Source organism: Haemaphysalis longicornis, unplaced genomic scaffold (genome assembly GCF_048455015.1).
Source record: "Haemaphysalis longicornis isolate Haplotype H1 unplaced genomic scaffold, Haemaphysalis longicornis Haplotype H1 scaffold_1, whole genome shotgun sequence".
Taxonomy (NCBI): domain Eukaryota; kingdom Metazoa; phylum Arthropoda; class Arachnida; order Ixodida; family Ixodidae; genus Haemaphysalis; species Haemaphysalis longicornis.
In genome coordinates this window covers 231499577-231637528 of record NW_027526203.1, presented here as the reverse complement: position 1 = coordinate 231637528, position 137952 = coordinate 231499577, and the positions used below count along the sequence as shown (strand labels likewise).

Below are 137952 nucleotides of genomic sequence, written 5' to 3'. Positions count from 1 at the left end.
TGTCTGGTGTAACGGGCAATGTCTACAACTTGTAAAAATTAATTTTGTGGCTATAATGTTTGTGATTATTTTAAAATGCACGTCAACTACTATTTAGAATCGCTGTCTAAATTGGCAGCCATTTTCCTGGTGGATACAGAAAGTGAAAAAGCGCATGTGTAGAGATTTCAGTGCACCTTAAATGTCCCAAATTTGCTAAAGCTAATCCAAAGCCCTCCTTGTGGTGCACTTCATATCCCATGTACAGTTTTGCGTAAAAACAGCTAAAAATTTATGATCAATTTAAACTTATTTTAATGTTTTTAGATGCAAATATTCTCAGTTTAAGCTGCCATATTTAGAGTAAAATATTTTGTAACAATTATATAGCTACCAAAGGTTTACAGAAAAGCTTTTTGCTTTTGGTTGTGCACCTTCTTATCAAAAGAAAAATGTTGTTAAGAAAGGCAGAAGAAACCCAACTATGGAAATTAGCAAACCCTAAAGCTGCGGATAGAATGAATGTTTTGTAGAGAATCTTTTGCTGATTTCAGTTCTAGTCAACTCTAAAAAAGTCTATCGACGTAGAATGCTTACCGTGAGGCACCTCGTAATACTAGCCAAAACTAATGGGCCCTGGCTGTTGGCTTTTCATTTGCAACAGTGACAAATGACCCCACATCCACCGGCAGGGACATAATGCAAGGCACCATGTACAAGCTAGCCTCATGATAAAATAATTTTTTCTGACCAATGGCATTACATTTCAACCATGGGCTTCACCAGGGAACTTGTATGCATTGTTCTGTGATGTTTGCAGTTCTTGTTATTGCTATGTGGGGTCATTTAGTCTAAAGGTATGTTTATAAAACTCCAAATACCACCAAACCTTGCAAGTGCTGTACCATATGAATATTTTTCCGTAAAGCAAAAAGAATAATGCAAACGAAAATAAATGGCTTGGGTACCCAACTTTTATAAGTAGACTATGAGCCGCAGTACGGAGGGAACTATATTAGCCGCATTACGGAGGAAACTATACATTTTGCATTTGGTCTTCCTTGATATTGAACCTTCCTGCTCAGCTCAAGAATAAGGCACTAAACATTGCAGGTCGCTACCTTGATTGGAAGTTTGATGCAATACTAAGAAGCCAAGGGTTTTAAGGTTCAAGGAAGTTTTGTGTGGTTGAAGTGTTGCACACCTAATTGCTTTCACTGCACAGCATGGTTAGGCTCTGCAGTGAATCTCGAAGGATGTGTACTGCAGTTCGGCAAAGTGAACATATAATTGGTTTTTTACGAAGTTTTGGGTAATCAACTACCTCTAAAGTTATAACTGTACTGAGATGTGGCTCCTGACTTTTTAAATTGATGTTTTAACAATCGGTGACACAAGTTCAAGGAAATTATCAGCTGATGTTGAGCTTCAATGGAATGTCTCACAGAACCGAGCTTGGAAAGCACGAATGTTTCATACCATAATCGTGTGTGATATTGTGCAATATGTGGTCTCACACCTGCTGCACCTGTGAACCGAGGATGACGCACCCGTTTTGTACCCCTTTAGGTGGGTGCTTTTGCAGAAGATGCTCCTACAGATTGGGGTGCTAAGTAGCACCCTAGGATACTTTTAGGCGGAAAAGGGTGTTATAAGGCACCTGTCTTCTGGGGTGCTTCACAGAGGGTGCTCCTGCGGCGACAAAATCCAAGCACCCTAAAGGGCGTAAAATATTCAGTTTTTAGGGTGCTCCTGCGGCGACAAGCTGAAGCACCCTTTTGGGCGTAAAAATTTTTGTAGCAACGGGCCATTTGCATGTTCGATCTGTTGGCCCACTCACCCAGCGACACATCCAGAGTGACGACCATGTGGTAACATTCGTAACCGTCAAAGCCGCCCGCAAAGTAGATCAGGCCATCGAGAACGGCAACGCCGTGGTAGGCCCTCGGAAACGTGTTCTAGTGAGGCTTCAGAATCCAGCGACTCGAACGGCAGTTATACGTGAGGAGGTGGTTAGTCGCGCCACCCGTCCAGCCCCCGAACATGAAGAGCACGTCCTTGGGAACGCGCGGCTTGAGCCAGCGCCGCTCAAAAAGGTCCGGTCTGGTCATCCAATACACGTCGTCCACCGGCTCCTGGCTCAGCGTCCGCTTGACAACAAAGAGCACTTCGAGGGCCTGCTCGCTCGCGCGCACCAGAGGGTCACTCTCGACTTCATCCATGTCTGCGCGGCTGCAGAATGCGAACCTTATCAGCGGCAGGAGTCGCGGCAAGTGGCATCGCCTGTCCTCGAAGTTCCCAGCCATCCACTTGAGAATAGCCCCAAAGGCGCACTCAACCTCGTTTGGGGAGTGTAGCTGGTCATTGCACAGCACGCTCCTAAGCTCGTTGGGCGTCAGGGATTCGAACTGAGGGCTGGTGGTCCACACCTTGTCAAAATTTCGAAATATGTAGTGGAAGGCAATGGTAGATAGAAACTTGTACCCTTTGCTGAAAGCCAATTGGTAGGTGCTGATGCAGTTTTCTGGTTCCAAATTTCCTCTGGACGTAGAATTCACTTGAATTTTCCCGCGTTCGCGTAGCGCTCGCTATCTGTTGTCACTTTCTTCAACCACGCGCTTCCCGTAAGAGCCCCGTTATTTATCATAAATGTAAAATAGAAGACGGTCCGTTAAAAAGCGCAAAAGGTTGGGACTTCCTGCTACCCCGCGCCTCCCGTAAGGAGGCCATGTTAGTTATCATAAAACTGTACCGATGAGCATCGTTCATATCTGCCGAGATAGCACTTCCCACGAGGAAGGATACCACTCACCCAGTCAGCCTCCACCGTATGTCCCAACGCATGCAATCTCCTGCCGAATTCAAGTTGTGTTTACAACCTGGCAGTCTTCCTCATATCATATTAAGAGTGCAAGCAAAACAACCTCCCCCTTCTTCGAGCTACTCTTCCCACCCATGAGTTGTGGGAGAACCTGGTGACTAACAGCGATCTGAATGTCCATACAGTTCTTCCTCCAGAGCGAAGGCTCCCCGCTCATCACATGGCTTTCAGAAATTGGGAACCAATCCCACTTCACCGCCTCAATAAAACGATTTTTAACCCACCGACTCACTCGCTCGAGCGCACCATCTTGGTGCAATTTCTTTAGCGAGAGTTGCAGTAAAACACGAGTGCCAGTCGTTTCACATTACCACGACGCGCCTGCGGTTGGAGCCAATGTATTGACAGAAGGCAGGAGCTGCGGAGTGTGTACCACGTCATGATGACGTCACCAATTTTAACAACTAACAAATAATGAACACGTGTTATACCCATTAGTGCCATTGGTATAATGGCCCACCCGGGCATCGCCGGCAGTCTTGGGCAGTACTAGTTACTAGTAACGCGTTAGTGGTAACTAGTTACTTTTTTCAGTAACTTGTAACTGTAACTAGTTACTTTTAAGTTAGAGGAACTTGTAACTGTAACACTGTTACTTTTTTGTGGGGTAACTGTAACGATAAATATCGTTAGTTACTTTATTTCTATAAAAAAATTATCCAGCAGCAACACTCATTAACGACCGTTGTACAGTTTGCGCGTTTCACTTTTTCGGCCTTTCCTCCGCAGAACCTTCGTCTACTTCATCTATGCCAACTCACTCCCTTCTCGTGGGTGAAAAAGATCTGGACTAGAAGTGTTTAGGCGTGCACGTGTGCGTGGTGTTCCACGCGGTCCACTTAAGGCTCGAACTTTCTAAGCTGCAGTATTTTCCTCAGCAGCGCGACATCGCTCTCACCCATACCCAGCGACACGCGCCTAAGCGCATGTGGACGCATGTTGACGCGCCAGAACCATTTTCGGCACATCTGGAGTGCGCTGAACAGGTATACAAAGGCGAACAGGAAAACAAACACCCACAAACGCCGCACAACGCACTGAAACCTCTGAACTTTCGCGGAAGCCTGGAAAACTCCGGTCAGGGCGTCTCTGTCTCGTTGTTTGCAGGGTCATAAAACGCCGCGGGGAGTCTCTCGGCGGCCTCGCGCTCGTCCAGCTCTAAGCGCACTCTACAGTGTTCGACTCACAAGTCGCAGTTGCTTGCGACCATTGTGCGAGACCCCTGGCCGTATTTGGGACCACGCGTTTGGGACCCCTGGTCTAGAGGCTTCATAGAGCTGTCAACAGAGCTCGAACGAGGTCGAGGAAGTAATAAATTTCATGCCCCTCCACACATACGACGACCCCAACAATGGTGGCCCCCGGCTGCCCTCACACCAGCCAGCATCTTGGCCGGCAGACATCTGACCACACTGCCACTGCATGAAGAAATCTTCTTGGAAAGCCTCGCGACTTCGTTTCGAGAGCTGTGGCCGAAACGAAAACAGTAGCTACATCTGCTCCTGAAGGTTGGGTGCAAGGAATACTTGGGCGAGCTTCGTTCGGCCTACGCCTCAAAGCAAACGAAGGGAGGTGTTCCTGGGATCGGCGACGTGATTGCTGTGGAAGGCTGGGATTGTGAAAGCAGTGTTTTCCGGTCGAGACGGCAAAATCCGCCTTTGTGAGGACAGGGGGGAGGAGGAGCAGGGGGAAAACAGTAAAGCGTTCATTTCAGTTTCTATTCCCTTTGGAAATATCTTGTCTCATTCCGGGGATGGGGGTGGCTGGGGGTTGGAGCGGGAGAACGACTCCGAGGGCCCACGGACAAACGTCGCTTCGGCAATGGCTCAAATTGGTCCCCGTCTCCGACCACAAGTACGAAATAAAAAGTTAACGAAGCGCTTTCAAAAACACCTCTACAACCGAAGTACTCCCACGTCCGTTTCCCCTTTCCTCCAAGGGCCTTCCGTCTATCCGCCACCTCCGCCCCCTTTTTCCCATTCTCTCTCACTACGCGGGGCGGTCAAGCGACGGCATTGTAGGCGAAAATAAATTGAGTTGACAGTGAAAGATCCTCCAGCTCGGTATAGTATAAGTTCGGCCTCTCTGATTCCAACTTTGAAAAACAACTAATTCTATGCTACAGTGATGTTTGCAAATAAATTTCTTGCAGTGAGAGTGTAGCAACAAAAAAATAAAGTTCCTTATGATGGATAGCAAAACTTCCGTAATAAAAAAAAATGAGGCGTACACAACGATTGTTGGTTTGGGCATGAGAGTGCATGACTGTAGGTTCCCCTCGTGTAGTCTTTACTAGGTGTAATTTTTAGTATACCTGCATGCCTTCGTGCGTTTTTATCAAATAAGCCAAATCTTTTTAGCTATTACTTAGTTTTATAGAGTAACGGAAAAGTAACGACGTTACTTTTTTGCAGTAACTGTAACTGTAACTAGTTACTGTTGCAAAAATCGTAACTGTAGCTGTAACAGAGTTACTTTTTTGGGTTAGGTAACTGTAACTGCAACACTGTTACTTTTTTTCGGTAACGTGCCCATGACTGATCGCCGGGTACTACCGCTAGTCTTTAATAAAACAGTGGGGCTTTAGTATTGTTGGACCCTTCGTCTCAGTGGACCTTTCATCTCGTTGGACATTTAGAATCGATTGGACCTTCAGACTCGGTGGATCCTTCGTCTCATTGGACATTCAGGCTCGATTGGACCTTTCGTCTCGTTGCAGAAGCGCCAACTACGGGGGGGGGGCAGTGGGGCTCGTGCCCCCCCCCCCCCCCGGACGGCTTTACGGGGGGGGGGCAGAGCCCCCTCCGGCCCCTGCTGAGGATTTTTTTTAAGGGCTTGGCTCGGCTCTGCGCCCGTCGACATCCGACTCTTGGCCGTCCTGTCTGGCAACTTTTGTTCACAATAGGGGTTGGGATCTTGAAAGACAGTTCCGTCCTCCCGATGGGCAGGGGGAAACGCAGGGCCGTGTCGCTTTTCTTCACGGTGAGTTAGACGTGCTCAGTGTGCGGATTGTTGACAACAATGTAGCGCTGCGCTTGGCTATGGTGGCTAGAAGGGTGGCCCTTCTAGCCACCATAGCTTGGCTTCAGCAGCACGCCAGCAAAGCGACATTTGTCGGGACTCGCATAGGTGGGCGCACTCACTCGTGAGTACACTCATTTGTACTCATTTGTACTCAAACTCACGAGTGAGTACGATGATGAGTGAGTACACACACAGATTAAAAAAAGTGAGTGTGATGACGATTGGGTACATGGGTTAGTCCACTACTCGTGAGTACAGAATTATGAGTACACTACTCATGTGTATGAGTGCTCATAAGTACAATACTCATGAGCATGAGTGCTCATGAGTATGAGTACTGGTGGGTATGGTACTTCATGATTACACAGTACTCATGATTACAATACTCATAAATACTGTATTTTCGAGTGCTTGCATTCGTAAGTACAGCAGTGCAAACAAGTTCTATCACAAACTCAAGTCTGGACGCACGTGTACGAGTTTCATACATTTAGCGGTGGCGCTGTGCTGCTTAACTCTCAAGGATGGTAAAATCAGGCAACGAAAACTGCACCTCCCTCCTTTGCCTGTCCTTGTTTGGCGCTGTTAGCGTTTTTCGGCGGTCGCTCGCTAAGGCGTCGCTGTGAAAAGGGAAGAACGAGGGGGTTCGGTACCGGTGGGAAGCGCGGCCACAATTGCTCTGTTTCTACGGCACCTGTTGATTGGAGCCGTTATTTTTGTTTACAAATGCGCGGCCTGGGAACGCGTAGCTGCTTCGCTCCGCTTGCTTCATTCAAATTGTTTTGGGGGAAGCGGTGGGGGCTGCTCGCAATGCATGCACTACGCGCACCGAAGTCGCTCTTTTCCGGTCTTAAGCAGTTTCCATAGATGCATGTCATGCTCTGGAGTCGTTTCGTGAGCGGAACTGCTTATTTAAACAGTCGCAGTTAGTTTACGTGATTTGCGTCGAATTGACTGCATGGTTTGTGTCAACCACATGGTGGTTTCATTAGGCTCCCGTTTTGAAACTTTTTGCTCAGGTTTGGTAGGACTATGTCCTCGTGCTGTCCATTTACAAGTGAGCATATAGCCCCACCGTGCAGGTTGTGGGTTGTTAATCGGACATCATAATGCCCAGTCGAACGCGTGTGACGCCTTGTTTCGCCTCGCACATTTTGTCGAACAGCGCTGGCATCTTGCTGCTGGAGGAGCGTTTTGCTTTCGAATGGCAACCCGATGCGCTGCTTCTCGTTTATGTCACCGTGTAATGATGAAGCTGACGACGACGGTGAATTTCGGTGGTTGTTCTTCCCCTACCTTCAGCTGCTGTTTACTGGCGGGGCGACCACTCCTCGCCAGCAACTTGTGCCGAGTTTCGGCTCGCACTGTGGAAGGCCTCGTGAAAGGGCCGTTTTTTATGATGAACGCCAACGCCAGACTTTGGCTTTTGCCTTTAGCTCGCGTCTTGGAACATCTCGTAAAACATGTTTCTTGCCCGTAACGACGCCACCGCATTTTTTTTATCGATAGCTCTCAGCTTCATCAGCGCTTCTCGAACCAAGAGCTGGAGATTTCCACTGTGAACCAACGCACCAACACGGGAATACAGTGACGTCAGTGCAAGCTATCACGCCTCCGAAAAGCCTGTCTGCAAACTTTGTTGTCGAGGTCACAAAGCACGCCAGAGCAGTTGGGCGGTGCTGTAACGGCTGCCAAGCACCGGCAGCAACTGGGTGCACTGCGGCCGTCGACTGCGAGCGATACCCGCTCCAAGCCTCCAAAACACACACACATACACTGTTGGGACTGGGCCATCCCAGCTCAGTCACTACTGTTGCGACGTTGCCCTGACCAGTCCGCTATCGACGCGGCGCAGACCATAGCGACGAAGTAGCCGAGCTGATGAAGTAGCCGAGCTGAAGCAGCATTTATATACAATATATACAAAGGTAGCAAGAGCGTTACGTGGCTAAGACAAGCGCAATAGCACTTCTCAACTCAGGGCCTTCGATGAGATGCCGCCTCACCACCGCTGCTTCCGGGCTGGTTTTATACCCAGAGGGTTCCGTTGCAGCCGCGTGCAGTTCCAATGCCTCCAGTTGGAGCTATCACTGGCCGCATTATGAATCTGGCGAATGGAGGCGAAGCGACTGCGTCAGCCGAGCCGCCACGACCGGGAAAGGGAAGGCGACTCTGCGGCGGCGTCTCCAGGCGCTACTTGCTGCGTGTCTGCGGGGATTAGTTCGTCCCAGCCATGATTTGGCCCAGCCGTCGCGATGGGAAAGGTAGAGCAGACTCGACAGCGCTTTCCCGCCAAGTCGCGGCACGTCTGACGCGGGCGGTTTGACCTAGGCGCGAATCAACCCCGTCATCGGCACGTCGCCAGGTGCAGCGAATTTGTGTCGGGCGCTCTGGCACAACACACACACGGATACAAAAATGAGTGGTCAAAGTCAGACCCGTTTCGGGAGCTCTTAACGGAAATGAACATAGCAGCGCGTAGCGCCCCTGTCGTGTCCCTTTCTCGTGTCCCTTTCTTTTTACCCCCGAACTGCCCATTAAAAGAAAAACAAATCGACTCGTTTTTTTGTGCTGATGGTTCAGTCATGCAATATTTTTGAATAAATGTGACCAGTAAAACACGTATTCAAAGAAATTTCTACTGGATGCGACAAACCGCTGAAGTTTACGGTTCATATATTTGCGGGACGTCTTATTTGGGGACACCTCGTAGTTAGCCGACACAATGTAAAAGGCCCTCACTGCTGCAGGTGCCCCTTATGATGATGATGATGATGATTAGTGGTAGCCTCTTTGTAGCGGGGTGATGACGTGTCACCTCATAGAACCCCCCCACCGCTTCCTCCCCCCTCCCTTCGCCGCTTCGAGGCGCACTCCAGCTCTGCCCCCCCGGAAAAATAAGAAGTCTACGCCACTGCGTTGGACATTCAGGAACGATTGGACCTATCGTCTCGTTGGATCTTTCGTCTCGCCGATCACGTGACGAATTGAACCTTTCGACTCGTTGGATCTTTCGTCTCGTTGGACATTCAGGCCACAATAGTGTCAAAGTCAAAGCCGCTGCGAATGAAAGCCCAAAATGCGTGCGAGTCAAAGCAGAAGCTCGGGGGCGGGGGGAGTCCAAACCTCCCGCGAGTCACAGTCCAAACTCAGACGACAACCAAGAAATCATTCCCGAGAAAACTTCGCGTTCAACTATTGGCGTTGTTACACGGAGGGGTGCCTGATTTTCTAACTGGTTTTGATGTCAACTTTGGCCGCTGGATTCTGTAGCTAAATGGATAGGAACTCAACAGCGTAAAGGATTCAGTTCGACAGCTAGATTATTTTCATGAAAAAAATTTTAACACAGGAATGCTTCCTTGCATTTTAATGGCACACACTTCACGAAGATACATTTTGCCAGTTCTCTTTGTGAGGAGCAGCTGTTTCTCACAATGTTTTCCAAGGAAATGACAAGAAGAACTGCAACACTGCGCGATGGCATTCAGTTTACCGGCACACAAGCTCATGATCCGCCCTTAATTCCTACTCGATTTCTCCTGTAGAAGTAGTCTGCGTGCTGGAGCTCACGCGCGAAGGCACAAAACCGTCCGGACTGAAGTGCGGGGCTGGGAAAGGGGCCTCGTCATCGGTCTGGACGCCAACATCGTGGAGAGCAAGTCGCATTCTTTCCTTCTCCGCAACGACCTCCACCGCCACCATTCTGGCAAACCGAAGAAGCACATCGTCGTCCTCACCAGCAGAAAGGAACGATGAGTTGGGATAAGCTTCACTCGTAGACGACGCCTCGGGTGCTGCAGGGTCCCGCATGTATTTTGGGGTACTCGTTTCCGCTGGCTGGAAATTCGGTTCGGATTTCTCTCCGCCGAAATCACCGCGTGGCTTCGGTCCGGCGTTTAGAGAGGGTTTCTGAGCGCCTCTTCTCATCTTGGTGCTCCTGCCAGAAACGTTTTCGCTGTCTCCGAGAAGCGGCTTTGCAGGCCTCTGGCCGATCCATACCAACGTAGCGATCCACCGGTTGTCCTCCGCTTGCACAGCGTCGAAGCAGACTTCTTGGTCATCGGCCACTTCCAAAACAAGATTATCAATTCGCTCCTCGTCGCGGTACGTAACCTCGACGGCCGCGCAAGCCGTTAGACCACGGTCGGGTCCAAACTTGATGGTACCTAGTGACTCAGTCACGGGAAAGAAGAATCCCCGCTCTCCGGACAGCTTCTGCTTGCTTTCCCATTCCGACAACAAGGGCCTTGCATTCAATTTATTTCCTTTCTCTGAGGAGTTGAAGGAGGGAGTCGTCTGAATCGACCTTGCCTCCCAGTCACCGCCTCCTACAGGAGACTCGAAGCCAGCTTCGCTGCTCTTGCTCTCATGCAATTTCGCCAGAAGAGAGTCCTGGTCGTCCGACTCATCGTCCGACCAGAAAACTTCTTTGCCAAGCTTATCTTCAAAGTCCATAGTGCCATCGCTGTTGCGGCAGAAGGAAACGGAGGTGGCCTGCCACTTGACCTTATCTGAAGGCTTCTTGCTGGGCTTGGCGCTGAAGCGAACCTTGTCCCCAACGCTGAACAGGTCCGGAAGGTTCTTGATCGCCTTGCCGAGCGACTTGTCTACAATGTCATTGGCATGAAAGAACGCGCGCTCCCTCTGATTTTGGCCAAATTTTATGAAGCCAAACTTTGACTTGACCGTTTCAATCATGCCTAGTTGGTTGACAAGGCACGAAGTGGTGTCGCAATCGCCTCCTCCTCCTCCTCCTCCATCATTTGCGCTCTTGGGCGACAGACGAGGCGATGAAGAGAGCTCAGTCATAGAAGTGCGGACGACGCGGCTGGCTCGGAACCTGGCCTCGCAATCCCTCGGTCCTACCTTGGCGTCGAAGATGACCCACTCGCCCACCTGCAGCCCGGACGATGGCAGACTCGTGTGCTCGCCATTCTCGAAGGACTTGACATCGAAGTAGACGCTGGTCTTGATAGGATCCTCGATCGAGATGAACCCGTACACGCTGAAGATGCGATACACGGTGCCTTTGACATCAGTCAGGCAGGTCCCATCTTTTTCGTCCGTACCACAACCCGTCGTTTTAGCCTCGAAGCTTTCCGCACTTCCGGTGAGCGAGGAAGTCGCGTGGCGGCTTTGGGTCCGCACGTACACCTTGCTGTGCTTGCTGATGGCGAACACATCCGGGAACTTTTGCAAGAAGGCCTTCAGCAACTTGACGGAGCCCCCGTACGCTTCCCTGAGGTCAAATGACAGCTGCGAGAGATGGCCAGTGAGCTCCTGGAGCGCGATGCCCTGGTTAGCCTCTACCCGCTCCTTCAGAAACTTCACCATAGCCTCGCTCGAGTTGCTGCTCCCAGTAGACATGGCTTCCGGGTCGTGCACCGATCGTAGATCAATATGCCCTCGCAACGACCGCGAATCTTCTGAACAGACGTAACAGCACGCAAGGTTGGTTTCTGATCCCACCTGCTGAGAAACTCCGGTCTTATCTCACGCTGGCTGCTCGGTCAGCGACTGCGCACTGCGCCTTCTCTTCTCGCTTCCTTGCTGCTCGGGTACCAGCGCATTCCGCAGCAGGTCCTGGTGGCTTACGTATACGGTTGTAGAGCGTTCCGAGGGCCGGCGGCTCAGTCGCGGAAGGAATAAAGGCACCTCCTGCAGGAAGTGGAGACTCGCTGACCGCTGTTCGACGTTCGGTCACTTCGCGTCCTCCTCTTCGCTCGTGGCGCTCATTCGTTGGTCGGTGCCAAGATGTCAGCGGCGCGTGCCCACTCCGAGGGATTGACCAGGGGAAACAAACAAACAAACGCCACCCCGTTACGAAGGGGAAGCCGCTAAGCATCACCATCATCATCATGTAGCATGTGCTTCTACCAAGAAAGGGCACCACTGTAAGCGACCACTGATTATGTATATATCCCAGACAACACCAAACATCCTAAGGACATCCAAAAAAAGGCCCTAAATCCCATGTCCCAAACAGCACAGCCTATGGGCACCCCTGGGACTTCCGCACTGCTGGGAGTGTCCTAAAAATGTCCACGAATGGCTGTGATTGGGATGTATGCGGAAGCGCATGCGTGCTTTTTGTTGATTCGGTCAGCCCAATGTTTTGTTTTTGTGCATAGATGAATAAAACGCATAGGCGCGTGTAATGCGCGTGAAGGAGGTACAGCCGTAAAGCAAATGCATGGAGGAAGAAAAACTTTTCTTTCCTCCATGAGCAAATGCCTCGCGTACCCGCAGGTAGCGCGTGATTGTTACAGGAAGTGCTTCAGAGAAAGGCTAGTACACTGATTAAACCAACTGAAAACGCTGCTTTTGAGCACGGAAACTTTTTATGGGAGGAAAGAACCGTCCCGCTCAAATGGCCGGCTGCTTGGTTCTGGGTCTGCCTTGCTGCAATTTTATTTCGTATTTATGTACAATATTTCAAACTATAAGTTAAAAACTAAAATTTCTATTTTATTTTAATTATATCTAAAAGTCAGTAGTATTAACTCTATGTATCTAAATACACGTCTGTGAGCTTTTTACGAAACTGATTCAGCCGATTCAGCCATCGCAGTTTTATAAACATGGCCGCCCGCAGATCGAAATGTGCGCTACAGTCATTTTTTTCCTCCATGGCTACAGTGAACTAGAAAGGCTGCGTCTGCTGCAACCCGGGGCTTCCGAGCCGATTCCCCCCGAACTGGCTGCTGCGCCCCACGGAAGTGACGTACGTCAACAAAAAAATTGCATAATTGCATTACATTGCAATTACTTCAATATTATTGCGTATATTTGTGGCAGTGACACACTAATATTACAGTATCAAGATTTATTTTTAGCCTGAGTTTATTGTCTTTTAATATGACGTCACCTAGTCACCTGACGTCATGGACATGCTTTGTAGATGTTTGCATTATATTTTTCTCTGCGAAACTCGAGTTTGTTATTGTGTTTGACACTCGCGTAGAAGAAGTTGTGTAAACAAATCACTTTTTATAGATTTACCACGGGTTTTACGGATGACCTACGGACGAGCGGCACGGAGAAGAGGCCGAATTCCATCGAAGAGCGAATTTTGGCCCCGTATTCGCATACGTACGGGTAGAGTTCACTCTAGTACGGGCTTGTCTGTTCCGAGTTTGTTCCGTTGGCCTATTTCAAATATTCCGGCTTCGCGCGGTGCCGAGGCAAGCAAGAATGTTACGAGCGTCGGCGTTGTGTGGAGTCGCTCACGAGTGGTGCGGTACTGCGCTGTGTTTTCGTTTCATATGAGGTGTTCAGCTCCAAGCCTATGTCACCGCGCTTGTATCTTCTGCAGTAATTCACAGTCTTCAAAGTCCGATGACTATTCGTGGCAGCAACGCGAAGTGCTGGTCAGCGCTTGTGCAATGTTTTCATATCAAATACGTACGTATCAAAACCAAATGTTGCCCCAAAATGTGCAGTAAAGTACGAAGCACCGTGTTGCCTTCAAAACGTGACCGATGTGTGTGGTGCGTCATAGTTTTCCAGAGGTTTGTTTGTGCATCGCCTCCTTTAATAGTTAAAGGAGGCGATGGTTTGTGTGAAGCTGCTGGCGACGCAGTCATCGATGCTATCATCACACTCATTGTTATACACGGTGTTGTGTCGGTATCACAACGCGAGTCAAATACTTTGATACTGCTCCGTACTCGACTTGCAAGTGTCCAGATTCGTATCGCTGCAGGAGTGTATACGTGAATAATCTAGAGCCCCATCAGCTAGCAATGGTGCGTCGCAGTGACAGCGAGTTCTCGTTCGTGCGCTTCAACTTGCCGTGATCTCTGTCGTTACAAGCGTGGCCAAAAAATGCGCCGGATATCTGTCGTGAGTTACTGTGGCATTTTCCGTGTGTGTTGTGTTCGTGTGCTCCAAAATTTACGATGTCGCCAAACGTACGTGATCGTGCCCATCTATGACAGGCTAGGTGATGGGTCAGTGGCTTCAGCAATAACAGATGCTACGTGCTGTGTTGAACTGTTATATCTACATTCTAAGCATACCCTCTAGGTGACTCTGCGCAGTTGTTTCTATTTGCTCTAACCTCAGTTGCCTTGTTCATCTTTTTTGCAGGGTATTTTTATTTACGTGTGCACGCAGCATATTAGTACACACTTACCTGTACATGCCATAGCCCTCTACGTAATCACGTGTGCATGTGCTACTGTTACCCTGCAGTATTTCGTCAGCTACTGTGCATGCTAGCAAAGATTGTTTGCATGTCGTTCTGAACCATTGCTAATAGCCTGAATTCCTTTAGTATTACTAGCATACCTTTTTCTTTCTCACCTGCTGGCTTCGTGTTGCTTTTAAAAGGAATTGACGATTTAACACTTATGTCGAACAAACTTGTAAAAAACAATACACGGGATATACCTGCTAAATTTCTCAATGGCACAAAGCACGTACACTGATCACACAGGCTAAAAGTATGTCTGACGTGCTCCACACTCTTCGTCTGCCCCTCAACGCAGTCATGCTTGACTTTTACCCAACCGGCAAAACCACTTCTGCTCACTGACGAGCCAGGGTCACTGTCACGCCCACTTCACAACATATAGTGAAAGCAGTCTGTTCTGATTTTTACCCAACAAACCAAACCACTTCCACTCACTGACTAGCCATGTAGAGTCACTGTTAATAATTAATCGTTACTAATAATTAAAAAAATCCAGATGTAACTGTAGCGATGGTGAAGGCGGTAGTGAAAGTCCGGGGTGGGCGACTTTGACGGCGCTTGTGGGTTTCAGTGCATTTGGACTAAGAACGGCTCTCACGGGGTGGAAGCCCTAACATCCTTCTGCTCGCAAATCCATAAAATATTTCTCTGTCTCGTTGTTTAATGCAATGCAAAGTTGAGGCCATTGAAAAGCACCATCAGAGAAACATGAGAAAGCGTTGCTTGTGCCTCCGCGGACTGAACCAAGGTGGACCCACTAGGTATATCTGCATCTAAGCACACATTGGGTGCTACTGCGCAGCCGACTGGTACCCGTTGGCAAACCTGCTTCCCACACAACAACACAAACACATGCCTGTTGCATGCGGCCTGTGCGCATTTTGTTTGTCTGCGTGGAATGGAATGGCTGTGCCAGCAGGAAATAATTCATGAAGCACTGCAGGGCAGTGCAACAGTCGCCAGAAAAAATTTCCATCGGCAGACTCGCATACTCGAATGGCAATTGGCAGGCTCCATGGTTCAACACAGTGGTAATTCCAGTGTGCCACCAATGCAACAAGTCTCTCCATAGTATCAGGAGATTCGAATATAGGTTAACAAGGGCGGTGTGACAACTGTCGCCGTGCTGAAAAATGCCACAACAGGGCTGTATTGTGCACAGATTTTTGTTGCCACTCCCATCCCACCTAGTTGTGCCAGCTTCCAAGTTTACCCTGTATCATTTCAAATTAACTGACGTTTGCTGGTGTTTGATTGATAGATGCAAGCACCATTAAAGTGTGTCTGTCATCTTTAGCACTAAAATCATGTTCTCAAGGGGAAACCGAGTTTAACGAGGTTGCGGACATGAAAGCTGGCGGTGCTCATGGGGGTCGTAGCAGAAAAGTTGCAGCATGGCGTCGTGCTGTTTTTGCTATGTTGATGTTATAAAGCGCATGGTATTTATATGGGTCATACGTTTCAAACAAGGCACTAGCTGGAAGTCGTTGCTGTCCCTTCCCTTTGTTACACTTTGTAGTCGTGCTCTTTGTTTGAAAAAATTATTAGAAACTAGCTAGTGTTATTACAATTATAGAACTTATTTTCTGTGAAGGAAATGCTGCCTTGTGCCGGCTAAAGGATACACACTGTTTTGGCTACACACATCATAAGACAAGATAACAATGCAATACTCCACAGAGCCCGTGCACAAGCTGCTGCCTTGCATTGGTCTGACCCACAGAATTGACAGGAAAAGCTCCCCAGGACTGATCCCGAGCAAAGGTTCTGGCTCGCTCATGCCCCTCAACTTCACAGAAGTCAATGAAACCTTGTTACACAGGCTGCGGCTTAAAGTAGCATTGACCTGAAAGTATCTGCACACAATCGGACGCGAGGACAGCCCAGACTGCCTTCTGTGTAAGGCTGTACAGAGACAATTGATCATTTGCATAGTTTTTGACCAAGGTATACTAGTGGGTGAAAAGACCTTGAAGCAGCCTTACTACGCTTGAATGCTTACCCTCTGTCTGAACGAAAGATTTTTGGCACGTGGGCTGACACGAAGAAGCAAGATCGAGCTGTCAAATCGCTGCTTGTCCTGTCAGGACTCTTGGGTCTATGTGGTGAAATTTCAGAAACTGCGGAACTTTTTTTTTATGGTCGGTAAATAAGTTATGCGAATTATGCAGTGATTAGTCTGTTTCTGCGCCCCATACATGCTTTAAGTGTACAAAGTTCATTGGTTGATTTCACTGTCATTTCTCATACTCTCAGTATTCAGTACCTTCCTTGCCCCAGTGGGATTTAAGTAGCAGGCCCAAGTTCAGTTTCTCAGGCTGGCCTCTTCTCCTTTCAAAAATCTTTTACTATCTCTACCTCTCTCTTGCCAGCATGCCAGGTGCTTGTAACGGTTTACTAGGATTCGCAACGGTCACCATACGATAAAAATTTCTAATGACTACTTTCATTGCTGAAGTTCACTGCACTCAGTGTACTAGGGTGTTTGGCACACAATAGTAATTATGACTGCAGACAGCCTACAGTTCTTAAAGCCCACATCGAAATCTTGCCACGGACTCGTTCTTGCCTTCACTTCGATAAGGCTGTCACAAATGGGTTGATCAGCCGAACATGCTGGAAGGGATGTTTTTCTACACTCTGAATTAATGTTTGATCATTGTGCATACATTAAATACATTAAAGCATTTTTGCTGGTTCTTCCTTTTTATCTCTTGACACCCAGTGCAACCAATGGGCTTTACTGGTAAAAGCTGTGGCTTGTCATATATGTGTTTCCAGTTCATAATGGTGCATTCTGCTTGTTGCCAAAGCCAACTGCAGAAAAGTTCTTCAGCCATAATGCAGTGCTGGCGATGGTCTTTTGTGGGCTATAAAAGCAAAATGTACTGGTTGTTGGTCAAATAAAGTGAGCCAATTTTAAATGTTTCTTCCCAATGCCGGATGTGTTTTCTTGGAGGTTGTGTGTTTGCTTAGTCCTTTTGGGAACAGTTGAACATGTATGGCTCATGTGTTGGCCATGAGACTAATCAGCATTTGAAGGTTCATGGGGCAGGTACAACTTGTACAGCTGGTGAGCGAAGGGATATAACTATTACATTTCCGATTTTCTTGCAACATATGTCACTAGCATACAGCAATTAGGATTTATAATTTAGCTGCAGTTCTTTTTTACGACAATACTGCTATTGTGGCCATTATAAAATGAATAATAATTACGACCAGCCGCCATACGTTGCTGGCCGTAATGTGTGCGGCGTCATCAGAAAACATCACGTCATAGTTACTCCCGCCGTTTACCGCTCACATGTGCACGCGTTTTGCGATGAGCGTGCGGCATCAACCTGGCTTGCCCGTGGAGCTCGGAAAAATATCAGGAAAACAGTCACGTACGTCTGCGCCACAAGGATGAGCACAAGACACATCGCAGACGCCCAGCTCGCGAAGCCTGTTCTACCGCGTGCCGACGCATTTCACTTTAGGAGGAATGGGAAAGTCTGCGGACAAAGCAATCCGGGTCAGCCAGTCATGCATGCGGAAGATGGATATGACGATAATTTTAGGGACCTTATAGTATGACGATGACTACTACTGCCACAGTGAGAAGCGACGACGGAACACGTAAATAAACAAATTTCGCAATACGTGGTGGTGTCATTCGGTGCTTCAGGAGGATCTAAAAAGAAAGCCTCCAGCTCGCCTTGCGTCACTTGGTGCAAGTTTCGCCAGTTTTAAAGACGAAGGTGTAACATCAAACGCGAAAACTGACCGTACATATATGTGGCGTCGGCGGGGCCACCGCTATGGACTGGTGTACTTGAACTCATTTCGCCAGAGCAGCAGCCAAATCCTCTCACCACGGCGCTAAACCGGCACCTTGCAGAATGGAACCTTGCTGCCACGTGCTGCCAGCTGCAGGTGCACGTGGCAGCACGTATACGCGTAAACGGATGCGCACACACATATCTGACTGCTGGGGAACTTCAGCGTGATGAGTATCCAGTCTGCTTGTCAGAAAACGAAGGCCTGTATGCTTCTTTCTTTTTGGACAACAAACGTCACATGGTTGGCCGGTTCTTCACTTGCAGTGGTAGGCTGTTGGACAGCTGCTGCTATGACCAGAAGCAACATGCGCTCTACTTACATGACGTTTGTATACAAATTATGTGCAACAACGCTTTTATCAATTTGATGTTCACAGTAGCTGTGGGCACAGTTTATGTGGGAGACTATATTGGCGCTACATTTGCTGCCCTTACCAGCGTGTGATACAGCGCTGTGCTCTCGCTGTTTATTAGTTACCAGCACAATTTTTACAACGGTGTGTGAAGTTGGTGAAATGAAGTACAGTGTATCTCCTGGATTGGTCGGTGCTTCCTGCTTCGGCGTGATTCTTTCCAGGCCATCACTAACAAGGGTGGCGAAGTTGTGCTTGTGCCAGAAGCCAAATTTTTTGACGCTTTAATTGTGATCAGTACTTGTAGCACTGCAGTGTACCTTGTAACTTTGGAAGCTCGGAAAAGTTGGTACAACATGACCAAATATACAGAGTTGTAGGCGCGACGAAAAGAGGCATATTAACACGCGTTTACTCCAAACATCTTTTTGTCACATCTAATATAATTCAGGCCTCTTTTGTCCCAGCTATATGCTGATTTCACTCCCCAAAATAAGGCACCTCCTGGTCTTTTTATGCAAAGAAAGTATGGTGAGGTTTCAAAACATTTCAGGCTGCTGCGCCAAAACTATACGGACAAAAACGCTGGTGTTCAGCGGCGCGTACTACAGTGCACCAGAGTGGAAGATCAAGTGCAGCTGGGCACCAGTAATCTAGACCCAAGAGAACTCTTGTGAAATGAGGGCCTTCAAAGGTATTCCTTCGGCCTATTCTTCTCCCCACAAAAGCCACAGATTCTATGATCTAAATGGGAGCGCAAGCAGCCTTCGTGCAACACTATTCAGACCTTTGCCGGCAGAGTCTTCAGCCAGTGCCCACGTTTGAGGACAGCAGATCAAACCTGATGGCGTGATATGGGGCGCACACACACCTTCCAAAATAAAAAGAAAGAAAGAAGTGCGGTTACAAAAGCCGGCGAATTTAAACGTGCAACACAATCCTCTGAATCCTCCACTCGGAGTGGTTTTGCCTTGCCCGCAGGTGCGCCGTAGATAATACAACACCGAACGACAGGCGATGTACCAAGGAGGAGAGTTATCAGCCTGCGCTTACGGCGCGTACAAAAAGCGCGTGCTTTTCATCGTAAACAATGAAAAGCACAGCCGACCTAAACATGAGTGCCGGCACGGCCGCTTTGCACGGCTCTGGTACTAGTTCGGCGATCAACAACGACGACCAAATCCAAGAAATAATAACAAAAAACAGGTGACGTCACTTCCGTGGGGCGCTCCAGCCAGCCCCGATCGGGCGAGGCTGGAGCACCCCGGGGGAAAGGATCCCCGGGGTGCAGCAGCCTTTGCCAACTAGAAAGTAGCGTATAAGGGGAGGAACGGCTGGAAACGCTGATTGGTTAACAGAAATCAACGCTCAAGAAGGCGATCCGTCTCCCTAGGCGACCCAGGGTGCCTAGGGAACCAAAAAAGGTCCCCAGAAAGGTCCCTGGCCGTACGGCGGCGCCACCGCGCTGCGGCCGCGGCCGACCGGCCGAGCCTGTGTTCTGTGCTGCCGGTTCATTCATTCGGCTCCGGTGCTTGCGGCGGGCGGTTGCACGACGTGCTGCTCGCCGGTGCCCACTTTTTTGGCGCGAAAATTGCTTTGTCATCGCCCGTCGGAACGAAATCCTGGTTCTGCAGGAAACGCGCTACAATTTCAAGGTAGCAGTACATATTCCCGGCAAAAGGGTTTTGCCCCCTTTCTTATTTTTTTTTTTTTTCCAGCTGCAGCAAGTGCACGACGTGCTGCTCGCCAGTGCCCCTTTTTTGGCGCGAAAGCCCATCGGAACGAAATTATGGTTCTGCCGGAAACGCACAACAATCTCAAGGTAAGCAGTACATATTCCCGTCGAAAGGTTTTTCTTTCATGTGTTTTGCCTTTTTTTTTTTTTTCAGCTGCAGCAAAACGTGCCACCCCATGGCACGCCGTGATGGTTTTCGCGCGCTGAGCCTGAGCCGCAAGGACGGAGGTAAAGTAAAGCCTGCGCCGCAGCGATCTGCTAAAAAATGGACGTTGCGCGTGAAGCTGGTGGCCGTTTTCTTTTGTTCTTTTCAAGGTGCAGCACGTGGCGATCCATCGGCGGCCGCAGGGGACCGCAAGAATCCAAAAACCTAGGACGGAGGTAAAGTAAAGCCTGCGCAGCAACGATCTGCTTAAAAATGGACGTTGTGCGTGGACCTGGTGGCGGTGATCTCTTCTTTGCAAGGTGTAGCACGTGGCGTTCCATCGGCGGCCGCAGGGGACCGCAAGAATCTAAAAACCAAGTGCGGAGGTAAAGTAAAGCCTGCGCAGCAACGATCTGCTTAGAAATGGACGTTGTGCGTGGACCTGGTGGCGGTGATCTCTTGTTCTTTGCAAAATGTAGCACGTGGCGTTCCATCGGCGGCCGCAGGGGACCGCAAGAATCTAAAAACGAAGGTAAGGCACGCTCTGCTGCTGCAAACTGACCATGGCATTGTGAACGAAGTTTTTTTTTTTTTTTTTTTTTTTGCGTGGAGTTGGTGGCGGTGATAATTCTTCTTTTCAAGGTATAGCACGTGGCGTTCCCTGAGCAGCCCCAGCAAAGGACCTCAAACCAAGTTAAGCCACACAGCAGCCCGCGCTGCTGGAAACTGTCCTGTGTGTACACAATATTGTTTTTGTTTTATTGCTTTCCTTCCCTTTCAAGGTGCCACCTGGAGTACGGCTATCACCCCAGCAACTGGTATTACGCGCAGCAAAATTCTGGAAAGCAGGCTGAAAACTGGCGATTTAGGCAAAGTGGCACTCTTGTTTGGCGTGGCCACAGAAAATTCTGCCGTGTCGTCGTCCAGCGTGGCAAAATTTGGACCTGAAGAAAATCTGCAACAATTTCAAGCTAGGTAGCAGGCAGCTAAAAGCCGGTGATTTACGTAAAGTGGCATCTCCTTTTGACGCGTTCACAGAGCAAAAATCTGCTTTGTTTTTGTCCGTCAAGTAAAAATAATTGCGTATCACGAGAATTAGCATAATAACAGTCGGAATGAATTTTTGTGTTTGCTTGTTCGGTGTACTTGAGAACAATAAATCTGTCAAGTGCTTATCTGTGGTCTTTCCTTTGTGGTATGATGAGCCCCACTGGGCGTTTATATGTTCCACATATAATTATGACCGTCAAGAGGCAGTTCACCCCCGCAAGGACTTGTGGGCTGCTGCAATGCTTTTTTTTTTTTTTACTAATTTAATTTTATCAACAAACGAGCTATTGCGCTTCCGTTTCTATCCCATGGCCCCCGGCCAGCATGTCGGAAAAATAATACCAGCTGCACTTTATTCTGGCACAGAAGGGTGGCGGCAGGCATGCTGTTATTGTGTGAACTTCATGCTAGCATTATGGCAGAGCTATCAAATGAAACCAGATGCCCCACTGCAATAATGCAATCAGTTGGTGGCTTGCAACTTCACCACTGTGGTGTCCCGAATAGAGCACGAAAACGTAGCTGGCAAGCCCCCCCCCCCCCCCCCCCCCTTTATTTAAATTCTTTTCTTGTTTAATAAGAGGTTTTCATTGAACATGTCGAACCTAAAACATCATCTTGGTGCACAGCCTAGCGGTACTTCAGTCGCAACACGTACCTGATCGTGCAAAGCGCATGCCACACAAGCTCATAGCATGTGGTTGTTACATTGACGACTTAAACACAAATTGTTGGAGTTAATTTAGCCATCTGTGATGAATGCAGAATTGGCAATGTTTCATAGCACTGACATAGAATTTGCAAGCTTCGTGTTATAACGAGTCTTTGGGAAGCTTGCCATTAAATGACCTGCCATCAGATACAAAGATGCATGACTGAATATGCTAATAACTGCAAAGGAGCATTTCTAGCCAAAATGCTTGCATCTGCCCCTATAACCTCACACCTCTTTTTTTGTTGTCATTAGTTTTTAACACTGAGCAGTAGACACCCTCCTTCATGGGTTGTGTTTTCATTCCTGCTGGCACATTGCCAGGCACCGTGCCCCAACAAGGGCAGATTAATGTTATCTTGCACACTCCAAAAAGGCCAACCTGGCACATTTACTGGCTCCACTGTCCAAATGCGATAAGAAGTGAATGCTAAGCATCAATGGAAATTTACCCGCCGCAGTGGCTAAGGCGTTGCGCAGCTGAGCACGAGGTCATGGGTTCGATTCCCGGCCGCCGCCGCCGCTTTTCTGATGGAGGCAAAAAGCAAAAATGCCCGTGTGCACGATATTTCGGCGCACGTTCAAAATCCCCAGGTGGTCAAAATTAATCCGGAGCCCTTCACTACGGCATGCCTCATCGCCTGTGTTGCGTCGGCGCATTAAACCCTTCAATCAATCAAATCAATGAAAATTTTTTGCGGTATCACAAATTGGATTTCTTGAACATTCACGATTGAGCACTGCCTGCTGTTGGATGGTACTTTTAACAAAGATAATGTTGATGCATACTGAAACACAATGCTCCAGTTCTGCTGTAATTATTGAACAAGTAAAAGGAGTTTTGGGTGATACAGAACGCCCAGGCTGACATATCTTGTCACTGACAGTACAGTAGGCTCTCAATAACTTGAAGTCACTTAATTGGAAGTAATGTGCTGGTTCCGGCAATTTTACATGCAATTCAACGGAAGAAATTGCTTGATAATTTGAAGCTAGAACCCATTATATTAGTTAATTGGAAGTTATATTGAATAGAAACATCAAGGTGACTGTCATTTCTCGATAAAAAACCATTTTCAAGTGTCGAAACAGCGCCCTAATTGTTCTCTACTGATGTCGGTGCCATCACAACTAAGGTAGTGCACTGTTGATAAAGCAGCAGGCTAGTTCAGACTCGCGCCAATGTTCACATCTCTTGTGAGGCCCTCAACCTTCTTTGTTTCTCACAGCACTGTGTGAGCAGTTAGGTGAACATTTGAGGCTTTGATTTTAGCGATAAGTCTGCACTATCACGACAACCCATGACATATAAGCTCGACTTCACAACAAAAGTCAAGATTCTGAACGAAATGAAAAAGAGAACGAGTTGCGGACTAATGACAATGCTGTTCAGGTGCATTTTGTTCAATTGAATTGTGGTCCCTGTGGACTTCGTATTATTGGGAGTCAACTGTGCCTTCAAGCATGAAAGCAGTACTGAAGCTGGATGTTTGCTTCTAGGTGTGCTCAGACAATAAAACATACAACATATGCGTTGTAAAACACCTATATACGCTCTTTGACTAGAGCTTCTTGAGTTCAATTATCAAATCAAAACTTTATTTTATAGGAGTGAAAGTGAGGGAACAGGAATTACGAGAAGGCACATTGACTTCTAATTTTTGTTCATGTCACAAGTATGTGATGCTTTCTTCCTCAAGTCATTGAACATGCATTTTATGTGCATTTCTTTTCTTTCTGAATCTTGAACTGTGAGGAGACTTTGTCCATGACTGCTGTCTACGAGAAGGGTCACGCACCCCTTAAGCCATCAATGAATGGCTTTCTTGCTTGGCTCCCTTTCACCGTATAGGGATGAACAAGTACAGAAGTGAAAGGAAATCCAGTTTTGGCCACGTAGACAGGAATCTTCCCATCTGTTTTTCACATCCTTTCAAGTCAATAAAGCTGATTCTGGAACTTCCCCCGTGGAATCGTTTGCCGGTTAAAAAAACAACGTCTTCTCACACAGCTATCGACAGCTGAAACAGTCGAAGAGGCTGAAATGCCTAGTCTCAATGCAGCATGCACAACTTCAGGCTGTTTTTTTCTTTTCTCTTGTGATGCTGAAGCATTTCTGGGTATCGTACTTATCAAAAGGTTAAATTTATGCCTCTGCATCCGCATGTATCTCTTGGTACCAAATCAGAAGGGGGATCATCCCATTCTTTACATGAGTATTGCACTCCACACCGAATGATCTCTGTGCCTCATAAGAGAAGGGTCATGATCTCTCTGCTCATTCTGTTCATCACACTACCGATGAGCAATATCAAGAGAATTCCACTCTTCACATAAGTGAGGAACAAGACGAAGCACCATTGTCTACCACAAAAAGCAAGATCCTGCTCCTCAATTCCTTCCTTGATCATACTAGCAAGGAGTTGGGTAAAATGCAAAGTCCATCATGAGGAGCAGTTCAACTCTTCAATGGTCAGCCTCGAATAACAAGCACAAGGCAAGGAAATGAAGGGATGATATGCACCATGCAACACTGTGCACGGCTCTGTTTTTTCTCCTTTTGTCTGAGTCTTCAGGCTGACTGTCGTAGAATTCAACATGTAACAACTGGCTCAGATTCTTCCTATTTGATGCTGAGAAGGGAATCCCACTCATCACACGATAAATCATTGTTAAACACCACTGTTCACCAAATGAGGGTAGCATCATGATCCTGCTCTTCAATTATGATCCCCAAGTTAATGAGTAGTAGTAGTATACCTCAGACCGACTAAAGATGTTTCTTAACTTCCTGCCTTTTTTTATCCTTTGTATATTACAATTTCTTATCTTTACTACCTAGTTCATCATACAATTGTTATGGCCCAAGACATGGTCCTTCACAAGTGGTTGCAGCTGTGGAACCGCATCATTCACAATAAAAAAAAAAAAACTGACGAAAGTGGAGCAAGTTTAACAGTACAATGAAGGTGCGCAAATGCTGTTTAATTGCCTATTGTGTAAGTGCTGCAACGGTGCCTTCTGTTTGAACTCAAACTGGCTGGAACTTAATTGTAACATCAGTGTTTGGAAATTCTAATGAATATGGGAAATAAAAAATGTAAATATGCTAACAATGCTGGTAAAAAAGTTAGGCTGCTTTGTCTGAGCATGACAATTCCTAAAGCTAATATGTGTAAAATTAATGGGCCAGGTGTTATCCCCCAGCAAAATCTATCTGCTGGGACCATTTAAAACAAAACTAGTTCCAATTTGGACCCACGTCGTTCAGATGCTTGTTTGACCTGGTGCCTGGACTCCCAGACGGAGCCATTTTTAGATGAAAGGAGAGCCGGTGACTCCTAAATAGTTTGGACATCGAATGAACCGAGAACAGGGACAGTTGGTAGCATACAACAACCACCGCTCCCACCGATTTCCAGAAAGTCGGCTTCGCTTCGTGCACGAATGCATCGATCGGAAGCTATCGCTCGCTCATCGCTCGCGACGCTTATAATGTATTAATAATGACACTGTAACTCACCAACCTAGCCTCCCCCCGTCCTCCCTCGTCTTAGCGGTGTGCAATGCAAGCTTTTTATAAATTCAAAAAGCGTCTGGACAGGATGATCGAGTTTGCTTTGTTCAGTTTAAACTTCCTTGACTCATTTTGAAGCTGATGACCTTCATTGGTCGCCGTGCATCGTAATTTCGAGAGATATAAACAGTGTACAGAATACCGCCTTCATTCCTAGCTATTAGGTGAAGAAATAAACTATCGCCTCTGGTACTGGGGGCGCTGAGTAAACACACGTGTTTTAAGCCTAACGCAAAAAAATGAGTAATAACATTTCCGTTTCTGCATACATCCCACCCCAAAGGAGCGTCAAGCGTGCTCTGCACATCGCTTTCCAAGTTTTGAGGTTTCTATGAGCTGACACGACACTTTTCATCAGCATTTCCGACTTTTCGTTAACAAGCACGGAGCGCGCACGTGTTTGCTTTGTATTTTATTCGATTGCCTCCGCAAAATAAGCCCCAGTTCTGCATAATTCTTCTATTTTTGGGGCGAAAGATGAGCCGTACTACCGGCCGCTATTAAAACGTGATAAAAGGGCCAGATGGCAAAACATCAGCATTTCAAAACACCTCAGTTACCAACGTACATGCATGGTTGCGTATATATTCCTTGAAATCATGATACGAGAGTTCGTCCCATGATGCACATCGTGGGGCTCAAGTGCACCAAATACAATTGCAGCAAAAAGAAAGCTCCAAAATCTTCTACTCAGATAAAAATAAAGTGTAAATGCTAAACGGTAAGAGCTAGCTTAAAGATGCATAACTTGCATTCGGCGTTATGTTTGAACATGAGTGGATTAATTAGGAAGTTTCAACTTAAAAAGTGTGCTATATATGCTTCTCGCTAGCTATTTTATAAGCTAATTCAGTTTAAGGCACAATCTGTGTGCTTTGTGGATGTGTACTTGGTTGTTACCTCATCCTGTTTATCCCACTGATGTCAGCAAAATGCGATTCTCTATACATACGAAAAACTATGCAAACAATTTATAGCAAGGAGGACTATATTATAATCCTTGTAAGATAAGTTTGATTAAAAGCACCACGATTCAATTTGCTAATTTACAGACAAGGACAGCTATGTGCAAATGCTGCTGCTCTATGGAGGGAACCACCTGGGTCTCTCACCACAGCAAATCGATCACTGTCACCTATGGATGTGAGTAAAAAAAGTGTAGAGGGGGGAGGCAAACCGAGAGGCACCAAACCCCCTGTGTTACAAAAAAAAAAGACATGTAATAACATAAATTGCTTCCCTCTTCACAGGGAACTGATACAGGTGCTCTGTGCCACGAAAGCTACCAGATTACATTTAAACAATGCTACAGTTATTGCAATATTTTGCTTTTATTTAGAGGTTTACTTATTTAGACACCATTTATTTGAGGTACGTAATACATGAATACATGTTCACGTATGATGACATGCACTATCAGGTAACGCGTATGAAAATGTGACCGCAGTCTTGGGATCAAACTAAGGGAGTTTTATGCGATGAAGCCAGGTACAGGCTATGAGGCATGCCACAGTAAAGTGCTAGAGATATCGCAGTATTGGATGACAACTGTACTGTTGACCATGATGCATTATGCTTTTGCTGAAATAGGTTCGCACTTTTTTGCTGAGTTACTTTCAGTTTCTTTCAGTTAGTCCATTAACTGATCAATCAACCGAACATAAACTCAGGGGTTGACTGCCTTGAACCTATAAGTAAACTGTAGAGTTGATTTTAAGTGAGTTACTTTAACTGAGTTAGAATTGATTTTAAGTGTGTTACTTCACACAGTATTTTTGATCAGTGCACTACGTTCCTTTTGCACAGATGTAAAATATACATTGAGATCATGATCTATGAAGCCAGTCATGGTGAATGTGCTATGAAACTGCAGTCATAAAATATGCCTTATATTTTATTTGCATACATTTCATAGTACGGCTACTCACAGCATCTGTACATATTCCGAGTATGCATTTGCTTGATATAGAAGGCAGAATTTATAATTTGCCTTGTAAAGTCCCTAAGAAAATGGTATGCCGCAGAGTTTCCTTTAAAAATTCTTACAATCTTTTAGGATGGCCATAACCACCATCATGGGGGTATTCTCAATGACAGTAAGACGTTTCTGCAGGGAAGTGTTATTTCTGAAGAATGTAGAAGCATAGCGAAAATAGGAAAACACTAGTGCGACTTTAGACGATACGAAGCTCATAATATTTGTGTAAGTTTCCCTGAAAGATGGCCCTCAGTCAGCCGTGATGAGCTTCCAATTTTTCTCGACAACCTAAACTCTCCTGTGATGCTGCAGTAAAACTATAATTGTGTGACAATTCAGCTTCCACTCATCAGGATATTTCAGACTAAAGCCCCTACTTTGAAGTGAAGCAAATTGCACTTTTCTTCTGGTCAGGCATGAAGAGAACAGTATATATACTCACTCATTTCATATGCAAGTATGAACTGCACTGATCTTCCATTGTTTGCAAAAATGTGATTGCCGTCTTCGGATAAAAAAGCCAAGGTAGTTTTACACGCTGAAACTAGAAATGGCTACAGGGAATGCCATAGTGGATGCTGGGAAATTGCACTCTTCGATGAACTCTACTTCTGACCATGTGTTGATGATCTTTCCTAAAATAGGTTCGTATTTTTGCTGCCAAGGTTTTAAGTTACTTTCACTTAATCCATTTGTCAATAATGCTATACAGTGTTCAAAAGCAAAAAATTCTGTTTGAAGTTTCCCATTTGTGGCACACCATTCTTCAGTTGGATACGTCCAAGGACACCGCAGGTTTTTTGCCAACCAATCAGTTGGTTTGTATTTTTTTTCCCACTCAGGCCAACAGGAAATTGAATAAAAGAATTCTATTTGTTCCCAGGACTTCGCTTAAACACATGTATCACCAGCCATTTATAGCATGGTGCAAACTGAAATGATTAACAGAAGTCAGCACGTTTAGAAGTGGTAGTGCACTGAAAATTGCACTTGATGGGAACAGGATGCGTCTTTCAGTCACAGTCATTTTCAGTGTAGTTTTCTTTTTTGCTTGCAGCATGGCTACATATTCAGTGGTTGCAGGTTTGCATGAAAAGTAAACAGACACAGCTGTCAAAAGATGTGGACACACTTTATTATTGAGGTACACTTTATTATTGAGGGTACATAAGTATTGGGTTCAGACCTTGAAATTTATTTATACTCTAACAAAGAATAACTTTAGGCAGTGCCATCCTCTTGCAGTCTTGCAGGCAGTTCATTGTACCCTTGTTTGCACAACGCCAGCAATCGCAGCATAGGCGTCTCTGCACTCCTTCCCGTCATGCTGCAAACCTGTAATGTTGAAAGGAAACAAAATACAGGGTACCCACAAGTGTTCTGTAATGACAAGCTTATCATTCACTGACAAGGAAACAGCATGGGTTGCTAAGGCATTTTGCTACAAAAGGCACTGAAACAGGGCAGGTTTCATGCAGTACTATTGTGGACCCATAGAGCACCTTCTGTAAGAGAGCTCGGTAGTCGTGTATACGATGCACACCAACGGTGGGATCCATTTGTGTACTTCTTTCCAGACGTGCCAGGCAGACAGGCCGAGAGATAATCGAAGCGTGTAACATTTGAAAACTGGGAGGCGATTGTGTTACATCGCCAGTACTTTGTGACAGAGTTCGCCTTCTTAACCAGTACATGCCGCCAAACACAAGTGCGGCATTGAACTTGATGTTCCTCCTTTATGAAACTCTGTTATCAGTTCGGCAGTGGTCCATAGCTGAAGTATCATGTGTGTCAAGTAAAAGGCTTTACCAGTGTTTGTCATATGAGGGGGGCGGGGGGAGAAGGGCAAGGAAGTACGTTCAAGTGGAATGTGTTCCATCTCTTTTCTTCTGTTGATGCCAATGTTTATGTTTAGTGCACATTCCACAAAAAACTAGTTGCGAATCATCACTCGACTTGTCTGCTTCGTTCGTCCCAGTCTTTTTCGTGCTGTTGTTAAGATGACACATACCAACTCGCCCAGCTCACCCCTCTGGATATGTTACGGTTGGCTATGCTACAGCTAGTAAAATATGAGCAACCACACGTAAAGCCATACGATAAAAAAGCTTTCAAGGTGGGATTTACTGCAATAACTTCTTGTGCAAGAAGTTACTCCGGTAAGCACTCAGAATGATAAAAACCAACTTGATGTGGATAAGCAGAGTCCAATCGTAGTGCTGTTGCAAGGGCAAAAGTTTTTGGCAGCAGGCACACGAAATTGCAGAACCAAGGAGGAGTACATGTACATCTCAGAGCAGCTCACAGGCTTCCGGCAGCACCAGGCTGCGATGAACTCCATTGCCAACGTAATGACAGAGCTAGAGCACACCCAGACTACCAGGCAGGTGGCAGCCCTCGTGCTACTTGATGCAGTGGCATAGCCAGGGGGGGGGGGGGGGGGCTGACCGGGCTTCAGCCCCCCCCCCCCCCCCCCCCCAAATTTTTCTGGCCATCGCCATGCTGCCTGTATCCTGTATGCCTGGTACGTCGCCTGCGAACAAAGCGGCATATTTTTCGAAAGTGCCACTAATGGCACTTTCCACGAAATGCTACGAAAATGCCACGAAAGTGCATGTCTACCCTTCGCATGGAAGGGAGCCAAGTCCGGCCGTGACAAAACGAAGCGCCTGAGGGGTGCGAACCGCTGAGGGATGATTTCGGAGGGGTGCAGCCCCAAAAGCGACGGCGCCTTCGGGTAAGCTCAGCGCACAAGACGCCAAAGGCATGCGTTGTATCCCTTTGTGCGAGACATGCGGCAAGACTGAGTTGTTCTCAGCAGAGGAGATTGACTCGTCCGGGGAAGCATGGAGTGGTCTGCACCACGGTCCGCACTAACTCGCGGCGGAAAAAAAGAGGGACCGCCAGCCATTGATGGTTGAAGACTGGTACAATGCAGGCCCGAAAGGGAACAGACGATCTTTGTATGTTAAGCAGAACAATGTGCAAGCGGCAGTGGCTGATCACGGCCGCTCCCTCTCCTAGAAAGGGGGAGATCAAGTGGCCGTGGGCACACATTCAAGACTCGTGCAAGGTAACTGAAGAATGCGATGGGCTACGTAATGGGTGAAACGTGCAGTTTAGCTGAATGAATGCCGTGCGCGGGCAGAGGGCCTTTGCGATTGAGACACACCGCAAGGTACGCCCCTCTTCCTCGCGTCAGCCCTTCATTCTTCCTTTTTCACGTTTCTGTCGAGGCCCGGAGGGTTTTGTTGGAGTGGGCTCAGATTGCGCGCACTGAGTGTTGTCCCCTTCCGATGGCGATGTTGCGACAGTCAATTTCACCCCCGCGATTAGGCAGATTTGTTGGGCGGTATTCTCCCCTAACCTAGGAAACTGCAAAACAGCGGGTCGACAAAAAGGGCTGCTGCGGCTCCCCGAGCCAGTTCCAGACTTTATCCTAAATGTGAAGGCACGACGGTCACCAGCCCTGCCACAGGCAGACGGCGTCGCGACAGTAACAACGATCAGATGGCCATATTCGACCTCTATCACAACTAAAGCACCTCCGTTGCGTCCACAATCGCTTTTTCCCAGGACGGCGGCTGCCCAGAGCAGTGTATATTCAGGGGCCGGAGTCACAACAGCGATATCGAATAGTAAGTCATTTTCTTCCAGTGACTAATCCTTACATGATCACTGATGTCTTTTGACGATGGAGGTTGCATTGTACGTTAAGTTGTGCGGTGCAGATCAATTATGCATTCTTTGATATTTAAATATTCACTTCGTAATATTTACACGATGCCACAGTACCTTGTGTCTCCGAGCTAAAAAATGTCTATCTTGTTTTATTCCGAATGCAGTATTTGCGTTTGAATTGGTAATTGAAAGCACCCACGGTGGAGCGGATAGGCGACTTTTAATGAGGGAAAATGTAAATTCAACTCCTGTAAAGGCCCAAATATTTTATTATGCACGAAGTTGGAGAGGATTACTCAGAGTGTATCGGGACAGCGTAGCATCAGTACATGAAGAATGAAATATATATTTGTTCTGGCTGCAATCCACTGCTACACCCAATTTTAAAACCATAGCAGTGTGCGCAGCGCAAGTGAAGGACTTTCGTACTGGTGGCAAAGAAGAGAGAGAGAGAGAGAGAGAGAGAAACAACTTTTGCTGAGCCCATTTCAGGTGACGCTCGCAGGCGTCAGACGGGGTGGAACCCTATTCACGAGTCCCATATGAGTCCAATAGCTCCTGGCCCCTGGACGCGAGCTCTTGCTGCGTCGACAGGTCGGGGCTGGACATCAAGATCTCCCATCGCTCGGGTAGGGGGGATGCCTTTCTGGTAGAATTTTCCTTTAACACTTCCTGGCCTTCTTTGAAGTTCTGTGGGCGCAGGACTATCGTTCTTTCAAGGCTCAATCGGTCGTGCATGAAAACAGAATTTCCTAATTAAATAAACGGCCACATACAACAGGCCCTCTCAAGAGCACCAGCACACGTCCGCCAGCCTCCTCCCCTCACGCCCCCCCCCTCCCGCGCACACACACACACACACACACATATGGGTGCGCGCCAATGTGATTCTTCCCGGATCCACAACTGATACATTCTAAAATGTTGCATGAAGCACATTTTGAGCAATCGTCAGCATTTCTTAAGTAACCGAAATAACCAAGGAATTATCACGGTAAACAACTTTGCAATTTTTAGCCAATCTATCCTGTCGTAGCCTGAAACCATGCTTTAGTTTGAACATCACGGTCGCTGTCAACCAAGGAAATAGTTTAACTGCGTCATTACTGTCCGCTTCATGCTAAAGCATGGTAGTCTTTGGTCTTTCTGTATGCGGGGCCATGCCAATACGCATGTTTTCTTGGTGCACTCCGGGAAACAAAATGCTGACTTTTTCGGGCATCGCACCATGCCCGAAGGTCATGCTGGCTCTGCACAGCTGCCCAATCCTCCGTTTTCTGGTGGACCAAGCAGATTTCAAACATAATTTCCATTTCCCGCGTCTGCAACGAAAACTACAAAACTTCTGTGCGCCCTATACATTCCAGAGCCGCCCATGCTCATGAACTGCAAATACTTTTTTTATCGTTTAGCTTTAAAACCGGCAGTGTGTACTCGGCTGAAAAATGACAGCGCACGCGTCAGCTAAAAAGTATGTCCTTTCATTAAAGTTTGAAACCAAAATGGTAGGACCGCATTATAACTCTTTCATCAGATCTCACGACAAAATTCAAAACGTAGCAATATTTTGCTCAGCTTGCACAGAACATGCCTACCCGCAAGAGTATGGTCAGACATCGCCGTATTTGCGTTATTATTTTTTCTTGCTAAATATAAAGTTCGATACAGCATTGAATGGCGAACTTTGCAGGGACTTGCTCTACCTCATCTGGGAGTGGTAACTAAAGGGGGTGGCTGCTCCAGAAAAGGTATAACTTGATAGTACACGCCTTCATGCAGATTATAGGGCATTTATGCACGAAGCATTGAAAACGTGACCGCTAGGAATGCAACTATTTGAGAACACCAAGCTCATTACAGCAGACTCTACATTTGGGTTGTGCAGAAATGTCAACCAGATTCATTATGTTACAAAAGCACAAGCTTCTCCGCCCCGATGAGACTCAAAACAGAAGCGCAAATTTAAACTGACATGACTTAACAAATGCCGATGGCTGAATTATTCCGCTTTGTGTGTGGACTAATATTGCCAGGTTCATGTAATTTTCGCCCTTAACAGCGCTGTTCTTGCGCGTGATAAGATCAAATGATAAGATCAATGAAGGCCCCTCTAAAATCGCGCAATCATGTTCCTTGGCGATGACTTCGGTCGTTGGGCACCAATCATCCAACAAGATCCTGTGCTGTCATAGTGAAATCGCCGCCGGAAAGTGGGCGGGGATTCGCCATTGCTTCAAATGTTTAATTTAATATATCGATAATTCCTTTGAAGTTTGCTGTACGACTGATATCATTGTTATCGAGACAAGGCAGTCTTTTTAATGAACCAAACATGTATTTTATCTTCATAGCCTTTAACCCTTTGAGGGTTTTTGCCGTACGTGTACTGCGGCGGTTTTCCGTCCCGCAAGGTCTTTGCTGTACGGGTACGATTTCGAGCATCCGTTTGAAATTTCGCGCCATATTAACGATGCATGCTCCCTGGGAGGTGCTGCCACCTCCTGGGACTTACAAGAAGTGTTTGAAATTTGATTGTGCTACCTTCTTGCGGTGAAAAACAGAACTCTCTGGCTTCGGCACGTTACGGCGTCTGTACGTGTTAATGCGTTTCGTGGTTTCAGTTTCGCCACGTGATCGCATCGGAGGCGCGCGAAACTTGATTGACGCTCGCTATCAGGGGTGGCGGAAGTTGATTTCAATCTATATTGGCGCTGCTCTTATCTTGTTTATTACCCACGCTCACTAGGTATTCTTGCCCTCCTTGCTTGGAACTGAAGTAACCTAATCGGAGACTCCATTTTGGGGGCGGCGGAAGTTGATTTCTATCTATATTGGCGCTGCTATTAGCTTGTTTATCACCGGCGTGCATGAGTTATTCTCGCTCTCCTCGTTTACTGGGTTGCCTTCGAGTTCTTCAGATGCACGGCAAAGCGGCGATATGGCCCAACGAACTGCCCGCTCTGATGACACCGACCGCGATGACTGTTCTGACTCTGAGTTTACTCCTTTCACCGAGTCTGAATCGGAAGACAGCCTTTCTTCGGAAGAAGACAGCTCATTTTCGGACATGCGCTGTATGTGTGCAGACTTCGATAAGGCACTGTCATAGACCCGTGTTTCAAGGAATACCACACTCTGAAATACTATTGAACATTTTTCAGTTCTAAGTGATGCTGACCCCAAAATACTGTTCCTGATAATTTTTTACCATTTAATCATGACTTTAGACATTTTGTACATTCCAAATCCGCAATAAACTAATTTACCACCAGGGAAAGTTCTTTTCAAAAAAATTCGACCCTCAAAGGGTTAAGGGCGCTTGCAAACTTCCGCGCTTTTTTTTTCTATCAGGGGGGGGGGAGGGGGGGGAATAAAGGGTGCCTTCAACAACCTCCAGCACCCTGTCATCTCCCTGGCCATAAAGGAGGCTGGCATTGCGGACAAGCTGCGGGGCTCCGTCGAGGCGTTCATGACGGGCCTCATGGCACAAAGGCAGGTAGGCAACGCCCTGTCGGTGCCTCAACCAGTGGATGTGGGCACCCTGTAGGGCACAGTCGTCAGCCCCTTACTCTTCAACATGGTCATAGTGGCACTATCAGACGGCCTGCCCAGTAGAAGGGCGCACAGGGTGTACCTGTCTGTGTACGCCGCCGCCGCGGCCCTGTAGGCACTAGGCCCCATGGCGGGCTGCCGAGGCGTCGTTCTGCAGCTGCAGGCACCCCCGGATGCAGTGCGGGCCAAGCTCGCCAATGTCAGCCTGCAGCTGTCGGGCACCGAGATGGAGGCGATGCTTGTTCACTGGGACACCCAGGCCTGCTGCAGGGTCACATGCCTGCAAATTGACAGCGAGCAGCTCAGGTGGAAGACCAGGGTGCGCTACCTGGGGCTCATGCTGGACCACCGAGATGGCTTCTACCAGGCCGCCAAGCAGCTCCGTGCCAGGACCGGATGGCCACCTCGGCTGTGAGTAAGGTGGCCGCCCAAGACTGTGGCTGCTCCCAACAGACAGCCTTTGGCTGTAGGGCTGCTGATGTGTGCGCTGCCGCTGGTCACCTTGCCGAAACCAAATTGGTGGCAGTTGGAGGGTGACTACCGCAAAGGCGCCTGTGCTTGGTTTGGAGCTCACAGTGCCACAAGTCGCTGGCCAAGGCGGGGGTGTGGACAATCAGGATGGCGGTAGATCAGCAGGCCCTGGGCCACATTGACTGGCTGCAGCGCGCCAAAGGGGGAGGCCTCCTCTGCAGTAGCTGCGCATCCACCAGCACTCGTTCATTGCTCCACCACACCACCTCAATTAAGGACTGATGCCACAACCAACGTGCTCCATCGCAAGGAATGAAGGAAACTGGCCTCGAGGTACTTTCCATTGGTTGCCACATTTGATGAGCTCATGGCAAAAATGTGTGCATACCGCGCTGCAAACCACGTGCAGCTTTGGAAGAGAGACACTAGAACTATCACAGGAGTGAAAAAGCGTGATGTAAAGATTGACAGCAAGATGCCCAAGACCCTGAAGTATTACCAGATACTGAGATTTAATTAGGCTCCAACCAATACAATGCAAAAAGGCAAAAAAAGGCAAAAAACCCAACGTTTCGAAGCCGGCTCGGCTTCTTCTTCAGGGGTGACAGTGGCCACGCTGCAGCTGCGTCTTATAGTCTCACATTTGCTGGCCTCGCACAAAGCCCCTCGCTGCGGCACGTAATCCGTGTGTGTACACCGAGGGGAGAGTGCCAAGCGAGCGATTAACATTCCCAGGTGTGCGTTGAATATGCCACGATTCGAGGAAAAGCCGCTTCCTCCAGTTCGTTTCCCTTTCGAGGATGGCCGTTCCGGAGAAGTCAATTTTGTGGTCGGCCACTTCGCAGTGTTCGGCGACTGCGCTGCGGACTCTATTTTGTTTCCGGGCGTCGTTCTTGTGTTGTCTAATCCTCTCCGGCAGGTTTTTGGTCTCACCGATGTACGAGGCGTTGCACCCCGCGCACGGAATGCGGTAGACGACCCCGGGTGCCTTCTCTATTGTCAGCCGGTCTTTGGGGCGGGGGATTAAGCGGCCTATAGTTGTTGAAGGCTTGTGGGCTATGTGTACTCCTACCCCTTTGAAAATGCGGGCCAAGGCCTCGCTTGTTCCTGGGACATACGGCACCGGCACGCGTTTCAGGGGTCCGGCGGTTGAAGTTCTTGGAGAGTTTGTCACCCTCTTCTGCTCTTTGCGGCGGGTCACGGAGTGAATGAACTTTTTCGGGTAGCCGTTTTTCTTGAGGTCCGCAAATACAAGGCTTACTTCTTTCTTACGTTCTGATTCAGACGAACAAATTGCACCAGCTCTGTTAATTAAAGACGACACAACTTAGGCTTTGTGGTTAGCGGGGTGGGCCGAATTAAAATGAAGGTAGCGGCCGGTGTGCGTAGGCTTCCTGTGAACGGAGAACACCAGGCCCCTGCCTCCTCTTGTCACTTGGGCGTCAAGAAAGGGAATGGAGCCGTCTCGTTCACATTCAACCGTGAACTGGATGGCGGGATGAACTGAATTTAGGCGTTTTTTCAGGCTGTCAACTGCGGAGGTCTTCACTATGCAGAAGCAGTCGTCTACATACCGAAGAAAAAGTTTTGGTTTCGGCCGGAAGGAGCTCAAAGCCTTCCCTTCCACGTGTTCCATCGTCAAGTTCGCCATTGTTACAGAGATGGCGGCCCCCATTGCGGTTCCAGTTTGTTGTTTGAAAATTTGTCCATTATGGGAAAAATATGTGCTGGCCAAGCAGAACTCGAGTAGGCGGCATATCTCGTCGGCAGTGAGCGGCGTCCTTTCTTTTAGGGTTGCGTCATTTTCGAGGGCAGTTCGGGCCGCGGATACAGCCAGCGGTACAGGAACACTAGTGAACAATGACACGACGTCGAACGAGACCAGGCTCTCGTCTTCGTCAATGCACACCTGTGACGCAAGTTGCACGAAGTGTCTGGAGTTGCGTACATGAGTCGCGGTCTTCCCGGCGAGGGGGGCGAGGATGCGGTGCAGGAAATTTGAAAGGGCTCGGCACAGGGATGATGTGAAGTCTACGATCGGGCGAAGGGGGGCGCCAGGTTTGTGGATCTTCGGTAATCCGTAGAAACTAGGTGCGGAGCCGTTTCGACAGATCAAGCGAAGGTATAGAATTTTTTGTTCCGAGTGGTTCTTGAAAATCGCCGCGAGTAACTTGTTCAGCTGCGTCTGCGTTTGGTTTGTAGGATCCCTCTTTAACTTCGTATACGCGTCTCCGTCCAAGAGACCCGAAACCTTCAGGTCGTAGTCCTGACGGTCTAACACCACCGTCGAGTTGCCCTTGTCGGCAGGTAGGATGACAATGCTTTCGTCTTTTCGAAGTTCCTGGAGTGCTCGGTTTTCCTCTGCAGTCAAAAAAAAAACGGCTACCCGAAAAAGTTCATTCACTCCGTGACCCGCCGCAAAGAGCAGAAGAGGGTGACAAACTCTCCAAGAACTTCAACCGCCGGACCCCTGAAACGCGTGCCGGTGCCGTATGTCCCAGGAACAAGCGAGGCCTTGGCGCGCATTTTCAAAGGGGTAGGAGTACACATAGCCCACAAGCCTTCGACAACTATAGGCCGCTTAATCCCCCGCCCCAAAGACCGGCTGACAATAGAGAAGGCACCCGGGGTTGTCTACCGCATTCCGTGCGCGGGGTGCAACGCCTCGTACATCGGTGAGACCAAAAACCTGCCGGAGAGGATTAGACAACACAAGAACGACGTCCGGAAACAAAATAGAGTCCGCAGCGCTGTCGCCGAACACTGCGAAGTGGCCGACCACAAAATTTACTTCTCCGGAACGGCCATCCTCGAAAGGGAAACGAACTGGAGGAAGCGGCTTTTCCTCGAATCGTGGCATATTCAACGCACACCTGGGAATGTTAATCACTCGCTTGGCACTCTCCCCTCGGTGTACACACTCGGATTACGTGCCGCAGCGAGGGACTTTGTGCGAGGCCAGCAAATGTGAGACTATAAGACGCAGCTGCAGCGTGGCCACTGTCACCCCTGAAGAAGAAGCCGAGCCGGCTTCGAAACGTCGGGTTTTTTGCCTTTTTGCATTGTATTGGTTGGAGCCTAATTAAATCTCAGTTCAGTAACTTCCCAACCAGACAGAAGTCTGTCGAAATGTTCACTTTCAAGATTACCAGATACGTTAGTGCTGCATCCATGGGGGCATGAAGTTCGTGAGCAGCAATAATGGCCGCGTGCACATAAATTATTGCAAGTCCCTCCTTGAAAACGTTTTTGTTACATTTACCCGCGGTTGCTCATTTCTTGCTAGCCATAACATAGCTAATCTCCAGGCTCAAGCCTTACTAGTTTCACTATGCACATTGCTGTTCGGCTTGCCTGAGCACATTATCACAAAATGCGATGTATGCCTGGCTCCATTGAAACATATAGTTTTATCGCTTGTGCATAAAGCAGCGCAGATCTATCTGTCTTGCTGGTGGAAAAAACATCTCTGTAGACAGCAAACGGGAGCCGACTGAAATTTTAAAAAGGAATTTTCACGGATGCAGGAAGAGTGGGTTCAAAAGAAATTTACTGGCAGGTTGTCATGCGGTCCCAGTCGGCTAACGAGAAACAACTTCCGCGAAAAATTTATACAAGGGATTATCACGGATGCAATGAGAATAGCCACAGCCATATCAAGTTTTGTGCTATGCCAGGCAATTAGGCAAGGCTTGCGAGTTGCTCTTGCCTTATTTTGTAGGAGCCTCGCACTTACCACCTGGTGGATGTACTGTCAGGCAGGCTCTGTGAGTAAAACAACAACAAAAAACATTCCGGCGAAGCCACGAGTAATTGTCTACTGCAACAGGGTTTTCCGAAGGCGCACAAAAATAGAAGCGTGTCATACATTCGCTGTAAGCCCCCGCCGATTAGGTTAAGCTTTTGGATACAGCTTATTTTATTAGGCATCAAACACAGAGTATTTCATGGGAAATACAGGACAATTACATGACCTACATATGTTTCTTTCCAGTCGCAAGTGGTTCACACTTGCGACTGGAGCGGAGAAGCGACGAGATTTCTGCCGCTTTCCTTGTTCGTTTGGTCTCGACCAATTTTTGTCGCCGCGGACAGCAATCGCGTCGCTTCTATCGCTCCAGTCGCAAGTGCGAACGGGCCTTCACACTTGCGCTGCGTAGCCACACCACATCGCAATCTAAACCCATTTTTCGTGATTCACGCCGCCGTTAAAGCATGCACTGCCCATGTCAACACAACATTTCAATCTGCTATCAGGAATTTCACGATAGGCAAGCGCTTAAGCTTATTATATGTGGAATGTTGGAAGCGGTCTCGAAATGATATTAGAAAGTACGCCTTGCTGCTAAGGTTGAGGCTCTGAACAGGGTGGACAAAGGGGGTGATCGTCATTTCCACAGGGACGGTCGTCATTTCAGTGCACACGCGCAACAATACCTGCACACGCCACGCAGGAAAAATATGGAATACAATGCGATCGCTCCACGAACAAATCTGTCGTCAAAACTTGTTTTATCTCCCTTTTTTTTTCCCTGAACACTGAGTTCATGGAAATACGCACGTGGAGCGTGCACCTTCTGCAAAAGAAAAACAACCGGACCCAAAAAGTTCACGTAAAAGGAATGTTTAAAGTAAACAAGAAGGCCAAAATAAAAATAACCGAGCACTAATAACAGAGCACATGGATGCCTCACCTTTTTTACTGCGGGCAGTGGCATCTGCAGTGTGCTGAAACTCAACACACCACACCATGATGAATAACCAGATTCTTCTTGCGTGAAAGCGACGATTGCATCGGTCGAATTTTAAGGTATATGCATGTCTTTAACACATTTTCCCTTCAGTAGCTAACTTCTGCAATCTCAACACAAAGAAGCCCGCTTGAAGATCAAGAGCTTTCCGCCATTTTGGCCAAGCGCGGGGACTAGGCAGACTAGGGAGGCATTCTAGCGCTTTAACAAAGACTAGGGAAAAATTTCTGGGGAGAAACAACAACTAAACAAACAAATCTAGCGCCAAAAAAATAATGACGTCATGCATATTTTAATGACGTCACACACACTGACCAATCAGCGTTTCCAGCCATTTCTCCCCCTATACGGATGTAACTAGAATGTCTTGATCCAGTGGCGCGAACGGGAGCGCTTTGCAGCGTTCGGGCTGAAGCAAAGCGCGTCTACCGCCGCCAGGGGCGCCACTGCGCCTTCTTCGAAAACGGTACCGCGGTTGCACGGGCCGTTCCTTGGGGCGCTCGCCAGCTATTGCCGCTGCCGTTTTTTACTGTGGTACAGTAATTAACCTTTATGGAAGAAAGATGCTCACTTTTGTTGTCCCTGTACTTTTATAAGAACGTTTTGTTGCTTATCAGACCCGTTTGAGCCATCGGGCAACGGCTACAAACAAATCGTCTGCTAGCGGCGCAGACGATACGAGCGGATGTGCGATACGTTGGCGGCGCGCGGTCGGACAAACTCTCCGTCTGTTTATGGCTGAGGCCGGCCTTTCATTTTCTGCGTGTTTTACGTTTCCGTGATGTTCCACAGAAGCAAGAGGTATACATCGTCAGGAATATAGTTATTGCGAGTGCTGTCGAATAGAGGTTGGCCAGGCCGGGTACGCGATGTCAAAACGAAGGACGGACACCTATTGCTTTGCTCCGGGTTGTCACAGTGGTTACCCTGCAGGTGCTCCCAAGGCGTCTTTGTTCGCCGCTCCTTTGGACGATGAACTGTGCAAAAAGTGGGGACAAAATTTGGGAAGACTGGACAAACTCTTGACCATATCTTCAGCCGTTGGTGAGCGCCACTTTGAGCCCGAGTGCTTATTGCGTGATTACATCCACGTAATAAACGGCTGTAAAGTGCGACTTGTACGCGGGAAGCTGTCACTGGCTCCAGGTGCTGTACCTACCATCCTGCCTGACTGTGCTTCGAATTCTGCGCGGAGCATGCACGCGGAAGCCGCAAAGGAAAAGGCGGACAAGAGTTTCAGTTTCGGCAGCCAGCAAGCAAGCTGAAGAGCCGAAAAAGATGAGGTGCACCAGCCACAACACGAGGCTCTCTCTCCGCAGTGCTCATCAAATGAAGTCGCAAGTTCTGTGGAATGATGCTTTCACAATGAGCCATCTTCAAGAAGTCAAGCTTCCTTCAAAGCTCTGGTGCCGGCTAAATTGTGCCGACGATCGAAACGTTCGTTTCGCTATATCGATACGAAAAAAAAAAAAAAAAGCTAGACATTTTCACGAGAAATCTGTGCTCTTCTATCCACATGACGACAAAGTGTCGTCGCAAACATTCTTTTCGTGGTGTGTTATGCGGAAGCGGTGACATATATTCCCTAGCTGTTGCGAACAGTGTGCTGCAAGAATTTATGACAGCAGTTCGGCCTGCAAAGGGGCCATGACGACTAGGAGGTTTAGTGATGTATTACACGTGCTAACACAGAAGCTGCGATCTCAAACGACACATTTGGAGACGCTGCCTTCAGCACTAAGTGCCTGGGGAAAGTTTCCTCTGAAGGTAATTTGTTTATTGCAAACTTTGCTGCTGAGAAAATCAGCCGGGTGCTACTGGACGCGTGAATACTGGGTATAATTTGCTTTTGTAGAGTGAAATTCACAAGTAGGTTCATGCCGGGACTTTATTACAGTAAATATAAAAAGTAAATCCATTCGTAAAGAATTAAACATAGCAGTTGTCCGCCGGCAGCACATCGAACGCGTACGCTCGCATCGATCGTCTGCGCAGGTAGCAGACGACACCAAACAACTCGATTTATAGCCGTTTCCCTACAGCTCAAACGGGCAGATTTGCAACAAAACGTTCCTAGCAAGGTACGGAAATGCCAGACGCGAGTAGCATTTTTTTTTTAAGGGTTAATTACTACCCAACATCGGAACAGCGACAGCCTGCCGCGGCGGCGCCTTTCGAAGATGGCGCAGCAGCGCCACCTGGTGTTTTCTACACAGAAGAGCACGCCCCTTCCTCGCCGTTCGCGCCACTAGATCAATGTGCGCCGTGCTCCCGTGCTGCTGGAACGTCATTTCACAAGGTAACTATTGCAAGTCGTTTATATGTACCACTCAGTGTTTATCCAATGCCCCTCTTGTGTTTTATGCATGATTTCTTGCTCTGTGGTCGAAGGTGGGTGCTCAGTGCGGAAACGGTCGAAAGGCTTCTCCCGGGGTGGCGGGAGAAGTTGCAACGCTTGCTGCACTGTTTCGCGTCGCTCAACTTGTTTTGTACCTCTAGCTGTTGATTATTTTACATGAATTTATTATACAACTAGTGTAGAAGGGCATCACTGCAACAGATGAAAAAAAAAAACGCCGCAGATGCCGGAAAGCCGAGCAAGAACAACTCTAGACAAAGAGGCATTATTGGGCCTAACTAAAACTTTTCGCGTAGCTTAGTTCCTGGTTCTAGGCCTCAATCACCAGTCCCGCGCTACACGGAACAAAATCACTAATTTCTCGCATGTATTTAGATAAAACCACGTCTCGTGTTTTGTCAACGCGTGACACAGTCCAGTGACAGCCCTCGGTACTGACTGCGTTTTTCTCTTTTTCTTTTTTTTCAGAAATGATAAAGCGGCATAGCGCAGGCGTTGTGCGTTATAATTTACGCGTTTAACATTTTTCACTGAGTAGCATGTCAGTGTGTGATGTGCTCAATTTACTCAGCTCGCGTGATCGCCTGCCCTTGTATGTGCTAATGACTGTGCTGCAATCTAAATGTGGCTTGCTGCTGTAACTTTGCGGCCGTTTGTAGATGGGCATGTTGGCGACTACACAACCTCCACAGCAAAGAGAATTCCGGCAAACTATGCAACAAATGGCAACGTGATCTGGGACGCTTTGAATACTCAGATCTGGGCCGCTTTGACGACTGTTTTAAAGAAGGGCGCTGTGGGGGTAGTTGTGCATCATGTTTAAAGGGCTGCGAAGACTGACTTCACAGTGCGGTTACTCTTAAAAAGCCTTAACAATTTTTCATGAGCGGTAAACACAACCTTTCACTCATTTTGTTTGTAATCTTTCTCAAATTGCACGATATGCTCTGAATATAGGTATTGCAGTCAGTCTTTAACTGCCAAGCAGCTATATTTCTTTTTTTTTTTGCCAGTTTCCTGTAATCTCTTGTCGGCAAGCAGACACTCAGAGATGCAGTTAGCAGTTTTTACAGGCAGCTTTAAACCTGGTGGGCATTACCAGAAAACTGCGACTCCCGTGTCTAGTGTCGTCCTTGTTATTGTTACTCTTTTATATTTCATTGTGCTTTGCACCATTGGATCCCAGGGAAGACTAATGTAATGGCGCATTTGACAAACGTTTAATGGTAAATGGCTGCAGTAGCTTGCATGTGTGTGATGCGTTGTGACAACAAGCATGATTGTAAGAGCCAGTTCAAAATCTCTTGACTGAAAATTATTTAGAAAAACTGTTTCATTTACATCTGAAGCAGGTGAAATGTTTGGGCAATCATGGAATGTAAAGGTCATGTCCATGAAACAGAACTAAATAGCAAAATTTCTATCACACATCAAATTTCTTCGCAAAACAACCCGCAAGCTCCTCAAGGTTTCGCGTGGCAGCGGGCTGCTTTAGTGTTGTGAGTTCTGGCCGCGAGGTTTATTTTGACTGTAGCGCAATCACGAGAGCATGTATCAGGAAGGGCATTGTGAGAGATCAGCGAAGCTCAGCTTGTACTCGTAAGCATGCCGTTTTACCCATGGTGTGAAATCACGATGGGTAAATGTTTATCTGTACACTTCGGTAATGCTCGAGTTGTGTTTCCTTACTGGCAGTGTTCAAGCTAGCCGTTGTCTGCACTGTTCGTTGAATTCATTACAAGTTATTTTCTAAATTATGTGCAGGCAGCTTCATGCGCCATGGAAAGCCTCCCCAGCCACAAGGAACTCCAAAGGATAAGAAGACAGCAACACAGTTCATGGGCCATGGAAAGCCTCCCCAGCCACAAGGGACTCCAAAGGATAAGAAGACAGCAACACAGTTCTGACGTGCTGCAGAAAGAGCTGTGGCACACTAGAAAATCCTTGGAGCTCCAATGCAGTGACTGCCAAGGAATGATATGAAAGTCGTTTAATCTGATTTTCTTTTTCTTGATTGCTCATGTATATTTTCCTGACACTAATCTAAACTGTTTTTTTTTTGTGTGTGTGTGGTAAGCTACTACGTGGTAAAAAAACTACGGATTTCAGGGCATCATGCCAGAATACGGTGCATGGCACCAGTACTCCCTCAGGGTGTGGTTGTCCATTTGGATGTTTGTATGGTCTCTGCTGTGAGTCAACTAACACCACATATATGGCTAATGTACTATTACAAAGTGCAGTCTGTCTAGTTTTGAGTGATATCAATATTATTTATCTTAGTGTATGAGAGACAAAGTCAAATTTAAAACTCGAGAAATCTTATTTTGCTTCACTTGCCTCTGTATTTTCGAAGTTATAGAAAGCAATTCAACAGAAATTGGATAGATTGCTATGCATTCATAATACATACCAATTAGTGGCTGCATGATGGAATTCAATTGGTTTCAAAATTTCTTCATATTTCTGCTAAAAAAGTCTAAAAAGGGAAATTCTCTACTTGATATTTACATGACTAGTGAAGAGCAGTGATAGTTTTTGTACATGTTGGCTGTAGACTGATTTTTTTTTGCTGTCAAAATTTGGCTGCATTTATTTGGAATTTTTTAATTGCCAACGTTAAAATGTCGCAATATACATCCTTACACGGTCCCACATTTTCAACGCTAACTCATAAATGCACATATATTTCCACATTTAGACCTCAGTGCGTAAAATGGTAACAAAATGCAGCCAAATTTTAAAGGTAGGAAAATATGCATACAGCCAACACGTGCAAAGTGTTATTTTTCTGCTCTAAGCCGTGTAATGTTACCTGTTCATCAATTTTCTTCTGTTAGCTTTTATTTGCCTTTTAGCAGACAGACAGCAGACACCTATTTGGCTGAGAACAAATTTGTCATCATGTGGCCAATTGGCATGTCTTCTAAGCACACAGCAAATGTCCTCGCTTTGCGTTGAATAATTCTACATAATTCTTTTCGAATGTAGGTACACGTGATCCAAATTTTATTTTATAAGTTTGTTTTTTCATTTGCAGTAGGTTTTAGAACTAGTATTTTATATCAATCAGAACTAGATCAGCTGGCCTTTCGAATGATTTCTATGTGTGTGTGGTGCAAAGCGATGCCTTACGGTAGCCCCGTATTATTCAAAAGTGGCCGCGTGGCCTGAGGGAGTGTGACTGCCACATTAAAGGGCCATGCAGACAAAATACAAGCTTGTTTTCTTCGAAAGATTTGGGGTTTTGTAGTGCCCTTTGCACGTGTCAGGCAGCAAATGGTGCTTTACTCGCCAAGAAATTAATCAGTTCAAGTTAAAACTTTGATTCTCCCGCCAAATCGTGTGTTTTGTGACGTCTGCCATGACATCACAAGGAAGGGTTTTCAAGCTAATTTCAAGTGTGCCGTCCTGCCTGCAGCGGACTGCGGAGCCTTGTTTACCATCAATCCTCTTAAATATCGCCACCATGCTGTCTTCACCTTTGCTTTGTTTTTGACTGTATTTGCACCTGGCTTGGTTTTATTACGTGAAACATGGGGTACGTCTACAATTAGGGTCACGTAAGACAATGTCGCTTACACCGCTCGGCCAGTGTCGTCTGAGACAACCCCAAAGCGCCACAGTGCTGTGCTGCTATAACAAGCATAGTGTGCGCAGTAGTTAACACCAATACGCACTGGTTCTTCTTTTGTAACTTCCATTGTTTCACCCCCCATTCTTACTGCTATAAAATGAATATGCATTACACTTAAGCGAAAATAGGTTATTCTACAAGCTTATAAGCCCTGCCTAACTTGTGTTTGCTTTTGCTGGCCTCAGCCAATCGCACGGCTGTGCGTATGGTGTCATGTGTCCTAGTGTGGGAAGTGAGCTAATGGGTCGCATGGCAATTCCCTTTTTTCCTAATTATGTAGCTTACATTTCAAGGGGCCATGGAGACAGGTCAAGTTTGGTTCCTTCAAAAGATTGCCTCGGTAGAATCAGGTTGACACCACTTTTAACGTAAACTTCACTCAAATAAGCTACATAATTAGGAAAAAAGGGAATGGCCATGCGACCCACTAGCTCATTTACCGCAGCAGAACCTATGATGTCATATGCCGAGCTGTGCGATTGGCTGTGGCCGGCAATCGCAAATTAGGCAGAGTTCATAAGCATGCCCAAAGAGCTATTTTCATTTAAATTTAGGGCACATTCTTTTTATATCGGTAAGAATGGTGGGACAAACAGTGGAAGTTAGGAAAGCACACGTAAACATTGAAGTACCTCTGCATACTGCTGTTGGTACTGCACGCACTATGCTTCGTTTAGATGCATAGCACTGCGGGGCTTTGGAATTGTCTCGGGCAACACTGGCCAACTGACGCAAGCGACGGTGTCTTACGTGACCATATTTGTCGAGCGAGCACCATGTTTCACAAAATGATTATTTTCTCCATGAATAAAAACAAGCTATCTTTAAATACGGTCACAAACAAACCAAAAACATGACTGCTTTTCATGGTGTGGTGGCGCCATCTAGGTCAACTAACAGTAAACAAGTCTCCGCTCCACACCAACTTTAGCTGAAAGACCTGCTCTTATATCGCTGCAAACGTCATTCGAACACACGTTTTGGCGTGAAAATCAAAATTTTAGCTTAAATTGATTAATTTCGCAGTGAACAATGCATCGTTTGCTTCTGGACAAGCACTGGGGGCACTATAGAACACGAAATCTTTCGAATAAAACAAACTTGTATTTTGTCTTCATGGCCCCTTTAAAGTCGTGTCAAAATGTTTCTATCGAGGCAATCTTTCTAATGAACCAAACTTGTGTTTTGTCTGCATGGCCCTTTTAATGGTTTTCAGTAACTTTCTGTGCACTAATGTGCTTTTCCTGTCGTGAAACATGTTTCACCTTTTGGCATTTCATAAAGTACAGCACTTTCAGACCTTATTCTTTATGCCATAAATTGCTTAGAAATTAGGCTCACTCTATTTTGTAAATGAATTATTCAGGTGCATGGCACATTTCTGATGTAAAAGAGAAGAGACGATTCTTATCTTTCTGTACATAACTCGTGCTACCTTTAGAAATTTTTCATGTGAAATTTCACTTCTGCTTCAGCTAGTCGAATTTATTGTGAGAAACAGAAGTAAAGTCATGCATCAAGTTATAAATAACTTTTGTTTGTGGTATTAAAAGTGTATGGTGTACCTTTAAGACTTAAGTGCTGCTTGATTTTGCCACTGATCTCTGTTATGTACAAAATTCGTCCAATAAAATGGTTTTGTAAGGTTTTGCAGAGTTCTAATTGTGCACTTGAGTGGAGGAAAAGCTCCATTGCAATGGAATGTTGAGCTATAACCACAAGCATTAATCAAACGTGTCCAGAAAAGGACCTACGAGCACCTTTTTGGAACATCCCAAAAATTTCCTTTCTTTGTTCTACATGGGATGTCAGACCTCCCAGCAAAGTCCTAGTCTGGGACATCCCAGCGAGGTCTTTTTTTGTATCACTTGGGATGTTTTTGGAACTTAAGTGGGATGTCCCTGGGAGTTCCCGAACTCCCAGGTGGGACATCCCTGGTACTTACCTAGGATGTATGTGCGTTGTCTTCCAAGCGGAATAAAGGCTTGGGGTCAGTTGCCTACACGCGTCGTGTGTTCGTGGTTGGCGGGTGCTTGTGGGAAGCACGCCCGCTACAAGTAAACAAACCAGAAGGCATGGTTCATGGCAGTATATCTCAAAGGTGGATTTGCAGCAAAACGGTGTTACAACTAAGCTGTTATGTGCTTCGTTTCCGTGCTGCCAATTAATTCTAGCATTCACGCGCAAAGCGATTAATTGTTGCACAAGGACACAGAACCATGCCCCACCATCAGTGGCAAAGCAGAGGGAGCCGAACTTGCATGGCATGGTGTACGTTACATGCAAACACGGCGGCGATCCTAACGAACCACCTGCACATGCGCACGGCCAGCACACGCTTCTCAATCACGGCATGCGAATCACCATGCCCGTCAGATTGACTTGGAAGCAAGTTACTTTGTGTGTGTTTACTTAACTGCAACATTAATTCTACTGTGCCTTCTGCAAACGTGTAGCTGTTAGGTTTGAACCAATAGGGAGCGTACAACGCTGCTCCGGCGGGTCAGCGGCACCATCGGCTGTGCCGGCGTCCCGTAATGGAATATGCGCGTCGCAGCCGCCTACTAGACGGGCGTTTGCGAAGGTGAACAATATGTAATCGAGTGAACTGAATTTCACCCTATTGACAGCTTTGGATTTTTTTATTGGCAGAGATAAGGAAAATGACAAACTTATTCAAGAGCAAGGAAGTTTTCGATGCATCTGTGTAATGCGGTGCTGCACAGAACTGTGCTGTCAAAAGTCGCTGCACCTGTCAAACAAGCGTAAACCCCGTAAACAAAAGGAGCCTTATACCGTTGCAACTCAGGTCTTTGACCACTTTTAATTAAAACTTACAGCTGTCTACATGTAAATGGTAGTGCAACTACTTCAACTTGTCTTCAAGCAAGACCCGTCTGACATTAAAAACTTGGCAAAAAGGAAGCGTTAAAGGAGTACTGACACGAAATTTCAAAGCTGAGATAACTATGTAAAACGCTTCCTTTTTATCAGGAGATATCTCCCAGCAAGTTTCAACAGCAACCGTTCAGCGACATCATCAGCTACTAGCCCCAACTGCCGACGTCGGGGCTCCCGTGACGAAGCCGACGCGCTGGCTGTGGTTGGCGCGCGCTGCTCGGGCGTGTGTACACGTCATGGTTTTGGGACTGACGTCATGCTGCCCGGGCCAGTGGGGACGGCGAAGACCTCGGCCGGTCTGGGCGCGCTCTTCCAGAGCGGCAGCGATACGGCAAGAATGGTGACGTCACGTGATACCTCCTGTAATGGCGGCCGCTCGGCGTTCGTTTTGTCGAAACCGAAACTGACACGAATAAACGACGCCGTAAATGAATGTTTACACTGCTCGACCGTCTAATCTGTCATTCTGTGATTAGTGGGATATAGGCACGCACAGCAGCAAAAAAAAAAAAAAAAACGTAACACGAAAATTCCGTGTCAGTATCCTTTAACGCACGCTAGTTTATTCTTGCGCTCCCTGCATTATGAACCAACACATGCATGCTTACCTCAGAAAAAAAGGACGTGCTTGTGTTTTGAGGAAATTGTCTTAACACAATGAGTGGTTGACATCAATGACATTCTCAGCAAGAACGGTGTTTACTGTAAGCGAAAGTAACCTTGAAAGAGGTGGCTGCTGCTTATGATATCATTTTTAGTGCCCTTTGCACTAATAATGAAATCAGCGCTTCTTTACCTATTTCTGCATTTGCTCACGTGTGTGCACAAAAGCTGTGCTTGCTGTTCTGCCTATAACATTACCCTTGGGCACAGAAAAATGTGATAAACAGACACCAGGACAGGTGACAGGCACTGTGATTGAATGCTATTTTCCTATTTTATGTGATTCACTTTCAGCAGCGAGTTCATCGAACTAAGCTGTTGATATTGCTGATCAACAAATAGTTCTCATTCTGTTAATTTCGGTAGCTGCAGCAAGCAATGAAAAAACGTGACAGATCCAAAATCTCCGCACTGCTCACCCAGCGCAGTTATATTAGAGCAAAAAAAAAAAAAAAAGAATCCAGGTGAGGTAGCAGATTGCAATACGCAACAAAATATGCGCACATCAACACGTATATGTGTCGATCATGAAATAGCTGCAGAAAGTGACAGAAAGCCACAATGGCAAAAAAAATTTCGCCGCAGTGCACAAGAAATATGGCGCCATTAATGTTCGTAGTCGTCAACAAAATGCTCTCTCATTTCCCCTACTCAAAATAAAATAGGTAACGAGATTTCAAGACAGAAAAAACATTACCTGATAAATACCAAACACAGGAAACAGACTGGCAGTTTATAACTGGATCCCCTGTCTTCAGCTATTCCAGGCATTTTGTGTTAGGCCGGTGAGAAAATCGTAGGCATGAACGACGGAAATCTTGGGTCCGTCGATTGCCTACCACCAACGAAATGTGCAGTGCGTATTGCTATCCTCTCAAATCATGCATTAAAAAACTGCTTCAATTATTGCATCCACCAGGGTTCATAGTATTAGAAAATATAAAGATTGCAGTTTTATGACCAACACTATTTTGTCTATTGTTTGACCAAAAATTGCTAATTATCTGTAATTATCTTGAGAACTAATTGACCAGCTGAAAAATTAATGGCATAATTGAAATCAGTGGGAAAAATGCAGCAAGACTTACAAGTTTCACCGAGTTTACTTGAAAATTAAAAGAAGTTGTTTTAAGACCAATGTCCCCCATTAAGTGAAGTGCAGTTTGGTGAAATAACATTGCCTTGCATACAACTGTTCTGATGGAACTTTAGGAAGGCACGAATTTGTGTGCCATTCATAGAAGAAAAAAATTCTGCACATTGATCTTTCAATTTATTGATCTTTTCAAGTAATGCAATTTATTTTTTGTGATCACCAGACTGCGCCAAATCAGCAAATATGGTGATGTTCATTATCAACCTGTTCTTCAGTAACACATTAATTGCTCTGTTCTTGAGATAAGGAACCATAACCTTACCCTCCTATAGAAAGAACAAGACGTCATGCACTCCTCACACACACGAGGAGAAGTGGTGGATTGAGAGAAAGTGCAGTCCAATATTCTTTTTTGTTGACTGCGGACACGAAAGACCCCAGTGAAAATGACATGAACAGCTTCGTCCTAAAAGCAAACTAAATCCATCTCAATTAAAGGTGCTGTTGGCTAATACTGAGGGTGCCCTGTAAAATTAGTGAGCACCCGAAGTGCTACCTGCGGAATGGAAGCAAGTAGGGAAGCAGTGTTATTTATATACAAATAGCACGACGCTGCATCCTTTTTTCATGCTCGCAAGTCGCATAAGGGAATAATAAAAGTAGACATGGCAGCAAGTGAAGAGCCACTTTATTTGCCAGTGATGCAGCTTATGTCTACATGTAAAGCAGGTGTAAAATGTGGTTTGTGCGTGACCATGAAATTAACAATATATACACTGGTGACAACTGAGCTACGCTTAGAGTGGCAGCTCTTAGTGCATAGTATACACTAGCACTCTAAAGCACAAACTGCTACAACAACGCTACACAGTCAACACCAGCCATGCATTGACCGCGAGCATAACGCTGATTCAACAATGCAAATCACAGCTGTGCGAAAGCCCTCTGGTATAACGCAGAACAAACACGGTATCTGATTGTGCCTATCACAGTGGCAACAAATATGTGCACCGCAGTCGCATGAAGCCACTGTAAAATACAAGTGTTGCACAAAATGTGCTCACAATCTGTGCAGTAAGGCAGAACTCCAGGTAGCCATCAGGATGCAAGCAAAGGCAGCTATGTCAGTCAGTCAAGTGTGACAGGGTCTCCCCTGATATTGTGCACTGACGCCTTAGTGAGAGGAGGGTGAGCCAGGGTAGCCATCACACTTGGGCTGTTCATTTTTGTTTCTGAGACGTCTTTCAGAGTTCTCAAGATGAAACAAGGCCTGCATACTCAATTACGGCCGCAAATTGCACGATAGCATTTTATACAATGAGATCATCCATCTTGAAATCAAAGAACGTACAACCTTAAATTAGCGTGGCTTTCCCCCAGCCTCACTGGCATTCTCTAAGAGCTACTTGTTCACACAATGCCTACACAAATATTTTTTCTCGCTCTTTGAACAGGATAATTGCAAATACTTGGTCAAAACACTAATACATAAGAGTATGCAGTAGCAGGAATGAAAATAGTGTGTCAGACCAGACAAAGGAAGGAACAAACAAACACTTGCACTGACCAACACTTTCTTCCTTTGTCTAATCTAAGGCACTGTTCTTTTCACGCCTGCCATTATGTACCAACAAGCCCAAGTTTCAACACTTTTGAAGTATAAAGTGAATGTCATGATTTATAATGCAATCTCTGATGGCTTAAATAAAGTTTGCCATCATATACTGTATGTTGTGTTTCACAATAGGGTATTTATTCGATTATAAGGCAGTCACGATTATAAGGTGAGGGTGCAGTTTGAAGAGTGAAGAAAAAAATCGCCACATATATATATATATATATATATATATATATATATATATATATATATATACTGAGCTTCGAAAATAAGGCGCGGTATTACTTTGAGACTACAAATTTTGGAAAAAAAACCTTGCCTTATATTCAAATAAATACGGTACTGTGCTAGCCTCATGCCTACTAGCTTTGCAAGGTCCCTGTGCACTGCGAGTGCTCTGCCATTGTCTTCAACAAAAACTGAACAATTGTACAGCAGGACACTTCAAATCTTCCCAGAGACCAAATGAAGAACTTATGGCAGCAAGGAAAGCATAGCAGTCAGACGGGCTGCTCTCAAAGCCTCCAGCAAGATTCATCAATCAAACTACCCACTTCACACTCATTGGTTTTGAGCTGGGTTATTGTCGCATTAGAAATCCCCTATTTAGGGAGAGGCACCAAGGAAGCCTACAAGACTAGGCACCTAGGAGCATGCCGTTGAAAAAAATTTAAATAGAGACACGTTATAGATCATAGCTAACACAGACTTGGAGGCATTGCACTGAACATTAACTGAACAATCTGATTCAGAAGTGTGTGGACGTCAGCGCAGAACAGGCAATGTGAACATACAGCTCCTTTTAACCTGTGGGTGGAGCATAAACAAAAATGACAATGATCATTGCCATGAACTTAACTAGAACACTGTGGCTGTCTGGTGCCCTTTGCTATTACATAAACACTCTGGCCAAAATATATACTCCATGCAAGCAGCATAACAATCAACATTTCCTTTTATGCAAAACACTCATTTCTTTTTTCACATGCAGATAAAAATACTTCATTGATTGCTTTGCACTGCATCTGCAGCATAACATAAGCAAAATAATGAGAACACAACATATCAGGTGGTATGTCGATACTATATCAGATTCTATGAGCTCTGAACCAATACTGAACGCACCAACAACAGAAATAGAAAAATGAACCAACTGAGTAACTTGTCAGTGGTGTTCTGCTGCACCAACAGTTAGTTAATACGGTTTTTAATTTAAGCATATGAGCGCCTGCCTATTGTCTTGCAGTAAAAACGTTGTCACCCTAACTCGAGTTTATACAAGATCTGAATGCATGACCCTGCATATTTTTAATAGCAGTAGATTCACAATTTTTCACTGTGCTAAGTGTAATTCTGCCATCTTGTTATGCTCCTACTAAGGAGTAATTGCCTCAAACTTAGCCCTCAGAGCCTAAAAAGGCTGATGTAATCTTCAACCCTTCAAGTGCCCTTATAATACTGAAACTATGTCAGTCCCAGAATTTACATGAAAATAAACACTCATTTTTCTTATTTACTGCTTCAGGGGAGAGTGCCATCAACGAGGAACACGTGCAGATGCAAGAGTTGCCAGTCGTTCATTGTTTGCACACAAGGGGGTCAATGGTGCTAAAAGTTCTCCATTCTCTAATTGAACAAGTTGTCTAGTGGTAGTTGCCTAGTGAGGCAACATTTAGAAACTTAAGTCACCCTGCTGTATATACAGTGTAGACCGGTTATAACGTATGTCACGGGAGCTGCGAAAATCCGCACTATAAGCAGTGCCGCACTATAAACAAAACATGTACGAATCCAACCACATTTCAATCTACTTTTTAATAATTCCTTGTTTATCATCACTTAAAAACGAAGGCCTCTCAAAAACAGGCGAGGTCTTCATTTCGTCGTTTTTTTTTTTATATCAGCCACTGCTACATGGCCTCACAAGCTGCGCATGGTCTTACAAACTGTGACCGTGGCTTTAACTTCCTGTGTCCGTATTTTGAAGGAGAACGGCTGGGTGTCTTAGCATCTACGAACGGATGCCGCGGGACGATGCAAGAAGAACGCAAGCAAGATTTTTTTTACCCCATCTTGCGTTCGCGATGCTTAAGGCAATTGCTTATCAGCACAAACGTACAGGTAGTGGAAACCTCCGGCGGGGCGACTCGCTATCTCCAGATGTTCGAAAAAAGATAGGGCGCTTGCTTATCTGCACAACCTTTTAAGAGAAACAACTTACCGCGCGCGCAGTGGGGGTGGGGTTTAGACGAGGGATGGCTCTCTGCCTTCTGAGGTGCGTCAAGAAAGGGCAGTCGTGGTTTGAGTACAAACTGACACGTGAACGAAAGGGTGCCTATTTTGTCTCCTTTTCTGAGTCCAAATGAGAGGAGAGCAGGGAGTGCGTGCTGCGTCAAATGGCCGATCCCGTCTTTTTTTTTTTTTTCTTTCATGTGAACCTGAACTGATGCCCCAGCTGTGCGAGTTGATCAGCGGACCCCTCAAAAAACTGCACTATAAATGGTATTGTGCTTCGGGCAACCACATTATAAGTTAAATGCTTATGCACTGAGTTCTATGGGAGGAAAACCGGTGGTCACAAAACCCTGCGTTATAACCCGTCCCAAACTATAAGCGGTTGCGTTATAAATGGTCTACACTGTACTGCCACTAGCCCTTCAAGCACGCACTTATTTCTGTTATGTATGAATCACCTAACTCGAAACATGTTGCCATTATTGATAAGAACAATTGTAGTGATCTGCTGGAGTTGGAAAAGACACATCCTATGGTATGATGCAGGACTGCACGTTAGGTTGCATTTTTATTATAGTGGTGTGCTTATATTCGAAATTTCGGACACTTCATAAATAGTGTTTGCTACACGATTCAATCCACAGCACAGTTTCATCGTTCGAAGTATTTGAAGTTTTCAAATAGAGCAATCATTGTTGGCCCTGCCGCACAATATGCAAACTTTTCGCCTTTGCCGCACAGCATGCTTTCTCGGGTTGGCTTTACCGCACGACACCGAAGCTGTGCAAAAAAGCTGCTTAACACATGTAAGCCTTGCGGGAGACAAGTGTATGGCTAACTCTGATGTATGTTAGCTTGAGTGGAACACTGCTTGTGTAAAATTTGTGAGCCGAAATGAAGTTTCCTGTAAATATTGTGACATGAGTGAGGATTACTACTTGGAGTGAGGTACTGTCATACCAGCCACAAGCATGTCTTGTACGGGCTTCTTTTCAATGACTGGAGGGACTGCAGCCAGTCAAATATACTTCCTGTATTCTCAGCATACTGAGGAACTACATTTTTTTCATGGCAATGCATGCAAAGTTCCACTGCTTTGCTATCTTGTCTCAATCTTTCATTTTTAATCTTTTGCACTATTTTCTCATCAAGCACTAGCACATAAGCATTCAGATGTGTTGAATTCTGACTGCCTAAGTTATCTTTTTTGCATGTAGCTATCTTTTAGGAGCTCTAATCACACTAAGGCCAAGATATTTGTATTCAGCAATATTTAATTCGCAGCCGCAAATTTAACACTCACACGTAGTATCTTGCATTCAGCCAAAATTTCAAACGGTACAAAAAAATTTTGGTGACCTACTATAACATCCAGGATTTAGTTCTCCTGTTGGCTGCCTTGAACCAGCTTGTGTTCTTGCACCTGCTGCGGTGACATTTTTTCAAATGGTTGCAATGGAAGCTTGTTATATTATTTCAGCAGTGATGCTGGATAGTACCAATGATTCCTGTAGTTTGTATTATATTCCAACTTTGAACCAACTTTGATTGTTGTTGAGAATACATAAGCAGTTGCAAAGCAACTTTTGTTTATGTCTATTTTGAAGAGAAAAAAGAGCAAAACCTCTGAATTTCTGTTGTACTTCCTCCAGGGGCAGAAACTCTTACAAAGTGCACCAACCACCTTGACCCATAAATGTGTCTCTACGACTGCCAGCATATTTTGTGTAAGCTGAAAGGTTACTGAAGCATACAGCAATGTGTATTTACCTGCGGAAGCTCCACGCCTCCAATATGATTTACAAACGTACAAGAGATCAGTAGGCCGCTTAGCACCAAATGCTCATAAAATAACTATATAAATGAAGCAGTACAAAGTGACGTGGGCTAGGCCTCATAAAGCCCAAGAAGTTGAAGGGCAGATGCAAAACACAAGCAATTGTTTGCCTCTTGGCTGTGCTGAGTTAATCATACACAGTGATAGGACTTTGACTAACCAACTGTACCTGACTATGTTTCCACAATCCAAACAGAGAACTAGTATGAGGCTGGCCTGTGCACACCAGTGAGGAACTGCAGATGACAGATATTGTGTTACCATTGCCTTTACCACGATGGAGCTTTAGAGGGACATGAAATTTTTAGCTGCCACTTGCTGAACTCCTGTTTCATATTGTTCAACAACAAAGACTTTTAACCTAAAGGGGGAAATGTTTCCTCCGCACTGAGTATACATTTGTAATTGAAAAGAAGCTTCCCATTTGAACTTGCAACAAAAGAGGTCAGCACCAAAGGGTTAGACGGAAGAATAGCGTCTGTGCAGACTACTGCAGGAATTCTTTAGTTTCAGAGGTTGCATTCCAATGCTCCCTCATGTTTGAGTTAGAACTGATAAGCACAGGGTGAGTTAGAATCGATTAGCACAAGTAGAAAAAGAGACCATAGCTACCAGTGCTTTTTGAATCAGCTGGCTCCATAGCACCACCATAGCAGAATGAAGATAAATAAAGAGCTACAAAACACTAACATACTTAGTAAAACCCAGTAAGGCCTTTCCATGACTAGGTTCAAAGGAAGTGGCACTTTTATCAGTTCTATTTTGTCAGAGGCACATCACTTCTTACAGCACACCAATAACTTGGCTGAACGTCATAAAATAGTAGACTTTCTACTATTGATTGATTGATTATGAGGTTTAACACGCCGACGCTACACTGGCGATGAGGCGCACCGTAGTGGAGGGCTCCGGATTAATTTTGACCACCTGGGGATCTTTAACGTGCGCCGAAATCTTGAACACATGGGGGGTTTTCGCTTTTCGCATCCATCAGAAAAGCAGCCGCCGTGGCTAGACTCTCAACTAAATTCAGAAAACACTGCTGCGATCAGCAGCATGACATGGCTCAGTCAATGTGGCGTCATTTTTTGCCTCTTGTCATTCTCTCTTGTCACCTCTTGTCATTTTCGATATCTTGTCATTCTCTTGTCACGACCTCTGGTCATTCTCGTGGAACCACTGAAGAACCTATTTCCAAGTGCTTTTATCGACCGAACACAGAAATTTGTAGCGGCCTTTGCAGGCCATAGGTTTGCTAGAAGCTTGTAGGCAGAAAAATGAGTGAGGTCAGTGGTGTCCTTCACTATTTGCTGCATCCACTGGCCACTCAGCACGTATGCAACTGCGATAAGCACAATGATTTGGTTCCCTCCATCAACTGTGTAGCGATATACTATGAGTAATCAGCGGCACATTGCAGCTCAGCTACACTTGTGCATGCTCTGTGAATCACATAATCGTCACCTAGTGGGCTGTTATTCAAGCTCCAATTCATGCCAAGAAACTACTGTCACGAGGAAAATAATCATCAAGTTGTACTTGAAATGTCTTGCTATCCTAAATAGAGGGTATGGTGCGACATAATAAAGTGAGCATTTTTTCTTGTCCTTTTTTCATACGTACTAGATCCATTTGGACATTATGGTGCATTAGAAAGATGTGCACAGCAGAATTCCACTAGCCCATTTTTCAAGGAAACCACGGAAAACACAATGCTCGAAAAATGTATCACCTGAAACCATTTTTAGAGTATGCAAGTTAACAAAACTGCACTTTCGCAACCTAACTAACTGTAAATCACAGCGACCAAGTTACTATATAAGCAAACATTTCCAATAAATATTTTGTTGAATTTTAGTTCCTTTGCACAAGCCACCTAAATTAAATAAAATACCTATTTCATTTCTTTATACTATTATTTCATTGCATTCAGTTTTGTTAAGGAGATGGAGCTGTTTCGTTATGGCAAGGTCTCTTACACCGAGGTGTTACTGCCCACCAGGACAAAGTGAACAGTCATAAGACTTCAGGAAGAAAATATTGCGATTGTCTTTGAATCGATGCAAGTTACAAAATTCAAATCCAAAACAGAAAATCATGGAAACTCCAATGGTAGATCTGTGGACCTCGAAGAATGCGTGAGCATCTTACCCCTCTCATGCGTGCACTCAAAGCTTGGCCCAATGAGCACATCTTGCTCTGGATTTATTGAAGCCCGCAACATAGCGTTTCTCGCATGACACCCACACTGTGCCAACCAACTGTGTAAATAGAAATAAATGGTAGAGCAAAATAAGTATACCTTTGGAAGGATTTGAAGCCATGAATTCCAGCAAAGTCATTTCTACCCTATCTTTATCCTCTAGGGGCCAAGCTTTTGTTTATAGAGCGTGGACAATGTTTCAAGGCCCTTGATCAATTTTTACTGCCCCCTCGAAACTAATGGCCGTATTCTGAGTCTGTCCTCCACCCCATGTGTTTTCTTGACTCGGCCGAGTGGAGAATACCGCAATGCTTTTACATGCGAAAATCGCTTTCAAGGATCCCCTTGGCCTAAACTATTACACAGGCTGAAGCATTGGCCTAAAATATTACGAAGTTTTCAACAATAAAAATTTTAGCTACAATTAAAGGCAAAATATGCCAGACGAGTAAACATGCTCTTAGCAATTATACAACTAGACAACAGCTCCATCTAAACAAGTCAGTGAGGTTAAATCCACTCAACAAATGAAAAAACTCCTAAGCCATGTACACTTATTCATTGCACTATATATATAGTCTTATCAAGTTTGACCAAGTCTCATGTCTTTGGTGGCCTTTCAGGAAACAAAGCTATTATCACAAAGGCTACTCAGTTGCCCTGTGATGTGCCTTCTCCTACGTACATAGTTTTGAATCCCGTGAATGGTGCACTACTACAAAGTCCCCTACTATGCCGACTACGCCCTGCTGCACAAGGACCACTGGTGAATACAGTCTGCTCACGCCCAGCCTAGAGAAAGCTAAACTCATCCCTAGAGCCCTGACACAGGGGGCAAGGGAGCACAGTAGCTCTAGTGCACTTTCTGAGCAAAGCCAAAGAATGCTAGGAAACTACAGGCAGAAGCCTGGTTGCACGAAACATCAACTTCACAAGGCTTTGTTGGTTGGACTATGACAAACCGGGCTGCATGAGCTGGTTCGATCAACAGACATGAGTTAAAACTCAGGCACTTTGTTTAGATGCAGTGCAAGGTAGCACACGTATCTATTACCGACGCAATAATGCTGCCAAAAATGGTAATTGCAGCAACAGTCACATGGGAGCCTGCAGTTACTAGTCATAGCTGGTTGCAGGAAATGCCGTGCCAAGCCCACGTGCTGTGAAAATTGGTGCGGGCCTTCCTTTACACATGGTGCAGTGCATTAAGCGGAATGCCTAGCCTATTCACTGCTCACAGGGCACAGTGCTGGTGCTGGTGAATGACGGAGCTGTGAAGCTACGCAGGCCCGTGGCTGCCCCAACAAAGCCTGTGAGGTTGACGCTTCATGTTAGCGCTTGCGGCTTGCGGAGGAGCGCTTGCAGCTTCCTCCACGCACGGCTGGTCCCTCTGCTGCCTTTCACAGCTGCCGAGTTTTCAGTTAGCGGTCTGGTCTCAAGGTGTGTTGCTCCTCTCCTGGAAGCAGAAAGGAACAATGAGTCAGCAAGCTGCTGTTTCCTTAGCCCAGCGTATCAAAACCGCCAGAGCCAAATTTAATTGGGCAGCAAGGCCCTACAAACATGCATCATACATGAATACTACAGCAAAGAAGATGCCCATAAATTTCTGTATGGACCGCACACTTTTTCTTTTTCTTTTTTTTTGAAATTTCAGTTTGGATTTTCGGGGAATGACGCAGCTCATGCCGCCACCTGCGTGCATATCAACTGGGCATTCTCCGTCCAAGTGTCGCCGCCACTATTGGAAGAGAAACTACCCATTCCCAGGACATACCAAGATATTGTACAGCAATATAACCTCACATGTCGTACTCAACCACCGCCCTTGACAAACTGAACAAGGAAGAGACTATGGCGTATCACCGCATCCAAACTAACCCCTACGCCCGTGGCACCCTCTTTCAGGCTATCCACCCCACCTCCTACCGTCCCACCTGCAAATTCTGCCTCCAACCCCGCGCTTTATACCACATGACTTGGGAATGCTCCCATGCCCCTTCCCTTACCCCCATCCCCACCCCAACCCCTGAGCAGTGGGAGGGCATGCTTGCCACCTCAGATCCCAACGACCGGCTTCTGCTGGCGAACAGGGCTTGGCTGTTGGTGACTGCCCAAGATTTTCTGGATTGGGAACATCCCCCACGGCCGTGAGCACCACTTGGTGACAATAAAGCTCATACCTCCTCCATCTTTTGATTGGTTGAAAAAAAAAAAAAAATCATCTAATCATTAAATTTGTGGACACTCAATATATTATTTTGGTTTGCAATGTGCCACTGTTTTGTTCACTACAAATGTGCACTAAATCGGATTCTGCGATAAAAAAAAAATCTTGCTCAAATTGGAGAACGCGTCTACAACACCTTCCCGAGGACATTGAAATTTCTATCGTCTGGATCCCAGGCCATGCTGGCCTTGCCGGGAGTGAGGCGGCTCATGTTGCAGCCTGCGATCTTCTTACCCGGGCACTCCCAACCGCAAGGACCAACACCGCTGGGCGCCTCATCTCTCACCATGAAATCCTAACTCCGCTGGACTCTACCTACAGCTCCCTCCTCGCGCACTACACACACATCAGAAGAACACACCCTCCTCCACACCACAGTCTCTCCAACCACCAAGCTCACATATATCGGCGTCTACAAACAGAAACCTTCTACAACAACACTATCCTCTCCCACATATCTCCGTCCATTTTCCCCCACAACTGCCCACAATGTGACATCCCTCTCACAACCTACCACCTTGTGTATTCATGTCCCCACCACCCCCACCCCATTCACTCCCCCTCCCTTGAGCAGTGGGAGTCTGCGCTGACCAGCTCGGCGCCGGAGCATCAAATCGCCCTGGTGCAACGAGCCCTGGATTCGGCGCAGGCTCGCGGCCTCCTGGACGTAGGAGGCTGACCACGTCCCTTTCCAGCTCCCTTGGCTGCTCAATAAAAAAAAAAAATGTTTTTTACCACCACCACCACCTTGCTCAAATTGCACTGTGCAACAGCGCGGCCAGCTGACAGTCAGGAGTAGCGAAGAGGGAAAGGCTGGTGGTAACTGTTCTGTGGCCAACCCTTAACGTCCTACGGTATCGAGCGACATCGAGGTAAAACGTGTGTGAACTGGTCGTGCCCTCTAGACAGGCGAAGGGGCCCAGGAACACAGCACGCTTGCTCTTAGAATAAACATTTGTAGCAGAGTTCCCGGGTCTGCCGCTTGCTTCCAACAGCACCTGTGACCATCCTTAAAACAGTAACTGTGGGGCCCTGCTCGAAGATGCGTGCAGCATGGCCTGTAAGAATGCCTGCACACTTTATCCACATTTGCTTTGTTTCGTTTGCATTTTTTGTACAGCTTAGTTAAAATGTAACTGCATGTAGCAGGATTTGCCTCTTGGCACAGTTTTGGAGCAGCAGTCCCCCACTACGTCTAGAGATGGATACTTTGCAGTCTCGTACACATACAAGAGAAGGTTTCCCTCTTCCCTCGTCCAGTAACTCAATCCTCTTGCTTGCTAGTTTCTCGGACGAAGAATTCGAGATGACAAGAAGGATTCAAGTGCACGCCAGGTTAGCACAGTTTTTCCACATCGTTTTTGCTTTTTGACAGTCCCCCTTTAGAGTATACATTCAGTGTTTCCTTTCTGGACACAAATGAAACCAGCTACAATTCCAAGGAAAGGCTGGCCTTAAATTCTTGCTTTTCACTACATAAGTCATCGAACTCAGCATTGAAAATACGCAATATCAGTGAGAAATATAGCAAACGTAAAACTTTCAAGGGTTTAAGCAGGAGCATTTTCCTTCATTACTTTTTTTGTCGACAAGAAGGTACTCACCCTTCTTGGGGTGTGCAGGGATGCATCAGAATCCCAGCGTTGGAGCTCCTCACGGACCAATTTCTCCATCTGCTGGCGCTTGCTCTTGTCATCGAGGCCCTCATTCTGCATTTACAAGCAGCAAAGCTATTTCTTATGTCTGATCAAGCATTTGTGCATGTCCTATTTGTACTTCCTCTTGAAATTATAACATGATCGAGGGCAGCTGATTGCCAGTGTGAAATGTAACTTGTTTCATACATGCATGATTTGAGTTGCACCAGCTTGATCTTGCCACCTGATCAATGCATAGTACAATCCCACCTAGACAGAGCAGCAGGTACACCTCCGTAACACCTCCTAGCTTTCAGTGGTGAGGCTGGGCTTGGAAGGTTCTTGAAAACTCCCTCATAGGTGGGCCCACATCGGAAAACCAAATGTTTATGACATAAAATCAACAAATTCATTCAGCGGGCAAGTGCTGAAGGAAGAACGCTTCACAGTATAGGACAGTGGTGAAATATGATAAATTTCGCCACTATCCTATAACTAACTAGAAATTGGTGCATTCCTAGTTATGTGCAAAAGCTTGTTGTCCACTGCTTGGAAAGCCCAAAAAGTGTCCGTGTGCACAATACCACAGTAATACCGGTAACACAACTAGGTACAGTTGAACCTCGTTATAAGAGACACTGATGTAAGAGACAAATGGGTATAAGAGACACTATTCACCCACATGGTTGGCTGCCCTATCTTTCCCATTAAATCGACCTCTTTTATAACAGACATTGAATGTAGGAGATTGGTTATAAGAGACAAGTCATCCTTGAAGTTTAATCAATAATCTTGCTTGTAACAGGCATTTTAACTTCAGATGCAGTGCCACCAGTCACTAATTGCAGTTGCTTCCACTGTGGAAACACAGGGGGACGACAGACACCTGCAGTTGCTATTTATTATAACTTCAGCAAACACAAAGTGGTTCAGTCAGCTATGAAATGACGATAAGAAGCCCTGCCAATGGAAATGCAACTGACAGAAGTGGCTGAAGCTTACTGCCATCCATTGGAGCGCGACCGCACATGCGGGCTCTCCCACTCGCGTAGCTCCCAATCAAGAAACACTGCAGATGTTGAGTCCTGCAAGCATAATGAATAGCCTGAGCACACAGCGGAAGAAGCTGTCCGCTCTGGCTATTCATCAGGCTTGTGAACTCAACATCTACGATTCATCTTCCACAAACAAGGAAAGGAAAAAAAGCGTGTAGAATTGGTTGTAAAAAACAGTGTAAATACAGTCATGAAGCAAAGTTTCATAAATTCTGGGGCCAAACATTAATTAGAATGAATCTTTTGAAACATGCTGTAGCATTCTTTTGAGCGTATTTTAGTCATACGGTGCCCATATGGAACTAGGGTCTGATTTGTAAGTGAAAACATGGTTCCCTGCTTATAAGAGACATCTCGTATAAGAGACAGAAACTGCTCCCCGGTACGTGTCTCTTATAAAGGGGTTCAACTGTATGTAGTATCATGTGCGTGTGGTGAAAAGTTCTCCTGACCAGTGCTGCTGCCCTACTACAGTCGAATCCTGCTACAATGAAATTGAAAGGACATGCAAAAAATTTCCCTCAAATCTCAAAAAATTTCGTTGAAGCAAAAATTCGTTGAGGCGAAAGCTGCCCCAACACACATATGGAAGGGCAAGAAAAATAGCCCTGTAAATTTCTGCATCATTGGCAGCATAATACAATGTTCAGAAAAATGAGTGATGCGCAATAATGTCGTCTTTATTCGGATAACAAATTCATACCAATGGTTATCTGTTCTTTACCTGCACGCAAAGAGCGTGTTACAGAGGGGAGGGGGGTTAAAGAAATGCAGGCACAAAACCTATTGCTGTACAACAAGGCGTGTCCATGAGCTGATTACTTGCAGATAGCTGCTAGGCTGTCGGAAGCCCCCCTCTCGCTTGTGGCAGAAGCAGTGCTGTCATCTTATCCTCTGACTGGGCACAGTAGCAACTGACCTTGGCAGGTAAGCCACGCATGACAGCACGCTCGCGACTAAGATAGGATGACACGGGTTCAGGACTAAACACGAAAACATTATTTTACTAAACACGAAAACATTATTTTTGCTTTTGACTTTGAAGAATTGTAGAAGGAAAACTGCAAGGACAGCTGCTCATAACGAGTACGTGACGGCGCTGCGCCAGCAGCAGAACACATTCACGCGATTTCAACTGGATACAGATTGGCTGTAGCTCTGGCTTGGCAAACTGGGCCTGTGACTCATGTAAAGACGGACAGCCACATCATTATGACCAGCAAACAATGGCATCCACCTACGAGTTTGTTTTTGTTTTGGGTGGCAGTGTGGACCCACGGCGCACATTGTTGGTGAAACTAAGCATCCTGAATGTATGAAAAGTTACAGATAGCTGGCGTTATGCTTATTTTATTGTAAAACAAGTGTTCAAGCCCAGTCGCAATGAGGGAAAATTTCGTTGAAGCGAAAGCAAGCCAGACAAATGGTTTGTTGTGGCGAGGACTTTGTTGCATTGACTTCTACGGCTAACTGATGGGGAATTGGAAACATTTCACTGAAGCGGAAATTTCGTTGAAGCAGAGTTCGTTGTAGCGGGGTTTGACTGTACATATAAAAATGGCCCACTACTCTAATGACACTCTGGCCGCAGGTGCGTAGGTGCTCCGAGTGGTCCACCCACTTTACTTTCGAGTCACCGTAGGAATCTGAGGAAGTAATAACAATAATAATGATAGGATTTATTCAGGCTCATTTAGACTAGAATATCCAGCCTGCTTAAGCCAGGTGCCTCTTAAATGCACAAATGTTCATCATTTTACAATCAGGGAGAATTTTCAGCCTGATGCTGCACTTCATGTTTCCAGTTAGTATCTCTGCTAAGCTGATATGAGCCAAGTGCCTCGCAAGAGGCCATTAACCACTAATAACATTCTTTTCACTCCAATGCAAGGGTGAATGTGAGCAGGGACCAGCTGGAACCAACTGATTCTCGGTTAAATTCCCGGCTGGGCCCAGATGGGAGCACTTCACAGTTGCTCTTAGGAAGGTTTTCAAGCTGCGAATGAAGGAGGCCAAAAGAGAGAAAAGTGTAGCGCAGCTGCTGACCTCCGAGATGGTGTCGAGAATCTTGCTCATGTTGTCACGTCGGTTGGCCTTGGCCTTCTCCATGGCCTCCATTTTGACCAGCACTGCATCAATCTTGGACACAATGCTGCCAATAGAGTGCTCCATGCGGTCCACACGCCGGGTCAGTCTGCACAGGAGGGTCAAGCCACGTGAGAAGAAGACCCGTTGTGCCCTGACACACATCATCCCTGCCATGCACTTCCCGTGCTGTAACAGCCTGTATGTGGCATCTAAACATGGCTGTCAGGGTGACTTCTATGGTGCTAGTTCAGGCATGCTAAGCAACACAAAAGCAAGCCACATTTGAGAGAGGGGTCCTCATGTACCGAACTACCGTGTTTGGACAGCAGAACTGGAACGCTGAGCTTACTGGGGCAGGGTTATTTATTACGGAGTACATGGCACTCTTTGGTGCCTAGTAAAGCATCAGCACATTGAAGGGTTACGATTTAAAGTTATTCACAGCGGCCAAGTGTGTGTGAGGTGAATTTTATTGAAGCACGAAACACTTTCTGAGGCAAATCTAATGTTAGACTCGTCGTTTGCCAAATTTCCTCTATTGATCGCAGGGACTCATCATTAGGCAGCATTGTGGCATGGTGGGCCCATGGCACCGCATTAGAGTTCACTTACTAGACTAGAAGGGTGCGCACCTATTTTATGGCCCAACCAAGCCCAACTTTACAATTTTTGATTACAAAAAACTGCAGGAAGAAGTCATGTGAAGAAAATATTTGAGGAAAAAGTCACGTTACAGGGAATTCCAGCAGAGCAGATTGCTTGCACATCATTGCCCTATCGTAAAAAATTTCCATGTGGCGAACCCTAGGAACAGGGAATGGTGCCCGTTTTCTAATCACCTATGATGCTTAAGACTTCACATGCCCTAGTGTCCAACCTCTGAATGGTGAGCTAGAGCACGCTTCTGATAAAGATACAACTTCACATATGGGAAAACTTCGGCCATTCAAAAACAGCTGTTTTTGAATGGCACACTTAAACATCATGACTTACTAAGATTTTTAGTTCTGACATGTTTGCATACCACCCGCCACGGTGGCTCAGTGGCTAAGGCGTTGTGCTGCTCAGCACGGGGACGTGGGTTCGATTCCCGGCCACGGCGGCCGCTTTTCTGATGGAGGCAAAAAGCAAAAACGCCCGTGTGTACGAGATTTCAGCGCACGTTAAAGATCCCCGGGTGGTCAAAATTAATCCAGAGCCCTCCACTACGGCGCGCCTCATCGCCTGCGTTGTGTCGGCGCGTTAAACGTACATACCCTACAATCAATCAATCAATCAATCAATCAATCAATCAATCAATCAATCAATCAATCAATCACGTTTGCATTCCAGTGGATTTATTAACAACTGTGTTTGCATTTAGGCAATAGCTGCGGCACCTCACCCACTTCATAAGTCACCACAGCATAAGTGAAACAGACTGAAAAAGCAAGGGCTTTTTTTTTTTGCAAAAAAAAAAAGGAAAACTTATTGCAAATAATGCACCCTCACTCAAGGTCCCTTTTGGAAGGCATATAAACGAGTGTTCATTAGTGATATACGTGCATGACCGTACATGTTAGTGCAGTTAATGGAAGGACAAAAACACGAGGCCATAGCTCGTCACAGTGGGCAAACCAAAACACGAGCAGTGACTGTGCCATCTCATTAGCCATGTCTTTTTTTTAATGTCAGTAAGCACATCTTTCACTTGTTTTATAAAATAATTGTCTTTCAGGTTTTTTTTAAGTTTTTCAGGTTGAAACCAAAACAAAACGTTTCTCTTATTTCCCTTATTTTTTAAACTTGCCTTTGGATGGTAAACAATGCCCTGAATATATGTATCAGCCATGAATTCCCTAGCAAAAATTCTGATACAAATTCTAATACACGTATATGCTTATTGCCACTAATAGACCTATCAGTCTGTATTAGTCTATTAGGTCTATCAGTTTGTATCAGCCTATTAGTCCTATCAGTCTGTATTAGTCTATTAGGTCTATTAGTCTGTATTAGTCTATTAGGTCTATCAGTGTGTATTAGTCTGGTAGGTCTATCAGACTGTATTAGTCTGATAGGTCGACCAGAGTGTACTAGTTCTATCAGAACCAGTGCAAGTTCGAACAAAGCAATGAAACATGGCAACACATTTTATTATCAGGGTACACAGGCAAATTCCTCTGGCTGACAGAAATCTGGCTGAATAATTTATGTTACATAAGTTCGTAACCTGATTAAGAACGAATGAATAAATTGCAATGCGAATCCACAAAATAGCTGCAGCATGCAATCAGAAAAGCTCGTCAAACCTGTACGGTCCAGCCGTAGGTACAGTGGTGATCTCGCTAAGGGTGAACACGGGAGCGCGTGGCCGCCGGTACTATCAGCGCAGCCTACCGTGCCCAGCGCGAACCATCAGGCATGCGCTGTGCGGGCCGTGCGATATTTTGCTTTCAGCGCGCGCATCGCGTCATCAGAGCGTCTGCTCGTCGTCTGCTATGTTCCGTCTCGTCTGGTAATGGTACCTTGGTTTGATCTGCGATTCCTGGATTCTTGCATGAAAACGCCCAAATATAAAAATGTAAAGGATTATATTTTTCTCCCGTATATGGAATGAAGGTCGTAGCGCCTGCGCCACCTTTGAGCGACCACCTTCAAAGCTTTGAATTGCGTGTTTTACGTGCATTTAAAAGACTTTCGTAAGCACTTGCAAAAATAAAGTGCTGTTAAAATCTGCGTGATATTTTGATTGAGTCTGTTTGAAACAAGTGCGAGTTATGCTGCTGTGCCAAAACCATTGTATTGGAGCTAAAGAACGAATTACCGCTCACACGGAAACATTTTTTATGTGGATTCTAGATTCCACTCATTCAAACAGTGGCTGAGAGCTCCACCGCTACACGCGCGATAAACGTAGCAGACGACGCGCAGACGCTCCGATGACGCTGTGCGCGCGCTGAAAGCATAGTCTCGCTCGGCACGCACAGCGCATGAGTGATGGTTCGCGCTGGGCACGGTAGGCTGATCTGATAGTACCGGCGGCCACGCGCTCCCGTGTTCACCCTTAGCGAGATCACCACTGTACATATCGAGCGCATTAATGGCCGATTGAACACCATTCCCATTTCGATGCAACTTCAAAACGGCATTCACCCTTCCGCAACACGCGATTAGAATGGAGTCTCTTCTCCGTGAGGCATTCCGTTGAGAATGAACAAAGGACTCCGAAGCGGCGAGGTGACGGGTCAAAGATGGGTCGGGCGGCGGCCCGGATCACATTTGTCAATGTTCGGCGGGCGCTAGACACAGCGCCAACACTTCTGGATGACGTGATGCACACGCTTTCTTCGATGTCAGGCGTTCGTTAAACAGCATAGCAGACAGAGCAAAGATGTCCGGAGCCGCGAGGTGACGGGTCCATGATGGATCGCGCTGCGGCCTGGTTCATACTTGCAAAGTTATACGGGCGTTAGACACATCTACAACACTTCTAGATGACGCGATGCACACGCGTCTGATGTGAAATAACGCTAGAAGCCGCTTCCTTCTAACCGTCTTCTTCCCGAACGTACACACACGCCAGCCTCACTTTGATACCGTCGCCATCTTGGCTACCCAACGAAGACCATTGGATGGCTTGGCTTGACTTCGTTGCAGTTTTTTCGGCTTCGTTAGATTTCTTGCTGCTCTTCTTGCAGCCCCGCAGGTACGGTCAGGTTAAAGTCCCATCATCTGCTTTAAACGCCGATCAAGGGCCTTTAGGTCAGGTTAGCGTCACTAAATAAAGGCGTAGCTTATTTAGTGACGCTAGGTCAGGTAAGGTGGCTTATCGCTGGCGCAGCACTCCCAGGAGCGAAAATGAAAAAAAAAAAGTTGACCTATTTTGCATAAGAATTTGGTTGGAGATTTACGGAGATTTGTTAGTGAACAAAACGCTTCATAATAATATACCAAATAAACATTATTGCTCAAGGGCGATCATTTCAACCTTTTTTGGCTTGTGATTTTCCAGAAAAAATAAAAATTCAGGAAATCGCATTTTGCGGGTCCATTTGTATTAGTTTTTATTAAAACCAATACGTCTCTATTAGTTCGTATTAGACTCAGGTCTATCAGATCTATTAGTATTTGCAAACTAATACAAACTAATAGGTGTATTTGTATTAAACTAATACAACTTGTATATGAAACTTATAAAACTGATACAAGTTTGTATAAGACTAATACATGTCTTATACACCTAATACAAAAATGTATAAGACTAATACAAGTTTCTATCAGAATTTTTGCTAGGGTTAGTACCACAACGACCCTCAATTTTTTTTTTTTACTAAGACTGCACAGTTTCTACCCAGCATATATGTCATCACTTAAAGGGGCCATGAAGACAAAACACAAGTTTGTTTTATACGAAAGATTTCGTGTTATATAGTGCCCCCAGCGCTTGTCCGGAAGCAAAAGATGGTTTATGCACTGCAAAATTAATAAACGTTTTCCAATCCAATCCAATTCAAAAAGCTATAATTTTGATTCTTGCGCCAAAACGTGTTTGAACGACGTTTGCAATGGCATAGAACAGGTCTTTCAGCTAAACTTGCTGTGGAGCGGACACTTGCTTACTGTTAGTCAACCTAGATGGCGCCACCACCCCGCTGCAAGCCGTTTTCTGCCTTTGGCATGTTTGTGACCGTATTACAACCTCGCTTGTTTTTGTTCATGGAGAAAATCATCGTTTCGTGAAACATGGTGGTGCTCGACAAATATGGTCACGTAAGACACAATCGCTTGTGTCAATCGGCCAGTGTCGTTGGAGACAACCCCAAAGCCCCGTAGTGCTGTGCATCCAAACGAATCATAGTGCGCGCAGTACCAACAGCAGTACGCATTGGTATTTCCAGGGTGTCTATAGCAAATTGCCTAATTCAATTCCCCTGACTTTTCATGTTTTTTCCATGACCATTTTAAACGAAATTCCCTGACCTATACAACAGGCGCCAGTCTGTGGAAATGGTCCGTGAAGCACATAAAAAGCACATACAAAACACATTCTATCATAAGGAAAAACACATTCGTTGCAAGTGCCCTAATTCTCAAAATGCACTTTGATTAACTTTCGTTTGTTCAGTTTGAAGTTTGCTTGCCTTCTGTTACGGCTTCAGAGAGTTTATTTCTTCTTGCCAGATAGAAGCTTCAAGTTGCGCTTCAGCGAGCACCTCTTGCTTTTTTTTATTGTCCTGGCTCGACATGCAACGTGAACCGCATGGTGCATTTTTGCACGCGATTCAGGCGCGGCAGCTTCTGCCTCGCTCAGAAAATGACGCGCGTCGCGCGAGGCAGTGGGAGGAGCCTGCCGACTTGCGCCAAGAGCCGCACGCCTCATGGCGACAGTTTCGAAGCTCTCGAGACAGACGGATGGCCTCGCCACAGATGTTTAGGCTTACCACCCCGGCAGCATGGGCGCTTTCACTAGCGGCGCGGATGATGTTTTATAGTACCGTTTTCGCCCACATTATGAGCTCCTTTACCTCACAAGCAACTTCGTGCGTGCTTTGTGTGGCATTTTAGAGAGCGCTTAGAAGCGGTTGCTCGAGCTCTTGTCACCACTTCAGGGTCGAAGCCGCCGCCGCCATGTTTCCGCTGCTGGCAGCACCGCGCGCAGCGTGCAGGCTAGAGATGGGCAAAACGGCTCACTGCAGTGAGTGGCTCAGAACGGCTCAGTTCACTGAAGTGAACCAGTTCACTGAAGTGAACCGGTTCATTTGAACGGTTCAGCGGTTCATTTAGGTCTGTAACCTAAGTTAAGCATGCATAATCTAAATTATTACTCAATGTTATTGAGTCATTTATTTTGTAACAAGATCCGGCGTATTTGTGCTGAAAAGAATTGGCCTCACCATCATTACAAAAGTTTTTATGTGTCAGTGGTATTTCAGAATCGCTCTCGGTCGATATATAAAGAAAAAAAATTAAACTTTTTGTCAACTTTATAACCTCACAAATATGATCTCTACTAGTGAGCTGTCATGTCAGAAAAAATGATTCTGGAAAACATGATACAAGAAACTAATTTTAATATTGTGGCGGTGAACAACACTTCGTTCAGTTTATTCGAAGCGAGACGGGTCCGCTTTTTGGCAGCGATAATAGATGACGCGAAAGTTGCACACAAGACCCAGCTGGGTCGGCCGACACGCCTCTAATAACTCTACCTAAACGTGCCGACACGACTCCTTCAGAGCCATGCTCAGCACGATTCTCTAATCGAGCGAGCAGCCACTGAACGTCGGTTCTTAGGAGAGCTGCTCTGCCAAAGAACCGCCGGGAGCCGAGAATCGCCGCGGAACTGAGCGGTTGAGAAGATCCGGCTCGTTCCTGACTCGGACAACAGCTGCACGCACAAATGTAACTGTAGTGATTCTAGTGAATCATATGGTCACAGGAGTTTATTTTCCTATTACTTTGAAAATACAGACGCAGTTCGTTCACTGCTGCCATTGCGGCCTCCCGATCTGTCATTCACCGCCGCCGCCACCGCGGTTTCCAAATGGCGCCTCAGAAGATCCGCTTCGCGAAGAGCGGCTCTCGAAAAGAGCGGGCGGGAGCCGTTCTTCGGTTCTTTGGTTCAGTAACTGAGCGGAAAGAGCCGGAAGAGCTGAAGAACGGGTAAAACTGCATCCGGTTCTCCTGACTCGAATTGTCTGCTTCCACGACAGGGGGCGTGCTGGAGAAATTTTAAAAATTAGCCCCAGCTGGCCCGGCAGTACAGTTGCTTTCCCGCGCCGACAATAGATGGCGCAGAGAGACAGCTCATTTGACCGGGGTCTTCGGTTCTTCGACTCAGTAACTGAGCGGAAAGAGCCGGAAGAGCCGAAGAACGGGTCAAAACTGCATCCGGTTCTCCTGACTCGAATTGTCTGCTCCCACCATAGAGTTTCATACAAATAACTAGAGGGGAAACTGGCGCTAGTGTCAACGCGAACATGGCAGCGGCGCTTACGCTTCAATGGGAATGATGGGTAGTTGTGGAACCGCATTGCGTAGGATCAAAACGGGCTTTATGGCTGCGCAAATTGTGTTTTTTGACAAAAAAGCTCTTATTGCCCGGTTCTCCATTTATAATTACAGTGTAGACCATTTATAACGTAACCGCTTATAGTGCGGGACCGGATATAACGCGGGTTTTTGCGACCACCGGTTTGCCTCCCATAGAACTCAATGCATAAGCATACCGCTTAAGATGCGGTTGGCCGAAGCACAATACTGTTTATAGTGCGGTTTTTCGGCGGGTCTGCTGATCTACCGGCGCAGCTGAGGCATCGTTTTAGGGTAGCAAAAGAAAAAGAAAGGATGAAATCGGCCATCTGACGCAGCGTGCACCCCTTGCCCTCCTCTAACGTAGACACCCAAAGAAAAAAAAAAAAAAAAAAAATAGGCACCCTTTAGTTCGTGCGTACCTGATAACCACAACTGTCCTTGCTTGATGCACCTTGGAAGATAGCGACAGACTTAGCGACAGACTCCCCATCCGCGCGCGGCAAGTTGATTTTATAAATCGTGAACCGCATGGCCCGTTTTCGCGCACGAATCGTGCACATCGGCGTTGCGCGTAAGTTTTTTTTTTTTTTGTTTCTTTCGTGCTCGTGTCGACGATTCCGCGCTCGCGATGGCTTCTTCGCGTGGCAGTGGGAGGAGCCTGACGACTTGCACCAATGGGGAGCCGTGTACCTAATGGCGGGAGATTCGAAGCGCTCCGAGCCGGCTAGCCGCGCCAGAGATGTTTAGGCTTACCACCGCGCTATTTTTTGATGGGCGCTTTCACAAGCAGTGTGGATGGCAGTTTATATTCCACTTTTCGCCCACATAATTAGCTCTTTTCTTGCATGAGCATCTTCGCTTGCGCCCCGTGCGGCATTTCAGCGATCGTTTAGAAGCGGTCGCTGGAACTTACTGGAACTGCCTGCACCGCTTCACGGCCAGTGCCGACGCCATGTTGCCGCCTCTTACCGCGCCGCCCACACCACGCCAGTTGTATCCGCGCTGGCGTGCACTGCACGTTTTCGCGATACCAAATCTACCACGCGGTTCACGCTTTAGAACGTTGTTGCAGATAAGCCACCGCTCTTTTTCTTTCCGAACATTCGAGCCGCGCGAAGCCGAAGATTTCCACCACCAGTACGTTGCGCTGATAAGCAGCCGCCTTCGGCATCGTGAACACAAGGTGGGGTAAAAAAAAAAAAAAAAATCCCGCTGGCGTTTTTATCACGTCTTGCGGCGTCTGTTCATAGACGCTAAAAACGCAGCCATAGTCTTTCAAAACAAACACAACGGAAGTTAAAGCCGCGCTCGCCGTTTGTGAGACTGCGCTTTTGCCCTGCAGCAGCGGCTGATGTGAAAAATAATACGAAATATAGACCGTGCCTTCGTTTTTAAGTGCTGTGCGTTTGAGTGATGATAAATGTAGGTTGACTTGAGAGATAGGTGGCGATGTGGTTGAATTCACGCGTGTTTTGGTTATAGTGCGGTACCGCTTATAGTGCGGATTCTTGCGGCTCCCGCGACATACGTTATAAGCGGTCTACACTGTATTACATGGCAAACAAGAAAGTTAGTGACAAAAAACTGGTTTTTTACGAAATAAAACTGCGCGTTTAAATACAAAGCAGACGCGGAGTCGAGAAGGTTTGTGGAGCAGGTTTGCCATTTTTCGCCAACTACGGCAGGACACGGACTTCTTTAAAAACTACTTGTAAAAGTTTTGCCGCTGGTGGTTTGTAATAGCAAGAGAAGTTTTGTGCTCATAAGAAAATTGGAGAAGTTATATAGTGACGTACATCAAGCTGCGTTCCTATCAGCCGCCGGTGCTGCTGTTCTACGCCGTAGGAGCCGGCGTTCGCACGAAAGGTGTGGCTGTTCCAAGTGATTCGCAACCGCCGTCAGCTTTGACCAGCTTTGACAATGCATTGCTCTGCCGAATGAGCAGTGCCGCAACTCCTAATTAGCAGACAACTTCGCCGCACAGAGCGCCGTCATTTGTGTTTTCATGCTCGCTGTGCGGCAATGCATTGATAACCCACCCAATTCGCAACTCTGGTTATAAAACATTCCACTCAGGGCGGTGTCAGTGCACGCGAGGCATGCAGTTCAAGGAGAAACGTATTTTTGATCACTCCTCCCAACACCCCGCCTAGGCAAATGCGTTCATGTAAATCCAAAACGAAAACGAAACTGCCTGCAATCTATAGTAAGTTCCGCGAGCCATCGAGCACCAATCCGAATCGACAACTACCCATCACGCCCATTGAGGCGTACGATCGCAGCACCAGTTTCCCCTCTAGTTATATTGTAAGAAACTCTATGGCTCCCACGACAGGGGGCGCTATATTGTTCAGAATGGTAATATGTATAGGGTCAGAAAGGTCAGAATGGTAAAATTCTGTTTGGTAATGTGCTACCACAGCTGGGAGTAGACATTTATCAAAAAAAAAAAAAAAGTGATTTCTGGTTGGGAATTGGAAAAGAATCCAGCATGAAAAAAGTGATTTCTAGCTGGAAAGTGGTGCAGAATCCAGCAAGAAATCAATCAATTTCCGGCTAGAAAGTGGCGTAGAACCAGCAAGAATAAAGCAATTTCCAGCTGGTAAGCTACACCATACTGGCTGAAAATAATGGTATTTCCAGAAAGAAAAAAGGGATTTCCAGTTAGAAGAGGGCATTGTTCCAGTTGGGAATTGTGTGATTTCCAGCCAGAAAACGTGTCATTTCCGCTGCCTGGAAATTTTGGTTTCCAGCCACTGGTTCCGGCTGACACTTCACTCCAGTCCAGGCTGGAAACGTGTTTCATAACCCAGCCAGGACTGGAAATCATTTCCATCTGGGTATAGCCTGATGTCTTTACGTGGCTGTCTCCATTGAAGCCAATGTTGTGCAACTGTCTTACCTGAGTGTTTCCCTATGGCTCTGAAGGGTACCCCAGCCTAAGCTCTCTTTTTACATCACATTACTTTGTTTCCTTAAAAACCTCACTGGATGTGTTACATAAGGGGTGGGTTAACAACTGAAAAGTCTTTTTGTAGATGGGCAGAAAATAGCAATGATGTTTTGAATGCGATCGTATACCGTATTTACTCGTGTATGAACCCACTTTTTTTCTAGAAAATTCGGCATGAATTTGGGGGGAGGGTTCATTATGCGGGAAAAAATTTCAAAAGATTTTTAAAAGTTGAAATCTCATAGAATAAAGTTGCTAAGAGAAGCGCTGTTAGATCCTTACCATTTTTGAAAAAACACGTAGGTAATGTAATCAAATTTCTTTTTTATTCCTGACATGCTAGTCATGGAGTAGTAGTCCTGTTCACTGAAGCCGCTTGCGGTTTCACATTTGTTGTCGGCCCACAGCGCACCGTCTCTTTCGTGCCGTCAAGTCACTCCAAAATATCTTTTCCCGACACCGGGAAACGTCCCCTCTTTGGGCCCAGAAAACACACGGCGATCCCTGTCCACCGCCCAAAAACCTCTCGTTTTCACCCGTCGCGTACACGCACTGGGTCAACACTGAAGTTCCACCCAGCCGCATGGTTTACATGTGCATCAACGCATGCTCCACCACCTTCAGTTTAAAACCGGCTGTGTAGCTCATGTGCTGGCCCATCGTACGGCGCACACCAGGAGCTCAAAAAAAGGTCACAACGCAGCTGAACAACAAAACCATGGAGCGTAATGGCGACGTCGCGGAACAGCAAGAGCAGAGGAGTGCGGAGTACGTTTAGTGATTGTTCGCATGCCACCAAAACCAGGCGGAACAGCAAGGAGCAGAAAAAGAGTGCGGAGTACGTTTTGTGCTTTGTTCGCACGCTGCAACGTTTCTATGGCGCAAAAAGGTTTGTTTTGCGTTCAGCACATGACACTCCGCAAGCGCGCAATTTTTAAATTGTGAGCCACGGCATTTGCGCTAAACATCTCCGGCTACTGTTGAGACTTCTTTTTGTTGGAATGTGTTTTTAGCAATTCTGCGCGTACTGTAGCGTGATATCAAGTTACTGCGATCGTTTACGGCATCAGCAATCGTGCCGAGATGAAAACATATTTTCGCTGCATATCAATGTGACAAAAAAGTAAATTCTCAAGAAGAAAAGTGGGGGGCAGAGTTCATTATGCAAGTGGGTTCACTATGCGAGTAAATACCTCGTATAATATTGAACAATGACGCAAGCTGCATACTTTTCACTCTCAAGTTTCTGTATGTGTGCATGGTCCAAGAGTCTCAGACGGTATCTTCGTATTCTAATATTGGTCTAATGTTTGCCTTAGATAGCAAATTCCTCGTTTCTAATGTGAAACACTTGGAATTTCAGCTTCCAGCATACCATCATACCAAGTGTGCGACATGCTTTTGTAATAAATATAGTCAACGTGGTGTCGCCAGGATAGTTCGAAAGTCAAATACGCTCTCAAAGTATCTGCATTCAGTCCCAGGCACAAGATTAGTCCTGTTAATTTTGCACAAGTATAATCCAGGTGAACTTTGCCTAGTGGAACATATCACCACTTCAATTAAATTTTAAATCGCAGGTTTGTGCACTTTTTTGTGCATCCTCATCAGGTTTCCAACGTACATTACGCTTGCAGGATATCGCCAGTTGTAAACTGGCTTGCGTCATTGTACTCCTCATGTGCCTGACGTGAGGTAGCCACTTGCATGCTTGATGTTTCTAAAGCTGCGCATCCATCCCAGTGCACAATACTCCTCTGAGCATACGTTTTGAAGCGTGCAGTCAGAAAAAGGGCAGCTTATGTGAAGCTCCACAAAAGCAGGAGCACCTCAGGCCTGTGGCACTTACGCATTGAATTCTTCGGGAGGGACACCACCATCACCGCCGCCACCACAACCGCCGCCGCCGCCGCCACCACTCTCGTTGCCGGAGGTCTTCTCGCGCTGAATCTCTTGGTCGAGCAGGACCTTTTGCCCCTCGAGATGGGCCATCATCTCCTTGGTCTCCTGCTCGTTCAGTTCACGGTTGCCGTCCACGTCGTACTTGGAGAACAGCATCTCGATCTCCATGTCGCTGAAGTTCTGCCTGCACGTGGACCCAGCAGAAGCCAGCATTCCATGTATGCAACTTCATAACCCGCGCTTATATAAGTTGGAAATTGTATACATGGCCCTACCTGTCTTCTCGTGTAGGCAGTATTCAAAGATTTGGCCCTGTCCTAAGGGACACTAAGGTGCAATGTTTAGAGGGTGCCAACCTTGCTCCGAGTACAGTTATAGTGAGACGTACTGGTTGATCTGGAGGAAATTTTCGTCTTATTCTCAGCGTGCTTAGGGCCCCTTACTTTTTGTGGTGGAACATTTCAAATTCTGCGATTCTAGATAGGGGAATCTGCAAAATTCCGCGACAACATTGAAACGGCATAAGGTACATGTAACAGTTCATTTATTAGACACTTCAGACTCCTAACATGCTAGATTTTATTTACAACTGAAGGAAGTTGTTGTGGCTGAGCCTCTGGTGATGCTTTGTGCTTTCTTCACCAAGAGAATGGCACTTGTGAGGCACAATGTCACCATAGCGACTGAATGACTTTTCTGCGTCAACAGAGTTGATTGGCACCGACAGGTATTTAAGGGCAATGGAAGAAAGTGTTGGAGTCAGGTGTTCCATCTTAGCCCAGAAAGCCACGACATCAAAATCTTCACCTGGCTTTTCTTGTTTAGAAAGAAATTGTGCTAAGTCCCTGTCACTAGACTTGAGGTCTTGGGCAGACTTCAGGTACACTTGCCATTCAGCAGCTAGGGCTATAAATCCAGGAACGGCCCCAAATTCTGATCTCTTCTCTGAGAGGGACCCAACTTGCTGGGGATCCAAGCACCTCACACCCTTGAAAAACTTCCAAGTGTCAGAGTTCTCCAAGTATGCTAGTGCCTTGCTAGCTAGCCCCTTTACTCATTGCACCCTTCATTTGTTTGCAATTTTTGCAATCTGACCGGCCTTGTCGTGTGCAATGTTCTCTTTCTGTGTTTATGGCTAAGCCACTTCATTCGGGTGGAGGCTGCACCACCTAGCCACCTTTATTATTTGATAAGGTAGGAATATGCGGATGAAAATTTAAATTTTCTACAGTAAAAACGTTGCAGACAATTAATAGAAACCATTTTGCTATTGCTAATAGAAAATACCACTTTTTCGCCACATTTCACCGAATATATCGTTTTGGGGACGTAGCGCCACACTTTTAACGGTTTTTCTGGAATTCCGCAAAAACACTTTAATTCCGCGATTTTTCGCGAAATTGCGGAATCGCGGAAAGCTAGGGGCTCTAAGCATGCTACACCTGTTCCACCGCTTATCTTGAATCAACTCTTTGTGCTGCAGAGTGCTCTTTCTTGCCTTCGTTTGAAGCTTAAAAATCAGCCAGAGCTGACTGTGTTTCACTCGTAGCATTGAATTTTCCCGTTCTATGCCAGATTTTGAGGATCCTTGGTGGAGTCACAGCCACTCTAGACAGACCAGCAAGGGTCATCAACGGACACACTATACTTCAAACCTGCTTGACATCACTCTGGTAGTTTGTGAAGCTGAGTAAAGAAAGCCTGATGTGTGCTGCTCCTTCTAGGTAGCACACATAAATGGGAAGGATCTAGGCTCCCAGTATGTAGCAAAACAATGATGACTGACCAGAGAAACTGCACGCCATGTTTTGATTAAGGCTATGCCAGGCACTTGCAAGCCTTCCGTCTCCTTTCTTGTCACCCTTTGGTAGCAGGATCCACATACTCCTGCCTGCTTTATTGCACTGCACTGACACCATCAATGATGAAATCATCGGATGCACTGGCACAACCAGGAAGTGATATCCCTTCCCGTTATATTACGTGTTAGAGATTACCCATGAAGGACAGTTCAAAACAGTGAATTTGTGGCATCCTTGCAGTGGCCTTGAGGAGTCCTCTACCTGCGCAACTATACGGGGGTCACTTGACAGACACACTCATGCATGTTATGGGCATAGGGATCGGTAGGCTACATCCTAATGGAGCCTTCTTGACAGCGACTCCAGAAAATTCTTGGGAGTGGGGGGCAAGTATTGTCATCTTCCTGACCTTGCTTCTTGACCTTGAGTCCCTGCTTCTTGACCTTTAGCCAGTGACCTTGCAGAGTCCTTTGTGGGCTTTGCAGGCCTCTATAGTATATGCACATACATGGACGTGCATTTGCATCACTGGACATTGCTTGCTTTGCTGCAAGTTAAAGCTTTTAGTAAAACCATTAAGGGGTATCCCTACATAGCTGCACTGATCCAAAACTATATGAGGCGTGAGGTAGAGGGCCTGTCTTTTGCAAATGAAGAAAGCCCTTAGGCACAGGTTACGCACAGTCTAGAGCTTTTTTAGATGCGGAGCAACTTATAGTCTTGGCATGTCCCGCGTCAGCGTCCGCACTCACACTGTGCATGTGCAACTCTCCTCCTCCCCTCTCTCCCACAGCTGCGCGATACTCCCGCTACTTCTTCTCTCGTACCAGCTGCGTGCACTTCGCTTTCGCTTCTCCCACGTTCTCACTTCTGCTTTCGCGGCGCATGCTCGGCACTTGCGCATCTCTCCTCCTCTCGTCTCCTCTCCTTCAACCTTGAATGTAAATCGGGTAGCGCGCTGCGCGCGTTCAGTTCAGCACTTGCTGCGGTTGACTCCACTTCACTCCGTTCTTCCGATGAAGTATGATGGAAGCAACAGTCCCATCAGTTAGTGGGTTGGCGCAAGCAAGCGTTGTGTTTCCGTTGTGTTCGTAGTCGAATTTGGGGGAAATGTAGGTGAACCCCGCGATGCCCCGCATCTACTCAGCGTTCCCTTCGGGAAGATGGGGCTAATTTTTTTGGTTTTTATTTCATTGAATCCTTTTTTTTTCTGATGAATTCCTGTCCCAAATGAAACCAGAAACGGGTTTTTTTAACACCTTCACCGCAAAATTGAAACAAACACTGGTAAGGCGTCGTATTCGTGCCTGCAAAAATTATGGCAGGGGTGTTACAAACAGAAAGCTACACACTGGACATGCTTTCAGGAAGAAATGCAAAATATACTGGCCCAAGCTTGTCTGAGAAACATGCATGATCATGTTTAACTGGGTACATTTGCAGTAAAAACCAGTGCACATCTAGATACCTGTGATCATCTCTACCTTTCGTATAATTTTTAAGTTCTTGTCTCTCAAGAATACAGTAACACCTCATTAGAAGAGACACTCAAGGGACCCAGAAAACATGGCTCTTGTAACCAAGGTCTCTTGTATGTGATGTCGCTAACATAGCGAACATAGGGAAACCAACCAAATTGTTTCCACTGAAATGTCTCTTATAACCAAGTGTCTCTTGTAACAGTGTGTAATGAGGTTCGACTGTAGTAGGACATTTCTTCCCACTAACTGCTACACTTTTTTTATTGTCTTCCTTATTTCTCCCCTCATGCATGACATACTAAGAAATCCTGAATATCTTCTTGAAGCAGCTCTATACATGAGGTTTATTTGCATTATATAGTGTGAACACTAATGGACAAAATAAAAAACTGGCTCACGCTTTGAGTGTCTTGCGAACTTCGTCAAAGGTCAGCTTGTTGTCGTGGTTAGCATCTGCCATTTTGAGGGCATTCTGGATGTCTTGAATCTGATCTCGCTTGCCCAGCTTGCCCAGAATGCTGTTGTAACCCTGAAAATAATGATGTGCCTTAAACAATCTTGTTTACAAAGCCAAGTCCTTTTTCGAGTAAATGCAGAATAGATCCTACGAAACAATTCACAAAAAAAAGAGTACTACAGAGTCAATGCTTTGGTAACTTGTAAACTGCAATCACATGCATACAGGTATTTTTGCATTTTTCTCCATCAGAAAACAATTTTTGCGGCCGCGAATCAAACCACGCTTTCATTCTCAGCGGTTTGGTCTTTGTCAATGAGCTACCATGATGGGATGCGTCTCCTTGCCCTTGCAAGTATAAATTGCAACTTAAAAGGGCATTGAGGTTCATTTCAAACTGCACACAAACCAGATGATTAGGTAATGTAGTTAGGAACATTTAGGCAGGCTAAGTAACAGATTTTTCGCTTGCAGCAATAACCCCCAAAACAGCTTCAAAGTCAGTAGCCCTTTCTTTTTGTATGTTGAATCACTGCCACCTTTGTGTCTTAGTGTCAATGACAGACACTGCTATGTAGAGATGTGTTGTTTTATTTTTCATCGAAACGTAAAATTCCTTCTTTTCCTATTCCTAGCTGTTTTTTTTTTTAAGTTTTTGTCATCTTTCTTTTGCAACTGTACCCCAGCCTGACTTGCAGCCCATATCAACTTTTGATTACAAAATTCCAAAAGCAACCAAACCTTCTATAAGGCTGCTTTAATGTAAGAGATGAATGCAAGGTAAGGAGACACAGAAACTACCTCTCCCACAGAAATGGCAGTGGGCAAATTATGCTTGCGCTAACAATAAACAGAAAAAATGTCCCGCATGAGAGTCGAGAGAAAGCTTTTCTACAAAAATGGAGAGAAAGGTACCTAGTTCGGCCACACGCTGCACTAGACAATGAACGGGGGAAAAGAACCAAGGAAGCGAAAATAGCACGCACCTTCTTGAAGTAGTCCACGAGCTCAAACTCATTCTTCTGTTGGGAAATCTCCGACTTGACTTCCGCATAGGTGTCATTAATGATGGCCAAAAACATGTTCTGAGGAAAACCAGAAATTCACAGTTAACATGCAAAGGGCATCGTCACATGCTGTGAGAAGCTATATATGCAAAAGTCACAACTGATTTACTGCAGTGACCTTTCTAAGAGTGAAACTTTTGCTTTAATGTCTAGGCATTATTTAAAATATATCGGGGACATAAACACTTTTTTTTTTTTAACTATGCTTACACAGCAATTTGATGTACAGGCAACTATGCCCAGAGAAGGGTACGTTTAACAAAAATGTGGATAAAGAGGACTGCAATTCATGCACCTATGGAACCTTAGTAAGTATTCGCAAGGTGAATAAAGTGGCTTGCCAAGAACACGAATGCCACAGTTGCATAAGTAACTTGCAGGTAATATCTCTATCAGCCGTGACAGCTTCAAGCAGAAGAACAAATCCTTACAATAAAGTGACATCCAACTACCTTTCCCAAATTATTCATAACATACTGTGTATTATACAGGAGAAATAAGTTCGCTTATATTACTGGATTTACAAGTTGCATCTGTGCTTGCTTTATAAATTATGTCAGGGTCAGCGAGCCTACAATAAAACAGAAAATGAAAAAAAATGTTGCTGCCTGAAGCCATTTTGCCTGCTCCTATTTCTAAACCCCCCCCACTTCCTGAAAAGCAGCCGAAACTTGCCAATGGGATATCGGAGCTTTTGAAGCACAGCCCTTGCAAAGGCCTCTAAAATAGATCACCGCCTTACTAACAATTTGCGACATCCTACTTATGCAATGAAAAGTGGGAGGGAGGAAAACGAGAGGATGAAACACATTCACGAATAATCCGCTAATTTTAAGTAGCAAGAACAGATAGGATATTTTGTCACTAAATAACACAAAAGGTTATAAACTTTCCAAGTTTTCAGTGCCTCTTAGTAGACTATCTGGACGAATGCAACAAGGTTTCGAAAGAGTAAAAAAGAAAAATGTGCAAAAGAGAGCGGGTGTTGACGCACCAAGAGAACGAAGAAGACGAAGAAGACATAGCTGAGGAAATAAATGGGGCCCAGCACCCTGTTGGCCGCCTCCATCTCTTCGAAATCAAAGTCACCCAGGATGAGACGCAGAAGCGTGAACCTGTGTAATGACACGCAGCATGTAGTCTGGTTGCATTCTCAGTTCAGGGTTAATCAACACCAGGGGTACAGTCAGAGCATAAAAATTAATTAACTGGGACAATTTTTGGGAAATACTGTAACCTATAAAAACCACTCAGGAAATCTGACTGTAATAAAAGTACACTCTTAATACATATCTGCTTAATTAGGCTGAAGTTCAGTCCTTTAAAGGTATCTATCAAGAATAACTGATGTAGCAATTTGATTTCTACTATAATGCCAATTAAACCATATCATTCATCTATTTCAGTGGACATCTCTTCTTGTCCTGCTGTGTGCACCTTAGTGAGGTTCCAGAGTACTATTTGCCCCCTGTACGGTTTGGTAAGAGCAAAATTAATGCAGCAAGTACACTTCTACTACGATACCTCCTCATAATAAAGGTATCTTCATCAAAGGCGCTATGATAAACATTTCATTAAAAGCATGGGCTCTGGTCGTGTTCAAGCTGGTGATGACAAGTTAAAGCAAGGACCCAAGAGATTACTTGAGCCAGTTTCACCACAATGTAGTGTCAAAAGAAACTGAAATGTCCAACCCAGCAGGCATAACAAACTTTACACGGTGAAGGTGAGAAGCTAACAATATTGAATCTCGATTTCTGCTCAGACCCGTAAAAGTCATTCATCAATCTTTGCTGGAAATGTGGGCCAGATCGTACGATGAATTAACATGTGCTTGAAGGAACAAGCGTATGCACCAAAGAATGCCTCCCACATGCATTTAAAGTCTGCATTCCCAATGGCAGCTGTAGAGTGATTGTGAAGGAAACTAGAGTTCTTTTTAGGCACAAAGAACAAATTACACATGAACCTGTTGAAGCTGTTGATATTGTAAAATCAAGGTCCTTGATAATAACTGGAAGGAACACAAGTCGTGTCCCTAATAACATGTTTGTTTTGTTTTAGCTGCATGTACGTTCTTCTGCCTTGCATTATTCTGTATGTAGGATGAAAGCCCTTTGCTGCTAGACAACACTTGCCCTTTCCAATTCATTCTCCTTGTATACTGTGTTTTTATGTCATTTGAAACCACAAAGCTATTCCCGCAAACCTATTCCAAAATTATTTGTGTTAAAGAAAGTCTCTTGCAAACATTTATTGTTTTTTACCTGAACATGAACCTATGATGCATGCATACGCAGTATTTTCAACTGCCTCTATAGAAATGAAAGGATAGAAATGAAACAGTGCTGACACTATTCCACACCAAAAAATATTACCTCCATTCCAGTTAATACCCGCAACCACTTCTTCAATTTCATAGCTAAAAAAAGATAATAATCGTGGCTAGATAAAAGCTTCAAATTAAATGTTTTACGGTAGTACTGAATTTATACTACCAATATATGGTTTCCAGAAGTTTAGTTAACCAATTTTTTACAAGGAACAATTTTAGGCAATAGAAAATGCTAAATTCTCCTAAAAATGTGGACAACTTTTTTTGGCGTCTTTTACTGCCCCATATCTTTGGCATGGCTAGATCTTTGTGATGGAGGGGCATGATTTGGCGGTTATTCATTTTACACACTGGAAACATTGCACTTGTGATGCTTCAGAGGAAATTTTGAAGAAAGGCTGCCTAAGGCCCCCTGCAATGCCTTCACGAACCCCTCCAGGCCTGCAGACACACATTCGTTGCTTGTGACAGCAGTAAAACCTTATTTTATAAATGTGGCAGGGTCGGCAAATGGCAAGCAACAGGATTGACAAAATGTAAATGCCAAGAATGATTCCAACTTACACTGCATTCACAAATGAACTGAAGCCTTGCATTTGAGTTCCAAACAAAAGGTAACCCAGTTGGGCAAAAGCGAAGAAAACAATAAAAAACATGATGCTGAAGCCAGCCACGTCCTTGGAGCACTGTGGAACAAAGAAAAAAAAATACAAAGCATTAGTGCTCACTAAGAGGCATCAATGCAGAGGATGAAATGGAAAAACGTCACAGCTAATACAACTACTAGTCATAACAGGCACAAAGTATAGGAATACAACCTGCGCATGCTAGGAAGTAATCTACATAACATGCAACATGCTACAGCCTACTGCAGCTCTTCGCTGCATGCTGTTAGTGTAGCAAACACCCCTCCAACAGAGACAGACACATTGTGAAGTGCTCCCTTGTTCACTTCATTAGGCATGCAAGCACATGCACTGCATCCTACAGCATTCGGCTCCATACCCTGGAAAGTGTGGAGGAAAGCTGGGTCATGGTCTTGTTGAAACTGATGTACTTGAAAAACTTGATCCAAGCAAAGAAGACAGCCAGTGCCACGGCATTGTTGAATTGTGTCTGGTAAAAGCCTAGCCGGCCAAAGTCGGCAAACTCGTCCGGCTTTTCCAGCAGGCCTGCCAAAAGCTTGTTGACCATCACAGTGCGGTATATGCTGAACCCAATGCACACAGTGGAGATCTGAAGAAGGGGAAAAAAAAGCACGGGTCAAGCTCACCAAAGAGACATGTTTACAATGACTTTCAAAAGGTGCCATTATGTAAGCTCAATTGCAAATACGACACGTCATATGAGGCCCCACCAGTAGTCAGTGCATCATAGAGGCCATGCATAAAAACCAATGTTAAACACAATGTGGCATCATGCAGGTCAGTCACGATGTAATGCCAAATGAACATTGTAGGTGGCTCCTAAGCTGGTGTCCAACAGAAGAGTCATAGCAGCAAGAAGCTACTGACACTGCCAGAAATTTATTTTCTGCGAGTTCTCCGACATTCCAAGAAATTGTTGCTGGGCCCCAAAAGCAACAAGCAAGTTCATTTCTATTGATATATTAGTAAGCCTGGTCCCCTCTTTTTGAATGACATTTTTATACGCTACAAATTTGCTTAAATGTACCTACCAATCTAGTTGTAACAACTAAATTTTTAAGGAGGATATGCAGAGCTTGTTACAGGCTGCTAGAAAAAGAAAATTCATCCACAGGACTGCAACTGACCCTTGGTAGATTGCCCTTATACTATAAGCTAGGAAGGACCCCCAGTTGCTATTTGTGACCTTGCCCCACATCAGAAAGAATGTTATGCGAAGAAACAGAACTTCCTGCTTTATTTGTTAATTCATAAGCACAGAAAGCAGCTTTCATGTTTGAACAAACTCTTAAATAGCGACAAAACATTCAATCTTAACACTGAAACAAAAAAATGTTTCCCTTTAGAATCTCTTTAACCCATAAAACTCCAATCCCCTGCCCATGCAATTGGCTCCATAAATAAGTTTACTGAAGGCAGTGACTCAGGCCTGTGACGTGGCCACTTCTATACATTTCTTCATCAATGCCCAGACAAGCTACATAAATTTTTTCCCGATCATGCGAAGCCAGGTGTTAATCATGCAAACTAAAAACCACATTGAATCCTCCCGTGAAGACTTACACCCTCCCGATCACTCTGGTAAACCAGAGCCATAGATAGCTTTTACCCTCTGTCAGATTACGTTTCGGCAACATAGAGGAATGCTGAGGCCATAAAGGACGCCTGCAGTCATGCTGAGAGGCAATCTGCTTCTGGTTATCAATCCAGGGCCTTTATGCCCGGGAGACTTCTCAATGCCCACCCAAGCCATACAAGCAAGATTGTGGACAGTTTGCAGACACTGATTTGCTTTTGGGCAATGACCAGTTCAAGAGACGCCCCAGTTTTACAGCAAACTGCAGCAGGCACCTATGGTACTATGCAGGAAATGCAGGGCAGCCTGAAGCGTCCCTTAATGTATTCCCACTCACCAAAATGACAAGGATGTCAAGGATGTTCCACACAGACTTGAAGTAGCTAGTTCGGTTGCTCTTTATCTAAAAGATAAAAATGGGAGAAAGAACACAACTAGTCAGAAAAATTTCGTCGAAGGGTAAAGGATGAGTGACAAACAGTGCTTTAGAAACAGCTTACATAGCACACTAACATTACCCCTCAACAGGAGAATGCATCTATAAACACAACCCAACCTTTAATTCGGTAAACAAATGGGCGGCATGTCTAGAAACTTTCGCAAAGGATGTTGAAAATGTCAATGCATGTTTTAGTGGTGCCAGTAACATGTGCCAACTCTCCACGGTGCTTTCATTTAACGTGAATGGCACTCCAACTAACCACGGTACTCTTCTCTCAAAGCCGTAAATTTCAAGTGTAAAAATTACCAAAACAGACGACTGGGCGAGTTGGTACATTGTCTTGCTTGGTAACAGCGCAAATAAAACAGGACACAAAAGGAAGAAGGAACGGACACAGCGCTGACTTACAACTGAAATTTTATTGTGGTTGCCAGCGGTTTTGTAGGAACACTGGCAATAACAACAAAAAGGAAAAAGTAGAAAAGGAGAAGGAAAAGAAAAGTTTTTATACATGATAACATGAAAGGAATAGATACATCACGTATTCCTTGGCGTGTCACGATAAGAATTTTGGGAAGGCATAAAACTCACAGTGGTCATGACGAAACGAGATAAGTACAAATGACATAACAAAAATCGTGGTCGCAATCGCAATCGAACCGTGGGACAGGCCTAAGTAATCTTCATTTACCTGGAGGTGTGCGCTGCGCCAAGTACTGACACTCCTTATCTGAGAGGGAGATAGATGGTGTGCTTACGCATTGTTGTCCTAACTTTAAGATTTCGTTGGCTTCTAAAATTTCCCGCACGATTTGGTTGTCATGCTTCCCTATCACTATGCTCTGATCCAGCGCCGGCTGACATTTGGAAACACAATCGCGGCAATGTTTGGCGAGATGACCACTGAACGCTTTGGAAACGTTATAGTTGTGCTCCCTTAATCTTTCATTGAGACATCGACCGGTTTGGCCTACATACTGCTTGCCACATGACAGGGGGACAGAATAAACAACTTTTTCAGTGCAAGAAACAAACTTGTTTTCATGGTTGGTAGTACACTTGCTACGCGCCGATCCTGAATTAACCTTTCGGCACATTTGGGACAGTTTCAGTGGGGCTGAAAATACCACCTTTACATTTACGTCACTTCCTACTTTTTTCAGGCCATGGGCAACTCTGTGCATGTACGGAATAACCGCAAAGCGCTCTTTCTTGGTGGGGGCAGCCTCAGGCTGGTCCCCTTTCTTTCCTTCCTTCAACATGGACTCGGAAACAGCTGTCAGAACCCCCATCGGGTATCCTGCAACTAAAACGGCTTCCCGTTCATGATCCGTTTTTAGTAAGCAATTCTGAAGATGTGATAAGTTACCTCCAGGAAAACAGGGACCGAGGGTACATGGCAGGATCTTTCGATGTAAAGGACCTGTACTATTCATTACCGCAAAAAGATGTTTTAGTTTGCGTTGAAGACTGTATTGATCAGTACGGCAGTGTGGCATTCCAAAATGACATCGGCATGTCAGTGCAAGGCTTCCTAGAGCTGCTCTCAATGTATTTGACCTCTACCTACGCCAGTTGGAAGGGCAATACGTTCCTGCAAAAGAACGGTGTCTGTATTGGTTCTTGTATAGCGCCGATCCTGAGCGACTTATTCTTGGCCAGTCGGGACAGGGCACTTGAAGGCAGCTTACAGGGGTCTAGAGTGGAAAAAGTATTCAGGTTCGTAGATGATTATTTCGTGCTGTTTAACGCAGACAAATCAGGTTTCCCGTCTGCAATGGCTCAGGCCAGGTGCACCTTTGAGTCGTGTTTGTCCCTGGTCATCTTGACTCAGGAGGGGCCATCAAAAGGCTCTATCAAGTTCCTTGAGCTGAGACTCCGGCTTCTCGAAAACCACGTCTGCTGGCAATATGACCCACGTGGTAACAAGCCACTCTTGCCTTACGCGTCTGCTCACACGAAACTCGTGAAAAGAGCAATTGTCAAGACCTGCCTTGGCAACGCGTTGAGGAAATCTTGCCCTCATGCCATCCAGAGCAGTTTTGAGGTGCAAACAAGGCGGCTTGTGACTGCAGGATACCCGATGGGGGTTCTGACAGCTGTTTCCGAGTCCATGTTGAAGGAAGGAAAGAAAGGGGACCAGCCTGAGGCTGCCCCCACCAAGAAAGAGCGCTTTGCGGTTATTCCGTACATGCACAGAGTTGCCCATGGCCTGAAAAAAGTAGGAAGTAACGTAAATGTAAAGGTGGTATTTTCAGCCCCACTGAAACTGTCCCAAATGTGCCGAAAGGTTAATTCAGGATCGGCGCGTAGCAAGTGTACTACCAACCATGAAAACAAGTTTGTTTCTTGCACTGAAAAAGTTGTTTATTCTGTCCCCCTGTCATGTGGCAAGCAGTATGTAGGCCAAACCGGTCGATGTCTCAACGAAAGATTAAGGGAGCACCACTATAACGTTTCCAAAGCGTTCAGTGGTCATCTCGCCAAACATTGCCGCGATTGTGTTTCCAAATGTCAGCCGGCGCTGGATCAGAGCATAGTGATAGGGAAGCATGACAACCAAATCGTGCGGGAAATTTTGGAAGCCAACGAAATCTTAAAGTTAGGACAACAATGCGTAAGCACTCCATCTATCTCCCTCTCAGATAAGGAGTGTCAGTACTTGGCGCAGCGCACCCCTCCCGGTAAATGAAGATTACTTAGGCCTGTCCCACGGTTCGATTGCGATTGCGACCACGATTTTTGTTATGTCATTTGTACTTATCTCGTTTCGTCATGACCACTGTGAGTTTCATGCCTTCCCAAAATTCTTATCGTGACACGCCAAGGAATACGTGATGTATCTATTCCTTTCATGTTATCATGTATAAAAACTTTTCTTTTCCTTCTCCTTTTCTACTTTTTCCTTTTTGTTGTTATTGCCAGTGTTCCTACAAAACCGCTGGCAACCGCAATAAAATTTCAGTTGTAAGTCAGCGCTGGGTCCGTTCCTTCTTCTTTTTGTGCCCTGTTTTATTTGCGCTGTTACCAAGCAAGTAAAAATTACCCATCAGCCACCCACGTGCACGGCGTTAGTAAAATGCTTCTAGCCTAACCAAGCTGATAAATGTAGCTTTACTTTCGCCAGATTTCTTGCGCCCCCTCAAGAAATGCATTGCAGCACAATGAATTGCCTGATGGGTAATTTTTTAACGTTTGAAGAAATCATTTGAACAGTTAGGTCAAATTACTTGCATAACAATGAAAATCAGTTAAAATAATGATACAGTTAGGATCTGGCATCAGCAAATTCATAGTGAGGGTCTCCATACTTCAAAATACAAAAATACCTGAGTACATTTACGAGAACCCTTGAAAGTAAGATCACAAAACTATACATTAAAAAAAATGATACCAAAATTCTGCACGCCCCTCACAGCAAGAAAAAAACTAAAGTACCTTTAATGCTTTGTTCATACATCATGTTGAGTGTCTACCTTTTTGCTGGGCAAATGCACATGATAACCATGCTGCTTTTGCATTCAAAAGTGATCTGGAGGTCATCAACACATTAGACAATGCCAACAGGCCCATGTGACTCTGCCAGCAAAGGGTAGTCACAGACACAGCTTGTTGAAATTGCTTTTGTGACCCTTAATAAGCTCCAAGCACTCACTATCTCAGAATAGCATCATAAATCTGATAAATACCAACCGGCTCAATGGCCGTAGTGTTACCGACTCCCGAGTGCACCTAGAGTTACGAAGTGCAATCTAATACCTCCATGGCAAAGGTTATGCACAACGTATTCCTTGTGGACTACGTATTCCTTGTGGACTAAGGTGAGTACAGTGGTCTGGGGTGCACTGACAGATGAAGACATCGTCTCCCAAGTCACAAGTGCAGAATCTAGTGCTGCCAGTGATGGCGTGGAAGAAGAGGATGCAGCCGTTTACTCGGTAGTGATGGCTGGGTGGAATGCCAGCTGTCTTTTGTTTGGTTTCAAGGAAGACGAAGGATCAAATTGTTGACATGCCTACTGCTTCCTGCCATCACAGTGTAGGGTTCTCATTCTTCACTTTAATTAGTTTGAGCTTTCGTTAATTTGAACTAAGGTGGCTTCCCCTTGCATTTCGAATTAACCCTTTCGTTACCGCAGGAAAATTGACCAATTTTTAGGGTTACAAGAAAACATTTTTTTCTGCTAAAAAAAATTGGTTAGGCACGAACTACAGGAACACTAAATGCAGATTATTTAACGCCCTTTCCAATAACACCAGTTATTTTAGATGTTTTCATACATCATAGCTGCAAAAAAAAATCAAAAATTTTTGTCAGCTTGTCGAAGAAAATGATAAAAAAAAGGAGTTGTGTTAACGAACCACCAATAGTAGAAAAAATTTCGAACATACATTTTGTTGGGAAACATTTCAGAAACATGTCCTTGAAAAAATGTTGACTTGCACGGAACAGTTTGTCAGATTTAAAAAAAAAATGGTTGTACGCGTGGTTCCCGTGCCATGCGGTGAAGCCCAACCTCCATTTCAAAATGTGCAATTTTGGGTAGTTCCCTGGAAGAAATCTGGCAGTTCGACATTATCAAAGGCACCAATTTGTCCCCATGTTACGTAAAAAAATCTTGTCAATGACCGACTTTGCTTTTACGGCCAGTACAGTATTCGGGACAAGACGCGCCGCGGAAAAACATGCATGGAGTTGAAAACGAAACTCCGTGGTTGATGCTTGTTGACATTCACTGTCAGTTATCTTTCAAAACATAAACTTGTGGTTTATTATCGTCTTCTGACTCACTATTGCAGCCTTGCTTGCAGGAATGAGGTGCGATGGCCTAGAATTCTGCCCTGCAAACTTTGGCTGAGTAGCTGTTGCGCGATAGAAAAGATCAGCACTACGAGCCTTCTGCATTGCAGCGCCACTTAACAGTTTTGAAATGAAACAGTACAAAACTTATTGGTGACTCCATCCGAACAGACAGTTCAACTAAGGAGCAACACTAGACCTCCGGAGATACCCTCGGATGGAAACAAAACTGGCAGGCGAACAGCTGGTGGTGTGTAAGGCCGGCTTGAAGCGCTCTCCTTGTCGGAACTGATATCTGGCAACTGGGTGTTATCTTTTGACTTGCATCGTAAGTTCTTATCATATAATTCGGGTTAGGGTGGGGTGAAATCAGGAGTGGCATGTTTTTTTCGTCTACTACCGATCCGCTCAAGGCGCCATGGCAGGTAGGCTTGAAGTTGGGTAACTGCGTAGTAGCGCGAAATATGAATTTTGCAATGCAGAAATGAAACTGAAATTGTTGTAAACTGTTTGTGAATGGCCCCGTGGTAAGTAGAACTACAACACAATTTATAACAACATGCGCAAAGGCAATAAAACTGCCTAAAATCATAAAAAACTTTGCAAACAGGCACTCCTTGATATTTTAAGCCGATTTCAGGGATTATTACTATCAGAGTGCAAACCTGACGATTGAAAATCATCTTCCGATTCACCATTCGGGCCCTGAAAACAAAAACCAAATGCTGATGCAGAGTAATTACGAGTGGCACACATTCTTCTTTGGTAGCAGTGACGCGCGATGACCACGCCCCTTTTCCACACTCAGGTGATGCAAATGCGTGTCAAAAATCACGTTTTTGTTGCAAAAATGAAGCCAGAACTGATTTTGAAAGGGCATTTTTTGAGCTAACTCTAAATAGCTTTACTTGCTCCAGAAACGCCTGGACCGCTATGAAAAGGTATAATTCAAGTTGAACAATTTTGAATAGGCACAGTAACGAAAGAGTTAACAAGCTTTTTCTGCATAAACAAGCGCATGCTCAGGTATCAACTCCAAGTGAAAAAAAAAAATGTTTAAACTGGTGGCTTAATGTGCTGCAGCAACATGTGGCCTCTGACATGCCCTGTAATGAAGGGCTATAGAGGGCTGGACCAAATTGGGATCTGTAGCATGTGCTGCTGAAATCTCGTGCACATGAGTGTTTTTATACTCCATCACCCCCCCCCAAGATAAAGGCCACCACTACCGCAAATATACTTTACGGCCCCATTCACAGCAGCATGGCCCATTCGCCGCTGAGCCATAGTTGAGAAAAACTATGCAAGACTTAAGTTGGTCCTGGCCTGCTGAGTTATCTGACCAAATCATTTCCTCTTCATCGTTTCTAAGTTATAACATTGAAAACCTGCGTTCTTTGGGCAAAAGGAGAGGAACTCTGTCAGCTACTGCTCCCGACGACAGCCCAAGCATTGACTGCAGCTGCCCTCGCACTCACCTCAAGGACCTCTTCAACAATGTAGTAGAGGATGAAGAGGGTAAATATAAACTCGCAGCCCATGATCAAGTAGTCGGTGACTGACACATACCGAAGTAGCTTGACTGTGCGGAAGCTCCACGATGGAATCATGCCACCAGTGGCAGGAAACTCAAACACCAGCCTGCAGACGCACAAGAGATGCTGCTGAGAAAACAGCCAGGCACTAGCCTACAGCCACTGCAATTAAGCCACTAAGACCTACCTACACTCCCTGAATAATTCAGAGAGGGACCAGATGGCCTCTTTTTGGGCTAAAAGGCTTTCAGCAAAAAATGCTGAGGTGCAAAATTCGTAAAAGATTAATTCAGTCCGTAATACTATTCATTCGATTTCTAGTACTCTTTTTTTTTCCTGTCATAATATGCACCACAAAAGCTAATCATAGCTTTGATTTTTCGGCCTGAAAACTTATTCTCTACATTTTACAAGGCATTTACATATCTGGACAAAAACGCTGTCTGCGACCCACTGGAAAGGAACAGAAAAATTTAATGCATCAGCACATGCCAGAATGTACATGCCATTTGAGAACGGCTCTCTATCCCAAATTCATTCTCTGGTGTTTCTTAAATGATGATGATTGTGTGTGTTAACCCGTTGTGAAAAAATAGAGATGCCTACAATGAAAATTATTATCTCTAGCCTCATCTAAGGAGTGCAGTGCAGACTTGTGCTAGGCTAAGAACGGTGTGGCCCTACAGATAAAGCCAGAGCCCTGAAATACCCACATTAGTGGTCTCACATAGAGTTGTCTTGGTCATGGAATGGCTTTTAAGCATGCCTATTCAGCTGTGGCAAAGACAACCTCAATCGTAGCATTTTATTTCTTGAACTTTCGTTTGATTACGTTTACTTACAGAACTTCTGGAGCCCGTATACTGTGGAATGCGTACTCGACAACGAAAGTGTAGTGAAAAATTCCAACAATATGCATTACTTTTGTTATTCAATTTTGACAAATAAACTGGGAAATTGGTACTTTGCCGCAGAGAAAGGAATCCTGCACAACCTGATGCAATAATATTGTACAGCGAAGCTGAATACCTCTACCCGTGAACAATTTCATCCTCAAGGGCAAAAATGATCTCCATGGGCAAAAGCACCAAGGTATCAATGCTTAAGACGTCAAGCGCATGCATCAGGCAAATCATCATAGAGCTCAGAATTCGTTTAAGGAAACCAAAAAACAAGTACTTAAACTGCATTATGGATGATAAGGCACATTTGAACATGTGTTCCTATGTGTTCCCCCCCCCCATGTGTTCCTAAGATTATGTTTGCAGAGTATCTCTGAAGGCTAGGCAGGACTAGTGCCACTAAATACAGCAGTTCTTGCCCAAGACACCGAGCACATGCATCACGCTAGGCAGGAACCAGCATGTACCGCCAGAGAAGCCAAGCGTAGTGTCAGTAGATAAGTTATTAGAGTACCGCCACTGAGGCATGCAAGTCAGCAACGGCGGCCATTTTGTCGTTCATCAGTGTTGCGAGATTGCAGCGTCTACAGCCTCGCCATTAACTTCGACCGGGTCATTAACTGTTAAAAACACTACTGAAGATGGAGCAAAATGGCATCTTTGGACAAGCTTCTGCTGCTGAAATGTTGTTACGCACGTTATCTCTTTGATTGGCATTCCGAACGACGTCAGTCATGCGCAGCTGCAGAGCAGGGAGGACAAGCTAATCCTATCAGAGTTGACCGACTAAAACACATAAACAACAAAATAGTGGCGCCCATTAACCGTTACAGTGTAAATAAATGTCACGTAATGCAAACTGACCAATGATCATGGCGGCGGCACAGAACAATAGGAGAAAAGAGTGCCGATACTCTGTACCCTTCTCTAGTGACACTAGCCGAGCACAAGCGACAAGCCCGCCGAGACAATGAGAAACATTTCATACCCATCACCATTTGTGGTGGTTTACAACAGCTGTGCTGGACATCCACTTTCGCAGGAAGGGATGGCCACCAATTTTTTTTGGTTACGGTATATTTGGGTAATTTCATAGCTAGATAAAATGTTCATGGTGCAAGGGTGACTAGGCCAAAGAATGATGTGCATCTATAGTATAGTCAAGTGTGTTATGTTTCAAAAAATGTGACTAATTGAAGTATTAGTGAAGAAGACAAACAATTTGAGAAAGAAAATCAAATGCGAAAAAAAGCAAAAAGTGTGCGGCCCCTGAATTATTAACAAGAGCATTCTGCAGTGCAAGATACATTTTTGGGCAAGTTGGTACTCAATTGGGCAATGGTACTCAAGTCATTGTCAATTTTTCACACTTTTTTAATGTCTTCTGTCCTGTCCTAAACCCTGTGAAACAGGCTGGGGCTATGTGCAGTAAGGCTGAATTGCAAATAGTCACCTGAAAGCACACAGCCAATATAAGTACAGCCCATTAAATTGTCCATTGGGTTCCCCTCACACGTAACCAAAAATGTGGCCTGCAAAATTGTATGTGGGACATGTACAAGCTTTAGTGGCATAGCACATACAAGCAGGCATATATACATTGCAGCTCAGAGCATTGTTGCTAAAACATTACAGAAAACAATCTCACAGCTTTAATTAATGTTACACGAAGCATAGAGTGCGTTCATTCATCAATGCCACTCAGATGCATGACTAATTCCCTGCAAAATTTGCCAATTTGCTGCTCTATAGCAGAAATGTATACTGAAGAAAAACTTTCAAGAAGAGAACGCCAGCAACATAACAAGCAAGGGGGTATCACCCACAGGGGCATTTTTTATGAAGCAAGGTTTACACCCGTGCCCATGCATGTAGTTTTGGTCTTATTGTGCATTCTTTTTATAAATGTAAAGGAGAAGTACATAAAGAAAGACCAAAGTCACCTACTTGATGACGCAAAATAGGTTGACGTTTGCATTGTAAACGGTGAAGTCGAGAAAGACTGCGCGTGTTGCCCGGCCAATCCACAGGTTCTCCTTGAGTTCAGTCATGGCCTGAGTTGCCGCCTCCTTTGTGATGCCCAAGTCGGCATAGTAGCCTGCGCCGCTGTACGACGACAGCAGGCCCCAGTGGTTTGCACCACGCAGTTCCTTCTCTGTGTGGTACGTCCAGCTGCAAAAGGAGACTGGGCGTGAGAAAATTGTCACTTCGCACGAGAAGGCCTTTTTTCATGGGGCAGTTGGCTTATGGGCTTATTCTTGAAAGGGCCGTACTTCACTGAGTCTAAAATGATGGGACAGCAACGCAGCATACCGCCCCAGACCATGCCACCTTGTCCTTGCCTCTTTTACACAGCATATCCTTGTATATTCTCTCGGAAATGTATTCTGGCATGCGCTTCTTGGTGCGGAAAATTTTATCGAAAAGCGTAGAAGTAAGTTTTCTGCTCCAACGACTGGTTGTGATAAGCATCCAATAAATGACGAGCGAAAAAGGACCTATGAAGAGTTTAGAAATGTGTTTGTCCATTGAGAAACATGCGTCTTCAGAAACATTGGAGATATACCAGAAGTTGAGTGCATTTGCAGGTGGATTTGTTATTATACTGGCAATAGCGAGTCAAAAAACATTGTTCAATCGTTCTTCAAACTTTTTAATGGCAGTGCTCTGAAGCATGAGCACACAAATTATATTCGTAGTTCCCACGAACTTAACAAATCCCTACTACCAGTACAAACAGCATTATGCAAAGCAGGGTTTAAAAGACTCCTAAAAAAATAATAACCATTGACATTGACTAGCGACCAAATTTAAGTACCTCGATACATGGCAAATCATCAAGGCAAAAAAAGCTATCTTAAAAAATTATGCTGAACCTTGCTGTCCGTGACATTTACCACAATTTCTATTTACTCTGGATGCTTTATTTAACACTTCCCTTCAAGAATTCTGGTACCATAATTGCACTGTTTGATATCTAAATGGTAACCTTTCATAGAAGTGTTTTGTCATATTTATATGCTAGCCAACGAAGAGTTACAAGAGTTAAAAAGTTACTGAAAGGCCACTAAACTTACTCTCTTCTGATCCCAAAAATAGGTTTACATCAATGAAATAACCTCAATTCTCCTAAGCTCACTTCTGTCTTGTAGTTCACCCTTTCATACTTCAAGAACACGATAGCTTTTTCAAGTCTATTTATGCCTTGCCACATGACTTACATGAGGCAAGGCATAAATATAGAAAGCATAAAGATACATGCCAAAGAAAATATCAGTAATAATAACATTTGCTATGATGCTCACGAATTGTACCTTTATGCAACACCATCCTAAGCATGTCATAAGATCATAAATCTGCGAAAGTGGGCAAAAAATACTAAAAAGGTTACGTTGCGCACTCTTCTAAATCATTACATACATTTAGATGCTTGAAGAACTTGCTCAAAAATCAGGCACTTATGGTTCCTCGCCTTTTTTAACTACATAAAACTGTCTGAGCAGCCATGCTTTTGAAGCCACAGATTACACTTACACATAAACAAATTGATTGGTTCCCTAACAAAAGTGCTTCGCATGTAGCACACATGCACGTCAGCATGGTAAGAGCAACAAGGAACATACGCAGAGCCGTTCATGAGACCAAAAGGTCCCTTCTCTTCGAAATGCGGGGAGTAGCTATCGAAGCACTGGGTGATGGCCTTCTTGAAGTCAGAGTGCACATTGCACGAGTCGTTTCGCACGCGCAGCTGCCGGATGCGGGGGCTGCCGAGAAGACGGTTCTCATAGAGGATGTTCCGATCATCTGCTAGGGTGCTCTGGTTGTTGTACCAGTTCTCCCAGTACAGGGCACCCAGCATCACGTCCTCCACAAACTGCGCACAAGACCATGCCAAGAGAACAAGTTGAGAAACTGAAGAGCAGGGATGCCGCACCACTGCCCCTGTCGTGGAGCTATTATTTACTTATTTATACATTTAGTTATTTTCAATACTGCCAGTCTCTTCCCGAGACCATGGCAGCTGGGCTTGCAGATTTTACCTACACCTAGTCTACCCAAACAGCAGAAACATGTGGTAAGAAAAGAAAAAAAAAAAACAGCAGTGACCTTAACAACGGATAGCCCTCAAGTATACAAAGCAAGAATATGAAATATGTTTCACTATAGTTATACATAAAATAATAACATAACAAACGATAAGCACATTAAAAATGAAATATTTCAAAACACATTTGTAGCCAGAAATACACAAAAACACACTTAGGACCTCAGTAATGCTAGCAGAACAGGAGTATTACATGAAATACAAATAACAGCACACCTGTTGAGACTGGCCACTCTAACGGTTTAACAGGAGGTTATAATGCATCTAGGAACAAAGGCATGGAGGGCTAAGATATTGTATTTTCTATCTTTGAGGCAAAGTCTTTTAGCGAATTCGTGTTAGTAATGGAGGGGTCTAAACTATTCCATTCTCTTATAGTTAGGGGGAAAAAAAAAGTCCTTGAAAGTGTCATTTTGGAAAAAAATTTATTTTAAAGTAATGGGGGTGTCTGCTGGGTTGTGTGGGTTTCTGACAGGCGAATATGCCTGGATGTGTCGATTTTGTAATGGTTGTGAATTAACTGAAAAAGAAATTTGAGGCACGCCTGTTTTGATTTAGTCACGGGTGTTTGCCGGTCACAGCTTGATTAACATATTTGTCGGGGAATCAGTCCGTCTATATCTATCACAAATGAAACGCACTGCCTTCCTTTGTACTTTTTCTAGTTTATTATTTACATTAGTGACTGTCAGGAAACCATACCGTGTTGGCATATTCTAGTACCGGTCTCACTTAGGTAGTGTAGGCTAAAAGCTTGGTAGGTTGTAGGGCCATTCGAAGACATCTGCGAAGATAAAGCAGCTTGAGCAGTGCATTTAAAGTTATTTTGTCAATGTGTGTATCCCATCTAAGTTGTGAAGTAATCGTTACACCTAAGCCTATTCTGTTGATCTAATTTTACAAGTTTCATTGTCTCGTGCCGTTAATACTGTAAACGTAGTTGACAGGTTCTTTCTTTCTTGCACACTCATGCACACAGTTTTTTTGGGGTTCATCAACATTTGCCAATCGTTGTACCACTGGGCAAGATGGTTTAATGAATCAGCAAGCTCAAGGTGATGATCGGAATGACTGGTAATTTCACTCTACACAATGCAGTCATCAACGAATAGCTTTATGTTACAGGAAATATTTTTCGTGATATCATTTATGAAGGTGAGAAATAACAGCGACCCAAGAACGGAGCCTTGTGGTACCCCAGATATAACAGGAACAGTTTCAGATGCCACTTGCTCAAGCATGACAAACTGAACGGTCAGTCAAGAAATCTCTTATCCAGCGTGTTAGTAGTCCGTCCCCAATTGTGTGTCGGAGTTCCGCAATTAACTTATTATGGCATATGGAATCAAACACCTTTGAAAAGTTTAATAATATTACATCAGTTATGGAACAGTTAACGACTGTTCCATAACTGATGTAATATTATTAAACTTTAGATGACCTAGTACAGGAGTTCTCAAACATGTTGTTCCCAGGGAACCCTGCTAAGCTCCGTTAAGTGCCAAGGAACTAATAATCAGATCATAATAAATTCAAAAGGAAGCAAGCTTGCTTGCTTTTGAATTTATTGCATGTGAATGTTGACTTTACGCGAGCGCGTACGCTAGCGGCACCTATCTCCAAACAGAAGAAATGTGCATGGGGGTAATATAAGGCTGAGATCCAAGTGCAATAGTTTAACCACGTGGCCTGTTTTCGCAGTCTGGCTGGTTACAAGCTGCTGGTGGGATTTATTGTGCAGCTCGCGCCTTTCTGTTATGCACTGAGATGTGCTTACTGACACTCGGGCATGAGTAATGGCGGTTACTTAGATCGATTGCACCTAGGGTTCGCCATCTAAGTTACTTGGCGAGTGCGGAACCAGGAAAAATTTATCAGTGGCTCGCGGAACCCCGAGGAGGGGCCTGCGGAATCTTTAGGTTCCGCGGAACCCACTTTGAGAAACCATGACCTAGTATTATAGATATAATACTAGGTCATGAACAACTTCTGTTAATTGTGTAATTGTTGATAATCTGCTACGAAATTCATGTTGGCAAGGTGACAGGATGCCTTTGTTTCCAAGGATAATATGTTCAAATATTTTACACAATGTGCTGGTTAACGAAATTGGTCTATAGTTACAAGGGTCATCCCAACCTCCTGACTTCGGAATCGGTGTTACTTTGGCCTTTTTCCAATCGTGTGGGAGCTGTGATAGAGAAAAAGATTTGCGGAAAACCAAGCCAAGATATTTACGACACCATTCTGCATATCACCGAAAAAATACGTTTGGAATGTTATCAGGCCCCAAAGCATTTTTAATTGATTGAGTGTAGGGTTTAACGCGCTGACACAACGCAGGCTATGAGGTGCACCAAAGTCGAGGGCTCCAGATTAATTTTGACCACCTGGGGATCTTTAACGTGCACCGAAATCTCACACACATGGACGTCTTTGCTTTTCGCCTCCATCAGAGAAGCGGCCGCTACGGCCAGGAATCACACCAGCGTCCTCATGCTCAGCAGCACGACTGACGCTTTTTTTTAGGGGGGGGGGGGGGGGGGGGGCGGGTCTAGGTCAAGCAAAAGGCTACAGATTACTTCATCAGTTATATTTATTGGGTTGATTTTATCATTCTCGGGCGATAGAAGCTCAGGCGTTTGCTCGTTATCTTTCGTGAATACTGAGTGGAAAAAGTTGTAAGCATTAGATTTATATCTTTTCCGTTCTAATGATAGTGTAGGACAGCTTTCCTAGGGCGAAAATGTTTCCACAATCGTTGTGGGTTACCAGTATAATGAATGACGGTAGCGTGACATTAAAGAAATGTTCTTTTGCGTTTTTGGTTTTGGTCCTTAAGTTTGCAATATCAGATCATAATTTCGACACATTTGTATGCACCTCATTCTTTTGTAATGCGAAAGTAGTAAATCTTACGCGGAAAGACGGATAGTTGTCCGGCATTGTAGTCACTGTGTACAGGGTTTCCGTGTAGAGGTCTTTTCTTTTTTTTTTTTTTTTTTTTTCCAATTTGCTATGAGTGCTAAGTTTGCTATAGGCGGATCTACCCTAGCCTTAAAGCCAGCACTGGCCCTGCCTGAACTTTGTTGTGGGTAAACACAACTTCACTGATGACAAAGCATGTAACTGCATATGCCATTTGAAGAGCACATACAATATTTACATTTCTCAAAAATGTTCCTTTAAAAAATGGTTTGGCGCAAACTATAACAGAAGGCAGCTTCAACCCAAACTGTGCGCTTCACATAAAAAAAGGGTTTACTATAAATGAAATTGTGCATGTGGCCGATTTCAATGAAAGTGCATTAGAATATGAAGGAAAATGCCAGGCACAAGCCACTTACTTAGTTACGTGTGCCTGAAAGCACAATTCAGGCACAGAAGTGCATTAGAATATCAAGATTTTCTAGAATAAAAATGCCAGGCACAAGCTACTTACTTAATTACGTGTGCCCGAAAGCACAATTCAGGCACAAGTAAATAACTGTCCCATTTTGTTATTATCAAGACCATAAATAAAAACAAAAGTGAACTTCTCGTCTGGTGAATGACCTGCATACCATAAGTACTTTGGGGCTGTCGAGACTCGGCGCACACTGTTGTAACCCCATGGCAGGCTCAGGCTCTGATAAAAGCAGCCACTCATCTTCAGTTGAAGTGGAGCGAAAGAGTCTGCACTGTGCTTACATTCGAAGCATATCTTGGTAAACCCCAAAAGGTATTTGGTGTTTGAAGCTGATTTCAGTTCACGCGGACTGTACAGTCTCCCAAGAAACTCCTGCAACAATGTCTAAGGGCTAGAGGCATTTATAGGCTACCAAATTACCCAGCTGCTAGCATGAGTGAGCAAGTTAATACACGCTAACTGAACCAATAGCCAGAGGGAGGGAGGTACCCTCCCTAAATTTCTGTGGGGGTTGAACTCCACAGCACAGCTCCCACTCCACCAAGAAACACTTCAAATGGCCCACCACGGGCAAGGCTGGGCAGATTGAAAACAAGCCCTTCCTCTAATGCCCAGACTGAACTCCTACTAAAGACCTTTCCAAATGAAGAAGAGAAGGTGTTTCACGTACCGACCAGAAGTTGTCGACGCTACTGGAGCCCCTGAGGTTGCTGGTGTTGTCTTTGAAGGTAGAATCCAAGAACAGATCGCTCATAACCTTCGTTTGGTAGTACATAGTCGGGCTCATCATACCAAAGGTTACTGCACAGAGAGATAATCCGGCAAAGTTCAGATGTCTGTTTCAGTACTATACCTAGTATATTAAAGCTAGTATGCATCCTGCAAATTGAATTTGCTATGTTTACTTTTTAAAGGGCTGTGAAAGGAATAGCTATACCACGTTGTCTATAACCCTATTACAGCTTGCTTAGAAAAAGCACTTTACCAATAGTTAGTTCCTTTGTTCTTCAAGCTCCCCACTTTAAGCTTTGCACAAAAACCAGTAAATAATTTAGAACCTTTGACTGGCGCATGGAATGTTGCCATAATTGAAGCAGCCAATGTGCTGAAAAATTTCCGAAAATATTTCTGCCCTTTAAGGTTCAGTTTCAACCTTCTTTCTAGAGAAAGCCACTGCGCCTCTAACTACAGGCAGGCCATCTTAGTGGCCATCGCCCTAGCAATTGCTCAAACTCCTGCAGAGGTCCTTATTATGTAGAACTGCCAACAAACATGTAGAACTTTCTCGAGTGGCTCCATCTCACCCGCCGCCACACAACTTCTACTGCAGCATCCTCCACGACACCGCGTAAGGATTATTTGCGCTCCAGCCCATCCCGACGTGCCCAGCAACAAAGCTGCCCACCAGTATGCCCGAGATCTAATACACTGGGCTAGTCAGGAGTTCGGCGAGCAGTGGCATGTCTGTCCCTTCTTGTCTTTCGAACAAATCATGCAGCACTACCGCCTGCAGCGAACATTGTACCTTCGTCCACAAAAAAACTTCACAAAAGAACAAGAACGCCACCTTCGAGGACAAACACTTTTCTTCACCCAACTAGAACCCACATTCTGGCCCCCACCCTGTACTCCTCGCAATGACACTTCTGCAAGGCTCCACGCACGCTTTACCATATTATGGGCCTCCTCGATTATCAGTCCCAGATCGTCCGCAAACTGTCCAAGGTGCGATCCGGAGCTCGTTTTTCCCATGTATTCCTATGGGGCTTCCGGTCCAGGGGCAGTCCTCGGACTGCCCGCGGACCGTCCAGGACTGGTAAATCGAGGAGGCCCTATGTGGGGCTGTGATAAGGACCCCAACCTACCCCCTGCCCATCCCCTCCCCTGAGCACTGGGAGAGAGCTCGCACCCTGACGACCAGCTTTGGCCAGTGAAAACAGCCCAAGAAGCCGGACGGTCTCAAGGGGTCCTGGAATAAGGACTCTTCCCCAAGATTAACTGTTCAATAGGGACGTTTATCCACCTCCTCAAACAGCTGTTAAAATAAGAAGAGCCACAGTTTAATAGCACATTCCAATGGGCAAACAAGTGTGGCACAGAACTGCTACTGTCCCCTAGGGCCTACTTCCTGCTGGTTGGCCAATCTATGATTCTGAGAGCAGAGCTCATATGCTTGTTTACTCACTGGAAGGCACTGCAAGTTTCACCCTGCCCATCACCTACCTGAAACGATGTTTTTATAATTTCTTTTTCATACTCTATCTTTAAAGGGACCCTGCAACAATTCCAATAAATATTTCACTCTTTCCTTCGTACCTGAAAGCCCTGCGAAAGTAGTTGTCGCCAGCACAGCATGATCCTGCGTGATTTGCTCATCACAGCAGATGCACCTGCCAGTTTCTGCTTAGCTTTTCTGATTTTTTAAAAAATGGCTGTCGCACGCATTTGTTGCTGCAAGTTAAAATGACGTCATTCGAACAGGCAAACAATGCCAAGTCCAGGAAAAAGAAAAAAAAAACCTTTCAAGCAAGTTTTCAAATAATCTGATGGGCGCAAAGCAGTAATTTACGGCTGATGTAATTTGTGACCCTGTATTCTTGTACTGGATGCTGTTGCTGACTACATTCAGAAAACATTTCAGATTTAGAAAAAAGTTGAGAAAACTGTTGCAGGGTTTTTTCAAAAAGAATGTAAGTGTCTGTAAAAAAAATTAAGACAATACCACTTTCAGTACGCTTCATGCTAACAGTGGCTTATGGTAACACCGCGAGTATTTGGCTGCAAGAACTGCCTAACAGCAGCTGTGTAGATAGCTCAAAGTTTAGTGCAGCATAGCAATTTCTCTTTCTCTCTGTCTCTTTCTTTTTTTTTGCATACTGCACCATTCGTTCAAGCTGTTTCCCAAACAGTGCAGTGTGACCACCTTCTAGACAGTGTTTGTAGCGTGCCAACAACTCACATATGCAGAGCACGATCAGGAAGACAAGGTATATCAGAAGTTCGCGTAGGGTCGTTCGGATGTACCATTCCCGGTCCGCTTTGGCCCCACCCAGCTGGCGGGTGGACCACAGGCCTGCAATCAAAGCAGAACAAGAAAGCAAGGGGAAACAATAACTCCAGAGCAGAGCTTCCGAGCCAAGAAATGTGAAGCACATGCCCATGGGAGGTCAATCACTTTGTTCTTGTTCACTTTTTTTTTCCCCAATTACTAACAGAGATCCCCCAGCAAATACGAAAATTGTCTTAGGCCCTTGTGACCCTTTCAAAAACCTAGCGCATCTGAAATTTAATCCTGAACTTGTTCCCTTTTCCAATACACAAAATGCCTATACAATCAACCACACACCGAACGAAGGTTTTATCCAGCTGCATTCTGACTAGGCTATTTCCAACAGATATTAAATATAAAATTACATCGCACGAGCATTTATATACATCAAGCTTCTTTTTTTTTTTTTTTCAGAAGCCCAATTCTAGCTGGATTGAGATTTACTTCCAGCTAGCATATGTCAGTTAAGCGAAGAAAAAAAACCCGCAAGCTGGAAATAATCTTCTCTACCTAAACTAAGAATTTTTCTAGGTAGACGCTGTCGATTTCAGCTAGAATCTAATAACCGAGTCAGAAATGAAGCCGGAAGATATGATTTCTTGCTAGAAATGCGCTTTCCATTTTCACGGGGGATCGGATGGATTCAATTGCTGACCTTGTCTCTGCACTAGAAAACGTGAAGGCTACCAAAAACCGCGGCCTTTGTCGTCCTTCTGGACATTCGCAAAGCCTTCGACTGCTCACCCCACGAGGATATATTCACGATGCAGTAAAACGCTGCAAAATTACTCGGCCGTCACCCTCATCTCCCCCGACGTTACAAGACTGGACGAGACACGCCACTCCATCGCGCAAGAACTAAACAAGCAACACCAAGACGGTGGGTTGCATCATGCAATGCACCTGCTCGCATCCAAAGCATCAAATTTGTGTGACAAGAGTCCTGCCTACTCAGTGGGCTCCATACTGGTTCCGCACTGCAGGCTGCGTACGAGTGCTTGTAGAAAATTAGAAATGAGAAAATCAGCAGTCCCGCTTGTTCTTCATCCACATAAATCAAGCAGCCTAAAATATAGAATTCAATTCCCGAATCAAACAGAAAGGCAACCAGATTTCGCTCAAATTCCAAATCAAATAACTACCCGCTCTTCATTTAAAATATCAGTTAGAAACAGGCCAGAAAATATTTCGAAGCTTAAGGAAAGACGGGGATGAGGGGTGATTTGAACTAAGACACACTGTGTGGCTGGGGCCCCATATGTACACTGCGCTATGAGTGCGAATTCTCAGTGTGAGAAAAAATGTAAATTAGTGGACATCCTAGCAATATCGCATAATGATGTTATAATAACACACCTGCAGTGATATCGCATGGATGTCCGCAAGCAGATGATCTTGGGTGAAACATTGTATGGACATCACATGAATGTCCCAAAATGACATTGGATATTGTGACCATTTGTGGATATCCTATGGACTTTCGTGGTTTGCTGGGAATGGCATGGTATTGTGAGGCTTGGTGCATTATGTGGCTGTTTGGTAGAAAGGAATGATGTTTGTGTCAGGGAGAGTGGGGCTTCTTTCAACTCCTCCCCATAGTGAAATGAGAAGCGGTGTCATGAGCTCCTCACAATGAATGGTGAAACGCACACAAGGCCACTGGACATCGAATTTTTTGTAATTTAGTTGAGCAGTGCATTAAGCATTAGCGATCTTTGCCACTTGCCAACATCAAGAAATAGGCCCCGACATTCATAAAAAAACACAAATCAGAACATATCAGTGAAGTTAGTTGCTTGGGAAACAGCGATTGGCAAAAGTAACAACAAATTGCCACTCTTATCCCATAAACATTTAAAATGAAGCATGTACCAATTAAAATGAAGCCCTGATTTTATTGATAAGCAAGAAAATTTCACACCGCACTACTGAAATTCGTTGAACAAGTATCACATGGAAGGCAGTGTGTTCATTCTATGCACGGTAATAATATGGAGCCTACAGTCGCACGTGTAGAGTGCTATGCATCGGACCTCTCATTATTAGCATCATCCTTTTTCCCATTGCGACGCTTTCTTCCTCTTCCAGAGGGGCTTGGCCAATCGCCCTTGTTAGCCATACATATACACAATTAGTGGAGACATGCTTTGCTGCTCACCTAATTGGTGCTCGTGAATTTCTCCTGTAGTACCCACTACTTGTCTCCAACATGCTTTTAACTGGAAGGCTACAACCATTTCACTAGTTTCACCTTTAGTCAGATAGAATCATCAAGACGTGGTCTGTGCTCATCCTGCATTCTGGAGGACCCTGGTTTGAACCCCACCCAGCACAAAAATTGCATAATTTTCTTTTCAGCTTAACTAGCTCCTTTGTTTATAGGAACCTTCCTGGCAAATGCGGCATTATTCCCTTTGAGCAGCCGGCCATTTTGTGAGCCATCAACACTGGTTTTTTGACCAACACAGGTAACTAATGCATTCATATTGAACAGGGTTGAGTGCAGAGTTTAATTTGAAGCTGACTGCATTGAATCCCCTTGAATGATGTGCACACACTCTTGTACTCTCCTGTGCGAAACCTGCTAGAGAATGGCCTTTTAATTTCCAAATTTTATTATTAGGCTGCTGTTTCACTTCTTATCCTCAAAAAGAAAATAGAAAGAGAGCTGCAAAATTGACTTACTATTTTTTGTACAGAAAAAATTTAAATAACATAGAAATTAATCACACCCTACTGTTAGTTCTGGTTTCATAAATGCTTCAATTGGCAGAGCCCCCCTCACCAGATTTTTCCTTGCTGCACAGCCCGCTAGCTGTCCAAGGGTGATCTTAGGACAGTACGTGTCATAAGAAGGCATGGCACAAATGAATGCCATGCTGCACATATCCCGGACGGTTTGCCGTGATTCCAGGATTGTAAAGTCTAGGAAACCCAGTAAGGCACTGCCGTTGGGTGCAAGTGTCTACGTAGTACTATGACAGTTCATACCACCATGATTTCACCTCATACCCCAGATGACTAATTTAGCACTATGATGATGATGTTTGGATTTTAATGGCGCAAGGCTGACTGGGGGTAAATAGCGCCAAACTAATTAAACACTAAAACAAACATACTAAAGCAAGAACTATGCTTTCTTGCTGCCAGTGTTATATTCATGCCACCATAGTAACATTACTGCTGAGTACCGTTACTGGGCTACTTATCGAACACTTGTGGTCCGTGTTCACAGCTAGGTGTGGACCCCATATGAGCAATACCCCGATCTCGGAATCAGATTGAATGTGACATGCTGATGCTATACCTGGGTTGTAGGGCATGCCGCAGTGGGATACCGGCAAATAATTTATGCTACTTGGGGTCTGTAATAAATAAAAATCTTGAACACATGGGTGTTTTGGCATTCTGCTAGAAGCAATCACAACCCACGTGCTTATTATGATACTGCTCATTAATAATGTTGGGAGCAGGATGAAATGCCACTGTGCCTCACATTGAAGAATCTTTCCTGAACCCATAAAATTCTTCCAGAACTGTGTAGTCTCATAGTTGAGAAAGATGTGAAGGCTTGCCAAATGCTGATAGCTCACCGCCAATTCGAAACTTGTAGTGTTTGAAGTAACTGGGCCACACGGAAAATTATTTTCACGGTGTGGCATGCCACAACCTACACACAAATTTTTTATGCCGGTAAAAATTACGATTCCTCTAATAAGAAGGAAGCTGTATGTGGAGCAAATATTCAAATGCAGATAACTTCCAAAAAATAGCACCCCTGATTATTCTTCCTTTACTCGCAATTGCTAGCCAGTAATACTCAAATATTGCCTGGTGCAGTTTAACTCATTTACTCACTTCATGCAAACCTACCTTCAAGACAATCATTCATGTTCCTGCACATATCCTTTTGTTGCCACAGAGCAACACAGGGGAGACAATAAGCCTGCCCACAGAGGCAGGCAGTTCAAGAATAGACTTCCTTAAGCCTTGTGACCCCATTCTGCATATTACTGTCCACAACGTAAATAGGCCATGAAGACAAAATGAACACCTGATTTACCTGAAAGACCGCCATGTGAGAACAAATGTCAAGTCAATGTTAATACAAACTTCAAAGATCAGTTGACAATTTAAGGGAAGCCCACCAGATTGGAGTAACTTACTGCAGAGGTAAAGTTGACATCCACCTTAAGGGGGGACGAGGGTCTTAAAACTAACTTTTTTATTTATGGGTAGAAACTTATGAAAATTTGCACACGGATGTGTTTTTCTCTGTAGATTTCAAATATGCAATTATATTTGAGCTGGTGCTGTTAGTTCAAAAGTTATCATACAAAGTCTAAACCGCAATTAGGTAATTTCTTACGCAGCTTTAATGAACTTTCGCATTGCATTTTGTCGCTTTTAATTACATGAATGGATAGCCAGAGAGTTCCCATACCCGATGACATTCTTCGTTTTTCTCTAAAGTCACGGCATCCTAAAAAAATATGTCAAGTACAAAAAATGGCAATATTGATATTTTGGCTCATCAAAATAACTGCAAGTCATTATTTATGCGTAGCCTAAACAGAAAAACTAAGAATGTCATCGGCTGCCTCAGGCTGTACTGAAAAAAATGGTACCAAGATTGACCTTATGAAGCAAGAAGAAGTTTCCAAAAAGCTGCGTAAGGCTGAGGGAAGTGACCAAAAATATGAAACTGAGAAAACTGCATTTGAAGTTTGGCCATGTGTTATGAGATGAACCGTCAGTAGTGTAGCTTCAAAATTTCCCAGTAACAAAGACATGTTCTTCCCATTTTCAAATCTGTCTTTGGATTCCAAAAATGTCAACTAGAACTGGAGATACAAAAGGCGAAGTAACGGACCCCATCAGGAATTTAGCAATATTTATCGACTTCGAATCGGTTGGCATTTTGTTAGCGTTGTTAAATCTGGTGGTGTCTTGCTGGCGTCGTGAAAACTGCAACAGTCCTTCGTGAAGTGCCATCATCTATTACAGTGCACTGTGGTACCCAGAATATTGTGTACGGCAAAAGTGTGAGGGTGAAACTTGCTTTAGGGGCCCCCCTTCTTTTGTTCTTTGGTGAGGCTATTTCATTCGCGGTTTTTATGCTGGAAGTTTGAGAGGATACAGGGGTGGGACACTGCGCAGTGTGTTTTCCGCAAATGCATCATGTTGTTGGCCCTCAAAAGAGTCTTTTGGGGAAAATAAATGTAGCCGAAAGGCAAACTTTCTTGGCCTATGGGGATAAACCCATAGACGCCTTTTTCCTTCAAGCCGTGCATGGTGCGGCTATCTCCATCGGACATCACGGTTGTGTACCGCAGCCCATTCTTGGAGAGCGAGCGCTTGAACATTATCAGGGCTGCCTCTACCTCCATGCGTCCTGCACCACAGTCAATGTTTCGCTGGCACTCATGGTCTGCCAGCCAATCTTCGTAGCCCTCATCTGAAGGTTTGGGTCTGATGGCGCAACCTAAGCAAAAGTTAGAGAGGACTACATGATCAATCACCAAGCCGGTGTACACTTCAATGATGCAGCCCACTCCAATGTGTGACAACCGTCCCCTTGTCATCCATGTGCCATCAAACATCACATCTATGTTGTTTGGCGGCTGACCAAGGTCCGAGTACAAGTCCTTGATGGCATGCACACTATCAGCTTCAGAGGCTGCTGCAGTGTCCTCGCAAACCTGAACCACTTTCCTCAAGTGCGCTTGGAATGTCTTGTGGTGCAGGCCTCTGTGGGACAAGTTCATACCAGCACAAAAATCTGACAGAGCAGTCACCCCCTTCCCGATGCTTTGAATACTTTTCTAAGCCCTCATATTCACTTCAAAAAGAGTGATATTGCCAGATCCTTCGGTCCTTGGCGAGGAAAAACGTTCCACACGGTGTTCACAAACCGAGCACGTCACCTCGAGCTTCACGGCGAGGCCGTACTGCCGGTCAGGCTTCCTCAAATCCGGCGCCGCCAGCCCGCACTTGCCGCACCTGATGTGCGCAAAAAGGTCCTTCAGCATTGCAAAATCCACTAAGACAAAATCTGTGCCGGATTCTTCCTCTCAGTGCGCCAAATCCACTTCAAGGAGGTCGAATTTTCGCTGCGTTGCTGACTTCGTCTCCATTCCGCGCTTGACCTCGTCCGCGTGTTCCGTACGCGCGGCGATCTCCTCCGCCGTGTAATACCTCGTGTCAAGCCGGCAGGACGTGCTTGGACCAGGTATGGATTCCGGAGGTGGTTGGTCAGGCGATGGGGCAGGCGAGGCAATACGAGGCGGCGAACGATTCTCCTCCGGCGGAGTCGAGCGGCCCGAAGTCGCACCACGCGACCTTGGGATAGGCGGACGACGCTTTCGCTTCCCGTGCGCATGACGGGTCGTCGTCTTCAAACGTACGTCTCCTGGCATCATTCACGAAAGTACGCGATGGAAGAATTAGAAGAAACTGTAAAAAAAAACTGCTCTAAGCGAGCGCTGCGCCAGGAGAGCGGACTCCGTCAGACGCGCGTAGCAGACGCCACGATGGCGACCGCCATGACAGCAGTCGCGCCGACCAATGGGAGGGGTCGTATGGCGAACTCAAACCGCGCGCGCCCGCTCTAGCCAATCGGCGGCCGAGAAGGTGCCTTCGGAAAACTGGCAAGGGCGGTCGTTCTACTCAAGCGACGCCATTTTGAGATATCGCAAAATGCGCACAAAGAAACAAGCTTCAAAACAAGACCAAGATGGCGGCGATCGGTCGGCCGCTTCGCCTGCGGGGCGCGCGGGAATTTGAAGCAACTTTTGCCCGATTCGGGGCATTTCGTGGCCCTCGAGGCGTTTCAAAACATGATTTTAGAGTATTTCCCGATGGAATTTCGCGTTGATATTTTGAAGGCAGGTGCTTGAAGGTACAATAATTCCAAAAATTGGATTTTCTCAAAATCGATATTTTGGCCATTTTTGACCATTCTAAGACCCGCGTCCCTTAAATATATAGCCAGAGGGCTACAAATGAAAGCTATACAACATTCTCAGAAAACCTCGCCGTTGGAGAGAAATTCGTGTCTTGGCCCGTGACAAATCTTCCTTTACAGAAACTAACACACCTTGGGGCACGGAGAAAGAAGTATTTCAGGAGGGGAATCCGCTGGGCTGGGACAGCGCGGGCGGGCTGCGCATTAATGTCACTGTTTGGCGAGGGGGAAACGCAGCTTGCGGAGCAGCACAACAGATGGCGCGTCAAGCGCGTTGCCATAGTTTACATGTTCTTCTACGGGCGCTACTCACAAAAAATCGTAATACAGTAAAAGCTTGTTAATTCGGATCTCGCGGGACCGAGAAAAATATCCGAATTATCCGAATGCTGAATTAATGAATGAACACGAAAAACAATATTAAAATCACGTTGGAGAAGCATACCTTTATTTGCTGAAGTATTTTGTAATAGTCGTCTGCTTTTTCGCGCAGATTCCGACTGACATTACAATTTTTCTTAACTCTTTCAAGTGCCAACACCACGCAAACTGTCGGAACTGCTCAGGCAAACGTCCTCCAATATCAAAAGCGCCTCCGAGACTTCTTGTGAGGTGCGATGAGGTCGCGGGTGCACCTCCTCGCATGACTCTTCGTCAGAATCGTGGTCTTCCTGGGCGCCCGTGACATCATTAATAATTTCTTCATTGGTCAGGAGACCAGCATTTGTCCGAATTAAGCGGTGCAGGGCCGAATTCTGACGAATTAATGAAGGTTTGGTCCCATAGACTAACATGCGCTTTGGCCGGGACCAATAGAGCCGTCCGAATTCCCCGAATGTCCGAATTAACGGGTGTCGAATTAACGAACTTTTACTGTATCATTGAAACTATTGTGAAAATTCCCAGATTTCTTCCTGTAAAATCAATAAATAGAAGTGCTCGACATTTTAGCACCAGTTATTAATAAATACTGCCCTAGTTGCAAGCCGTACCGCGCTTGAAAAAAAGCACTGGAAGGAATCCCGGAGCAGATGACGTCTGCTGACGCCGCCTTCCTGCCACGAGTAGTTCACTCTCGCTGCTCTCTCCTCTCGCGGGCGGCTTCTGAGATTTGCGCGCGCTTTTCATGTTGCGCACACATGGCGGCGAAGTTAGGGCAGTCTAAATATGAACTAATTGCATTGATGATAAGAACCATCACTCACTGGAACTAATCATATCTAGATTCTCAACCAGGTTTTTTTATTGTAGGTTCGTGTTCTAAAAAAAATCAAAGTCCCTTCATCCTATGAAAAATGTTTGAAACACGATGACTTCATCCGCCGCAAACCGACTCCAATGAAAGTCTAGTCGCGCGAAGGATTCGTCGGCGTCGTCTGCCCACGGCGGCGGCCGGTTATGCACTGACTGACCTTGAACCGGTGAGCCTTTTTCCTTTGCCACCTCGCGACAGAGCGCGCGTCGGTGCCCTGCCCGGTGCCGTGACTTTATCGCACCGCCGGAGCAAGCCCAGTTGCGCCTCCTGAATAATTCTTGCTCCGTGCCTTGGGGGTTTCCTTAACCACTAACACTCAGTTTTCCCTGTGGGTCGATCCTCCTGACTAGCTTAGTTGGCAGGGCGACTACCCTATCTAGGCAGTGATCCGGGGTTTCAATTCCAAACTAGGACGAATTTTTCTTTGACGGCAGAGTTTTCCAAGAATGGTGTAGGTATGGCTTTCTCTTATAGCTGTATGGTCGCATTTCAACTGGGTCTACAATTTTCCTTTCACAGAAACATCAAACAATGAAGCTAGATAATAAGAGAAAAAAATAAAAGAGTGGCTTTCTCACATTTCCTTCTGTGACATCAATAGGACTAATCTGTGTGATTGGCTGCCGCTGACAAAAGTTACCGCCGATAAAAATATGCTAAAGCACTGCACCACCTGGGTACTGGAGGGAGAACTCAAAGAAGCGTTCCAGCCAAGTGGCAGATTCAAAGAAAGTGGAGATGTGGCTTGGAGCCACATCTTCCGAACAGCATCCTAAACCCACTATCAAGCCTACAGTGTGCACAATTCCCCCATCTCCTTTAGACCAGCTCCAAGCAACCCTATATGCAGGCCATTTTTGATCTATTGCTGGAGACCCGCCGCGGTAGCTCAGTGGCTAAGGCGTTGCGCTGCTGAGCACGAGGTCGCGGGTTCGATTCCCGGCCGCGGCGGCCGCTTTTCTGATGGAGGCGAAAAGCAAAAACGCCCGTGTGTGCGAGATTTCGGCGCACGTTGAAGATCCCCAGGTGGTCAAAATTAATCCGGAGCCCTCCACTCATCACCTGCGTTGCGTCGGCGCGTTAAACCCTACAATCAATCAATCAATCTATTGCTGGAGAAGCCAGTGGAACTTGATTGATTGATCGTAGGGTTTAACGCGCCGACGCAACGCAGGCGATGAGGCGCGCGCCGTAGTGGAGGGCTCCGGATTAATTTTGACCACCCGGGGATCTTTAACGTGCGCCGAAATCTCGTACACACGGGCGTTTTTGCTTTTCGCCTCCATCAGAAAAGCGGCCGCCGCGGCCGGGAAGAAGCCAGTGGAACTACATTGAGTCAATCTAGCAATGACGCAGATTAAAAACCTGTTTCTGAAAGATTCTTCTGCTTTGCAGCAGCAGCTAAATTAGCGAATGTGCCGACTACAGAATAAGCACTACAGTGACTGTTGTCTATATATATATTTTTTTGCTGACAACTCCTTTGCACATAAATTTTGTGCGAAAATTACATTTTTTGGGTCAGCTTAAATTTGACAAAGCTTTTCTAAGCGGAACTGCCAGAAAAACAACGAACCGATAGCCCAATGAGCCATCATGAATGCTGAATGGAAAAATGCCTACGAGGCCAACCACGGCTCATTGGTTCTTGCCGTGCACAAGAACTGCACAAAAATGATTCAAAGCACAACACGATGCATGTTCTCTCGTGCTTTTTCTTTGTACTGTTTCTTCTTCTTACTCCTTGAATGAACCACCCAAAATCATTACCTATCAAATCATTCTTCCCAATAAAGATGATGTGCCTCAATTATGTGTATTTAGTTCTTATTTGGTTTTATCTGCAGAGAGGTCTACATGATTTTGCTGGAGGCCTCATTTAGGGAGCAAGATTAAATAACCTGAATTCCACTTATCAGCTTCAAAGACCAAAATGTGCCAATGCTCTAGCTCACATTATAAACGCTTTCATATGGAACAATAATATTTTCATGGAGCGAGTAACTGCCCAAAATATTGCATTTCGAAGTTCTTGGTAAAAAGCACAACTGAAATTTTCTGCCATGAAGTTTGTTGTGTGATAGCACAAACTTTCACCCTTTATCTTTCCTCGTTTTAGAACCAAACATAGGTGTTGCGCTATATATTTTCACAGTTGCCCTAACTTTTTCTTTTTTTCAGAAGTCATGAAAATGCATGCGCTCTAGCAAATAAAATTGAGGCTTCATTAAGAAACACAGGTGTGATACAATGTTGTTTTAAACAAGTAGTAAACGTTTTTTACCCCTCACACTATAATAATTGAACTTTCTGAACTGTAGTGTCATAAAATACAAAAAATAAAGGCAAAACAATCATTCATGGGCCTTATAAGAGATGAAGAGGCGTGACCGTGTGAAGCCTGTTTTCTTGAAACGGCGAAAAAACAGAGAGCAATGTGGCCTACTGACTTCTGATGCTTTCTTGGTGAAGCCTTCACGCCACGGCAATTTTTGCTTTCATTTCCTGACGATATCTGGGTTGCGCATCATGGTTATGAAACCACTGATGCTAACCTATACAGCACTTATTGCGCTGCTACCTAAGCAAAATTCAGGAGGCCCACAAATATTCAGAACTCTGAATAATTTTCTAACAGCCTCTTCCACCATATTCATTAGCACTTCAGCAGAGCGAAGCATTCGAGCTTTTCAGGTGCTAAGATATATAGATACTATGACTGAAGGTCAGCTTTGCTGCAAGGCCTGCAAATCTTTCTGGCTTCAACGCACAATACATGCCTTTGTATTGGCTTATGCTGCAAAAAAAAATTTTAAAAAAGAGACAAAGTTGTGGCATGCAGAGCAGTGCACAGCGCAAAATAACAGGTTCCTATCCCATAAGTATCATGCGAAGCTTTCATGAGCTCATTAGTCATCAAAAGCATTTTTTGCCGTACGCTCAACTTGAAGTAAATAGTTATGCATTTGCCTGATATAAAAGTAGGGCTTCTTAATGGCAAACATCAGCAGCTACTGCCTGCTGACATTGTTGCAATACAGCAAGTGTTTTTTTTCAGCACCAAAAGGCATTGCAACCTGTCAAAGAGATCCTGCGTGCTTGCGAAGCATATGAAAAAAGCAGTGTTATCTGAGATCCAAGGGGACGGGCAAATTCCCTTTCTCTATGATTGGCCTTTTAGAGCTTGTAATAGGTATGGCATGCATGGTCTTCAGCAAACTTACTACAACCACGGATTAATTTAGATCGCCTGAAAGCTGACTCATGAGTTAAAGCCCCATGCTACAGAGTGCACCTGATCATTACAAGCTTGTTAATCTGAAGTTTGATATATTCCTGGTTATCTGTATGTTTAAAGCCAACTTAATGCTAGGTTTGTGTGATCTGGCACTCCACAGTGCACGATTATGAAACCGTGCACTTGAGACAACTCAATCCTTGTGCACCTAAACACCTGTTACTATATGACGCCTGAAGTTTTTGTGTTTAATTACATCTCTTCATTCTGTATATGCAGTGTCACTTCAATTAGACATTTGCTGTGCTTTCCCTTTTGTTCTAGTTCACTGCTGTGCAAAGGCACAGCAGCTTTTGTTTCAAACTAAAAAGAATTTTCTACTACCCTCAGAAATGGTCTAATGTGTTACAGTTCTTCTGCAATTATCTTACGTACTGATCTTAAATAAAATGCCCCATTGCACTTGGATCCACCCCTGGAACAAACCACAAGCACATGCGTATTCTGTTCGACCCTGTTCGCCGTGATCGGCGCGCACACTCCAGAGAGGGGGGAAGGCGGCCCGCGCGCGCCCCGCGACCGCTGCGTGAGAGAGTGCGTTTTCCCCTCGCCCGATGGAACGGTTTATATCCAGATACTAAGACACATTATTTGTGAGCCATTCGATACAAATACGGGGTACTCAAACTGCACCTCAAGGTAGTAGCTAAGATGCACATATCTTTCAATACTGCCCAGGCCGACAACTGTGGGACATCTCTAATCCCCTCTTCCCTTTTCTTCCATAAACGAGACATCCACAAAGTCTCAGTATATCTTGCTAAGAACAAAGTTGGTTACCCAGTTTTCCAATTCAATCAAACATTAAATTAAAAGTAGGCATACGAAGAAACAGGAAACATTAAGCTAGTGATAACTGAAGCTATTACTTTGGGTTCATCATAATTTGGGTGTAGCCCATTTAGAAACCTCTCGGTCTCCATGGCTCATAATTCATCCATAGGAATAGAAAAAATTTACCACCCCTTCCTAAGTTGAGAGAATCACGAAAGCTAAAAGTTCGTCCAACCTTCGCTAAAAGTGCGTTGAATTGATCATCAAACCTTCAAAGACTCAAATCGCAAACAAAGAATGAACCCATGCGACGAATTTTTCGCGCATTGAGTAAACGCATCTATGAACAATCTAAATGTATAGCGATATGTGGTTTATGAGATAAAGGTATACTATATTGTGCTCCTTCATGATTGATGCATTTGTCTTATCTAGAACCAAACCTTTTCCCCTGATTTTCAAGCAATCATTTTAGCACAATGGAAGCCCGTTTTCACACTTGTGGCATGTGTCCAGAGGTCTTATCAGAGCTTATTGGTCGACCAACCGGTCTGTAGGGAAATGCACTAGTTTTTTGACAGACCGCCATTGGTCCCAGAAAGAAAGCTTTCGCTTTAATGGGCTGGAACTTGGCAGTGCAGTAATTTAAGTGACAAGCAAACACAAAAAATTGGTGTACAAAGTCCCAACGCCTCCTGCGCTGCCCAGGGGGCGCTGCGCAATCGGCTTCCGGGTAGTACAAAGCTGCGCGGGTCCCATAGGATCCCGTGTTGACAGAAGCAAAATGAGCTCGACGCTCCCGATTATTTTGCGACGTGGCCACCAGCTCATCCCCGACGCGTCCGATCTATTTCAGCGATCAACTTGGCATTAGGGGAAAAAGCTTTGCACCGCTAAACACGTTTACAGCGCCGACGAAAGTGCCGGGACCGTGACGGACGGCGTCTGCTACTCGCAGGTTCACCGATCGATGGTCGTACGAAGTGAAATTTAAAGTGAAATTTCTAGTTTAAACTAATACTCTAGGTGACAAAGACTTCTCAAAAACAGCTGATCAAAAAAGAAGAGTGACGCAATCGGCGATGATCGCGCTTTAAAAAGCCAGCGAGCCCGGCGGACCGCAGGCTTGACAGCAGGTGCGCCGCTCTTTTGCGTACCTACACACTATGCGTGCACTTTCATTAAACAGTGCTCGTTTGCGTCGCCGTTACGAATACATGGTGCGGCGTTAGCTTGCAGTTTTGTTGCGTGTCTCAGTGACAAAATGCCGCGACCGTCAGAAGCGTGAAATCTGTTTTGCGATACCGAAATTAGTGACCGTAAAATAAAGTGGTCGGGCGAACTAAGAGGCCGCTCGCTTTCCTTGTTTGCTCTCACTTTACTTAATTACGCCCTTGCAGCATACACTCCCTGTTCGCACTTAGCCTAGAATGAGGGTCAGCAACGGCCGAGTTCCATGCAGCCGACACGGCGGAGGGCTGGACGGCAAATCGGGTGGGAGGAGGAGGGGGGCTTTGAATGCAAAGAGAAAAAATTCAGCGAATTTCTAATAATATTTGACAATAATCTGGCGAAGTGTGAAGATGGGGGGCAATTCAACTGGAGGACACCAATTCTCTGTTCTTGTCTCGCTGTCTAACTCCATTTGAAGTCAAGACTGGCGTGTCGGCGTTCAGATTCGACGACCCCTGCACAAGAAAACACAGCCCGTGATGATAGTATGTAAATATTAAGGGCCCCGCGCAGTGTATGCGGCTGTTTTATGTTATGTTATGCTGTGTTATGTGATGTTATAGAAGTACACATCTCTGCAGGCAGCGGGCGTGTGATCTGGTGCATGTTTTGCGTACCTTAATAGCGCTTAATTTGTTTATTTGTCGCTATTGCCCCACCTACTCGCTAGTATACATGTACCCTGCCGTTCGTAAATCGTGCGGCGTAAAACTTTACGCAAGAATCATTTAGTTTGCAAAAATACGAAACAAAATTTCAACTCGTTTCAAAGGCGGTGCCAGGCCAGCAGTGTCAGTTGAGTCGGCTGCGCATATCTTGCGTTCGCTTGCATGCTCCCGCTGAAGCAACCTTTTGCAGTTACCTCAGGATATAGGATGAGCAGCGTTCCGTGTTTATGCTACTCGTGAACTTTCCTTTGTCGACCGCACGCAAGAAGAAAAAACTGTAACTGTCGTCAAACAGTTCAACCACCCGACCTGGCGATACTGTCCCACGCCGTGACCACCGCGACAGCTCGCTCAAAAGAAAGCCGATAAACCAGCTTCTTTTAGCGGATATTATTTTGTTTAGCCTCTGAAACTACTTTAAGGGCTATTTCATACAGTATGCAGTCATTTAAACACGCCACAAAGCGCCACAACCAACTTTCACTCTGGCTTGTAATTGAAACACATGGAGGGCGGCGGGGGTCGTCTGCTTTTGTACTACCCGCCGCGGTGGCTCAGTGGCTAAGGCGTTGCGCTGCTGAGCACGAGGTCGCGGGTTCGATTCCCGGCCGCGGTGGCCGCTTTTCTGATGGAGGCGAAAAGCAAAAACGCCCTTGTGTACGAGATTTCGGCGCACGATAAAGATCCCCAGGTGGTCAAAATTAATCCGGAGCCCTCCACTACGGCGCGCCTCATCGCCTGCGTTGCGTCAGCGCGTTAAACCCCACAATCAATCAAATCAATCTGCTTTTGTACTACCCAGAGGCGCCGGCCGCTAGGGACGCTGCTTGTCGCCAAAACTCCAGCGCAGGAGGCCTATGCTAGCCACCTGGCAAGCTTATACACCTTGGCTAATAGACCATTAAATCCAATATGATTTCCTTCCATATGTACAAAACACGCCTGTATGCGTCTGAACGAAATACTGGCTGTCACCGGCGAAAATGAATGAGGCATTCGGTGCAGCCAGTAAGTTGGCAAGGGCTTGAAATGACAACCAGCATCGTCTTGAAATACAACGTCAGACAAAGCATGCGAAATACCTCTAAGAGGGCTAAAAAGAATTTTCGGGCTAAAAAGTTTTATTCAGTAGACAAATCATGTTTAATTTTCTTGTGTATTAAGCTCAAAGGAGTTTGATCATAATCTTGTGTATTACGCTCAAAGGAGTTGGATTAATCTGAGAAAAGATCCGTGGCTCATGGAATTTAAAATTAACAAAAAGCCACTCTGATAAAAAAAAAAAAACACTCATAGGACAAAACATTTTTTGAAACTGATACTTACAGTATAGCGGGCCGTGCAAGTGTAAAGTTAGAAAGTGTAAGGTGGTGTAAGGTAGCGCCAGATTTTGCTCACGTCTATTGTTTAGGGTGAATCTATACGTACAGGTCCGCGCAGAAGTAAACGGAGCACGGGAGCGGTGGCCAAACTAAGGCCGAACTGCATCGCCGCGCCGCGCACGGGCGCCGACGGGAACCATGGAGCGCCGGTCGAAGAGTGTGTTCGCACTGCCCCCACCGCCCTATCTGATATGTTTAATCGCCGCTCTGCTGGCGTGTCATTCTCGGCGAGCTATTGAGGGGCGCTGGTTGCATCGCCGCTCGCAGGCATCAGCGGCGACCGAATCCGCTGCTCATGAGCTGGACGAAGCTGCGCGCCTACGGAAACGTGCCTTGTCGCGCTCTAAAGGGCGGCATAAAATTGTAGGCCGCTGCGGTTTAGCATAGAATGTCATTGCGATATAATTAATTGTAAGCCGGCAACAAAATTGCCACGTACAATATAGAAAGCCCATTCACAGACATTTTCGTTGTTCGGGAAAAAATCTCGCTTACGAGATTTCTTGTTTAATTTTGGGTTTGTCCCGAGTTATTGCTGCCGCTCAGTCCAGGTCTGCTCTGAAGAAAGGGAAATAACAGATGTACAGTCGGCCGGAAAAGTAACCGGACCACCGCTCACGCAGCCGGAGCGGCTGCTGCGGCGCACCGCGGCGCTGTTATCTCGCTGTGTTCGCTTACGACGAGAGTGGCACGCTTGACGCCAAACTTCCCCTCGCCCTCGTGCGGGTGCTTGCCACGCTTGATAAACTTCTAGTGCAGCGTTCGCCTTTAATCCAGCAAATGGCGCAGTCGCGCTGCAGCGCACGGCCGCAGGGCCACAAACCGCGGCGCTAGGAAGGAACGAAAACCCGCTCTGCTTTTTGTACGCGGTTTATGTTCGCCTCATGCTGCCTATCAGTGCCTGTAAGATGCGTCCACCGCCGCTGGATTTCGGATAAGACGGCACAATGCACCGTACCGAAGGCTACCGTGACGTTCGTTTTTCCACGCCGGAGCGATGTTATAGTGTCGAAATTGCCTTTTCGGCATCATGTCCGGACGTGGGTTTAATACTACTTACAGGGAGACCTCTGAAGACCGATTTAATTAGCTAGTAGGATATTCTTTCGGTGACGAATTTTCTTTACAGGCGTACCGCCAGGATGAATGATTTCGAAGACGAATCGCAAAACATCAGATATTCCTGAAACTTTATTCATGAAATCTGACAGTACTGGCATTCAGCGGTCCTCAGTTGGGCGAAAAGTTGCCGGCTACAGCGACGACTTGGCCGACTCGCCTGGGCATGGAGTCGTACAGCGCCGCCACTATCTCGGGACGCCCGCGCAGCGCTTCCCACTCTTCCTTCACGGCGAGCCACAGCTGCTCCGCTGTGCCACCGCAAAGGCGTCGTGAGGCAAGCGTCTTCTTCAGCAGTCCCCATATGTTTTCGATGGGGTTGAGATCAGCCCCGTTAGGGGGCCATGGCAGCTGAGGCACGCCACAGCGCTCCAGGAGTGCGCTCACACTGCGTGCGTTGTGCACGGGGCTCCTATCACGCTGGAGCAGGTAGCAGCTATCCTGGAACGGCCCGTCCAGGTCGTACGGAATCAGGTGCTCGGTGAGGACTTCACAGTACCTCGCCCCGGTGAAGGAGCCCTCGATCCGCACGAGTGGGCCCAGGCCGTCCCGACTGATGGCACCCCAGACCCTGACCGAGCAGCGGCCGCTGCTGAGCACGCTGTGGGTGTAGGCGGGGTTATACCTGAGAGTATGGGAGAGCAAGCATTAACATCTGTCGGGTCCAAAAGCGTGGAGCGTCCTCATTCCGTTGCGGAAATGAAATAAAGATGGAGGCTTAAATTACACAAAATTTAACATTTTACCCACACTGATATGGAATACGCGCGAATGAAACACTTAAATGGTAGTCAATGCTGTACCCATGTCAAGTCAGGTGGCAAGGGGAAAATGAGGTTGCATTTTCCAGACTACGACGCGTTGCAAACCATCCATATAGGTTATTGACAGGTTAATCTAACTTAACCCGCGATTCCTGTGAGCCGCAAGGGTGCCAGTTCATACCTGCTGTTCAACGGACGCCACACACGCTGCTGTTGGTCCCAGCGTGTGCAGAAGGTAGACTCGTCCGTGAAAATCACCTCCCGCCACTCCTCTGCCGACCACTGCTCGAAAGCTCGGGCGAAGTTCAGTCGCTCCTCCCGCTGCTTCGTTGATAGGTGCGGTTTCTGAGCGGCAATGCAGTTCACGAGACCCGCCTCTCGCAATCTGCTCCTGATTGTGTCGCAGCAGCAACTGAGATCCAGAGCATCGCGGATCTCCCTGGAGTTGAGAAATGGGTCGACAACAGCGGCACCTTGCGGCTCACAGGAATCGCGGGTTAAGTTAGATTAACCTGTCAATAACCTATATGGATGGTTTGCAACGCGTCGTAGTCTGGAGAATGCAACCTCATTTTCCCCTTACCACCTGACTTGACATGGGTACAGCATTGACTACCATTTAAGTGTTTCATTCGCGCGTATTCCATATCAGTGTGGGTAAAATGTTAAATTTTGTGTAATTTAAGCCTCCATCTTTATTTCATTTCCGCAACGGAATGAGGACGCTCCACGCTTTTGGACCCGACAGATGTTAATGCTTGCTCTCCCATACTCTCAGGTATAACCCCGCCTACACCCACAGCGTGCTCAGCAGCGGCCGCTGCTCGGTCAGTGTCTGGGGTGCCATCAGTCGGGACGGCCTGGGCCCACTCGTGCGGATCGAGGGCTCCTTCACCGGGGCGAGGTACTGTGAAGTCCTCACCGAGCACCTGATCCCGTACGTCCTGGACGGGCCGTTCCAGGATGGCTGCTACCTGCTCCAGCATGATAGGAGCCCCGTGCACAAAGCACGCAGTGTGAGCGCACTCCTGGAGCGCTGTGGCGTGCCTCAGCTGCCATGGCCCCCTAACGGGGCTGATCTCAACCCCATCGAAAACATATGGGGACTGCTGAAGAAGACGCTTGCCTCACGACGCCTTTGCGGTGGCACAGCGGAGCAGCTGTGGCTCGCCGTGAAGGAAGAGTGGGAAGCGCTGCGCGGGCGTCCCGAGATAGTGGCGGCGCTGTACGACTCCATGCCCAGGCGAGTCGGCCAAGTCGTCGCTGTAGCCGGCAACTTTTCGCCCCACTGAGGACCGCTGAATGCCAGTACTGTCAGATTTCATGAATAAAGTTTCAGGAATATCTGATGTTTTGCGATTCGTCTTCGAAATCATTCATCCTGGCGGTACGCCTGTAAAGAAAATTCGTCACCGAAAGAATATCCTACTAGCTAATTAAATCGGTCTTCAGAGGTCTCCCTGTAAGTAGTATTAAACCCACGTCCGGACATGATGCCGAAAAGGCAATTTCGACACTATAACATCGCTCCGGCGTGGAAAAACGAACGTCACGGTAGCCTTCGGTACGGTGCATTGTGCCGTCTTATCCAAAATCCAGCGGCGGTGGACGCATCCTACAGGCACTGATAGGCAGCATGAGGCGAACATAAACCGCGTACAAAAAGCAGAGCGGGTTTTCGTTCCTTCCTAGCGCCGCGGTTTGTGGCCCTGCGGCCGTGCGCTGCAGCGCGACTGCGCCATGTGCTGGATTAAAGGCGAACGCTGCACTAGAAGTTTATCAAGCGTGGCAAGCACCCGCACGAGGGCGAGGGGAAGTTTGGCGTCAAGCGTGCCACTCTCGTCGTAAGCGAGCACAGCGAGATAACAGCGCCGCGGTGCGCCGCAGCAGCCGCTCCGGCTGCGTGAGCGGTGGTCCGGTTACTTTTCCGGCCGACTGTACATGCGGTGGAAATTCTGTATTGGAGAACACCGTAAACAATAGGTACAATCGTTCAGCGGGCCTCATAGGGCGCATATTTTGTGGTCGCATTAAAACCGACGTTGTTTTATATTTAACGAGCACATTATATCAGTTACGAAAGTGTCTCAGATTTAAATTAAACTCCGTATTGAATTGAAAAATGGCTTCACCGCATAACTTCAAAGTCTTGCAGAAAAGCGCCGGCAAGGTCCCAAAGTGACCAATGGCGAGTATAGTCGTCATGACCGATGGCGACCATACTCTTAATCGGTTAATTTGGTGCGAAATCTCAGGGCAGCTATCCTCCTCAACGGGCACGAAAGGGTTAATAAAACAACAAAATATGCGCCCTATGAGGCCCGCTGTAATAGCAAGAAACGATTGTACCCATTCTTTACGGTGTTCTCTAATGTATAATTTACACCGCATGGACTTTTTGTATTTCCCTTTCTTCAGAGCAGACCTGGACTGAGCGGCACCAATAACTCGGGACAAACCCAAAATTAAACAAGAAATCTCGTAAGCGAGATTTTTTTTCTTGAACAACGAAAAAGTGTGAATGTGCTTTCTATATTGTACATGGCAATTTTGTTGCCGGCTTACAATTAATTATATCGCAATGACATGCTATGCAAAACCGCAGCGGCCTACTATTTTATGCCACCCTTTACAGCGTGCAACAAGGCACGTTTCCCGGCGCGCGCAGCTTCGTCCAGCTCATGAGCAGCGGATTCGGTCGCCGCTGATGCCTGACAGCGGCAATGCAACCAGCGCCCCTCTATAGCCCAGCGCGGCCTTTTGAAGACCGTCTAGCCGAGCGTGACACGCCAGCAGAGCGGCGATTAAACATATCAGATAGGGCGGTGGGGGTAGTGCGAACACACTCTTTGACCGGCACTCTATGGTTCCCGTCGACGCCCATACGCGGCGCAGCGATGCAGTTCGGCCACCGCTCCCGTGCTCCGTTTACTTCTGCGCGGACCTGTACGTACACCTCAAAAAGGTATGCACTGTCAAGCTGCTGCGAGCTATATTTATGTTTACTGCCCTATTCACTGTTTCCCCTTTGGAGCTACCAAGCATCTTTCAGTTTTCTGCAGCCACGAGTTTTGAAGCTGCTAACGCAGCTCCTGAATTCAGCAGTTTAATAGAGGAACGCCTCAAACCTGCAAAGCCATGTACTAGATATATGACATCGGTAGAGTAAAGTTCAGCAGTGACTTAAAAGCTGGGTTATTTCGAAAGCAAATGGTTTCACTACTGGGCTAAAGAGCAACATCAGTAATCCTTTCAGATGGGTCTTTTAACGTAGCTTTTATGAGCTGCGTCCACGATTATCAGCAGACACTGTTTCAGTGGTTTTGCCGCAATCCTTTCCATCGTTGCCTGGCTCCAATCTTTGTGATTACTGTCTTTGCTACTTAGTGGACGGCTGCATGAATGTCCAGAATGCTAAAAACTGTTCTCTTTTGCTTGAATTTCAGATGGTGGGCCTGAAAGGTAACACTGATAGTATTACTGATTGGCTTACCCTGTTCAGTTGCCTTTTAAAAACAGATAGTTGACAGCAGTTTGTAGCACAGCTATGTACTTCCCCAACATACTGACTTGATCAAAAGTATGCCAGCGAGGTTTACACATTTGTGGCCCACTGTTGTTCACAATTTGCCCCAGCATTCCTTTTTTTTTTCGTTTCTGCTTAACTGTTACAGACTTCTACCGCAGCACTGGAAACATATGCCAGAAGTGGGCAGGTATATACCAGAGATTGTGTGAGCAAAATTTTAATATAGAAGTATTATTATATCAACAAAATATACAATTCCTTTCGAATTTAATGTGTCTGAGTTTGACTACCTTAGCTATAGTAAAAACCACGTAATCTACACGTATAAAAATAGTACCATTACCGAATGATCACGCGCCCAGCGTGCCCCTTAAATCTGCGCGTTTCCTCGGAAACACGTAGGTTTGGGGTCTTTGTTAATGAAACAGCCCGAGTAAAAATTCTGAAAATTCGAAGGCTCGTACGTGACCGCCGAAGTTTGTTTTTTCATTCAAAGTACGCGCCACTTCGAACGTACGGCCGCACGCACGAAGTTTTGTACATTTAAAGCGCCACTTGGAACGCACAGCCGTACCATAACCTCCTTTATAAAGGAGGCTATGGCCGTACGCATGCTCGAAGCTACAGTATTGGCGGTGAGCGCGAACACAGGCGGCGCTGCGAAGCGCGCCTCCGTGACGTCAGCTTAGGGATTCTCGCATTTGTCGTCTGCTTCACTCAGGATCGCTCTCCCTGCTGTTTCTTTGCGCTCGGTCAACGTCTGATGCTTGTCCGCACCAGAATTGGCGTGTGGGTAACTTTTTATCATAATAATAGGCTTAAAATCGCATACACTAGCTCATGGTGTCAATTAAAGTATAGTTTTGGATACCGCTACGGGAGAAACATTGCCGGCGCCACCCCATTCCTTGCGAAGCCGGTCCTGTGCAGAGCGCGAAGAGTCGGAGCTAGGCGTCAGCTTCTCATGTAAGCATTCGAAAAAAAAAAAAAAAAAAACTGTCAGCTGCTAATAACCAACAACAGCGAAAATGGAAGATCAAAACAAATTCTAGGCCTTCAGGGCTGTCGGCTTTGGCAGAAGGCATCACGATTCCCGGTAATCATATGTAAGGTAAAACAGTTTTTGCAACCTTGCCGAACGCTCGAACGCGTTTTGTCGCATCACTTTACGTTGTCAAGGCATGAAAGTTTGCCGAGATGCACTATAGACTGCAAAAACTGTAGGTTGAGTTCCAAGTAACCCAGTGTATACGCGCGTGCTGATTCTATATCAGGCATCTAACCAGTATGGAGGTTTATTGAGCAAAACGAGTCACGTCTTCGTTAAATTTATAGTAACACATATATGTTTGTTAAGACCTGGAGGGATATTTCGGAACATTTTGCACAGCCATATCTTCCCGATATTCGGATATGCGTTATAGAAAAACTGCACACAAGAGGAGGGGGAGGAGTAAGGGGAGGAGGGGAAAACTTTGTTTAACAATTAAATCGATCTGGTTAGTGGGCCGGGTCCTCAGTCCAGGACAAGAGAGTAAAAGTAATTTTCTTCAAATCATAGAACGCCATCCCAAGTATAATAGGATTTGTTCTTCGCGCCTGGAAGGGTTGAAAAGCAATAAAGAGCTACTTGGAATTCTTCGGTTTCGAGTCTTGTAATATATGCAGGTATACTATTTATAACGTTAGTTAGCGAGTATATCATGCCTTCAACACCGTAATCATGTCATAATTGTTCGAGTTGAGAGTCAGTTCGTTATGATAACGATATAATTACGATAGAAATTCGAAGCACAAAAGCCGCCTTCGAGTACTGTGGACCACGTTGTTTAGGGCGCGATCGCGGTGGCGTAGCACAAACCTTCTCATTGTATTTTCATGTGAATAAACAAAGCACGCTGCGGATATGCACCTTCTTGCACGCAGCCGTAATGAAAGCCAATTTGTGAAGAAGGGAATGTGTGCCATACAAAATGAAGGAAATATCCACACGACCTTTGTGAGGCTCCCAAACATCCCGAAACCTCCTAATAAGAAGTTGGTGACGGCGCAGAAAAATTAATGAGTTGGGCAGAAAAAAAAAGCAAGAAACATTAATCCGATACAAGACAACAATGAAAGAAACAGAAGAAAGCCGCTTTATTTCCTGCTGTGCGATGAGCGTGTAGAGGCCGCTGCTTGGTACGTAGTATTAGACTGTTGAGTCTTCATAGGAGCATCTAGAAAATACTGCAGGGAAGCCTACGCATTTTGAATACTTATCGAGAAGTTCTGATCGCTGATCCTCGCGAATAAGCAAGAAAGGACGAGTTACACACGATCTTCTGACCGATACTCTGAAGAAAGTTGTTCTCTATCTCTTCGTGTGTTGCAAACTTGTGGGGGATACAGCTTCAAATTATTCAGATGCGCCAGAAGCTGGAAAAATAACTGAGTCGCTAGAAATACGCTTTTTAACGCACTACAGCAACGAAGCGGGCGATTTCTAGCCCAGGCACTGTTGCCCCTCACAAGCGGAGTGTAGCAGACGACAGCGGCCCGAATCCCTAAGCCGACGTAAGAGCCAGGGGGCGCCACTCAAAGATCTCACCGCCAATAAAATATTCTAGGCACTATAGCTACAGTGAACTAGAATACTTGGGTATACTCGGTTACAACTCAAGAACAGCACCACCTCATGTAGTGTATCACTCCGCCAAAGCGCCGGACCCGTGACGTCAGTGCGCGCGCGTTTTGAAAAGGGTTTGCTATGAATGCGTGATATCGTCTGCCTTGTCTCACGCAGTTTGTTTGTCGTCACTGGAGTCGTTTATAAGCATAGTAAGTCCAAAAAACTCACGGGAACGGTTTACGCCATGTTCAAAATATTCCCAGTAAAGCCCTACTTGCGCCGCGCGGAGAAACATCCGGCTACGGTGATAAGGAACAGCGGCAACTTCCGGTGCCGTTCTTAAGTTGTCACCGAGTATAGTGGAAAAAGCGGCCGCTGTTCTCCATGGCGCCCTTGAAGCCGGGCATGTTAACCGCCGCGCGTGGCGCTGGCGTGCCCCGCCCTAGGAGATCCCGAACATCTTCCTCCATGATCCCGAAGCGGTGCGCGTTGAGCAAGGCGCCGCTATGCTGCTGTTCGGTGATTCACGCTGTGTTTTGACTTTTGACCGCTGCACATGATCTTTTTGTGTGTGTAATTACAAAAGGAACCTACCAGGCACTACCGTGATCCTTAAATGTCCTTGATTTTTTCTTTTATTAGTAATATGCAGAGGTTTTTATTCTTGCGAACGTCTCTAATGGGCCATGGCTCGTGCAGTTTGAAAGAAGTGTGCAATATTGTGGGGTGAGACTGCACCCCTAATAAATTTATGTTAATTACTACAAATATTTTATTATTGCGATTTGTTTTACCTTGGTTTTTCTTTGTTGAGTTCCTAACTGTTCATAATTATCTTACGTCTGCAAGACGTGGGTTGTAAATTTCATGAACTTGTGATTTTGTTATGGTGTAATTTAATGGATGACCAGCGTGCCAATGAACTGTGTAATTTTAAAATTATCTCGCTATAAAATGTGCCGTGTGGTGCTTTTCTGGGTATTACGGTTGCGAATGCTGATGCTTTTCGCCGACTCGACTGAAGTCTTTAAAAACATGCCTGTCGTGTGTGCTGCGTGCACTGCAAGGGCCCGGGTCAGGTAGCACACTTTTTCTCGCGCCCGGACCGTGTTCGGGCTTCAACAAATTTTTTTTTCGGGCCGCGGCAGCATCCATGCAGTGTCTGAGGCCCGGAAGACGTGTATGGCAAATTCTCAATTGCTGATATTAAAAAAGTTTGCTCATTGATCGTTTAGGTTAAATGAAAACACAAAAAAGAGCGAAGTACAGAAATCGCTACGGCACCGTTAAAAATATTTTGCCAATATTCCCTAAAATTCTTCTTCTGTGTCAGGATATTTATGTTGTACGAGGCTTGGTCCCGGTTTCTAAAAAATTAAATTCAATATACTCGCTCTATGCTTAGGTTTTAGGTTAGAAACAGGAAAAGTTCTCGGGCTCACGTTCAGGCTGTCGTGCGTGGACTGATATTTAAAAAAAGTCTGGCGGGCTCAGGCTTATTGTATTGAATTCTGTCGACCAGGGGGGCTTTTATCTAAATATATTGTCGGGTTAAATTGCGACATGTGAAATACTCTAGCGTGGATCAAATTTGAAAAGAAAAAACTGAAATGTTCGCGCACGTCGGCACGATGACGCTGTTTGCTCGGTTAACACGTGCAACATGATAGCAAAATCCCAAACAATGAAGAAAAAGAAGTTTTCATACGCTAGCCTCGATACCTAAAGCACGGAACGCGCGGTCTTCTTGATTGACCTAATGTGATAAAAAATGAGAAAACAGTAAATGCACACGACATAACTACATATACCTTTTCAACAAGGACCTTGCTATATTAATATCATTCTGAACGTCATTACAGCGCGCATTCGCCACACGTACCAGTGATGAATTTACACGAAAAGCATTCCTTTTACTACTCCTAGTCAATTATTAATCGTGTCTTAAAAACCTCTTGTTTTGAGCAATGTCAACTTTGTTCTTGGTATGGGCTGCATACGTGCGCAGAACTGGCATTGCGCTTGAGGCAAGAGGTTTTCTTTTGTAATTCCAGTCTTTTTTCATTTCTTTTGTGTGTAGCATTATTATGAAGCGCATTTGCATACCTTTAAAATAATTTAAATAGTTCGATCAACGAAAAAAACTATGCACCCTACGAAATCCGAACACACACCGCTGCTGCAGTCCGTGAGATCGACCATAATGAGACAATAGTGTTGGTGCCCCCATTATTTACCAATGCCGCTCCGGTCATTATGTAACGCAGGAACATTCGTGTTTTTGACTGACGCCAGGTATTGCAAAATGAAACCGTTATATTGTGAGGAAGAGTGCGGCGAGTTCGTGATACTAGATCACCAATACATTCGTCCTTTTGCATTCCATCGCAATAAGCGATGTATTTTACTTAGGGTTTGGTGTACAGCGGTTACGTCATACGAAACTTTTTTACTTCACCTCAATTCAAACGTAACTTTAATTTTCATTTCGTTTAATAAAGTATACTCTAATTTCTCGTTTCTTCGGGCGTGACTTAATTTTTGACTAGAATACGTCGGACGCAAATTCCCCTCCGCACTGATCTCGTCCACCGCGCGGGCCGGAGGTAACTTCACTTTTCTGGTTGAAGTTACGTCAAACATAACTTCATTTTTTGACTCGGGGTTACGTCGGGCGTAACTCTAGACACTTCGATTATTTTACTTTTATGGGTGTTCAGTGAAGTGTACAGTTTTAAAATGATCGCGCAATAAAATGATGCCGTGTGACTTGGTGATCATTCCGGTTGCGAATGCTGAAAAATTTCCATACTTATCCCAGAGTTGACAGAAGTTATGTCATGTGTGCTGCGTGTATCAAAATAGGAAAAAAGAAAACGGAAACGTTTGCGTATACCAGCCTGCTTAAAGCACACCACTGTTTTCTCGGTATGCCGAACTTGATGGAAAATCAGCGAACAATGAAGAAAAAGCAAAACCACTGACATACGCTGGCCAGCCTAAAAAGCACGCCGCTGTTTCTTCAGTTGACAAAACACGATAGAAAAATCAGCAAACAACGAAGAAAAAAGTTTCACGCGTTAGCCCCGATTCCTAAAGCACGCCTTATGCGGTCTGCTCAGTTGGTCAAATGCATGTGATGAAAAATGAGCGAGCTACATAGCTACCTTTTCGTTAAGGACCTTGCTATATTGTTATTATCATCAACGCGATTACAGAGTGCATTCATCACACCGGCGATGAATTTACACGAAAAAATTACTGCTGCCTCCCGCAGAGCGCCCACGACGCGCGCCTGGCCGCCGCTTCCCCAGGCGGAAAAGCGCTCGGGCGGAGCACGCGAGCGCCACCTCGTGCGGTTGACACTAGGTGCCTCACTCGGCGGCGGCCGCTTTTTCCACTATCACTGTAGTTCTGTAGCGCATCCACCAATCGTTGCACCGTGCGCCCGAACCGCAGTAACTCTCAGCGCGTTTTTTAAGACCGTCTGGGTCAGACATGCGTGCGTTCGCATTAACTGAAGGCGCATTTCCCTTTGTTTTTCAATACATATGCTTGAATGCATGAAGGCCAAGATGCAAACTGCCGTTTGCTTCTTGTGCGTCCATGCAATCATACAAACACTGGCGGCAGTGCACCTACCTCGGAGACCTCTGAGGCAGCTCGCGAGGCATCCTTTCTGCTCGGGGACGGTAACGACTTCGCTGTCGTCGACGATTTCAAACTGGTCGGTGGCGCCGAAGGCTTCTAGGTCTCGGGACTCTTCGCGCGTGAGTTGGGCCGTGTTCCAAGCCGGACGGCCAGCGCTGGTCGGTCGGACTGAGCTGCGCGGTCTCCGTCCGCTGTTGGGCCGAGATGAGTCGGTCAAATTACTCGCTGGATTGCTCATACCCCGTTTGCTGCGTAGATGTCAGCTGCAGATCGTCTCTGAACCACGCTAAAACAGCAGTTATCTCGGCGCCGTATCGTGTCGTAGATGCTGAAACCCGGCGCGCCGCTCGTTTGAGTGCGGGTAGGAGCAGAGTGCTGCGAGGGATCCACTGGTGAAGGGAGCAGAGGGCGCCCAACGATCACTCCTTCGAGGTTGGCTGACCGCGCGTTGCGATTGGCCCGGGCAGCTATGAGGTCACTCAATGAGCGGTTGACGCTGTTTGTTAGAAGTAGGATCACGACCGAGGTCAATTTAGTCAGAGTGCAAGGGTTTGTGCTCGTTCTAGCGTGCTTCTGTTGATTCCGGGACAAAGTGAAGGGAAAGGTCAGCCATTACGCCGTCATTTGTTTCCTTGTAATGTGCACCGCCGTTGGTTGCGTAGCAGCGCAAGCAGAAATATTCGGACAAGCAAATGATATGCGCCAAAAGTTTAAAAAAAAAAAAAGAAAACAACGTGTCGATAGATATCTTCCAAACGCCCCAAACCCACTGGTGATACAGGGATGTATTTTAGGGATTTCGTTTCTCTTTACCAATTACGTCAACGAAATAACTACATTACGTTAATATTAATTGTCCGTTATTCTTTCATTTTTTTAAATAGAACTGTTTCTGGGAGCACTGTGGGCTACACTTCTCAGCCATTGGCCTGTGTTGGGTCCCGCATGGGAGGGGGCCAAGTCTCACCAGAGCGCCCACCCCCATCGATCCCCCCCATCCAGCCCCTTAGAAAATTACCCTTGCGTCGCACTGCGCAAGGACATGCACTGCTAATGATGATGACCCTTGGAATCATAAAATTTAGGAATTCATAATTACAGCTGTGCAATGGCATTTCCATTTAAGAAAAGAGCGTATGAAAGCTATGTTTTTATCGTTTACACAAAGTATAAAGCTTAAAGGGACAGACAACAAATTTTTTCGAGTATATATCTATCCCAAATGAAAGGGCATCACTTAAAGCACCTTGACGAGAAACGGTTTTGGTGATAACGACCTAGAACTTTTTAAAACGAAATTTTCAGACCTACGAGCCGTATGTGTCCTCCCAAAAATAATGCTGGCAACCATGACAGAGTAGCTCGGCAACATACTTTTGTCTGTATGCGAAATAAAAAACGATAATTTAAAAACTTGTCCCCAGCTAAAAAATGTTTAAATCGCAGGCTTTTCTGTTCCTTAATGTGTTTTTTTTAATGCGACGGTCCATTTTGCACAAATGCGCCGTCTGTTGGGATAGACGATAGGTAGAATATGGTGTCACGTTGTGGAGGTGGGAGGTTCGATTCTCCCCGGGCAATACGTTTTTTTTTAAGCTGCCGTTGGCGTATTTGGAAACTGAAATCAAATATTTTGGCAGAACAAACGCCCCTGACTTGGGCAGAATCGTCAAAGCTCCTTCACTGGGTCTGTTTACTAAACGCTGCCATTGATTCTGGGCATGGAGGCTCAGTTAGCCACACTGAGAGCAACCCAGCGACGGCGGGCGGCGTGTCTTTAAAATTTTCAAAATAATGTTTAAAAATACATATGCAATTTAACCCTGTACAAATACTTGTGTTAAAAGGTTAAAAGGTTTTCAATGCGTAAATAAATGTTTCAGCAGTTACAGTAGCTGCTAGGTTTGCAGGTCACGTGACAGGGACACATATTGTAGTGTCAAGTTCGACACCACGAACCGCCACCCTTCCGATTTCAAGAAGTTTGCTGCCAAATTAAAATTATTTCCGATAATTTGTTTAGAAATTGCTTGTGGTTACCGGGCTATATAAAACGTTGGCTTTCATGAGCTAGAGAACATATACGCGACAAAAATCGGTTGTCCGTCCCTTTAAGAAATGTCACAGGTAAGGTTTACAAACTCTTGACTATTCTATCAGCATACAAATTCTTATGGGACCCATGATAACAGAAGTGTCCCCACATTGATAGACGTGCCCATTTCAAGGTTGAAGGAAGGAGGCGTAATTTTTGGAACAACAAGAGACAATTATGACGCGGAAATAGCACAGAAAGTCATCGCGACGATAGCAGCTTGTACCAGGAAAACAGATGTAATTGGCAACGCAGGAAAAACAATGAGTCCTGTGCGCATACAGGTACCACAAGTTTTCTACGGGCAATAATTAAACAATACAAAATAGAGCATAACGCACAGAGAAAAAGATCAAACACACCGTCAAATGAAAACTGCTATACAAAATAACTGTTAAAGCGTTGATGTAGAAAACTTCTATACATGTGACAGTCGAACATGGGTTTGGGTAGCGTTGTGGGGAAATGCGGCCTCTACTGCCATTTGTCCACCGAGAAAAAATTATAATCATTCAAGTACAATTTTGTGGTATCAAGGTTAAACCAACAACACTTCTGAAAAGTAGCCCACGCTTGCTTATTTCAGTGACATATCATTCGCTGCAGTTACAAACCCGTTTTTTACTTATTTTTTTAGTACCCCAAGGGCCCGCGATGGGCATTACATAGGGGGGGGGGGGGCGTAATAATAAATATAAAAATATAAGAGGACCAAGGGCCGAGACGTCCCGGTGATGCGATGGTGGTTGTATTTACAAGATGGCGGATGATGAAAGACGAAGCAGCTCGAGCGAGAGCTGCTCACGAGAGATTTCGGGCACCGATGATGATGTTCTCATCGGTGCCGCGATGATGATTAGAAAGTTTCTACATCTTCCCCGGCCCAATTTTCCCCACCCACAAAGTTTGCGTGGTCAGTCCGCGTCCAGTAGGTGCCTTTAGTTCGTTCGTTCTTTTCGATACTCTGAGACAATCGGTAGGCGAAACTGCAGTTGGGGCCGTCTTCGGAGCACATGGCGGTAGAGTCGGTGCAGGCGACGCAGCCATGCGGAAATTCGAAGCAGATCTTCGACGCCTCTGAACTCGGATGTGTATTCAACCAATTTATATACATCTCGGCCTGAAAACACCTTCGTAGCTCCTTGATGCTTCTTTCTGGATCTTTTCACTTTCCTGGTTGAAGAATCATTGTGTGATGCATTCCCTTTCTTAAAAGAGCGCTTGCCGCAAGCTCTTCGGCTCTGTTGTAGGATGCGTACAACGACAATCCTATTGAGATGTCAGTACCCCGCTCTTCAGCGTCGACGATCGACTGTCTTTTGGTTGCAAAAACGTATCTCTCCTTCTGCACTTTGAGTTCTCCAGGGGGTAGGTCCGTTATCTCAGTTTGGAAGCACTCCTGATACATGGCTTGCGGTGATGCCAAGGGAGTCGAGGAGATGCCTGACTTGCTCATGCTAATGTCGGCGCTCTCTTGGAAGGCACACAATAGCAAGGCCTCTTCTGTTCGAAGATCACGCGCAGCCAACGAAGTTGTCGCATTGTCACGCTGTTCTTGCGGTAGGAACTGTGGCACATGCAAAGTTTCTATCGCAGAGGCTTCTTGGAAATTCTTCACATGAAGTGGGTCATATAATCCTTCTGTCAGTGCATAAAACTCATTGAAGTTTGTAGAGGAATTTATTATCTCGTCGATCTGGCTCGGTTTTGCGGCGTCGTACCTTTTGTATTTCAATTCATAGTAGATACGGATCATGACATGAGTTATTTCATCTTGATATTCTACACCGGTGGCATATTCCTCATCCAGGGAGTCGCTGTGAATAAACGGTTCGATTTCTTCATTCAACGTCCTCAATACAATTTGTTTTCCGTAGCTGCCGAATCAATTCCTTCAACCTGTCGGCAACACCACTCGTCATACAGCCAACCGTAACGCGGATTCTGCGTTTCTGCGTACTTCACGAGCGTATAGCCGCACCTTTTCTCTTTTCGTCTTCAGTTCGTTAAGGCGCATCGTATTGTCAAGACTACTCTGGTCACACATCAAAGTTACTGCGTGTTGCATTGCGCGATCAGCGGCGGCCGCGGCATTCCCCTCACCGTCAAGGAATCACTGCCCATCGAGGGATTCGTCGGAGGTGAGGTTCCGTCGTCGTCTAGTCCGCCCATCGCCTCGGTCACTTTCGCGTACCACCACCGGTTCAGTCCATCACACCGATCCGTCGTCGGTATCAAGGGGTCCTCCTCCTCGAAAAGGCCGAAGTTCGGAAGACTCCGAATCGCAGGAGGGCCTTCTTCCCGGGTTTCGGCACCATATAAAAATATAAGAGGACCAAGGGCCGAGACGTCCCGGTGATGCGATGGTGGTTGTATTTACAAGATGGCGGATGATGAAAGACGAAGCAGCTCGAGCGAGAGCTGCTCACGAGAGATTTCGGGCACCGATGATGATGTTCTCATCGGTGCCGCAATGATGATTAGAAAGTTTCTACGATAAACGCAATACTATATCACAGTTGAGCGAGGCGTAACACACAAAGTACATCGATTATTCATCGCTCTTCCTCGTGTCCTTTTTGTATCAACGGAAAAAAGTACTACAACGGGGTTACGTATAAGGTGCTAACAAAAGCAACGCGTAGCATCAAAAACATCCGTAGGCACATTGCAAAGCACACATACAATAAAATCAAACAATTCCAAACTTTGTGCACACTACAAGATTACACTGGACAAGTTGAACTGCAAACAAAAATACACATTGTACAACACTGCCTTCAGAAAAGCAGTTCCTAAGGCTTACTGGTCACTATTTTGGGTAATAAATGAGTGAAGCGCTGTCTGAAAGGAAGATGATTATGTTAGATGAACGACACTTGCCGGGAGCAAGTTCCATTCCTGTATTGATAAAGCAAGGGGGGAGTTCTGATACTTTTTGGTTCTAGCAAAAATCGGTCGTACTTTGTGCGCATGATCAATTCGGGAGGAAATGTGATGAGCCGGAAAAATATTGCATGACTTGAAAGATGACTCAGTAGTAAAGGGAGTGAAAAAACGACAAGCGCGAAAATTTCCTTCGGGTATCCAGATTAGGCAGATCAAGAAAACGTTTCAGAGCAGATACGCTTATATCAGAAGAGTAGGAGCGCAAGATAAATCTTACAGCTTTGTTCTGCACAGCTTCGAGGGAGTTAATAAAGGTAGTTTGGTGTGAATGTCAGATAACAGAAGCATATTCTAATGTGGATCTTACTAAGGAAATGTACGCATGCAGTTTGGTTAGCTGTTAGCTTGAAAGAGGCGGCGTTTAAGAAATCCAAATTTTTTGAGGGCCTTGTTAGTTATGTATTCAATGTGAGTGCTCCAGCTCAGATCGAAAGTAATGAATATACCCAGATATTTAAATGAGGAGACTGTTTCAATTCGACCGTTCCCAACAGAATAATGATTGGAAGGAGCATCTAAGAGGGTATAAAAAGTCATGTGTTTGGTTTTTGGTGCGTTAATTTCAATTTGCCATCTATTGCACCATTCTATTATTTTGGCCAAGTCATCCTGTAGGCTAATGACGTCATCAATGTTAGTTATCTGCTCATAAAGAACGCAGTCATCCGCAAAAAGGCGCAAAGACGAGTTAATAGCAGATGCTATATAATTA

The 137952-nt window shown here is 45.6% G+C and overlaps 2 protein-coding genes and 1 long non-coding RNA gene across 3 annotated transcripts; 2 read left to right on the top strand and 1 right to left on the bottom strand.

Annotated features, from left to right (window-relative positions):
• Window positions 1-11641: 11641 nt before the first annotated feature.
• LOC144158160 (uncharacterized) lies at window positions 11642-21314 on the top strand. The gene is made up of 5 exons (XM_077688836.1): window positions 11642-11650; window positions 19752-19916; window positions 19980-20083; window positions 20151-20224; window positions 20312-21314. The coding sequence occupies exons 1-5, from the start codon at window positions 11642-11644 to the stop codon at window positions 20368-20370; spliced, it is 411 nt and encodes a 136-aa protein (XP_077544962.1). The 3' UTR covers window positions 20371-21314.
• A 20234-nt stretch (window positions 21315-41548) lies between these two features.
• Window positions 41549-47569, top strand: LOC144142642 (uncharacterized). Its single transcript, XR_013317012.1, has 2 exons — window positions 41549-42212; window positions 44037-47569. It is a non-coding gene; the product is annotated as an uncharacterized LOC144142642 (long non-coding RNA).
• A 3670-nt stretch (window positions 47570-51239) lies between these two features.
• On the bottom strand, window positions 51240-132573 carry LOC144142634 (polycystin-2-like). The gene is made up of 16 exons (XM_077674285.1): window positions 132188-132573; window positions 104856-104969; window positions 102567-102697; window positions 98006-98256; window positions 96330-96554; window positions 93424-93586; window positions 87041-87106; window positions 85486-85716; window positions 85045-85166; window positions 83140-83260; window positions 82065-82163; window positions 81020-81150; window positions 77286-77522; window positions 65428-65575; window positions 62294-62398; window positions 51240-59918 (listed from the first exon to the last, which is right to left on the bottom strand). The coding sequence occupies exons 1-16, from the start codon at window positions 132432-132434 to the stop codon at window positions 59898-59900; spliced, it is 2412 nt and encodes an 803-aa protein (XP_077530411.1). The 5' UTR covers window positions 132435-132573; the 3' UTR covers window positions 51240-59897.
• Between the last annotated feature and the right edge of the window lie 5379 nt (window positions 132574-137952).

Bases quoted from the DNA above. Each gene is read 5' to 3' on its own strand.
- LOC144142634 (XM_077674285.1), bottom strand. From the start codon at position 132,434: ATGAGCAATCCAGCGAGTAATTTGACCGACTCATCTCGGCCCAACAGC. The intron at 83,261-85,044 runs GTAAGTTGGAAT...GTCATTACACAG, and splicing joins AGTTCATTTGTGAATGCAGT to GTTCACGCTTCTGCGTCTCA. The intron at 62,399-65,427 runs GTCAGCAGCTGC...TTGTAAATGCAG, and splicing joins TTCTCGACACCATCTCGGAG to AATGAGGGCCTCGATGACAA.
- LOC144158160 (XM_077688836.1), top strand. The intron at 19,917-19,979 runs GTAGCAGTACAT...TTTTTTTTCCAG, and splicing joins AAACGCGCTACAATTTCAAG to CTGCAGCAAGTGCACGACGT. The intron at 20,225-20,311 runs GTAAAGTAAAGC...GTTCTTTTCAAG, and splicing joins CCTGAGCCGCAAGGACGGAG to GTGCAGCACGTGGCGATCCA.